Source organism: Euleptes europaea, chromosome 14 (genome assembly GCF_029931775.1).
Source record: "Euleptes europaea isolate rEulEur1 chromosome 14, rEulEur1.hap1, whole genome shotgun sequence".
Classification (NCBI taxonomy): Eukaryota; Metazoa; Chordata; class Lepidosauria; order Squamata; family Sphaerodactylidae; genus Euleptes; species Euleptes europaea.
This window is the reverse complement of record NC_079325.1, coordinates 32,428,123-32,532,134: the sequence shown is the minus strand read 5'-3', so window position 1 is coordinate 32,532,134 and position 104,012 is coordinate 32,428,123. Positions and strand designations below refer to the sequence as shown.

The 104,012-nt window shown below is 45.6% G+C and overlaps 2 protein-coding genes across 2 annotated transcripts; both read left to right on the top strand.

Annotated features, from left to right (window-relative positions):
• The first annotated feature begins 24,770 nt into the window (after positions 1 to 24,770).
• Positions 24,771 to 33,290, top strand: FIGLA (folliculogenesis specific bHLH transcription factor). The gene is made up of 4 exons (XM_056860407.1): positions 24,771 to 24,995; positions 26,916 to 27,068; positions 29,554 to 29,790; positions 33,161 to 33,290. The coding sequence occupies exons 1-3, from the start codon at positions 24,771 to 24,773 to the stop codon at positions 29,785 to 29,787; spliced, it is 612 nt and encodes a 203-aa protein (XP_056716385.1). The 3' UTR covers positions 29,788 to 29,790; positions 33,161 to 33,290.
• Positions 33,291 to 38,667: 5,377 nt separating this feature from the next.
• Positions 38,668 to 96,186, top strand: ADD2 (adducin 2). The gene is made up of 15 exons (XM_056860406.1): positions 38,668 to 38,689; positions 72,009 to 72,220; positions 74,830 to 74,965; positions 76,756 to 76,907; positions 78,954 to 79,034; positions 79,705 to 79,854; positions 81,424 to 81,567; positions 82,451 to 82,549; positions 86,599 to 86,775; positions 87,642 to 87,899; positions 89,211 to 89,330; positions 90,440 to 90,529; positions 91,363 to 91,519; positions 92,761 to 92,889; positions 95,739 to 96,186. The coding sequence occupies exons 2-15, from the start codon at positions 72,038 to 72,040 to the stop codon at positions 96,047 to 96,049; spliced, it is 2,187 nt and encodes a 728-aa protein (XP_056716384.1). The 5' UTR covers positions 38,668 to 38,689; positions 72,009 to 72,037; the 3' UTR covers positions 96,050 to 96,186.
• The last annotated feature ends 7,826 nt before the right edge of the window (positions 96,187 to 104,012 follow it).

Sequence of the window (104,012 nt, the reverse complement as noted above, 5' to 3'; positions counted from 1 at the left end):
TACAGTAAATCTAACACAGGACATTATTTTCTGTTATACTTACTGTACTAATATCACTGCAATTAACATATTTTATCAGCAAAAGGAGGAGCAAAAGAAATTGTGGTGGTGGTAGAAAGTACCAGTCAAGTCACAGCTGATTTATGGCAACCCCATAATCTCAAGGCAAGAGATGTTCAGAGGTGGACATTGCCTGCCTCTACATGGGCTGAAAGAGTTCTAAGAGAACTGTGATTGGCCCAAGGTCATCCATCAGGCTTCATGTGGAGGAGTGGGAAATCAAACCTGGGTCTCCAGATTAGAGTCCACCGCTCTTAACCACTATACCACTAAAAGGAATCGTTGGGGGATGTAAAAAGAGAAGAATGGTTAAAAAGAATAAGGGGATATAATATTGGGTTTATAGTTACAATATTTGTCTGTAAGGTTAAAAAAGGTAAAGGTCCCCTGTGCAAGCGCCGGGTCATTCCTGACCCATGGGGTGACGTCACATCCCTACATTTTCTAGGCAGACTTCGTTTACGGGGTGGTTTGCCAGTGCCTTCCTCAGTCATCTTCCCTTTACCCCCAGCAAGCTGGGTACTCATTTGAGCGACCTCGGAAGGATGGAAGGCTGCATCAACCTTGAGCCGGCTACCTGAAACCAACTTCTGTTGGGATCGAACTCAGGTTGTGAGCAGAGCTTGGACTGCAGTACTGCAGTTTACCACTCTGTGCCACGGGGCTCAGAGTAAGGTTAAACAAGTTACTTTACTTCAGAACATCTTCTTATACAAAAACGTCTTGGTAAACTCACCAAATGTCATGAAAATGTCTTGTAATCTGAAGTTTGATTAGTGTGCAAGACCACTGAGCCAGGCACACATATGGATGTTCCTAAGGAGTAATTCCATGTAGTTGAAATGCGGGAGGGGGAGCCCAGCAGAACTTTGCCCTCACTAAAGGGTTCTCTTGGCCAGTCATTACTAGTAAGTAACCCAGGACGAGAACATGAGGACGCAGCAACATTTTATTGCCTTTTAATCTGTATTCATGTTGTTAATGGACATGATTTTCTTATGGTCACACCATAACTATTGGAGAACAAGAGTTCTAATCTAATCAGTCAATGATACCAATGTGTTATAAATGTAATACTAATAATAATAACCCCAAAGATTGAGATATACAGTGCAATCCAAAGCAGAGTTGTACCCTTCACAGCCTATTGACTTCAGTGGATTTATTATGCTTTAACTCTGTTTAGAATTACACTGATGCTTTTCTGCAAGGAAAAGATTTGCAAACTAGAGGAGGGGAAAGAGAGAGTACAGGCAAATTAGTGGCCAGGGCTAAGAGATCAGGAGCGGGCTGAAAGATGGTTCCTTCCCTTCAGTCCTTCTCCTCTCTTGTGAGGAACAACAAACAAAAACCCTCAATTTATCCAAGTTACATTTGTCTGAGAAATGAAAAGGAAATACATCCATTTGTTGTATCACCCTGGAATTACCCTCCTCTTCTTCTACTTCTATTTCCCCCTTCATGCTTATTCTTCCACTGCAGACTGCCAGGTTAGTGGGGGAGGGTTAGCCCATGAGTAGGGTTGCCAACTACCAGGTACTGGCTGGAGATCTCCTGCTGTTACAACTGATCTCCAGCCGATAGAGATCAGTTCCCCTGGGAAAAAATGGCCACATTGGCAATTGGACTCTATGGCATTGAAGTCCCTCCCCAAATCCTGCCCTCCTCAGGCTCTGCCCCAAAAACCTCTTGCCGATGGCGAAGAGAGACCTGGCAACCCTACCCATGAGAGACATCTCAAATGCATGTGGGATCCCTGCCTATCCTGGTGCCTCAGATGCTTCTCCCGATGGATCTGAAGTATGCACCTTGGTGTATCCAATGAGGGTTTAAAACTTAAATGTCACCCACTGAAGGTAGACAACCTCCCCGCTCATGGGACTTTTGGTTTATGCCACCAGAGCCACATACCCTTAGCAGCTGAGGTCCCCTTAGATTCAGTATTACTTGGCATTAAGAAGCATCGTCAGTCATGACCTGAAGGCTTTTGAGCTTGCCAGGGTTACACCTTTGTTTCAATCATCCACTGTAATTTCAGACCAATACAGTAATGTCTGGCTACACCCAATTTAGGATCATGCTTAAGAGTTACAGAGTGTATAACTAGACAACAGAGTGTTCTTCTTTCAGCAATCCTATCAACAGTCTTAGAAGCTTAAAAAGGTAAAGGTAGTCCCCTGTGCAACCACCAGGTCATTCCTGACCCATGGGGTAACATCACATCTCGACATTTATTAGGTAGACTAGGTTTATGGGGTGGTTTGCCATTGCCTTCCCCAGTCATCTACACTTTACCCCAGCAAGCTAGGTACTGATTTTACTGACCTTGGAAGGATGGAAGGCTGAGTCAACCTTGAGCCAGCTACCTGAAACTGACTTCCGCCAAGATCGAACTCAGGTTGTGTTCCAGCATAGGTTATCCTCTTTGTTTCTAGTTTACCACCTGGAGCTTGGCAACCTTATCTCCAGTTGACAGCAATCAGTTTCCCTGGAGAAAATGGCTGCTTTGGAGGGTGGACTATATTGCATTCCCTCCCTGCTGAGGTGCCTCACCTCCTCAAACCCTGCCCTCCCCAGGTTCCACCCCCAAATCTCCAGGAATTTAACAACCCAGAGTTGGCAACCCTTGGCCAGAGGCATGAGCATCTAGGCTCTGGGCCCTTGCCTCTTAGCCTGTGGCTTGCAATCTGTGATCCTGAGTGTGCCAGGCCAATGGATCTAGGACCAGCCCAGAGTACTGAAGTTGTACTGTATAGTTGCGGGGGGAAGGGGTCTCTAAGTTGTATTTTTGTATTCCTTTGCAAGCTGCTTTGAGTCCCCAGTAAAGAGAAAAGCAGAGAAGGTTTTCTATAAATAAATATAGCCTTACTGCTAGCGAAGGGAGAGGGTACAGGGCCATCAGACTTACCTGAAGCCACTTGGTGAGTTTGTGCCAGAGGTGGCATATGAAATGGGAATGGCAACAACACTAGGTGACTTTCCAAGAGACGAGATAATTACAAAGCAAAGGCAATTTGGAATGACACCCTCCGTGCCAGAGACAGGTAACCTTTGACAACGCAAGTTTCAACAAGCAGACAACAAACTGAACAGGCTCCGCAGCAAGGTACTGCCCCAGCCTTCTGCTTACCTGGTCACTGACTGTGCCATGCTGCACCTCCTGGCACAGTCTCATTTAGATTACAGCAGGGAACTGGGAGTTGCGTAAGGTGTATGCAACATTAAGAGCACCAGAATGAGCATGTGCATATTGAGGGAGCACCAGGGATGGGCTTTGACCCAGATGGGGCAGCTGGAGAGAGCAGCACTGGGAGAGGGAATTTCCTGTATCCCCAGATGCATTTGTTTACTTATCATTTATACCCTGCCCTTACCCCCAAAGGAGACCCGAAGTGGTATACATCCTCCTCCTTTCCTTCTTTTTATCCTCCTAACAACCCTGTGAGGTAGGTTAGGCTGAGTGTATAGGCCTTTTATGCATGGCTGTTTCACTCGCAGTCACCCCTCCGACGACTTTGGGTCTTTGTGTTGATTATGCTTGACGTTTCCGACCATCAGAGGGAATAATCAACACAAAGGCTCGAAGTCGTCGGAGGGGTGACAGCAAGTGAAACAGCCATGCATAAAAGGCTTATGTGACTGGCCCAATATCATCCAGCAAGTTTGCAGGACAGAGTGGAGACTTGACTCTAGGTCTCCCAGATCTTTGCCCAACACTCTCACCACTATACCACTATATGCCTTTCCGATTCTTAAAATATGTGGGTAATGATAGTATAAGTAGATTTTCTGTTCACTGAAAATGGAAAGGATTCTCATGGCATCTAGACTTACTGTAAAATAAGCTTGCTGTACTAAAGCCCACTTCATACTTCATCAGATACTTCATACTTCATCAGATGCAAGAAGTGAATCCTCAATCAATGGAGAGAGGGGAAAAACCTGAGCAGAACAAAAAGACGTCAGATGTAACATAATCTGCCTAGTTGTGTTAATTTAACAAGTGGAGAGAATAAGAAATAAGGTCTCTCGGTTTAAACCTTTGCTAATTAAATTAAACCTACTGATTAAACCTACTGATGAATTCTAATTCAGCAATTTCACCCAGGAGTCTCCCTTTGAAGTCCCTTTGTTGAGGAACAGTGACTTCCAGTTCAGCAGCAAAATGTCCTGGTACTTTGAAATATCCTCCCAACAGGTTTCTAAAAAATGCCAGTTTTTGCCCAATGAAAGCTTCCGCCACAATATATTACTTAATCTGTAAAGTGTCACAAGATTTCTTTGTGGGTCTTGCTGCAACAGATTAGCTCACCTCCCCCTCGGAAATTTCTGTTTATTGAGTGACCCTAGCCAGCCTAGCTGTGAATTGGGGGGGGGGGGGCATTGCTGAGGGAGCACATCATACAGGATGGTGTGAGCCCCCAGCGTCTCTCCGATTAGAAACTGAGGCTAGAGCTATAGAGCAGGCTGAATGGAAGGCAGTCAGAACAGGAAGGTCTATATAACCAGGAAGTGGAACCGCATGAAACTTATATCCAGACCAACAACACAGTTTTTGCTCTCAAGAAATGAAAGAAAAACAGCAACAGAGCAAAGAATGCAACATAGATGGCACCGATTCTTCGTGGCATTTTCTGTAACGTCAAGCCTGCAAAGTGGAGACCGAGAGTGAAAACGCACGGTCGCTTTAGCCTCCTTTATTCCCTGTTTCAGCCAGGATTCAGCCAGGATCGAACGCATGCGTTTTCGCTGAATGTGCGTTCGATCCTGGCTGAATCCTGGCTGAAACAGGGAATAAAGGAGGCTAAAGCGACCGTGCGTTTTCACCCAGAGACTGCTAGAATGTTTGTGAACATTCTGTGGTGTTACAATAGTGCGGCCAAATGTTAGAAACTAGGGCGGAGGTGAGGATCAGCAGCTCTTTCGCTTTTGTTATAAATTTGTAGTAATGTATGTTCCCAGAACATGCTGATCTAAAAGTTACCATTATCCAATAAAAGAACTTCAAAAGGTAGGCTTCAGTATGAAACTGAGGAATTAGAATCGAGAGATTTGACCTACTGTTTCTCCCCTCCCCCCCAAAAAAAAAAATTGGGATTCCTTAGTTGTTTTCAGTATTATTTTAGTAAAAACCTGGGACTCCTTAACCATTAAAGGCATTTGTAACTTAGCTAAACTGGAGAAATGGCCAGTTTTGCTGCTATTGCAATTTATTCCTGTCCTTTCTTGATCACGTTTCATTTCAATCTGTTCTTTCTGCACTCACGGCCCTGCTGTTTATTTTTTTCCTAACCTCATATATAAATGTTTGCCGACTACACTGCATCTGACAAAGTGAGCTGTAGCCCTCAAAAGCTCATAGTGAAATAAATTTTTAAGGGTTTCATTAAACTCCTGTTTGTTTTTACTAACATGGGCACTCAAGTCATATGAACAAAGTCAAAGTTTTTGCTGTTCGGTTTTCTAGCCTGCTCAAAGCACCTCAAAGTCAGCACATACTCCTTTGAAATGATTTCATAAACAAGACTGCGAGCCTTGATACAACGGTTCCATAGTGGGTAACGGGAAGACAGCCTTGGCTGGAACCCACACTTCTTTGCATCTTCTATTGCATCACAACAACTAGCTTCCTCTGTTTTCCTTGAGGTGTGTAACTTGTAGATTCCAAGGTGATGAAAATGGCCTTCCCTCTTCTTCCCCTGCCCCCAAATAGGACAAACTAAGTCATTTAGTGCCTGTCATCCTGTACTGAGTCAGTCAAGCTAACCAGGAAAGTTGGACATTGCGACAACACTTTGCTTCATAAATCAGGTTAATGTTGTTAACATCTATTTCTGCCCTTAATATCTGACACTGTTTGATAACTGTCAGTTCATGAGATTTTGTATTTTATACTTGCCCAAATCAAAGCAATTAAGAGATGTAGATGAAGGTAAAGTTTCTGAAATTTTGAAGGTACGTACACATTCAAAATGAAAACCATATTTTCATGTTCTGTTCTTTAAAATGAAGAAGAAGAAGAGATGGTTTTTATATGCTGACTTTCTCTACACTTAAGGCAAAATCAAACCGGTTTACAATCACCTTCCCTTCCCCTCCCCACAACAGACACCCTGTGAAGCAGGTGGGGCTGAGAGAGTGTGACTAGCCCAAGGTCACCCAGCTGGCTTTACGTGTAGGAATGGGTAAACAAATCCAGTTCACCAGATTAGCCTCCGCCACTCATGTGTAGGGAATCAAACCCAATTCTCCAGATCAGACTCCACCGCTCCAAACCACTGCTCTTAACCACTACACCACACTGGCTCTGAGTGTGTGAATATCAGATATTTCCTGCATATCCTGGAAAGTGCAGCTCTGCCTCCCTGAGAGTGCTAGAAGCATTTTGCATCAAGGTATTACAAGTTTATTTAAGCACATACAGGTAGAACATATAGGAAGCAGGCAGTCTTCTAAAGTGGAAAACACAACTGCTAATTCTACATCACTTTGCAAAGAATAACAGCTGTATTCTCCAACCCTCCCAGGCTGCATCCTGATTTTAAATAACTCCAGCTAAAATGCCAGCTTTCCTGTTCACACAACTTTAGGCTACCTCTCTGCCCTCCCACAAACTGGATGCAAATCTAGAGAAAGAGATTTTTCACAGTCCAGAACATTATATGTATCATAGTTTAATCTTATTGCCAGATTGTGCCAATTGGCCTGTGGTTTTCCAATTACCACGACAGCCAAATTTGTAACAATACCAAATTATAAATTGGCATGGTGTCATCGAGGAAGCATGGAATATATTCACCTACCCCATAATGCCCAGAGGCTCTTCCTAAGTAAGAAAATGCTTGTTACAGCATCCCAGAGAAATGTGAGGTTTGCTCCAAAATTCTTTGTAGCTTCCAAGCAAGGTGCTGCCAAGGGCATGCCAAGGCAAATCTGAAGAAGTGGTGTTCCACTGGCTAGACTTAAAAGGAAAAAAGGGCACCATAAAAAATAAGGGATTCGTGGAGATTAAGCAGAAGCACACTCAGCTCATTATAAAACAAACAGAAGCCACATCAGGACTGTGTCTTGAAGACTTACCACCCAGCTCTTGCCAAAGGAGAGAGACCAAATACATTTTAGCCCAGGAATAACCAAAAGCAATCAGCAATCAGATTCAGCACCTTTTGGAGTTTGCAGGTCAGGTTTACTGGAATCTTTTATTGGGAGAAAGGCAGATCAAAATTGCCACAAAGAAATAAGAGATTCTGCTCGCCTAACTCCAGGATGTAGGGTTGCCAACTCTGAGCTAGGAAATTCCTGAAGATTCCGCAGTGAAGCCTGGAGAGGGCAGGATTTGGGGAGGGGGGACTTCAGTAGGGTATAATGCCGTACAGTCCACCTTCCAAAGCAACCATTTTCTCCAGGGGAATTGATCTCTGTCATCTGGACATTCGTTGTAATTCCAGGAGATCTCCAGACCACATCTAGAGGCTGGCACATAAAACAAGTGCAACAGGTCAAAAGAGCAGTGCCCACTCTCAACTCATGCCCCTCCCTTTCTTGGAGTTCTAGCTGCCGTTCCCTGTGGCAAAAGCACTGGAGCAAAGGGTTATGGGGTCTAAAGAGGTCTCCAGAGCAATGCAGGACTAGCAGCAGACATTCCCAAACAGCCTCCAGCTCAGCTTTTCAGTCAACCAGCTGGTCCAGCCAGTGAAATCAAGTTCTGCCAGGTAACCAACGCTGAGGGCTGAAAAGCCAGGAAATCCTGACTCTATCCTGAACCATCAGGCTGAACAAGGAACCTGCCCATTTCTGACCTGGCTCCACTTCTGGCTCATGAATTCCACACACCCCCAGCTCCATCGCTAACTTGTCAGGCTCCTTCTGAGTCTCGGCAAAAGAAGATAGACTATAAATGAATAAATATATTTGCTTAGCCCAAGAGCCATCAGTTTCACTAGCTCATAGTCCCAGACACAACATGATTCCATTAAGAGAAGGGTTGTCAACTCCAGGTTGGGAAATACCTGGAGATTTTTGAGGGTGGAGCCTGAGGAGGGACTTCAGTGGGATGTAATCCCATAGAGTCCATCTTCCAAAGCAGTCATTTTCTTCAGGGGAACTGATCTCTGTCACTTAGAGATCAGTTGTAATAGCAGGAGATCTCCAGCCACCACCTGGAGGTTGGCAACCCTAATCAAGGGTCATTGGAGACACAGTTAAATCGCAGCTCACAGACTCACTAACTTTACCTAGTTCTGTCATGCAGCTTCCATTCTTTTTACATGGCAGCAAGAATAACTCATTGTTGAGTGTGTTTACACTTTGCAGGGTAAACATCTGTTTAGTATATGTGCCCATGTCCACACAGTAATGTATCAAAGGGAGGCATGCCTGCATAAACACCGAGTGTGCATGGACCAGGGAGCTGCAAGGAGAGATGAAATTACTATTCATAAATATTCTCATTTCAGCCTTCAAATTTTCAATGTGAAATTTCAAATTCTGAATTCTAATTTGCATCTGGAATGTCAATTTTTACATAGCAATTTAAAATGAGATTGCTTTGGATAACATCAGGTATAGAATCTCCTTATCTGTCAAATATCATGTCAAATACTAAGTGGCATTGATTGCCACCCATCAGATACTATCAAGGGCCATTTCATATCAGCTACCAAATCTGTCAGATATGACAAATGACATTCAAATGTCACAAGATGTAAAAATGGATAATAGTCATGATGCATACCTATTCTCTCCAGAACCAGAGGAGCATGCCTATTATATTAGGTGCTGTGGAACACAGGCAGGATGGTTCTGCTGCAGTTCTCTTGTTTGTGGGCTTCCTAGAGGCACCTGGTTGGCCACTGCGTGAACAGACTGCTGGACTTGATGGGCCTTGGTCTGATCCAGCATGACCTTTCTTATGTTCTTATGTAAGATGTCAAACATCTTAAATATCTGAAAACTATTTGAGGATTCAGATAACATCTGGAAAATCTTTTATATAAAATTCATGAAGAAATTGGGGAACCATATTCCTTTTAGTGCTAACCACCACCAATAAAGCACAGATGGTCACGGGCTTTCACTTTGGAAGTGCTTTGTTACTTCTTATAGCATGTTGTGTCCTTGAATAATGCTTTTTTATATAATAATTTTATTGGTTTTTATAATACAAATTTTCCATGATAGTAAACAACAATAAAGGCAATATGAAATTCAAAATTCTAACTCTATGTTGTTATGGTTTCTTAAATTCATAACAAAAAAAAACAATTAAAGGAAAATTTATGACTTCCCCATCACCTCTCTCTGCCTCTTAATAAAATATTCATCCCATCGTAATTGCTCTGATCTTAACTATCATAAATTCATTTAACTTTCATAAAACATCTTCTATTAATATAAATGATTATAACTCTTAATATTAATTGTGTCCTCTAGATCAGATTAATAAGTATTCTTCCATTTTCCCCAGTTTTAATTCATATTCACAATATTTCATCCAGTCCTCCCATTCCCCTAAAAATTGAACATTGTCTTTTTCATTTAAAATGGCTGTAAGTTTTGCCATTTCCACCAATTCAAACATTTTCCCAATCCAGTCTTTTTTCTCGGGAATTTCTGCCCCTTTCCATTTTGCTGCATAAAGCAGTCTCGCAGCTGTTGTAGCATAGATCAAAAAAGTTCTTTGTATTAGCAAATCGTCAGGTATCATACTTAATAGCATCATTTCTGGTGTTTTGGGTATATTTTTTTGTACTATTAATCTCAATTCATTGTAGATCATATCCCAAAAATCTTTAGCTTTAGTGTCCTTGAATAATGCTTGACAGGCAGTATGGCTAAAAGGTAAAGAGTACTGGACTGAGACCTGAGTTCAAATCTCCACTCTGCCATAAAACTCACTGTATGGTTTGGGTCATTCACTCAACCCAATCGACCTCACAGGGCTATCGTGAAGGCGAAGGGGAGGGCGGGTAGAACCACATACACCACTCTGACCTCCTCAGAGGAAGGGCAGGATAAAAGTATATAGATAATAGCATTTGGGCACAATGGTTGAAGTTGGTCACTGATATTCCCATTTTACAGGTGAAAGAATAGGTTGAGAGACCCCGGATAGGTTTTTCAAGCCAGTCCCCCATATTTCAGATCTAACCATCTGTCCACAAGACCACATTGATATTGGAATACCTTCCACTGTGCACTATGAGTCTTATGGCAAGTGTGTCCTAAAACAGGCACATTTTGGAAATCAAATATTATGGAACATTCCTGATTAATAACTTGCAGCTTTGTGTGGACTCAAATGGTCACATTTCTGTGTAAGACAGATGCGTCAGCTTGCTGTATGAGGAGGGTGCCTGTCACATGCTTTGGCTGATGACCTCAGGATGCTCCAGGCCACACAAGGAACTGCAGGACAAGACAAAGGGCCAGGATGCTCCCCTTCCTGCTCACAGACTGCAGCCACCACCGCTACCCTTAGCCTCTCTTCTGAGCTCTGTTTTGGAGAAGCATCTCGAGGACAAGGCAGGCACCTGGCAAAGTTTAGAAAGGAATGAAACATTAAAAGGCTGATGCAGGAAAAGAGTGAAAGAAAGATGAAGAGATGATGGATGAGCAGGGAAGGGACCCTCCTAACCGGCAGTATACTTTCCCTCATCATCCTGTGGCCCAAGCCACAGTCGCATCGAGAAGCATGCGCCAAATTTCTTCTTGTGAAAACGACGTTGCTGACAAACCCAAACAAGGACAAATGGGCTGTGTGAGGACCAAAGTACAGGGAACAATGTCTGCACATATCGACTCCCTGTGTATGGTCATTTAATTCATGCACAGCTAAGGTTGCCAACTGACTCTGCAGGGGAAAGGTGCTGGTGCCTTTAATATACAGAAATGTGCTGTTGAAACTTTTATCAGCATGGAACTAAATAACATGACCTGATAAAGCTGCAGTTCAAATTGATATTAAAATTAAATTTTATATTTAAACATTAGCAACCCTATGAGCAGCTTTTGCCAATAAGCTTCTTGCATGCCACCTGTTAGCCATATTTTTCCAAGTATTTGCTGTGGCACAGACAGCATGAAGCATCATGGGAAGGCCGGCCCTTGGAATAAGCCACTGCTTTTCAAAGACCATATCCCTATAACTTCTCATATTGCCCAACATAACACCTTCCAGTGAAGCCTGTTCACATATTCCGACTCAAGTCACAGGCTCTGTTCACACATAGTCCTTAGTTGATGCCCACTTCAATCACTGGCAGTTGAACATGTGGACTGCCAAGCATTGCACTTGTAGTGATAGAACTTTTCCTATCTGTGATGACCCATTCGCACATGTAAATGTCATATGCATCTCTGAACAAGCCCCAGAGAGTAATAAATCCAAGTGATTTGCATACATAAGTGAATTGGCCATATACCTATAAAAGATCAATCTGTGTTTCTGCAGTGCAAAAGTTCCAGGTTTGTGACAGTTTGTCCTACTGTAGCAGTAGAAAAACTTCACTGGGCATCAAAAACATGCCAGTCTTCAGAATTTGAGCAACTGACCAGCAATGCTGGGAATGTACCCGCACCTGTATTTCCCACCACCCCCACTACTTATCTCCCTGTCTCAGATTACAGCAGGCAACTGCTATTTTTAATGCTCCAGTTTGCAGAAACCGAACCTGCATATGCCTCTGGGTGCTCTGGAGTGGGTAATATAATTGCCTCTAGTCTTCGAGTACTCCCCTAGCTTTTAAGTAGTTCCCCAGAAACATTCCTCCGGCTGCCTCCAATAAGATTTGGTTTCTTTCATCTATTTACATTTTGAGAGCAATACCCAGGACTGCCAGGTCTTCAACTGCTCCAGTAAGCAAATGGCCATTCAGAGATCAAAGGCAAATATAGCTGTCCCTCTATGAAATATGACTAACTGTACACAGGCAGCAGCAACTGGTGCCAGTTGCGAAACAACGATTTAAAGGAATCCATTCAGTGACCTGCCAATGAAATGGTGAAGGCCCTAAGCCTGTTTTTTTTTTTTTTTTTAAAGGACTAGACAAATTCATGGAGAAGAGGACTATCTTAAGGCTGATGACCTCAGGATGCTCCAGGCCGCACAAGGAACTGCAGGACAAAAACAAAGGGCCAGGATGCTCCCCTTCCTGCTCACAGACTGCAGCCACCACCGCTGCCCTTAGCCTCTCTTCTGAGCTCCGTTTTGGAGAAGCATCTCGAGGACACGGCCAGCACCTGGCAAAGTTTAGAAAGGAATGAAACATTAAAAGGCTGATACAGGAAAAGAATGAAAGAAAGATGAAGAGATGATGGACGAGCAGGGAAGGGACCCTCCCAACCTAGCTTTAGCAGCTAAGAGGAACTATGTTCAGAAGCAGTCTACCTCTGAATACTAACTTGGGCAAGACAAACAGCAGAGGGCTGTTGATGTCATACTTAGGGTTGCCAACCTCCAGGTACTAGTTGGAGATCTCTGGCTATTACAACTGGTTCTATGAAAAAAACTGTGTGGGCTTTTTTGCATGTGGGCTTCTTTCTGTGTGGGCTTTCTTCCATGTGGGCCTTTTTCCATGTGGGCTTTTTTCTTGTGCGCATTTATGACCGTAGGTTTTTTTGGGGGTTTTGTGAGCAATTTTCATGTGGGCATTTTTCATGTGCGCTTTTTTCTGGTTACCATTACAACTGATCTCCAACCGATAGAGATCAGGTCACCTGGAGAAAATGGCCGCTTTGGCAATTGGACTCTGTGGCATTGAAGTCCCTCCCCTCCCCAAACCCTGCCCTCCTCAGGCTCTGCCCCAAAAACCTCCCACCGGTGGCAAAGAGGGACCTGGCAACCTTATTCATGTTTCCCAGAGGCATCCTTGTTGTCACTGTTGGAGATAGAATAGCGCTGTCTATGAGTGGAGGAATCAGTTTCTGAAAAGCACTTGGTAGAGCCCCAGAGACTGATTCTCTACCACAGGATCTTTGGTCTGATTAGTTCATGAATGTATAGACCACATTTCAGTTAAAAGTCCCCTGGCAATTTACAATGCAAGAAAAAAACCATTAAGGGCCAGTGGGATACCAATAAAATCCAGAAAAATCAGTAAGCAATACAAATAAACAACATGCCATGAAAATCAATACCATGCAGTATTTCAAACGTGTCACTCCCCCTGCCTGGACCAGGACAGCTGTTGTTTCATCTATATGGCACATTCCAAAGGAAATCCTCAGTGCAGAAAGTATGGGGAAGGGGCTAAGGAGATGCTTCAGATCAAATATGGCTGTAGTTAAGGGTTGCCAGCTCCGGGTTGGGAAATAGCTGGGGATTTTGGGGGTGGAGCCTGAGGAGGGCAGGGTTTGGGGAGAGGAGGGACTTCATTGCCATAGAGTCCAATTGCCAAAGCGGCCGTTTTCTCCTGGGAAACTGATCTCTGTCACCTGGAGATCAGTTGTAATAGCGGGAGTTCTCCAGCCACCACCTAGAGTTTGGCAACCCCACTGTAGCTTCAGCCTGGTACAGTTCAATGGTTACAGTGTTGATCTAGGAATGGGAAGACTGGTTCAAATCTCTTTTCAGCCAAGGTTGTTGGGATAAAATTGGGGGCGAGACCATGTAAGCTGCTCTTAGCTCATTGGAGGAAGGGTAAGCTAAATATACAGCCACAAGAATTGGCTGCATTTCTTAAATTAACTAAATTAAATAGCATTCCCCTGTTGTAATTCCTACAATGTTAATAATCACAATAGAAAACCTAGCAACTTTTCTCCTCCAATTCCATTTCCAATTCAATACATCCAAGTGTAGGCCTCTGAACCACGCTATGGATCTTACCCCCTCAACTGACCCCCATTAAGACTTGCCATGGAAAGGGGTCTGACAGGGTATTCTCAAGTACCTGCCCCTGTGTTTTGCATAGGCCTTGAGAACTAAAAGTCCTCTTCCTCTCCAGTAACTGATTCCTCTCCATATTGACTGATCCACAGAGGCCAAGTCTGCCAATAGCTACATGCCATGATAGTTAAATGGAGCATCCATGCTCAGCAAATGTTCTAAATACTGAAGTGAAAATTCATCCTGTGCTTCTACCACTACAACATCAGTACTTGCTGAATGGAGCCACTCAGCCTTATCATCCCTTAATGAAAAGGTAATTTAAAACACAGTGGGTAGCCGTGTTAGTCTGTTTGCAGTAGTCAAAAAGGGCAAGAGTCCAGTAGCACCTTAAAGACTAACAAAAAATATTTTTGTTAGTCTTTAAGGTAATTTAAAAGTCTGCCTAATAAATGTCAGGATGTGATGTCACCCCATGGGTCAGTAATGACCCAGTGCTTGCACAGGGGACTACCTTTACCTTAAATTAAAAAAAAAAGTTGTGGAAAGAAGTCCCTCGAGGAGGAGAACTGGTCATTAAGCCGGCAGACCAGGAGATGAGTGAGATGAATCCCTGCCCATTACACAGAAGAGCCTATAATTTATTTTTATTTACATTGTAGCCCACTTTTCTCACTGAGACTCCAGGTGGATTACAAAGTGTAAATACCATCAACAGGATGGGACAACCAGTAAACAGTGCATTAGGATACGGACTGCAGAAATCTGGAACCAAGCAGAAATCTGTATTTAAAAAAAAGATTTTTGGCCTATTGTTTATTACCTTGAGTGCTCCCTAAGTAGAAGGAGACATTACAAATTACCTAGATAACAAAATATCTACCAGACTGAAAGCCCCTTCCATTGGGCAACAATTCCTTTCAATTTTCCCTTCCCCATTTTCCAAAAAGGGCACCTGGGATGACGCTCTGACCACCTGAACACCAAAATAAAATTTCTATTAAAGGGAAAAGGCCTTGGATCATGTTGTTGATTTAAGTAAATGCTTTTGATTACTACTAGAGGAAATGTCTTTGTCCTTTACTACCTCTTATCACTTAGATAAGACTCAACCCTTTCTTACAAAGACTCAAGGGCAGCACAGGTTCACAGCCAGCAAAAGGAGTGAAGCTTTTATAATATTTGCAAGTATGTTTGTCACTCTCCATCCAGGGATGGGTTTACATGGGGGGGGGGTTGCCTGGGGGAGGACGGTCAGCCTGTGTCTGGAGAACCTGCAAGTAAAGTTGAAACAAAAATTTTTTTTTTACAAATAGTTCAAATGTGCCAAAAATTCCAGGTTTGAACTCAGAATTACAATTATCTTTACTTTAACATTCCAAAATAAATAAATGCTTTAGGCTTATTGTAACCCTTCCTTTGGCAGGTAACATAGATAGGGTTGCCAACCTCCAGATGGTGGCAGGAGATCTCCTGCTGTTACAACTGATCTCCAGCCGATAGAGGTCAGTTCACCTGGAGAAAATGGCTACTTTGGCAATTGGACTCTATGGCATTGAAGTCCCTCCCCTCTCCAAACCCCGCCCTCCTCAGGCTCTGCTCCAAAAACCTCCCAACAGTGGTGAAGACAGATCTGGCAACCCTAAACACAGAAGATCTCTGATAAACTGTCGGTGCCACTGTGTGCCACTGCCAGCTATAAATGGCTTTTTACAATAATATCAGCATGGTAGCTTGCATGACGTTAAGAAGCAAAACATACTCTTACAATAAAACCATCTCTAATTTCTGCTCTGACCATCACCAAAGGACTCCACATAACTGAAACAATTATTCAGCCATAACACCTGCCAAGGCTGTCCTAAAAACCATTCTCAGAATTATGGCAGAGCACAAAGCAGAGGTGAGGTAGGCCTCTTCCAAAAGGCTGTTCGAGAGCCACCCTGCTGCCAGGGTTGCCAGGTCCGTCTTCGCCATCACGGGAGGTTTTTGTGGCAGAGCCTGAGGAGGGTGATTGGGGAGGGGAGGGACTTCAATACCATAGAGTCCAATTGCCAAAGTGGCCATTTTCTCCAAGTGAACTGATCTCTATTGGCTGGACATCAGTTGTAATAGCAGGAGATCTCCTGGTAGTATGTGGAGGTTGGCAACCCTAGCTGCTGCTGTAAAGAAGACTCACACAGGGCAATCCTGGACAGAGTAGCATGTGTCTAAGCCCACTGACTTTAAAGCACATAGAAGGGTTTAACGCTGCTTTGGATTGCACCATTACTCTTGTAACCTTGCACCATACTTCTGATTGTGAGAACATGTGCCAAAGGTCTTCTTGAAGTAGGGCTGCCAGGTCCCTCTTCGCAACTGGCGGGAGGTTTTTGGGGCGGAGTCTGAGGAAGGTGGGGTTTCAGGGGGGGAGGGACTTCACATTGCCATAGAGTCCAATTGCCAAAGCAGCCATTTTCTCCAGGTGAACTGATCTCTATCGGCTGGAGATCAGTTGTAATAGCAGGAGATCTCCAGCTACTACCTGGAGGTTAGCAACCCTATCTTGAAGGCCAATGCTACATGTGATGCCTGCCAAACTTCAGATACAGTCAGGTGCTCAATATCACGTTAGCAATTGAATCCTGTCCAATCTCATAACACTCAATCAATCAGTGAATGTTTCCTAAGAATTCTGAAAAGATTTAGAGGGAACAAATTCACCAAAGGTCCACCTACACCTTTTTCTGTCAGGTACAACAGACCCCCCCCCCATGCACCTGATCCTTAGGAAGTGTATGGAGAGTAGGGTTGCCAACCACCAGGTAGAAGTTGGAAATCTCCTGCTATTAAAACTGATCTCCAGCTGGTAGAGATCAGTTCACCTGGAGAAAATGGCCACTTTGGCAATTGAACTCTATAGCATTGAAGTCACTCCACTCCCCAAACCTCGTCCTCCTCAGGCTCTGTCCCAAAAACCTCCCACCGGTGATGAAGAGGGACCTGGCAACCCTAATGGAGAGGGAACATCCCTGTTTTCATTTACTCAGGGAGTCACAGGTCCTTTTCCCAGGCCTGTTTGCATGCAAGGACACCTCACCCTAGCAGCAAAGGCTGCCATGCGTGGAAGGCAAGAGCCAAAAATGAGTTTGGCCGTGCATGAGGTGAACAGAAACAAACACCTCCAGACCTAATAGTCTTTATGAGCAATGAAAGGCCTAACTGGGTATGGAGAAGCCACACACCAAATTGCCAAATGTTTAATTAGTCACTTCTTCTGTTCCTTTACACATCAGCACCTGCCTAGATCAGGTTGCTGTTATCTTCCTGCTGCAGAAAACGGCACCTGCTGATTTTTGTGGAACAAACGACTGTTAAAGACACCAAAGCAAGTCAGGAAAGGGGTTTCCCCCCTACTCAGCAGGCAGTCTGAATCAGACTTACCCATTATATATACAGTTAAACTGTCTCAAAACAACTAGCACCTTTCTTATAAGAAATAAGCTGCTTTGTTTGCTTTTTTAAAAATCCCCAGTATTATGAAAGAAGGAATCTGTGCCAACCCTGAAAGGTAAAAGTCTGTGCCAGAAGGAACACGTCAGCTTCCACCCGCCCAAAGGAAGCAGCCGCCTGACCTATAGGACGTGCCAAACTGCATGTGTGGAAAAACGCAACAAACTGAGAGAAGCAGAAGAGAGATGCATTTGCCTACGGATGCCGTACACCCTTGGAAATGAAGGCAGTTACATAAGGCCGAGCGATCCCAGTTCCTCACAGTCCTTTGCTTGCATTTTGTAAGCAGCTGCTGCCACCCGAAGTACAATCCATCCAGATCAAAAATACAGCTGGAAAAAATCAGTTCGTGTCCCCGACTCTCCGATTTGTCATTTAAGCTGGTACGAAATGCAAAGTGTGAAGTTAAAAACGGTAGGGTCGTGTATGTGGGGTCGCCACATTCAACAGCAGGGAGTTTAACTGGGCCTTTTACAGGCTGGTCAAGAGAGTAGTTTTTGGTGAACCCGAACAGAACTCCTTCCGTTTGCTATCCAGAACAACCCCCCCTCCCAAGTACAACTGGAAACAGGTTCAAAACAAGCGTTTCGACAACCAGAAACTCAGAAAGTTCTTTCGAACGTGATAAGAAGAGGCTGATTTTCCTTTCTGCCTCTCATCGGACCTTTAAGAGGCAGGAAATGTTTCCTGAGGTCACCTTCAGAGAAGAAGAGGCAGCAGGGAACAGGGGGTTTTGGCTTCAGAGTTCTCCCCCACTGGCCTGCAAACGGCTTCTCTCTGATGACAACAGAAAAAAAGCGAATTATGGAAACCACTGTGCTAGATGCAAATTTCTCTGTCATTTGGGATTTCAAACAATGAATAGAGCATGACGGTGTGTGTTTTTCCCCAGTCAGAAACATCTGGCTATTCTAATTAAGACCTTGAACTACCCCTCAGTGTTCAGAATTGCAGGAAGCAAAACAACCATGACCAAAGACCCACAACTGATCAGATGAACCTGGATTCTTTATCAGTGAACCTAATCGCAATAAACATAAAAATAAGAACATAAGAATTGCCTTACTAGATAAGATCAAGGTCGATGAATGGCAGCTCTTATCCTCAGTGAGTCAACTGTGAGCCTATGGCTGAATGGCGCAACCCGTTGTTGCTTTCTCCCTAGAATCTTGTATGTAAGTAGACTGCCTCTGACCAGGGAGGTTCTCATGATCTTTGATCATGAGAAATTGGTTCAATTCTTATCTAAAAAACCATCCAAGCTAGTCATTTTCACACCACCCGAGTGATATAGAGGTTAAAGTGTCAGTCTAGGACTCAGAAGACCCAGGTTCAAATCCCTGCTTGGCCATGGATGCTTGATGGGTGACCTTTGTGCTTTCAGCCTAACCTATCTCACATAGTTGTTGTGAAGATTAAAAAAGAGTAGAGGAGAATTATATATGTATTTATGCATTAATAGGAGCCCCGTGGCACAGAGTGTTAAGCTGCAGTACTGCAGTCCAAGCTCTGCTCACAACCTGAGTTCAATCCCGGCGGAAGTCTGTTTCAGGTAGCCGGCTCAAGGTTGACTCAGCCTTCCATCCTTCCGAGGTCGGTAGAATGAATACTCAGCTTGCTGGGGGTAAAGGGAAGACGACTGGGGAAGGCACTGGCAAACCGCCCTGTAAACAAATGCTGCCTAGTAAACGTCGGGATGTGACGTCACCCCATGGGTTAGGAATGACCCGGTGCTTGCAAGGGGACCTTTACCTTTTTTATGCATTAAAATATTTATATCAAAGTTCCCAACAATTCTTTTAAACTTGATTTTTGGGCGTGTGGACTGGGATCACCGTGCATACGGATGGGTGGTGTAAGCATTTCCCTTTGCCACATTTTCCTGATCTGAAAGGGTCTGCAGGAGCCACTATGTACCTGCAGGTGTGATGTGTGGCATGGGGCTGTATCTCTCTGCTTTCATGGTATGCCTACAGAAGGAGGGGGCAGACAATGAGCATTCTAGAGAAAGGGAGAGAATTCTTAGCAAGCTTTTTATATACAGAGAGGAAAGAACGGTGAGTTTAAAATTTTAGTTTGTAACATTTCTATTTAAAACTCCAGTTTGCACTGGCACAAGGCTCCTGTTTACCAACAGCATACAGATAAACACAATGATCGTTCTTAACAGCTGTAATTGGTGATAACAGACAGACTCCTTTGTTATGCTACTTTAGCACCTATAGAGAGTGAGAAAATTGTCAGACCTGTTGAGTTCCTGGCTAATACTATCAACCCTGATGAATACTAATCCAGCCATTTCCTCTTAGAGACTCCCTTTGAAGTTCATTTGTTGAAGAATAAAGGTTTTCAGGAATGTAAGTGTCCTGCAAGCTGCAAATATTCTCCTGCTGCATTTTGAATATTGCCAGAGGTCAAATTTGTGCTGAGCTGTTCTTTTGCAATAATTCAGACACTGCATCTGGCAAACTGGGCTCAAGCCCATGAAGCTTGTGCGTGTGTTAGTCCTTAAACTGCCACAAGGCGTTTGTTTTCTTTTTGGTGCACGTTATGTAGCCATACAGCCATAGCCCAGATTCACAGCCTATGTCCCATCTCAATATGGTTGTAAAGCCAGGATTGCCAGCTCCAGGTTGGAAAATATCTGGAGATTTTTGGGGTGGAGCCTGAGGAGGGTGGTGTTTGGGGAGGGACCTCATTGGGGTTCAATGCCATAGAGTCCACCTTCCCAAGCAGCCATTTTCTCCAGGTGAACTGATCTCCAGGTGAACTGATCTTGAGATCAGTTGTAATAGTGGGAGATCTCCAGCCACCATCTGGAGGTTGGAAACCCCATATAAAGTTCAATGTTGTTTCCATAGTGGAACCACCTGGTTCAGAAAAGGATGCCAAGCTTCCCTGGGCAAAGGTGACTTTTGAGGCATTGGTTGCTGTGTCACTTGGCTTGTTTCCAAAGTTATTTTAGCAATAGAATAGGAATATTGCTTAGTATGCCCTGACCTGGATAACTCAGGCTAGCCTGATCTTGTCAGATTTTGGAAGCTAATCAGGGTCCGCCCTGATTAGTACTTGGATGGGAGACAGGCCAAGGTTGCTATGCAGAGGCAGGCAATGGCAAACTAGTTAATCTCTCTCCTTGAAAACTCTATGAGGCTGTGATTTGAAGGCACTATCCACCACCACTGCTTAGCAGGCTCAAGGTGGGGTATAAATGAAGTCAATAAATCAATCTGACAAAGATTTAGCAGCCATTTGAAATGTAATAGGACAATAAGATATCAACATCCAAAAGGTAGAATTTTTAACTGTAAATTTGTTCATGCTATACCTTATTTCTGTTATCCAGGTACATGGACAGAAATGCACGTGAAGTCTAGCATTGCCACTTAAAAAAAACCCAAAAAACTAGCCTAGCTCTTGTGTCTTTAACAGAAGCTTGTGTGTGTGTGTTTGCTGTCAAGTCACAGCTGACTTATAGCAACCCCATAGGGAGAGATGTTCAGAGGTGGTTTGCCATTGCCTGCCTCTGCATCACGACCCTGGTAGTGCTTGGTAGTTGCCCATCCAAAGTCTAACCAGAGATGACCCTGCTTAGCTTCTGAGATCTCATGAGATCAGGCTAGCCTGAGGCTATCCAGGTCAGGATAACAGGAGCTTGGCACATACAAATGGGTGAAACGTTTCCTGAAGTGATTATTTTCATTGACTTTACTTAATGTATATGCTACTTTCCTGTTTCCCAGGAAGCTCTCAAGGCAGCTGACAGAAAACATCAAATAATACCATAAGGTTCTAAACACGATAAAACATTCAAACCTCACACAACCAACTATTTCATTCAAAGGCCTTCCAGAATAAAAATATTTTCAATGTACGGTATGTTGGAAGGCCTGCTATCAGCTGCTCTTCCCAGGGGATACAGTTCCTCTATTTTAGAGCAGGAGTCAAAAAGGCCTTCTGCTGAATCTCCACCAACCGAATCTTGGATAATATGGGACTCCCATAGATGCCCCTTGCTTGTGCATCTCAAAACTCAGGCAGGATGCTATGGGCAGAGATAGTCCTTTGGAAAACCGAAAAGAATCTTGTGCTATCTCACAGATCTGCTGGATTTAGAGTCAACTTCAGCATGAAGTCTCTGAGCATTTAAATGTTAGAGTATTCCTCTTGCATTTTATAGCCATTGCTCCCATTCTTTCCCCATTCTCATGTGCATATACGTGTTTCACTTTATGCATATGAGGAAGTGGGCTGTAGCCTACAATATTATTATTATTATTTTGGCCATCAAGTTGCAGCCAACTTATGGCAACCCTGTAGGGTTTTCAAGGCAAGAGATGTTCAGAGGTGGTTTGCCATTGCCTGCCTCTGCGTAACAACCCTGGACTTCCTTGGTGGTCTCCCATCCAAGTACTAACCAGGGCTGACCCTGCTTAGCTTCTGAGATCTGACGAGATCAGGCTAGCCTGGATTTAGGATTGTCAGTCTTCAAGTGGTAACTGGAGATCTCCTGGAATTGCAGCTGGTCTCCAAAGAGCAGATATCAGTTCCTCTGAAGAAAATGGCTGCTTTGGAAGGTGAATTCTGCTGAGGTGCCACCCCTCCCCAAACCTTGCCCTCTCCAGGCTCCACCCCCAAAATCTCCAGGTATGTCCCAATCCAGAGCTGGCTCCCCTACCTGGGCTATCCAGGTCAGGTCAAAAACGTTTATGCTGCAGTAAATCTAGTTGTCTTTAAAGCACCACAAGATTTTTTGGGGCTGGTATGGGGGTGTTGCTGCAACAGACTAGCAAGGCTGTTCATCAGGTGCTTTGCATAAGTAATGACAAACACTTCACCTTCTACATTTCTGCCTAACCAGCTGCCATTAAAGGCACAGGAGCTGTAAAGAGGGCAGCCTTGTTTGTTAAAAGTACAGACAGGTGGTCAAAAGACATAAGCTGGTATGTAGCACCCTCTACTGTTCCATTGTTGCTCTACTCAGATCAAAGCTCCTGGTAATAATCTGGGAAGCAAGCCCCTGTCTTTCTCCTGAGGTTGACTGCCCTGAATCATCTGAAAGAAATGTTCTTCTGCAAGAACCTTGAATTGGCATTCCATATCCTTTGGCTCTGTCTTGGCTTTTGGCACCTGCATATCATAGCTGAGATTAACATTGCTTTCCTAAACCTGCTTACTTAGAAGCAACAGATCTTCAGCGGTTATAAGAAAGCATCCATCCCAGCTGAGGAAGAGAGTTAAAGTATACAAGATTTGTATACCTGGGAAATCTGTCTTGCAAGAATGTATCCCACTCAGAAAGAAAGAGTGATGTTAGCAGCTGTGGACTGGAAAGAGAAATGGGGAAATAAGCAGGATATCTCTGCTGACTGTCCAAATCTTTATTAGGATCTGCTTATGTCACTTGATTTCCACGCTGATTTCCAAGATTATTGCCCTATTCAAGGCACCTCTAGTACTGTAGCAAGAAAAGAGTTCACCAAGGCTTGTATCACTCCAAAGTTCTTTTGAGATCGCTCTAATGCTGCAAATGGGGTGGTCCCCACATTAGTGTTCCTAACGTTTCTGGCAAGGAACTTTCCAAATAGGTATTTATATACCTCTTTATTCCAATTTACAGAAAGCAGTCGTGTTAGTTTGCTGTGGCCAAAACAACACAGAGTTTTGTGGTATCTTGAAGCCAACATTTTATTTTCGTGCTGAACATTCAGCCTGAGTTCTGGGGAACCTGAACATTTGCTCACTGAACACATGAAGCTGCCTTATACTGAATCAGACTATTGGTCCATTGAGGTCAGTAATGTCTACTCAGACTGGCAGCCACTCCCCAGGGACTCGGGAAGAGGTCTTTCACACCACTTCCTACTTGGTCCTTTTAATTGGAGATGCTGGGGACTGGACTTAGGGCCCTCAGCAATCAGAGCAGATGCTCTACCAGTGAGCCGTGCTCCTGCCCCACTGTTTTGAAAACATTTTGATTGGTCCTAGTAAAAAGGCACTACACGACTGTTGCTTTTGGACTCATTTTTTCAATGAGTCAACAAAGCTGCCTGCAAACTCTGAATAGTCAAGACAGCAACGGCAGCATGGGAGTGTGACCTATCTTGGTTGCCAAAATTCTTTCTCCTACAACTACCTGTCCTGTACATGTGGTCGCTTTTCTTTTTTTGCTGCCCCCTGCCCCCCTGTACCTCTGAGTGTCTGACTCACACATTCAACCCAGGATGTTTCTCTGGCAAAAGAGATCAGTGGCTGCGGAAACTTCAGCTGCCTAAGTAGAGATGCGTCAGCTTTAGACACAGGCCAGAAAAACCTTGTGCTAAGAAGGTGAATGCTATGCTATTTAGAATGGTGTTTTCCTCCCTTGGCGTAGAAGCAGCACTGCTGGCCAGTCAGGGTTGCCCCCTTTAGCCTAGGTGGAGAATTCCAACAGCTGCAAATTTTCCCATTGTGGAAACCCCAGGAAGGAAGAAGCATCTCTGGCATCTACTTCACCACGAACAGCTGTTAGGGTCAGAGGAGGCTTGTTCTTGTTGGAACTGGGTAGTGCTGCTCCAAGCAACCACTGGGGTGAGGGAAACTTCCCCTACTATAAGACTGGGCAAATATTGCTTCTTGAGGGATTCCTCTGGGTCCTCCACTGGTTTGTCAGCACTCGCCCTTTTCCCAGGACAGTTCATCCAAATCCAAGGTATTCCGTGGCTTTTGTTTCCAGAGGGGAGGGCTCCTTTGCCTTTAAGAGGCACCTCAAAGGCAACAGGTGTGACTTTTCCCATCACATCCTTGCAGTGATTTGGAGGGGTTCCTCAGGGTAGTCTCTGGATATATTTAGCTTTGGCTAGAGGCTGCTCAGGGGTCTCTCTCTGTTTCTTCTTCAAGGCTTGTAAGTAAAGGGTTGGCTTCAGTGAGGTTTCTCCCCCCCCCCTTATAATTTAGGGTGTCTCAATGAGGAAATTGTAACAGATAAAGCTGACAAACCAACCTTAAAGTCTGTCAGAGCTGAGAAGTTTGCAATAGGGAACTGGTATATTGAGTTGTGCCCAGGGTGCTTCTGCTCTTTCTAAAATGTTGTGAGCAGGGCCTGACTGAGACATGCGGAGGCCCTAAACTATGTCAAGGATAAGAGGCCTTATAGCATTACCCACACACACATCCCAGTTTAGAGCACAGGTCTCCTCAGAATCCTACTTGAGTCTACTCAATGGGGGCTTACTCCCAGGAAGGTGTTCTTAGAATCACACTATCAATTAAAAAAAATTATTTAGAGGCCCCTCACAATCTGAGGCGTTAGCGTAGTTTATTTAGCTTGTATATAACTCCAGCTCTGGTTGCAGGCAGGACTATAAGCATCGCTCTCTTTCTTCTCTTTGTCTTGTCCTCGGGAGTAAACATGGCTAAAGAAGCGCCCCTGGAGGAAGCTCGGCAGTGGCCTCTACTCCTGACCTCTCCGCCGGAGATTCTCGGAGAGATCCTGAGTGAGCGGTTTGGCCCCCTGCCCTTCATGGCACCTATTACCCGCATGAAGAGGAAGCCCTCCGGCTACTACTTTCCCACTGAGAACCGGGAGCAGGTCCTGGGCAGGAGACATGCCGCTAATGCCAAAGAAAGAGAGAGGGTAAGTAGGGGACCACAGTTTGGTTGAGGATGCTTGCGTGCAAGATGCTTGGGGGAAAACATCCAAGGTGGCTCATGGCAAGCAAGAGGGGGAAATAAAGTAGTTAAAAATAAGTAAAGCAATACTTTTTTGCCCAGCAGGGCATCTGACTGACCACTGGAGAACTGATTGGCTGTGCATATTATTAAAAACATTTCAATGGCGGCTGCCACCATTGACTTTGCTATTTCTTCACTCCTCTTTCCCAGTGTATTATTTAAAGTTACCCTTGTCCCCTGCACTTGGGCTTCCTCCGTGAATGTGTGTGTCTGGCTCCACCTCCCATGGCTAGGGTTGCCAGCTCCAGGTTGGAAAATACCTGGAGAGTTTTTTTTGGGGGGGTGGAGCCTGAGGAGGGCGGGGAGGGACGTCAATGCCATAGGGCTCACCTTCCAAAACAGCCATTTTCTCCAGGTGAACTGATCTTTTGTCGCCTGGAGATCAGCTGTAATAGCAAGAGATCTCCAGCCACCACCTGGAGATTGGCAGCCGTAGCCATGGCAACCCTCATGCGGTTACACCCATTGCCCAGTGTTGGGTTTCCAAAGGGGCCCATGGGCTCAAAAAGGTTGGGGACCCTTGCTGCATCCTATTTATACAGGGCCAGGCAAATCCTGCAAGTTGTGGGTAATCAGTATTCAACACTACTAAATACATGGTTTTGGAAGCTTCTCTTTTTCCAGCATCCTGGTGGCCACTGTCGTGCTGGCACTAGCCAGCAGTATCCTGCAAGCTCTGAGAGAGTGAGAGGCAGGCTTGGGGGTGGGGGTAGCATTCTTGTGCCAATTTTGCTGGGAAAGGTGTCTGAATTGAGCAATAAAATAGCTCCAATGCTTTAAAGAGAGGTCTTATCTACTAACTAGCTGCACTAAGTGTTGACTCTAGATAACTTGGGTAAACTTTGGATGGGGAAATGCATCTGCCACCTGTTCTAAACTTGGTTTTTGCACTGTTCTTAGAAGAGGGGTAACAGTTTTTGGGAGAGTTGAAGGTGGTTTGAAGAGGGGTTGCTTACCCCACTGTTGTATGTAGGGAAAGAGTCTTTTAAATTGCTTCCCAGACCTGTTTCACTGAATAGAATAACTCAGCAAGAGAAGTGGTGTTTACGTGTATACTTATAAGAAGCACAGCCTTTCACAACTCTCTGCAAAACTAGTTTCCCTTATCACATTTCTTTGCCCTTGTATTTAGCATATTGCAACACTGGATGCGGGGCCCCTGCTAGATTTGAATGATTGGAGCTTAATGCCCTGTTTCTTTTTTGAGCTGCTCCTTACATTGTGGTTATTTTGGCTCTTTCATGGTCAGACAAATGACTCTGACAACAGATTTTGGGGAACTCTGCAGTGTGGCACAATAGGGGCAAGGTTTGATCCATGGGTAGGGTTACCAACCTCCAGGTGGTGGCTGGAGAGTTCCTGGCATTATACCTGATCTCTAGGCAACAGAGATCAGGTCCCCTGAACTACATGGCTGCTTTGGAAGGTGGACTCTATGGCAATATACTCTATTGAATCCCCCCAAAAACCGCCCTCCTCAGACTCCACCCCCAAAATCTCCAGGTATTTCCCAACATGGAGCTGGGAACACAACCCAGCATAACTCTATAGAAGTAAACGGAAAGTGGACATGTGCATGGAAGCCGTCGTGGTTAAGAGCGGTGGTTTGGAGCGGTGGACTCTAATCTGCAGACCTGGGTTTGATTCCCCACTCTTCCACATGAGTGGTGGATGCTAAACCTGGCGAACCGGGTCAGTTTCCCCACTCCTCCACGTGAAGCCTACTGGGTGACCTTGGGTGAGCCACAGCTCTCTGAGAGGGGAGAGAGGGAAATTCAGAACTTGAGTCCCTTTATTTTAATCTCCTCCTTTTTTTTAACAGATAAAGAACTTGAACAGCGGTTTTTCCAAACTCAAGTCTCTTGTGCCATTAATCCCAAAAGACAGGAAGCCTAGTAAAGTTGACATGCTTAAAGCAGCAGCTGAATACATTCGCCTGTTGCACTTGATTTTGGAGGAAACAGCAGGATGCAAGGTAAGAGAAAAGCTGACTTTTCAGCTCCCCAGATTATCCCCACTGTAGCAAAGCTTGCTCGCATCAGGGGGCCCTTCCCACATTGAGGAACTTCTTAGAGGTTCCTCTGTATGTGCTATAGGACCTTGTGCTTTGTAGAAGAACCTGCTGAGGTCGTGTGCCAGGATGCACAAGCGGCTTCCTTGGAGCACTGGCCAGACCTCCTGCTCCTCTTGTGTAGGTCATGCCTGGCTCCACAACTAGTACTGCAAGGGGAGCTCCTCGTGCCCCTACTGATCTTCTGAATGAGCAATTCCCTGATAAGTTTCCAAGGAATGAACTCCAGGGTTTGGAAGCCACTGCTTTAGAATGCTTCAGACTGTCATTATCCACATTTGCAACAAACTTTGCGTGCAAATTGGTGCTCCTTTGCACAGAGCAATGTGCCACCCATGGGCTTTGAAAGTAGATGTAGAACTGGGTAAAGTGAAAATAGTTAATGGATCCCATGTTTGCAGAGTCAGAGGCAAATAAGTGGTCTGCAGTCTCTTAATTTTCTAATATGTATTGCACAAAGGAGCAGTAATAGCTGAAATGCCTAGGTCAGGGGTCGGCAAACTCATTAGTCAAAAGAGCCAAATATCAACAGTACAACGACTGAGATTTCTTTTGAGAGCCAAATTTCTTAAACTTAAACTATATAGGTAGGTACACTGTTTATTAACTTAATAAACTTTAATTAAAGTTTTAAGTCTTAATTAAACTATAGGTACACTGAATAAAACTTGATATCATACTTAATAGTGATCTTATTTATTGATAAAAATTAAATTGTAAGTCCCTGCCATTTCCCCCTCCCTGTCTGGAGTCCTCGTCTGGAGGCCTGGTCTACCACCATAAAAGCCTATTGATAGACCTGGCCTCCGGCTGAGTCTCATTGGGAGGCCAGGTCTACCCACTGGCTTTCTTGGCAGTAGACCTGGCCTCCGGAGGCCCATAGAAGCCAATTGGTAGACCTGGCCTCTGAAGGGGGACTTTTCCCCTCCTAGGAATCCAGGTCTACCGCCAAGAAAGCCAGTGGGTAGACATGGCCTCCCAATGGGACTCAGCCGGAGGCCAGGTCTACCAAATGAAGCCCGCCCCGCCCAACAGCTGATAGGCGGGGTGGGCAGGAACAGCCGAGCCGCCCGCCCAGCAATTGCACAGCTAGAGGGGAGGGGAGGCTTTAGCCTCCCAACCATTGAGGGCAAGGGAAAGGGGGACCTGGCCATTCTCCACGGTGAGGGGGTGGAGAGACAGCGCGCCCGTTCGCCTGCTCTCTCGCACTCTCTCTCTCTCTCTCTCTCAGGCACGCCGGCTCCGCAGCCCGGCTGCTGGCGCGACCAGGGGCGAGAGCAGGGGCTCCGAGCCAAGTTCGGAGAGCCGCACTCAACGGGCCAAAGAGCCGCATAGTTTGCAGACCCCTGGCCTAGGTCTCTGGAAACAAGCTTATGGAGACAGAGAAAAAAGACTGAACATTGAGGCCTACTGTGTGCAAAGGAAAATTTCAACACAAGAGTAACTTTTTGGCATGAGAATCCAAGGTCCCACAGAAACAACTGAATACTCCTCTGCTGAACACTCCCCCACTTAAAAAAAAACAAATGCCCTGCATGTAGCACATCAGGGGAAATGGTTTGCATATCTTTGTCCCCAAGGAGCCTGCCTGTTTACTGCAAGCAGAGAAACTGTGCTTGGTAGAACCTTCAAAAAATATGATACGCTCTTCCATCTGGTGGTTGTCTGAAGTGGTACATCCCAGAACTCTTCCTTCTCATCTAACTTAAGCAAAGTCTACACATGCAAACAAAAATAAGCGGAAATGAAGCTGGCCCAAACAGAAGACTTGTGAGGAATTGTGGCTGGGAGAGATTTTAAAATTCCCTCCCCAAAAATCTCCCGTTAGAATTCTCTAAACTCTCAGGGCTTGAGGTTTTTCCTTTAAGATCCTTCCTTCAATCGACGCACAGCTGCTTTCATAACTTAGGGGGTATTTTTAGTCTTCACTGGGCTTTTTAAAAAGGCCATCTTTTCCTATAGGTTAATTTGCAATGTCACACCCAGAAAATCCCCTTATTTAGTATGTCAATAAAGGTATTTGAATTTGAAATTCCCATTGATGTGTTAAGATGCCTACCTCATCTATGTGTGGCCCCACTGTTTAATTTTTGTCATCCACATTGGGACCAGCAAGCTTTCTGTTGGTTAGAAGGATAATAGACTAAACTACTTCAGATTACATGTGGGAGCACAGAAAGGTAGCTTCACCCATCTACAGTCTGACATGATAAAGCCCATGCTACCACCTCCTTCTTCGTATGCTTAGACCAGGCCCCATAGAACTCTTAATGCTCTGCCCCAGAATCATACCAACTTGCTTTCACATGAGCATATTTCCATGGTTTTGGCCCAGGTGTAGCTTGGTCACCCAAGCTAATTTAACTACATGTTTACTTTCTGCTTCCAGAAGCTGGAAGACCCAGTTGATCACAAATCTTCTGGGACCACTTCTGTGCCAGTACCCCTGGAGAGATGCTTACTGGGAAATAGAGAACCACAGAGTTCCAGCTGCTACATTAAAGTGGAAAATAACACACAGTCTGCATGCACAAATGAGGTGGTGGAGGCCCCCGTATATACTTGGAGGGAAACTGTTCTGCCTGCCTATGTGGGGCTCATAGAGCTTCACAAAAATGGATAATCGGTAAGGTTTTCCCCTGTGTGAGTATATTACTTTTTACTCAACGCCTGCTGCATCGCTCAGAAAATGGCATTCACACTTTTGCCACAACTAGATGACCTGGATGGCCCAGGCTAGCCCTATCTGGTCAACTCTCAGAAACTAAGCAGTTTAGTACTTAGGTGAGAGACCATCAAGGAAGTCCAGGGTTGCTACGCAGAGGCAAGCAATGGCAAGCCGCCTCTGAATGTTCTTGTCTTGAAAATCCAATGGGGTTGCCATAAATCAGTTGGAATTTGGTAGCACTTTCCACCACCACCACCACCGACAAAATGTCTTGAGCAATCCTCGCATGCTGTAAGTTTTGGTGCATGGGGTAGGTGATGCATTAACTTGCGTGGAAATATTTTCAAAATAATGAAGTACCATATTTACTTGAAAGTAGAGTTGCCAACCTCCAGGTACTATCTGGAGATCTCTGGCTATTACAACTGATCTCCAGCTGATAGAGATCAGTTCACCTGGAGATAATGGCCGCTTTGGCAATTGGACTCTATGGCATTGAAGTCCCTCCCCTCCCCAAACCCTGCCCTCCTCAGGCTCCGCCCTACAAATCTCCCGCTGGTGGCGAAGAGGGACCTGGCAAAGGAAGACAATCCCCCCAAAAAAGATGTTATACACAAAAGATGCAAAGTTAAGATGATCCCCCTTTTTATGGCATACCTGGATTAAAAAAAACTAGACTTGCATTTGAGTAAATACAGTAGGTTTGACAGATCTATTTGCATATTGGCCTTACAAGGCCAAGAAACCAATTTCCTTCTCTCTGCAGGCCCATTGATAAAGCCTGACACTTGCAGGAGATCTGTCACAAATTAAAAAAAAAACTTTTAAAAACATAAATGCACATATGAGTGAAAGTGTGTATACTGTTGAAGCTATGGGGAAAGGAGGGATCTGATCTCAGGCTGGCTGCTGCATCAGTTCAGATCAACCAGCAACCTGGCTGCTTCCTTTCCAGGTTGCCTGGATTACTTACTTCCCTTATGTGTCATCAGGCAACCAACCAGCGGCAGCAACAGGCTTGCCAACCTCCAGATGGGGCCTGGAGTTCTCCAGGAATTACAACTGATCAAAAGACTACAGAGATCTGTTCCCTTGCAGGAAATAGCAGCTTCATAGGGCAGAGTCTGTGGTATACCATCAATTCTAGCTGAAATGCCTCCCCAAATTCACTATTCCCCAGGTACCGCCTCCAGATCTCCAGGAATTTCCCTGGCCTGAATTGGCAACCCTATGTAACAGTCAGGTGTCACTCAGCCCAAGTGGGAAACCCTTGGCTCTGCATGTGGTATGATCTTCATGCAGGCAGCTGAACAGGCTCTGAGCTCATGCAGGCTCTCTTGCTGGGTTGTCTTCTTAAGTTCCCACAACAGCCTACTTTAGGGTTGCCAACCTCCAGGTGGTTAAGGAATTACTCAGTACGCAGCCACCAATGCACTAAATTCTTAACTTTTAAGAGAAAACCTGCACGTGTTCAAATATGTACTACTTTACAAGATAAACCATCATATGTACTCTTAAACCATATGTACTTTTTATACAATATGTTAGAAAGCTGTTCCATTCTTTATACAGGGAAATATATATACACAGATATATCACTGTACTTATAATCTCAGTGGAACAACGTCCCGTATTAAATTCTGACTATATGTAATTTGGTAACTACGTAAGGATAATAACATAGATGCAGAAAGAATATTGTGCCAACAGGAGGCTAGATTTATTCATCTTTTTCAATCTATTCAACCATATGGATTGAACTCCTCCTTGGATTTATCTAGTTACATATAGTGTGTAGAACAGATATTTCATAGCCCAGGAAATATATATAATAAGTGTATAGTATAAGTAGTAGTACAAACTACAATGTATTAGTTTTGCAGGATTTTTACCATGACACAACAGTTTAGATATAGAGATTATTGGCAACACCTGCCATGGATATTTTCCTTATATAGCATCATGCTCTAGTTTAGCAAGTCAATGGACTAAGAGTCACATGCCAGGAGCTGCAAGATTGCAGCCAAGTGAGTTTACAATATTATGGCATAGGTATGAATTCCAACAATTAATGTTACATGTGTGTTATTACAATATACATTGTGCCTATTTTAGATAAATGAAATTAGTATTCTGAGGAAGCCTACGAAACAAGGTATAGCCAGAGTCTTGTCATTTTCCATTATTGGGATGTTGGCCCTGATTTGGGCATCAAGGCATTAGCCTGAGTCAATTTTGCTAAGAAAAAGACATCACTGAAGGCACAAGCTGCATAACACAGGCTTGGAAGAAGCGATGTCCTGATTGGATTAATCAAACCAGCTGACTCGGAAGCAAGCACATTTTGTGTGTGGTGCGCAGGATTCACGCACCCACAACGGGACATTGGGACGTCTTGACAAGTTTGGTTTACATATAGTTAGAATTTAATACGGGACATTGTTCCACTGAGATTATAAGTACAGTGATATATCTGTGTATATATATTTCCCTGTATAAAGAATGGAACAGTTTTCTAACATACTGTATAAAAAGTACATATAATGGTTTATCTTGTAAAGTAGTACATATTTGAACACTTGCAGGTTTTCTCTTAAAAGTTAAGAATTTAGTACATTGGCAGTTGCATACTGAATAATTCCTTAGTCGGTTGCCAAATCTTTCTATTTAGTACGCTCCTATTACTTGTTAACCTCCAGGTGGTGGCTGGAGATCTCCCACTATTACAACTGATCTCCAGGTGACAGAGTACAGTTCTCCAGGAGAGGTGGACTCTATGGCATTTTACCCCATTCAAGTTCCTCCCCAAACCTGACTTCATCAGGCTTCACTCCCAAAATCTCCGGGTATTTCCCAACCTGGAGCTGGGAACCCTAGCCTACTTAACTAGCCTCAGTCTTCCTACGAGATGCCGAGTGTCCTATGTATGTGACAGAGTGCAAGTATAGGATTTTATTTTTAAAGCAAGATACATTTGCAGATTTGTATTTTTCCTTGGGGGGAGGGAGCACACTATAGGCTACTTTCTGAGTCACAAAAACTGATCCTAGTCCTGCCTTCCTATAAGCAAAGATGGGCATACATGCAGAAAGAAAAGAATCAAAACGTAAAACTTCGCATTATACTAGTTTTCATAGTTAGAAAAAGAATCTGTTTGAAATAAGGTCGCTGTAGAAAGCTTCACTGCCTATCTAGTATTTCTGAAGGAGTCATGTTTTTAATGAAACTTAAGTAGCTCTGCTACTTGGTAGAAAACAATAGGTAGCAATTAAACTCTTAAGCAAATAGCTGCAGCTTCTTCATGCTCGGTAACAAAATTGTCTTTCAGGTTCTCCATAATGGATGGGTGCAGGATCTTTACTCTCAGAGTGAGCACTACTTTCCCTAAAGGACTTTGGGTGTGTGTTTTTTTTTAATAGCACTGAATTTGTTTAAAAGATGATAAAGCTGTTGCACTAAATGAGCCCTCTCATTTTGCGCCTGTGCATTCTGATCTCGAACACAGTTGATTGTGAACAGAAAAAGGGAGAGCTACATGGAAGAAAGCTGATTCATTTAAGATGTGGCATTGCGGGAGAGTTTTACAGATATCATGAACCATCACAAAGACAAATAAGTGGGTTCTAGATCAAACCAGGCCTGAACTTTCCCTAAAAGCTAAATTGACTAAAGACTTATTGGAAAAGGCAATAATGCTGGGAAAGGTTGAAAGCAGCAGGAAAAGAAGACCAACCATGAGAGACAGTCTTCAAGGGCAGCCCCACATAAAGTGATTAGTGATCTAATCTAGATGTTACAAGGGCATGCATCATGGCAACAAGCTCTTTCCTTTAGGGAAAGCGCGACCCCAACCAGAACAGGAAACATCTCAGATCCTTGGACAAAAGTTTCCTGCACCAGTAGCACCTGTTTTGTCAAGACTAAATTTCAGTCTGGTAGCCCTCATTCATCCCAAAACTTCCTCCAGGCACCTGTTTGTGTTTTCCCTGGAATCTGTTGGAAGTGCAAGGCAGAGCTGAATGTCACCCATGTAGTGAAAATTCAGCCCAAGTTCTTGGATGACTTCTCCCAGTGGCTTTACAAGAGATGTTAAAAAGCCCTTCATGGCAAATGTGTGCTAAGCAAAGTCCAGAATAGGGGACACTGTCACGCTTACAACCACACCCACAGTTCTTGTGAGGCACTCTTCCTGATCCACCCATCCCTTGGGGAAGTGAGCAAGAGCGTGGGCAGCAGTACATCATGGGAAAGGCAGGCAAGCATGTAGGCCTAAATGTCCCGGAATCTGTGATTCTCTGCTTGTTCCAACAGTGCTGTCAGCTCACAAGAGGCAGCAAAGAACCCTTGTGACAAGGCCACCAGAACACACATCCCATGTAAGATACCCCAATGATCGTACACTCCCAAAAGTTTCACTTCCAGACAACTCTTTTGCTTCTAAGCCAGTTTTCTCCCATACATTCTGCCCCTCTATCCAAGTGTGTGTGGAGTTTGTGTTTATACAACATAGATCTTTGGTGATCTAAATTTGGGGTTTTGATGGGAACAGACCACATCTCTGCATTCAACAATGCAGAACTCTGTGCAAGTAGCAGACTGCTGGCAGGTAGGGTTGCCAACCACCAGCTGGGGCTGAAGTTCTGCCAGAATTAAACTGATTTCGAGACTAGAGATCAGTTCCCCTGAAGGAAATACCAGCTTCAGAAGGCGAAATCTGTTCTTCCTGATCTTTTGGCTCTGTCCCAAAATCTCCAGGAATTTCTCAACCCAGATTTGGCAAGCCTGGCAGGGCTGAACTGTAAATATCAGACAAGGTAACTCTGGACTTCACTGAAGCAAAATAAAACTGGAGAGGTACCCTCAGATTCTCTGAAACATTGTAGAGGGTGCCTTAGCGTTCCCAACCTCCAGGTACTAGCTGGAGATCTCCTGCTATTATTGAAAATGTCTGTATTATTGTATTAATTTCCAATGACAATAACACAGTAGGAGGTTGAGAGTTTAAAGCAGCTTGTTTATTAGGCCCAATATACATACCGGGTGAAAACTGCCCCAAATGCGCAGGACAGTTCACACACCCAAACAAAGGATTGCAACAACGTTTACAACTTTGGTTTAGGGATGTTACAATTACATAGATTCACTGCCCATTGGTTGTCTATTTTACTTTAATTAGCATAGCGTATAGATATTGGTCAAAGCTGTCTCTAAGCAAGCATTAAGTCTTGCGACCACATTCCTAAGGATGAAGGTAAGATACTGTTGTTCTCTACTGGTGAAAGGCCGTACCAGGCAAGCAATGTAGTCTTTCATCCTGGCAGCTCATAATGGCGTCTGCCAGACTCATGCTGACTTAAATGATTACACATTAGGGCATCTGTTTCAAGGATCAATACTTTACCCCTTATACCTGGGGCTGCATGTCAATTACATACATGTGCTCTCACATGGTATTGTGCTAGATGCTAACCCTTATATCCTGGGCTTAGCATCTTTATAAATGCGAGTATGCGGACTGAGGATAAAAACATACATTTCCAATACATTTCCCATAGCATATAATGATTTCAGGCATTACATTACAACTGATCTCCAGCCAACAGAGATCAGTTCACCTAGAGAAAATGGCTGCTTTGGCAATTGGACTCTATGGCATTGAAGTCCCTTCCCTCCCCAAACCCCACCCTCCCCAGGGTCCACCCCAAAAACCTCCCACCGGTGGCAAAGAGGGACCTGGCAATCCTAGGGTGCCTGTGCGCAGCTCTTCAGTTGCATTCAGTCTGCCAACCTCCAGATGGGCCTGGAGGTCTCCCCAAATTATAACTGATCTCCAGACCACTGAGATCGGTTGCCCTGGAGAAAATGGCTACTTCAGTAGATAGACCATATGGCATTATTCCCCATGGAGGTCCTGTACCTCCCCTCCCTAAACCATGCCCTCCTGAGGCTCCGACTCCGCATATCCAGGAATTTCCCAGCCTGGAGTTGGCAATCTTTGGGGCTGCAAAACAACCCTCGTTTGACCTGGGGTGGGCAAAGGGCTCTTTCAACTGTTCTTTCAGGGCTTAGCCTAAGGTCTGTGATCCTACTCCGCATCCTTTCAGACTTGCCTTCTCCTGTGGCAATGAGAGCCTGTGTCTTTGCAAGCTCTCCTGTCAGCGGGCCAGAGGCACGTGTGCTTCATTGTCCGTGTGATGACGCATCTATCTGTTATTAAGTGAGTCCTCAGGAACTAGTTTCTGTTTCACTCTCAAGGCCTGTATGGGAGTGGCCTCGGTTGGGTCATGTTCTTGTGTGTTGGCTGCAGTTTCCCAATGTGTGTGTATTGGCGTTCTCCATCCGTAAATGTTCTCTTCCAGCTGGAAGCAATAAAGAAACCTGCTCTTAGGGTTGCTGACTCTGGGATGATATTTTGTGAAGGCCTATGGCCACATACAAATAAATTCTACTACTAGACTCTGGGTTGGGAAATTCCTGGAGATGTGGGGGTGAAGCCTGGAGAAGGCAGAGTTTGGGGAGAGGTGGGAACTTGGTGTGGTATAATGCCACAGAGTCCTCTCTCCAAAGCTGGGGAACTGATTTCTATAATCAGTTGTACTTCCAGGAGATCTCCAGGCCTCACCTGGAGGTTAGCAACCCTACCTGTTGCACCTGAAGCTACCAGAGATTCCTGTGTGCTGGGTACAAAGCAAGACTACTGAAGCAGGATAGGTAACCTCACCCACAGTCACACCTCAGGGGATACTACAGTGTCTTTCAGAAGGTTGTCATAGGGATATTCCCTGCAGATTCAACATCACCGGAAACAATATGTGACCTTGGTCCTCTGCTTCTTGTGAAGGTCTCCTTGTATCGTCAACTGAATTACTTTGTTCTGTTTCTTTGGGCCAAGCTACATGTGATGTTGGAGTTGCACACCTGGAATTCCCAATGTGGTGTTTGGTCCTATGGGGACTACTCTGGATTGGGGTCACAGAGTTAACATAAGAAAGGCCATGCTGGATCAGACCAAGGTCCATCAAGTCCAGCAGTCTGTTCACACAGCAGCCAACCAGGTGCCTTTGGAAGCCCACAAACAAGATGACTGCAGCAGCATTATCCTGCCTTTGTTCCAAAGCACCTAATATAATAGGCATGCTCATCTGACCTGGAGAGAATAGGTACGCATCATGGCTAGTATCCATTTTTACTAGTAGCTGTGAATACCCCTCTCCTCCATGAAAATGTCCACTCCTTTCTTAAAGCCTTCCAAGTTGACAGCCATCACCACATCCTGGGGCAGGGAGCTCCACAATTTAGCTATGCGTTGTGTGAAGAAAGACTTCCTTTTATCTATTTTGAATCTCACCCTCCAGCTTCAGCAGATGACCCTGTGTTCTACTTCTATAAAAGCTTCTCCCTGTCCACTCTTTCCATACCATGCATGATTTTATAGACCTCTGTCTACCCTTTACTGCCTTCTTTCCAAGCTAAACAGCAACGTTTTAACCACTCCTCATAGGGCAGTTGCTCTAGTCCACTGATCATTTTTGGTTGCTCTTTTCTGCACCTTTTCAAACTCTGCAATATCCTTTTTGAGGTGTGGTGACCAGAACTGTACACAGTATTCCAACCGTACACAGTATTCCAAGTTGAGTAAAAACGGTTTGAACTCTCCCCTCTCCTTCTGCCTATGGGCTGCTTCTCCAATTAAAAAATGTCTCCCCTCACCCAGATGTATTCGGAAGCCAAAGAGTCCATTCTCCACAACATCCATTTTCTCCAAGGGAACTGATCTCTGGAGTCTGGTGATAAACTGTAATTCCAGGGGATCCCCAGGCCCCAACTGGTGAACTGGAGGTTGGCATCCCTAGTAATCCAGCCACCAAAAACCTAACATGTGAACTTATTTTCAGCCCTGAATCCGGACAAGCCACATAGGTGCAGCTCTTTCTGTTTTTGCTGCGGCTTTTTCATTCCTCCTTTCCAACTGTAAGCTCCTTGGGGCAAGTCACATGTGATTGTCAGTTATCTAGTGTACTAACAACACTTTACTACTGCAGCTATCAATAAACCAGCCTTCCTCCACCCTCTCATTGTAATTTCTCTTCTCGTCGAAGGGCTGCGGTACTACACGGAAGCCACGGCGAGAGCCATAGGGCTTACTTCTGGGTTAACCTGTTCAGGATTGGGCTGTCGGCCAACAAGCATTTTATCCTATAGAGCCTGGGATCATTAAGGGATGCTGGCCGAACGCCTCTCTCTGGAGAGGGCCCCATAACGTGGTCCACCAATAACAAGTTGAAAGGCAGACCACGCGACTCCGCTTTGGGGAGGCCGATTGGAGAAAAACAGACCGTAATGGAAATGGATCATTGCGTCATTTCTCGACACTGCAGTGAAAGGAAAGGCTCTTTTGATGGGGAAGGGATGCAGGGATGCAGGGATGCTGCCGGCCTCGCTCTGGCGGCTGCGCCAGTCTGCCAGCAGGGGGCGCTGGGGACACAGAGGGAGTGTCCCCTTTTGTCATTTAAAAAGGGCTGGAGAGCAGGTTGCTTCTTTTCGCTCCCTCCCCATCACACTCTTGGCTCTGTGTTTTTAATTTTGATGCTAATGTGTGGCGGCTGGGTGGAAATGAAGCCTCCTCTGCGCATCTTCCCCTCCCTGCTCAGCTCTCTCTAGGGCTGATTTCTTTATCTGTGTGCAGAGAAGTGGAGGTACCAGAGAGGCGTGGTGAGCGCACTGTCAAATCAGGATCTTGCAGGATGGGGAGAAAAAGCTCCTGCGAGGTGCTGCCTTGACTGGAAAGGGAGAGGAGGAGGAAAAGGGCTCTTGCTGCAGGTGAAGGCAAAAGCAGTCCTGGAAGATGATTGAAGGGGTAAGGTCTTTGGGAGCCGCCCTCCGGGTTAACCATTTCAGATGCCTCCGAGTAAACCAGTCTGCCTCTGTTTTCTTTAATTGTTCTTTTGGGGGGGAAATGGCTTGGGTTATGGATTGAGTATTTACACCCGAGGTTGTTGATGTACAAGATGCTCTCCCTTTCCCTGCATTTTGCAGAAAATGTAATTCAGTGTGGAGAATGTGCTTTGCTACCCTTGCTGCTATTTGTTTGTATTGTTGCTCTCTACCTCAGTACAGTCACAGATTCTTAAGATCGCACGCAGTGCTTCGATGGTGGGATTCTGTTTCTTTGACCGGAAGGAAAATCTGTCACCTTTATACATATTTACCAGATTTCTAAAAAAATACACTGTATGTGCAAGATGTAAACTAGATTATTTAATGTTTTGCATCAGGAAAAACACCCACACACACATCCCAGGTTGTACTGTAACATGGCAGAAAAATATAACTGAGGTAGCATCCAGTCATTATTAAGATGTGTGCATAGATGCTTGTTTATGGTTGGATACAGTCTTCTGATCTGGCTTGGATGCAGGAGACGGTCTGTTGTGTTTGATCTCTGGGAATTCCTTGTTTCCAAGGCAGCAGTCTATGCCTAGATACTTGGGGCAGTGGGGGGTTCTTCTGGGCGCTTTGAAGTGGCTGCAGATGTGGCTTTGAGACATTACATGGCTGGGATTCTGTGCTGCCCCCAAAGATTGATGCTATCTTGGTGTCAGTTAATAGACGTGATTTCCCCACCCCTCTCAGCATGCTGGGAATGGCAGTGTCTGTGGAATCCTTGATTGTACCTAACCTGGGCTTGGCCTTCTCTCCCCCCCCCCACGTTGAATATTCATCCCTTCCTTTTGTCTTCTTCCTCTCAAAGATGACATATCCTTCCTGACCATAAGGACTGCATACATTGGCTCACTTGTTTCTAGCCACCTTCTCCTCTCCTAACTTACAATCCCTGCTGTCTAATCTGAACATGCTCTATACATCAAGAGGTAATATTTTATCATCCATGAACTTCACTTTCAAAATGAATGGAGTTTGCTTTCCACCTCTCATTACTTAGGTCTGACTCCAGACCCATGTGGTTTATCATTCTTTACGGAGTAAACATGTTTGTTAGGATTGCCAACTCTGGGTTGGGAAATACTTGGAGATTTTGAGGGGAGATTTTGGGGGGCAGTGATATCCCATAATAATTATATGTTTAAAACACATGAGAAGATAGCAGCAATTGTGCACTACCGAACAGGCAGAAGGAGAGAACTGATATATTTAAAATGACCAAGTCCACAAAGCTCTGTCCTCTGTTAGAAAATAGCAGTGATTTATTTAGAAAATATCTAAGCCACCTTTCCAGAGTGCCTGCTTGACATGGCTTACAAAATGAAACATAATAAAAAACAAAATACACAATTAAACATTTTAACAATTAAAAACCCAGCCAGAGCATAAATCAGCCGAAAACACTGAGTTGAGCAACTTAAAATGAGTCTCCTATAAAAGTTCTCAGGCTGGAAGCAGAGAATAGAAGTGAAGTTGAAAGATCAAGCCTTTAAGTTAAAAGCCTGGGTAAAAAAAAAAAAAAAAAAAGACATTTTGGCCTGGTGCCTAAAAGAGAGTAGGGTAGATGTCAGGCAGGCCTGAAGGGGAAGGGCATTCCACAAGATGCCACTACTGAAAAAGCCCTGTCTCTGGTTGCCACCTGGCTCACCTCTGAAGGCAGGGGCACAGACAGGAATATGTAATTCTAAAAGTTTTCCTCTAGGTCAATTCTTTTGGGTTCTGTTCTCTTCCATGTTAACATTTGCTGAGTTTTTTTACTTCTAAAACTTCAGTGTATTGACTGTTAATTTGTTTGATTATGTTGTTTATGTTGTCTCAATATGTTGTTGGCTGCTGCAGAAAATTTATTTTAAATTGAAAAGCAGCATACAATTATTTTAATGAAGATGTCAAAATAAGTCATGTCCCGTGGCGCAGAGTGGTAAACTGCAGTACTGCAGTCCAAGCTCTGCTTACAACCTGAGTTCGATCTCGATGGAAGTCTGTTTCAGGTAGCTGGCTCAAGGTTGACTCAGCCTTCCATCCTTCTGAGGTTGGTAAAATGAGTACCCAGCTTGCTGGGGGTAAAGTGTAGATGACTGGGGAAAGCAATGGCAAACCACCCCGTATACACAGTCTGCCTAGTAAACGTTGGGATGTGACGTCACCCCATGGGTCAATAATGACCCAGTGCTTGCACAGGGGACTACCTTTACCTTTTTTAATTTAGGAGCATTTAGGGCAGTAATCCTTGGTGAAATAATAGAGTCAGGTGTACAAGAGAAGAGGGTCCAACTCTTTGTTCTGTAGTATCTGTTCATAGTAAATCCTTGTCCCTGTTTTCTTTTGGAGAGAGTCTAGTCTAGTGGGTGCCTTTTGGAAATGTGGTTGGCATGAGTTTCTGGAGCTACACAAGACAGTGTTACAGAGTGGTTAGAGTTGGAATGCATGCCGCCCAGAGCATCTTGGAGGACGGGTTGGGATAAATATGCAATAAATATTTTTCAGGATTCAGTTCACATACCCCAGGTCTCTGGAAGAGAAATCTCTGAAGGGGGGGAGGATACATCTACCTAGACTCGGAGTGCACATGCCTCTCAAAGCTTATGCATGGACACACACAGTGCCTTTGCAGGACTGGCTGTTCAGAACAAATGAACGTAGCCCACTCAAAGTCAGAAACGAGCTTTCCAGAATATGCACTAGCTGGGGGAATGGTTGCCTAGGCAAGCTACTGTGAACATAAGGATGTTAGAAAAAGCATCCCTATTTTTGCCTATGAAACAAGATGTGCTTGTTCTATCTTTAACTCCTCAGGGTTAGACCAGGGGCTCCCATTCACTGCAATGGCATTTACACAGGAGAACTCAGCAACATTGAGACCAGGCCTTTTTCTACCTTGATCTGTTCCTGCTGGTTTAAGGCCTTTTCTTGAACTTGCCAAAGATATTTTCCTGGCTTTACTGAGCCATTCCCTTACCATGCAAGACAGTTCTGCATTAGGTCTTGTGATAGGGTTGCCAGCCTCCAGGTACTCACTGGAGATCTCCTGCTATTACAACTGATCTCCAGCCGATCGCGATCAGTTCACCTGCAGAAAATGGCCGCTTTGGCAATTGGACTCTATGGCATTGAAGTCCCTCCCCTCCCCAAACCCCACCCTCCTCAGGCTCCGTCCCAAAAACCTCCCGCCAGTGGCAAAGAGGGACCTGGCAACCCTATCTTGTGGGCATGTCAGTCTGCCGGAGCCTTTTCTCGCCTATTTACTTGCCAGTTCTTACCAAGTGAATCATTTCTTTCTCTTAAGAAGCTCTTTCTAATTGTAAAACCTGATTATAGGTTTCTGGTTCTGGTATCCTGACTGGTTTAAAGAAAATAACAACTACATCCCTGTTTCCATGGTTATGTTCTGCTCAATTCTAGGTGTTCTAAGAATGCAACAGGGATGTTTCCAGATAGTTGGGTGTTTTTTGTTTTTTGGTCCTCATCAAATAATATGAAAATAAACTTTAAAAATAGTTTCTTTCCTTATTTAAGGAGCTTTTCATTATCATAATTGGCAATTTAGAGTAGATGGAAGGTACAAAATAATATAGATTCACCCAGAGAAATGTATATTGAATAGTAGATTAGGAGTTTATTGTTTAATTTAGTCAATGTATGGTTGTGTGTATTGTGTGTAGTGTGTACTGATATGTATTTTGTGTCTGATGGTTTTTGTGTTTTGAAAATAAAATGTACTTTAAAAAAAAATAAACTAAAAAATGGACTTCCAGTTAAGTGATTGTTGAACAAGATCCTGAGCTGTCGCAGTTTGAAATATTGACTTTGAGATATGCAAATTTTGAAATCTGAGCACTTCAGCGGGATGTTTCCCACCAAATTAATTCCTTCTCTGGATAGAATTTGTGACACAGAGGTGGGCCAAATCAGGCCCTTGAAGCAAATTTATCTAGCCCATGGTTGCCAAAACAAATTGTCATCGAGGTGTAGCAAAAGTTCAGTTAAAAGGTGAAGGTTAGTGTTCCATTTCTTGTTTTGGATTTTGTTCATTAAGCCCATCCAGCTCCCCTGACTGTGGTGGTGCCGTCTTCATTACGGAGCCAAACCTCTTGGGGACTTCATGTGGGGGAATATAACGCCTGAGCCTGGCTGCCCTCAGTGTGTGAGGCGCTACCATGCTCAGAGCTGCCCTTTACCCATGGCGAGGTTCCACAGATATCCTCCCAGGTTGGTTCTACACAGGGGCATGAAAACACATCCCTGATGCCACAGACATGGCAAGTAGGCAGGAATGACTTCTCCATGCAGCCATTCTGCTGCCCTTCCTGCCCTGATCCACTTCTGTTCTGCCCCTTTTATGTGTTATGTCTGTGCAGAAGTTAGGGTTGCCAGGTCCCTCTTTGCTATCGGCAGGAGGTTTCTTGGGGTGGAGTCTGAGGAGGGTGGGGTTTGGGGAGGGACTTCAATGCCATAGAGTCCAATTGCCAAAGCAGCCATTTTCTCCAGGCGAACTGATCTCTATCGGCTGGAGACTAGTTGTAATAGCAGGAGATCTCCAGCTAGTACCTGGAGGATGGCAACCCTAGCAGAAGTGTGGATGTGGTGCAGTTTTGGTGTCCCTCTTTGCATTCACAGCTGGTCTGTGCTGCACCATGGCTCAGCTGGGAAATGTAAAAAGCCCTTTTAAGAGCTAAAGATAGGGAATGGTGTGGAACAGTAAGTTGGCCTGTATCATTTTGAAAATGGAGCACAGTTCCTTATATTAACTGCGAGGAGAACATCTGCACAGACACCCCACCTGTACTCATCCCACAATTTCCCCAGTGAGCTAGGTTTATGGAGGTTTGTCTTTAATCTGGATCACTGGGGGGAAATGTGGGATCCCTACAAGCTGTGCCTGCAATGGTGTGGCTGCTCCCAAATGCAGTGGGAACTGCTCACTGTCTACACAGGGTAAAACCCCTGTGTGGAAGCATTCCCAGTCTCCTTAAAGTAGTCCAGGTCCAGATGATGGCATGTAAGTTCGTAGTGTATGATGGGGGAGGAGGCCGTGGCCTTTGTCCTTGATAGCAGCCTCCTTGTATCTGCCCCAACACCTAGTTCTGCCATTTTATTTCATGCTGTTTAAAAAAAACTCCCAAAACTGCAGAAAGGCACTTCAAACTTCCTTGAGAGAAAAATTGACTTTTTCCTTGAGCTTATCCATAGGTGTGCTTTTTTAAAAAAATTATGGAGAACATTTGGGGGAAAAAACAGAACTCTTGAAGCAGAGCTTTGGAGAGAGAGAGCTGCTTGCCAACTAATTATTGTAGAACCTCTTTCTTGTGGAGGGGGTATTTTTGGAGCAATAGAGAACAAAGTAGAACTGGATTTTGGCTGCTGGGCATCTATAAAAGGTAAAGGCCCCCTGTGCAAGCACTGGGTCATTCCTGACCCATGGGGTGACGTCACATCCCGACATTTACTAGGCAGAATTTGTGTACGGGGTGGTTTGCCATTACTTTCCCCAGTCATCTACACTTTACCCCCAGCAATCTGGGTGCTCATTTGAGCGACCTCAGAAGGATGGAAGGCTGAGTCAACCTTGAGACAGCTACCTGAAACCGACTTCCATCGGGATCAAACTCAGGTCTTGAGCAGAGCTTTTGCCTGCAGTACTGCAGCTTACCATTCTGCACCACGGGGCTCTACTTGGGCATCTGTACCCTAATATTAAGTGAAAAAAAGTGCCACTAATGGCATAGTAACTACCATGGACAACATGTACCGGCCATTGCTGCACTGTAGGATCATGAGGCTTCATTTCATGAAACCTGGTACTTGTCATGGATGCTAAATTCCATGCAGGGATTTTCTTCAAACCAACCCTGGTGTCGGAGGCATTCTAGTCCCTTTCTCGCTTCCTCAGTACGCTTCATTGCGAATTCACTTCTCTCACCATTTCCCAGAGTGCTTCTTTGCTCTAGGCAGAAGTGTCAATTATTCCTGGGTTTTCTACCTTACAACATCAGTGGGGCTGTCTCCAGAGCGTTCACTCGGAGATGTAAAATGCAGACACAGCCTGCCTCAGTCAATCTATTAGAGCCGAAATACCCGAACTGAAACACATACTCTGGTACCATTCAAGCACCGGTGTCAAAGGCTATTAGGACCAAATAGTGTGGATGGAGAATTGTCATCTGAAAGACTGAAATGAGGGGTCATCAGTACACGGATGATGCCCAGTTCTCTTTCCTTTGTATGTAATTATGTTATTAGAATTGAGGCTGGACCCCCTCAGCTAGTGTCTGGAATCAGAAAAAGGCTGATTCCAGAAAAAGCTTGATGGGGGCAAACAAACTGAACAATCCTGAGGGACTGTAGGTTCCAATCTGTTCTGGATCCAGTTGTGGTAGGGTTGCCAGGTCCCTCTTCGCCACCAGTGGGAGGTTTTTGGGGCAGAGCCTGAGCGGGGGTTTGGGGAGGGGAGGGACTTCAATGTCATAGAGTCCAATGGCCAAAGCGGCCATTTTCTCCAGGTGAACTGATCTCTATCGTCTGGAGATCAGTTGTAATAGCAGGAGCTCTCCAGCTATTACCTGGAGGTTAGGCAACAATAAATACTGACTCAACGAATGAAATTCCAAAGTGTATTCAGTGCATTTAAAAGTGAAAGAGGACTAACAAAATATATACAAATATTTACAAATAAATTCCAATAGTCCACAGAGGTACACTGATCCAAGGATTATATAGGCTGGTTGCATGAACGTAGCAAACTTGTAGATAAATAGTAGTAAGTAGGAAGACGATCGTTTCTTTCTTCTTCATCAGTTCTGTTCCTATATCAAAAATTAATTTAAAATTATGATATTTCTCATATATATAAAGGATCAATATTTAAAAGTCAATGTACTTACAATCAACATAATTCAATATGCACACCAATATATCCAAATAATTTTGCTCCTTCCCTTCGGGAATTAGTACAGAGATGTTTATTTTGGTTTACTCTATTACCTGGAGGTTGGCAACCCTAGGTTATGGTCCCCCCTGAAAGATCATGTTCTTCACAATCTTCTCTTAAAGGTTGACTCCCTTCTTGAAAAACGTGGATATTTCACAAGCATCTGCTTCCATATTCTCCATTAAATAACCAGAAGCCTCATCCTCTCTTGTTGCATCAGTGTTTAGCAGTAAGCAGATTAATATTGATCTTTTGACTGGTTTATATAACATTAGAGCTAGGACCAGAGGTGGTGCTGCTGTTTAAGGCACATTTTCCGATCTCCAATGATGTTCTGTGACAGGCTGATATTTTAATGAGGGGGGAAAGGTGTGATTTTTGTAGGCCATGCCCCACCCCTGCTTCCTCTTCACAAATTCTGAACTTGATCTCCCTCCCACCCATTCTGCTTGCTCAGTTTCACCCTCTCCCCATCTGTGTTTTTTTTAATTGGGTCACAGTACAGGGATCGATTTTCCTTTTATGTAACTGACCTTTTAGAAAATGCCTCACGGCTTCACGAGGAGGAAAGGACAGACTAGAGGGCCAGCCTGGCAAAGACATCTGAGCGCAAGACTGATGGGCATGGGGCCTCAACCGCCTCAAAGTTCGCCTGCTCAAGCTGTGTTGAAATCAGTGGCAACCGCTTTAGGGAACTAGCTTGGGGGTCGGTGGGTGGGTGAGTTCCCCTTTCAGGCAAATCAGCCCATCTTCACCTTTATGGTGCCTAACAGAAGGGCCACCTTGCGTGTGCGGGGCTTCCTTCTGGAAGAGAAGTGACGGCACATGCCCCCTCCCATCAGATTGGTTCACGAGAGGGCGGCTGGCTCCTCAGGAAAGAAGCCAATGATATTACAAGCTGGGGATGGGGAGGAAGAGGAGAATATTCTCAATATGCCTCAGAGACCATTATGTTCTTATTACACTGAAAGGGAACCCATAGACCTTTTTTTCCAGGTCATCTGGGGATTGGCTGACACCTTTCCCTTACATGGCCTTTCCTTTCCCTGATTTTCTTAACAGCTGCTTCTTTTCCTCTAAACAGGATAACTTATCTGGGGATGAGCCAGTTGAGTGAAACCAATAATGCTTCTCTCTCAGTTCTGGGAGGGGCCATGGCTCCGTGGTAGAGCATCTGCTTGGCATACAAAAAGTTCCAGGTTCAATCCCCTCAGCCTGACCCCTTGGGACCCCCCTGGCAGTCTGAGTAGACAATACTGACATTCATGGACTGATGGTGTGATTCAGTATAAGGCAGCTTCATGTGTTCATGTGGCTTTGTTTGCTCAGTTCAGTGGTCTTTACCCCCTCATAAATATACTTAGAGTTATGGTCTTGCAATGCCTTGATCCTATAGTTTGCTGTAAAGCCAGTCCCACAGTTTAGCATGGGGTAATCCTGGATTAGTATGTACAGACTGAGTTCTGTGGGTCTGGAAGGGTGTTCTTTTTTTTCTATTTTACAGCAACTGGGGCTTTGTTGGTTGTTGCAGCAGGGGTGAACATGAGCATATGAAGCTGCCTTATACTGAATCACTCCCTTGGTCCGTCAAAGTCAGTATTGTCTACTCAGACCAGCAGCGGCTCTCCTAAGGTCTCAGGCAGGGGTCTTTCACATCACCTACTTGCCTAGTCCCTTTAACTGGAGATGCCAGGGATTGAACCTGGGACCTTCTGCATGCCAACCAGAGGCTGTACCACTGAGCCTCGGCCCCTCCCCAAAAGTGAAAGTGGTTTCATCTTACTGATGCTCTGTTGAAAGTACAGGACACTTGCCTTCTTACACAGCTTACCAACTCTGCTTTTGCTAGTCTGTTGGAAAGCAGAGTAACTAGCAGTGCAACCTTGGTGCATGTTTGCTCAGAAGTAAGCCTAGGGTTTCCAACTCCTGGTTGGGAAAAACTTGGAGATTTTGGGGGTGGAGACTGAGCAGGGTGGGGTTTAGCGAGGGGAGGGACTTCAGTGGGGTGTAATTCCATTCAGTGTACCTTCCAAAGTGGGCATTTTCTCCAGGTGAACTGATCTGTGTCACCAGGAGATCAGTTGTAATAGTGGGAGATCTCTATTCTGCCAGCTTATGGTTGAGGTCAGCTAAAATTTTCCCTATAAATACTGGCTACCCTACACACACACACCCCGCTGAGTTCCCTCTATACTACTTTGGGTCTTGTTAAGCTGTTCGCCCAGCTGCAGCTGGATACTTGTTTTTTGGTGCCATTGGTCATTATTGCCCTTTTTATTAGATTGTACTGGGCTATGTTAACTGTAGTTTTAAAATTTTTATTCTGTTTTTATCCTATGTGGTATTCTGTGAGCCACCCTGAGCCCAGCCTTTGGCTGGGGAGGGCGGGGTAGAAATGTAACAAAATAATAAATAATAAAATAATAGCTACTGATCGGAGGCTGGCAACCCTAACTTGGCTCCATTTTATTCAATGGTACTTACTCCCAGGTAAGGTTGCCAGGTCCTTCTTCACCACCAGCGGGAGGTTTTTGGGTCGGAGCCTGAGGAGGATGGGGTTTGGGGAGGGAAGGGACTTCAATGCCATAGAGCCCAATTGCCATTTTCTCCAGGTGAACTGATCTCTGTCACCTGGAGATCAGTTCTAATAGGAGGAGATCTCCAGCCACCACCTGGAGGTTGGCAACCCTATTCCTAGATAAGAATATGAGTCATTACCCTCTAGAAATCCTCTGGTTCATATCTTGCCTTGATGATCAACTTCCTACCAGGTGGTTTTAGGCAAAGTGCTACACCTTGGCTTCAGAGCCCCATCAGCAAGACAGAGATAACAATCTCGGCCTAGATTACAGGGCTGTTGTCTGGACTGATGTGTGAAATTGGTAGGTGCTCATATTGTAATCCATCTGTGACTTTTCCACCCCTGGCACAATGGCCAGCTGAGTGGCATGACTAAGCCAAGACAGCATGAATCCAAATGCCACCTTGATGGAGAGGCAGTGCCAACCATTTAACCTTTTCCCACAAATGCTTTTGCGCTTCAGAATGAAGCATTAGAATTGAAATGCTTTTCTAAAAGGGGCTCAGCCAGTTCAACCGTGATGACTACTGAGCTGTCACATCCAGGAGACCCACAGTAGATGTGCAAAGGGTGCATTTTTAATTTGCTCTCTACAGAGCTACCTACCATGGTAAACAGCCCCAGTCAGATAACACTATTGGCACATGGAAATTCAGTTGGAAGGAGGGAAATGGTGTCCAGGAATAAGATGTTCCTAGAGTGCAGTTAGAGGCATGAAGGAACCACAATCAAATATAGCTTAAAAGCAGCTACGAGGGCACCCAGTTTGGATGATTATGGGGTGGGAAGGAGGGCTAACTCTTTCCCAAACAGCTGTTTAACCCCCCTGGGGGAGAGAAATTATTGTTTTCTCTACTGAGGGAGAGGGTTGACCCCCATGTTCCAGCACCATGGTCCTATTCTGAATTCACCCCCTCCTCGGCAGCTTTTTGGTAACCTTTAAAGATGGAGGACCTCTAGGGTTGCCAGCTCCAGGTTGGGAAATACCGGGAGATTTTTGGGGTGGAGCCTGAGGAGGGTGGGGTTTGGGGATGGACTTCAATGCTCTAGACTCCAATTGTCAAAGCAGCCATTTTCTCCAGATGAACTGATTTCTATTGGCTGGAGAACACTTGTAATAGTGGGAGATCTCCAGCTAGTACCTGGAGGTTGCAACCCAAAATCAAAGCACTTCCGTGCCAATACCACGAGGTTAGGAAATCAGCACAGGAACGATACAGTACAAAATAACAACTATATTGACTCCTTTGCGAGTACTAGGTAGACTACGGTAAATTACATTGGAGACGCGAACAGAAAGATCCTTTATTTGCAGCTGTGAGTGTCAGGTGGAATTTAGACAAGCTACTGTTGGCTACACTTGGGAGTATCCTACGGGAACCAGTGAATTGACCATATGTTGCATGATACTTTATTACTTTGGAAACTTGTAAATATGCTATAATCTTTATGCTATTTTAAAATTATTTATACTGTTAGAATTTATATCAACATGTTGTATTTGATGTAGGAATAGAATTGGGGCTGAAGAAATATCCTTGAAACGGCCGTCCCCCATCTTCACCTTCTATTATGAAGATTCAATGATTATTCATACATGTACCTTATGGACTTATTTAATGAGAAATTCCTACAAATATATTGAGAAAACCATATTGCATTGAGACTGCATCGAACGTTGAATGTATATTTTGTATATATTTGTTACAAGTGCTACTTATGTGTATTCCCACTTGCTTGTTTTTGCATGGTTAAACACAATATAGTTGTTATTTTGTACTGTATCGTTCCTGTGCTGAGTACCTGGAGGTTGGCAGCCCTAAGGACCTCCCATGTGGTGTCTAGTGGGTTTTCAAAACTTAATATTGTGCACATGCAGTCCCCTACCCGATGGGACAAATAATGCCCCCCATAGCCATGCTGGATCAGGAAAATGGGACAGGGAGGAAAGCTGAAGCCCCTCCTCACCCATATCATAGTCCCAATCTGAAGCAGGCCCCGCGGAATTGCGCTCCCATGGGGAATGTACAGCTACTGTCTGACTACAAATCCCTGTGGCAGCCACAAGTTAAATGTAATGTCTAGTTTGGTCCTCAGCTTTTCCAGCCAAACTGGCAACATTCTGTTCCCACGCAAGTTCTCTGAGCAACTGAGCCACCATGAGCCATCCAACCAGTTCAGGCAATTGATGTTGGAGGTTTCAACGCCACAAGCACAAAGCAGTGTAGATTGAAAAACTTACTTCATTCCTAAAACATATGACTCCCTTGAAGCCGTAGACTTTTGGAGTTACTGTTTGAAGACAGTGAACTGCAATGAATTCTGAGAGCCAGGATGGTGTAGTGGTTAAGAGCGGTGGTTTGGAGCAGTGGACTCTGATCTGGAGAACCGGTTTTGATTCCCCACTCCTCCACATGAGCGGCAGAGGCTAATCTGGTGAACTGGATTTGTTTCCCCACTCCTACACATGAAGCCAGCTGGGTGACCTTGGGCTAGTCACACTCTCTCGGCCCCACCTACCTCACAGGGTGTCTGTTGTGGGGGAGGGAAAGAGAAGGTGATGGTAAGCTGGTTTGATTCTTCTTTAAGTGGTGGAGAAAGTCAGCATATAAAAACCAACTCTTCTTCTTCTTTCAAGTCTTCATCAGAGTCTGCCTCCCTTCCCTTATCTCTCTTTCAGAAAGCTTTAGCTGGCTGTGTATTAAATTTTGCATAATAAGGCAATAGATGCCCCTGGGAGGAAAAAGGCCAGAGTGGATTTGTGATGGCCCCAGGGATAAATCTGTTATATCTGATATGAATAAATGCTTGAATCCAGAGTGCCAGGTAAGAGGCAACTGTAGTAATCCACGTGCTCAGCAATGTATAATCATAAAATGTTAAATGTTACGATTGAGCTTCCATTAACTGTATCTAATACTTCTTATCGTTCTGGATTTGTGATGCAATACAATATGAGGGGTGGGCCTGTTAGACATAGCAGGCGGCATTGTGCTCTTGTTATATGTGATTAAAATATGTCCCTTTTGATGACTTCACTGGCATTCTGCCAGGGGGCTTCAGGGTCTCTCCTGATTTGCATGAAACAGAGAAGGAGTACAGCTGCTGTTCTCTGTACTCGTCTGCTCTGATTTCCTCCACTTTTTAAAATGAGCCTCACACCACTGTATGTCAAAACAGTCCTCTCTGTAAGGGTGGACTCTGTCGTTCTTTTCTTTTCTTAAAAAAAAACTGGAGTGGAATTATGTAGGAATAAGTCATACCAGATAATCAGCCTGCCAAATTAATCATCTTGGCATTTTATTTTCTCTCTCTTATATTTGTAGTTGTTAGAAAATTAAAGCTGAAACAAAATAAATGAATAATAACCTGATGATCAAATTTGCTACTGATGTTGTGAAACTGGAAATATGTATTGCTGTAAAGGGGAAATTGAGCTTTATAGGGGGGAAAAGGGTCTTGCAGAATTTCCTACCACACCCATGGGGCCCAATGACACGCTTCCCCCCAATCTGTGATCATGTGTGTTGCAAGTGCAATGCTGGGAACTTAGTTTCCAGGTGGATGGGCCCAATTTGGATTGGGACCATGGTCAATGGAGTAAGGAGGCTTACCGGTATACCTTCTTCTACCTACCCACCCATGCTTTTTCCCCAACATGAAATAGCTCCAGGGGGCTGCTTTTTGCCCCAATGGAGCCTTCGTGTATAGTGATAGGGTACACCTAGTTTTACTTAACAGGGCAAAGGGTGTTCCCCTTGAGGCTATTGCAAGTCAGGAAAACAGTATGAGAAAAGGCATAATCCCTCCCAGTGGCCCTGATCCAAACCGGGGCCCCATTCAATTTTGTTCCCAGCACGAAACTCAAAATACCCATCTGATTGTGTGGACCTGGGGGAAAATGTAATATATACTTGGGCCCCCAGTCTGCTGCCAACTCCTAAAGAATATTTCATTGCATGGAAAGATTAACAAAACTACTTTGTGTAGGTACAGAGTGAAGCTAAGGGTCTGGATCCAATAAGCCACTTATGGCAGCTGCGGTGCACGTAGTCAGTTTTGAAACTAAAGTAGTCCGCTGGTCCTAGGTTTTGATCATGGTTGTTTCTATTACATCTATATCCCGCCTTTCTTCCATCATGGTTCTCAGGAGCCCTCCCCTCCAGGCAATCAACCCAATCCTCCCTGGCTTCAGCAACCCTGTCATGTGCCTTGAATGATACTCTAGTTGGAACAGTTTTCTAAACGGCTCATTCCGAATTAGATTGGATACAGTTGCAGTAGATGCTAACTTGTTACGATGAACCACACTGTCCTTTAAACATAGAATGCAATTGGAGGAGAGGTCTGTCTGTGGAAATCAGCTGTGACAGCTAAGTGGAACCTCCGTGTTCAGAGACAGTATACCTCTGGATACCAGGCAATGGGAATAAGCAAAAGCATAAGGCCACCTGTATACCAGGTAATGGGAATAAACAAAAGGGTAAGGCCATCGGCTTCTTGCTCTGCCTTCTTGCTCTTCCCCAGGGGCAGCCAGCTGGCACGGGAAAAAGAATACCAGAATCTAGCAGGACAGGTCATTTGTTCATAAGTGCATCCGTTCTCATCAGACAAATGTTGCCGTGCGGCCTTGAAGAACAAACAATGTGCTCTGTGAACAGTCATCATTTCCATATTCACTGAATGGATTTCTAATGCCTCTTTGCTGCAGTAATTCGTTTCAGTTTTAATGGAATGGTTTTCTCTTGTTTGTTAACTGCGTGTCTAATTAATATGCTGTCTCTGAAGCGTTGTGTCCAGCAATCTCACAAAACTGGTGGAATAAATAAATGAAATGATTAATTACTTTCAGCAGGGCTGATGCACAAACGCGTTGGTGGACAGGGAGAGCCTTCTGTTCTAACACAGCTCCTGTTTACTTATAGGGGTCTTGTACAAGAAAGCTTTCCCACAGATCACAGGCCATGGGCAGCAGGGAGTCCCTTAAAGGCACCCCCCCCCCATTCCAACTAGCACTTCCTGGAGCTCCTGTTTTTTATCCTCGGGGCAATCCTGTGAGGTAGGTCAGGATGGGAGAGAGTGACTGGCCCAAGATCACCTTGCAAGATTCATGGCAGTGTAGGGATTTGATCCTGAATCTTCAAGACCCAGTGTGCTAACTACTGTGCTACACTGCTTCTCAACCTGAGGCAGCCTTGTCACGCCTTGCTGCACGGTAAAACCACCTTTGTGTGGCAGCAGAGTGTCAAAAACTTGTTGCCTAGGCAATGAGTGATGCAAACTGACCACACTTATATGGCGGCAAAGGACTTGTGTGTGGGGTGGGGGGGGGGCTTCTCCTTGCTACACAGTCTTTGCTTAGCAATCCTGAGTTTTGCTTAGCAGTGAGGAAGAGTTTGGATAGGACTGGAGAAGAGTGACTGCCTTTCCTCTTGCTGGTGATGGCTTGCCAGAATCATAGAGTTGGAAGGGACCACCACGGTCATCTAGTCCAATGCAGGAAATTCACAACTACCCCCACACAGACACACACCAGTGACTTCTACTCCATGCCTAGAAGATGGCAAATGACCCCTCCAGGATCCCTGACCAGTCTGGCCTGGAGGAAAATTGCTTCCTAACCCCAAAGTGGCGATCAGCGTTACCCTGGGCATGTAAGAAGGGCCACAAGAGCCAAGCACTGACACAACTCTTCCTGCCTGCCCTCCCATGATCTGCCTAAGTTAAAAGAATCAGCATTGCTGTCAGATGGCCATCTCTAGCCTCTGCTTAAAATCCTCCAAAGGAGAGGCTACCACCTCCCAAGGAAGCCTGTTCCACTGATGAACCGCTCTGTCAGAAAGTTCTTCCTAATGTTTCGCCGTAAACTCTTTCGGTTTAATTTCAACCTGTTGGTTCTGGTCCGACCTTCTGGGGCAACAGAAAACAACTCGGCACCATCCTCTACCTGACAGCCCTTCAAGTACTTGAAGATGGTTATCATATCCCATCTCTAGCAAAAGTTGAAAACATCCCCCCTCTCCCAACAGCAGCCAGAGAGGCTGGGCTACACAGATAACTTCTGCTCCAGGAAGGTCATTTGTGCACAGGGTTGCTGACAGGCCTGGAGAAAACTGTCCTGCCCCTTTAACAAAGGATTGATGTATGGAAATGGATAGCTGAAGCTTCTCAAGCCATCCAGGGTAAATAACAACACCAGATAACTAAAATCCCACTAAGCTTCTGTTAAAGGGACAAGACACTTTTCTCCAAGCCTGTCGGCAGCCCTATTCATACACCCTCTATAATAATTTGTTTGAGATGTTTATCGCAAGTATGTAAGGGAGCAGAGGGCCAAACTGTAGGTGCCACCAGCAGCATTTGGGTGGGTGGTTCAGTTGCAAAAGTGTTAGGGAGGTGAGAGGAGATGAGCAACCCATCTCCACCCCCATCGCATTGCTAGTCCCTGCACCCCCTTTCTCCATGTTTTCTACTTCTGGTTTGTGTTGCTCCCCCACCTCCACACACTTCTCCTAGTTGGGGCTCTGTGGGGGCAGGAAGACACAGGTGAAAAAATGGTTCCACACCTGTTTGCTTTTCAAGCTGGGCTCCAATAAGTTCTTTCAACAGCTCTGTCAATAGAACTGGGGCAACTCCTTGGCTAAATGTATGTTGCTTTTGTGTACCACCCTGAAAAATTCAGCCACTGTGGCAAATGTATCCACCACTTTGTGCCCATGGGGGGATACAGCACCGATTGTCTCCATTCCACCAGTATTTGGGCATCTGCCTAAGGCAGGATGTACCGGGATCACCTGACACAGCCCATGTCCCAATTATCACAAGTCTGGGGAACACTGGGTTAAGCTGCGATAGGGCAGAAGATTGGACTAGACCATCTGACATGAAAATTCTTTCCACCCCCAAAGATGCTGTAATAGCTCTGAAAATTGGCTATTGCACCCACGAGCAGGCAGCCCTCTGCCTCTGTCAGCCATCGCCTGCCGGTCCAAGCGGCTCTGTTAAGTGGCAAGATCAATGCAGGAAGCAGAAGCAATTTGAAGTGCAGGCTGGGGGATCAAAAGGCAATTGTGCCTCTGGATCTGTGAAGCCCACAGACCCGGCTTTGTGTTTCCAGCCCCCTCAGTGCTAGGACAGCCTCTCCTGTTGTACTGTTACCCCCAGGATACCCTTTTATTAAAGGTGTTGATGTGGCAACGGTGCTTGTTCAGGAATATGAGAGTAGGTGAAGCAACACTGGTGGTGTGTGTGTGTGTGGGGGGGTTCTTAGACATGACAGCCACAGTCTGAAGATGGAAGGACACTTCACTAACAGAGCAGCTCTAGAAAAGCGGTAGCAACCGGGTTCTTGCATATTACCATTCCCAGAAAGCCCCTGAAGTTTTGTTCATGGGGATCAGTGGACCCTTGGGAACAGCATTGGGGGTAAAGTGGGGGGGGTCTGCAGTGGGAGAGGGAAATTCAAAGAAATTGCCACCACCACCCTTCTGCAAAAAGGAATGCCCTTCACATGAACACATGAAGCTGCCTTAGACTGAATCAGACCCTTGGTCCATCAAAGTCAGCATTGTCTACTCATACCGGCAGCGGCTCTCCTGGGTCTCAGGCAGGGGCCTTTCACATCGCCTACTTGCCTAGTCCCTTTAACTGGAGATGCCGGGGATTGAACCTGGGACCTTCTGCATGCCAAGCAGATGTTCTACTACTGAGCCACAGCCCCTCACATGTAGTGTGAGTGTTTGTGTTCACACCTCCCACTGACTTCAGTTAAGCTTGCACAGGAGAGCCACAGCCCCCCCCCTCTTCCATTGGAGGTGCGTCTGAATTTAAACTTTGCTTATTCACTGGACATCTGGCTTAGATCCAACCTTTCTTTAAGGAGCATTCCTCCAGTTTAAGGAGAGTTACTCCAAGTTAAGCATCTCTCCTGTAAGAGGAAGGCTTCAAACGTGGTTCAGTGGTCTGGTAAGATAGGGGTAGGAGCTACCTTGATATCTTTATTGAACATATGATAAGCTTTATTTTCAGTATTTGGCAGCCTTTTATAGCTGACATGCCACGGGATTTTGTTTGACAGATTATGACATTTCATCAGGGGAAGGTGCTACGAGGATTAAAACCATTCAAAGACTATCCAATTTAAGGCATGTTAATACTTACACTGTGCTCCACCCCTGGTTGGTTTCCAGATCTCTCCAAGTAGAATTCTATTGCACTATCGGATGCCCCACACTGTTGACTGTATTGATTTATTCTGTGTAATCCGCCTTGAGTCCCAGGGAGAAAGGCAGACTATAAATAACATAAATAAGTAAAGCAGCTGAATAGTGAGGCAAATTTTCATCCTAAAAATGTGAATTTTGCCACATTTCGGATTTAAAGAGTGAAAACAAAAAATATTTGCAAATGTTTCAGCTCGGAACAAATGACAGAAATTGCTTCTGAGTAGGGGATGGGTGACGCCTGCTGTTCCTACAGCAGTTTCAGGCTCAAGGGGCAGGATTCCCTGGGCTTGCGGGGGCACAGGTGAGTCCCTGGAAGCAGCTGGCCGTGGTGGAAGTACCCAGGTGTTCATACCGTGATGTCCACACTTCAGTGCTAACCCATTGGGACCACTGGGGCAGATGGCAGGAATGGACTGTGTGTGTCTGTTCTGCAGTTCTAGGCAAAACTCAGCAAAGGGACTCAGAGCAGTGCTGGTTCCAACAGTGAGGACTACAAAGGCAGGACTGGTGAGGGGTGGGACAGCATGGTGTAGTGGTTAAGAGCAGATGGTTTGGAGCGGTGGAGTCTGATCTAGAGAACCGGATTTGATTCCCCACTCCTCCACATGAGCAGCGGAGGCTAATCTGGTGAACTGAGTTGGTTTCCCCACTCCTCCAAAAGAAGCCAGCTGGGTGACCTTGGGCTAGTCACAGCTCTCTCAGCCCCACCTACCTCACAGGGTGTCTGTTGAGGGGAAGGGAAGGTGATTGTAAGCCGGTTTGATTCTTCCTTAAGTGGTAGAGAAAGTCGGCATATAAATACCAACTCTTCTTCTTGAATGGGAGCAGTCTGATGGGGTTGTGGATACTCATGGGATCTCTTTATATCTGGATTGGAGATTATCTGGCAGAGTTATCATGTCCTGTAAAGTCTCACTGTCATTTCTTGTCAAACTAGTTTTGCAGGTTTTTGGATGTAATATAAAGCGGGTTTGACCGGCGGCAAAAGAGTGTGCGTAGAAAGTGCAAAAAAATCTGTCACTCCACCTTCTGAAAAAGCTATTGCCTGGCTCCTGCACTGGTTGGAGAGCTTGCGAGAGGAGCTTATCACAAGGAAAAGCAGTGTGTTAATCTCTTTTGCCTCTTCCAAGCCAGCATTGCCTGAGATGTGCGGAAGCACTTGCACCAAACCCCAAAGCTTTTTGGCACAATTACCGCACATCAGCTACTGTTTAAATCAGTGGCAGGTTGGCACTAAACCCCAGTACGTGTCTGATGCAGCCAAGTCCCAAATAATGCATGACACCAGCATGGTGTAGTGGTTAGATAAAAGGTTGGACCGGTGTCTGGGAGAGCGAGGTACAAATCCCTGCTGTGTCATAGAAGCTTGCTGCGTGACTTTGGGTCAGTTGCTCTTTTTTAGCCTAAACTAACTTGCAGCACTGTTGCAAGGATAAAATGGAGGAGGAAGAGGAGAGTATGGGGTATCAATACCTAAACAAATGATAGTTTCGGGTTTTGTTGATGGCTGGAGGCATGAAGATTCATCACTACCACCATGGATGAAAGAAAGAAAATAAGCTTTCAAAAATGCGACTTATTTTTTTCTGCTATTTCCTTCCCCTGTACGTGACAGAAGAACAGACTGATCTGGGCTTCCTGATTAATTTTTAATAACTGTCTGAGCTACAGAGGAAATGTGGTTATTTCCAGCCTTCTACATGCAAAATTCAGTCTGTGAGTAGGAACTCTTAAAAGCAGGTTAATCTCTGAAAGCTCTCTGAGTCTTGGTCCAGATACAAGCACCTTCTCCTCCTCTTGCAACCAATAATCCCAGTTACTAGCTGCAGTTTTCCCATCAAGCCTCCTGAAGTTCCTTCTCCTGTCATTTCTTTCCAGCAGATTGAGCTTCAAAGGTGTACTTCCTCTGCCCAGGAAAGATCCATTTAGCTATCCAGCTGGTTGTGAACAGAAGATGATAGCACCAGCCATGTTATATAAATAAATGTAGATCTCTGCATTTCACACATCAGGGAAAGTGGAGTTCACAAATTCTTCAGAACAGAGGAAAAGATTTTCTACTCTTACCACAAGCCTCCTTTTCCTTGACATACACAGCATTTTGGATCTTCTGCTTAATGTACATGAACGGCTGACAGAGAAGGGCAAAAATGCTACCGTTTGTCTTCAAGGTGCCCAGTAAGGAAGTCACATAATCAGAAAGGGTTGCTTCTGTCTAGCTAGCTGGCTGTCCTTTTGGCCAGCTGTGTTTTATTTAACGTGAGACAGATGGAAGGGGCTCCCATCCTACAGAACACAGCTTATCTGTTACTGACCTTCTTTTCTTGCTGTGCAAGAAATCATACCTCTATCGTTTATGGGTTTTATTTGGAGATTTTAGTTGTGTTCAATTGTGATGTTGTAAATTGGCCTTTTCATTCATTCCACTTTGTTGTTTTGCTCCTCGAGGAGATTCCTTAGACAATAATGCTCCACTTAGAATAGAAAGGGATTTTCTCTGTGTTTCTTTGGCAATCCGAAATCTCTTCTTTATTGTCTCTGTGCCGATAGCTCTGGTCACATGGCCCAACATAATGTTTTTGTTTTGCTCATTTGATGTGTCACTTACAAGCTCTGTGCTTATCCAGTCATAAGAGATAGGGAAGGACAAATCCATCAAACGTTGTTACGCCTGAACTGAAATAATCGGTCTATCCTTGAAAAATGTTCTTATTCTTCAAACAGAAAGGTAAAACCTCACAAACTGCAAATAGAGTGGTGGGGAGCTGTAGAAGACACCCACGCTAAATGGTGAGGGGATATAGTTCAGGGACACGCCACATGGCTTGTATGCGAAAGGTCCCCTGGTTCGATCCCTAGCATCTCCTACTATGGGCTCTTCTCTACCGCTATTGTTCTTGTATAATGCCATCTAGCCAACTTGTTGTTAGAGTGATGAGGGGACTTTTCCATTAGGGTACTGGTGATGCAGGCTCAGAAAATGTGGAGAGTAGTTATGACTTGTCTGCAAAGCATTTTGTGTGTGTGTGTGGGTGTGGGTGTGGGGGGATATTCTTATCTGCTACCATTTGGGTGCCACTAGTTTTACAGGTCACAGTGGCTTGGATGCATTTTAGGTACCAAGGCATAAAAAAGTAGACAAGTTCTTTGAATGCATGCAGCCAGCCACTTCTGTGTTTCATCCTTGCCTGTTTTGGCATGTCTTGCACCATCCTGCCCAAAAGGATTGTCTTGTTGGGTCCAGGGGACAATGAATGTTTTATTGTGGGGAGGCTTGGGTATCAGCCATCTCAAAGGAGGCAGTCATGAAAACCTTGCAAAAGTCATGAAAACCTCTGAGCAAAAGTCCTTGTGGTTGAACCACTGTCTAATTCACTAGCTAAGTCTCTCCTTGAAAGCAAGATGTGGCCATTCTCAGATTGTATCCAGGTTTGAGATTGGAATGCTGCTGGGGAAAGGGTCCTGCCTCCCCTACACCATTTTCTCACACAAAAATGGTCATTGGGAGGAGCTGTTTCCTCGTTTTTGCTGCTCCACAATGAAGAAGTAACTTCTCTCCAGCACCATTTTGGCACAAGAAAATGGCTGTGGGGGATGAGGAGCCCCCCCCCAGTAGCCAAGACATTCTGAGCCAAGACATGGGAACCCTAGAAGAGCCAACCAAGAAGTGTCAAGGTCCTTGCCTGGCTACTTGTTTGGTCTATTGCCTGATAACAGCAGCCTTGAGAGAAACATCAACTTTTTACCACCATTTTTTCCCTCCCAGACAGAAAAAGCTTCATCTGCGAAATTTCTTACTTTTTATTTTATCATTCCAAAAAAATCTATAAATTATGTTGCATGATCTATAAATTACGTTGCATGAAAGATATGCCGTTATAACACATTTTATACACAGTAGACCAAATGCACAATCAATCATTCTGAAAGAGTTGTGTCATTTCTGCCGCTGTCCCAGAGCTATCTCTGGTGTAGAGCTCTTTGGAGGAATGGCAAAAATGCCTTCCTGATGTTCTCGGCAGCCATTGTCCTGTCCCACCTTGAAGAACACTGTTGCCGCCTGGATTGGTAATTTACATTAACTTTACCCTCCCCAAACTTGTATAGTAACATAGTATTCCCAGATTTTGTCTAGTTCCAAACCTGAATTGAAGGTAAAATATATTTTTTCTAAATGGTTACAGCCTGCTGAATTAAGAGCCCCGTGGCGCAGATTGGTAAGCGGCAGTACTGCAGTCAAAAGTTCTGCTCATGACCTGAGTTCGATCCCGACGGAAGTCGGTTTCAGGTAGCTGGTTCAAGGTTGACTCAGCCTTCCATCCTTCCGAGGTTGGTAAAATGAGTACCCAGCTCGCTGGGGATAAAGGGAAGATGACTGGGGAAGGCACTGGCAAACCACCCCGTACACAAAGTCTGCCTAGGAAACGTCGGGATGTGACGTCACCCCATGGGTCAAAAATGACCCGGTGCTTGCACAGGGGATCTTTACCTTTTTACAGCCTGCTGAACATCTGCGTATCAGGCTGCTAGGAATGACAAAAAAGCAAAGCCAGTAACAAAGAGCTGGCACTAAGTCACAAAGACTGACCTCAATGACTTACAGAATGTACCATTTGGAGAAGGGGATATAGTCAAGCGATATTAGCAATAGCTATCAAGAGCTTGAGGTTTATCCAAAGCTGAAATCTTGAAGAGTCTTGTGATTTGGTTCTCGTAGGTTATTTTAAGGAGTCTTGTGATTCCTTAAAAATTGACACCTTAAAAACCAACATATATAACATGAAGAACCAGTAGTTTTTATATTTTCAAACTGAGATTGCCATTTTTCCTTCCTCAAGGCTTAGGTACAATTTGAAACCAGCATTGGCTGGGGAGGGCAGGGTATAACTTCAGTAAATCAAATCAACTAAGCCCTGAAGATCGTCTGTTCACGATGCAGGACTCGGTGATCTTAACTTTAACACTTGGGATGTCTCCCCCCCACCCATTTAAGAAAAATATCCAACCTAATGAACAGATTGGGTTGCACACTAGTGATACATTGGTTGGCCCTAGGGTTGCAAACCTCCAGGTAATAGCTGGAGATCTCCTGCTATTACAACTACAGCCGATAGAGATCAGTTCACCTGGAGAAAATGGCCGTTTTGGCAATTGGATCCTATGGCATTGAAGTCCCTCCACTCCCCAAACCCTGCCCTCCTCAGGCTCCGCCCCAAAAACCTCCCCCAAAAACCTGCAAAGAGGGACCTGGCAACCCCAGTTGGCCCTGTTAATAAGTATGCCATAGCTTCTGGCTTTGGATTTTTTATGGATATATGATCTCTGTACACTTCTTAGGGCAGAAGATTTTGTGAGCCAAAACCTATTTCATCAGATGTGTGAAATATTACGTTCAGTTGGCATCCAAAGCTGAATTCTTTAAAACCCCTTTGAGGGGTGTAGGCCTTGAGTGGCTTAACTTTGGCTAGATGAGGATCATAGTTTATGAAAACCAAATCATCTGAACTTGTCCAGGGCTCCTGACCCATTTTGACATCTTGCTGGTTTTTGGTTGGTGAAAGGCATTTTGTGTTGTGCTAAGAATTTATTTATGCCAAGGTTCTGCCACAGAATTTGTTTTCACTGCCAGACAGTCAGTTCTGGAGCATGGTCAGAGTGCCCTTCTCTCACCATTGGGTAACCATGGCCCACCCTTAAAACAAGTCAAACTGGGGTGGGGTGAGGTAGTTAGCAAATCTGCTTAACAGGCAAATGCAAAACTAGCAATCAAACAGGTTGGAATGGAAAGGAATACAAAATGTCTTAGTGTATTTTCTTCCTCCTTTAATTCATTAATGACCCAGATCCCTTCAGAGACCATTTTAATTCCACCAGCTGAAAAATAATCCCTCTGTGTGTTGCTGCTAGGCTGCTGTTTGAGGATGCTTTTTGAAGGCGCCTTGTAATGTGGAGTTGCTGGCAGCAGCTGAGAAAACCAGATGCAAGGTGGGGATGTGATGGAAGAAAAGAAGGGGATGGGGCAGGTTTGGCTAAAAGAGGTTCATCTTTAAGGAGTTCTGGGTCTCTTTAGCACATATAGCAAATCTACAGTGCTATCCTCAGCAGAATTACAGTTTTTATTCATGTTGTAAATAAGGCGTTGCCCTGACCTGGATGGCCCAGGCTAGCCCAATCTCGTCAGATCTCGGAAGCTAAGCAGGGTCAGCCCTGGTTAGTGTTTGGATGAGAGACCACCAAAGAATACCAGGGTTGCTCTTGCCTTGAAAACCCCATAAGGGGTCACCATAAGTCGGCTGCGACTTGGCAGCACTCTGTACACACACACTTTGCCAATCTGGTCTTTTTGAGCAAGGGTTCCTCTCAGTACTGTTTATCATTTCAACCGTTATGGTCAGAACAACTGCAAAATCCAAAATGGAACATTATCAACAGAAATTTTTTAAAATTTTTAACTAATGTTCCAAACAGAAAACCACCACCTAAACAAACAACAATAAAACAAACGTTTTTAAAAACAAACATAGAAACAATATAATAATAATAAAAAAACAGATGATCAGGAAGTGTGGTAGTCTTTCTCAAACTTATATGCCAAATCTAAGGAATATACTTCTTATTTTAAAGGAATATTTTTGTAACATTCTGTACTATAATCTAAATATTAGGGGGAGAAAGAAATGCCCTGTAGATTCTCTACTTTGGGCACCAAAATGCCTGTGCTATCCCTGCAGTGCTGCATTGCAGTTGTGGGTGTCTTTTTTTCCCCTCTTGGGGCTTAATGGGATGTATTTCTCATGGGGGAAATTGCACAGAAGTAAACCCCCTCCAGTTGCTTTTTTGCTGCTGTTATATGTTGGGGGATCCCCCAGCATCGTATAAACTTTGGTCCTTAGCTAGTGGGCTGAAACTGCTCACAGGAGGGGATGTCACCCACCTACAGAAGTTGCTCCGTGTTGCTTTTTGATTACTCTTGTTTATTGATCTGGGCAACATGCACGAGTCTCTTCATTCTGTGTTTGTTGGTGGCAGCTTGTAGAGCAGTTTTCTAGCATTTCCTTTGATTAGCCTCTGAAATGCTGACCCTGAAAACTGTTAGTTTTGTAGATTTTGGTTTTTTTAAAAAGCAAATAGAAAACAGACACTACTGAAAACCAGTGCCATCATCAGATCATACACTCCCATGTTTCATCATACTTTTTTTTACAGGTTTGCAAAGTCAACTTATATACTTTCCCTGTGCATGTACTTTCCTTATAAAACTGCAATCCTTACTGTTCCTATTGAAATCAGCAGGACTTACTTCTTGGTAGACACAGGTAGCATTAAGCTGCAAATCTTGTTAGTTTGGGGGGAAAGGAGGAGGAGTTAGTTCTGAATGATTGAGCAAGGACAGGATGGTCTTTAACATCCATTTAGCCACACAATCCCCGTTTTTTCTCCTTGATCATCTGCATGCAAACCCATTAAGAGAGCCAACAGTCAAACACAAGATTTTTCAACGGTGTTTTTGGTTGTAGCTTGCCCACTACTAACTCTGGAAGAGAAAAGTTTGCACTAGCAGGTAGAACAAATGAACACATGAAAGCAGTGCATTCTGGGTAAAGGCTAATGGGTGACATGATAATGAAAGCTCACTGAGAGCCATATGATTGATGCTCAGTTTAATTGCATTTATGGGTTTCAGCTGTCTTATTTGGCCATTTAGTTAATCCATTTTGAGGCCTGGCTAAACTAGTCATGTCAGTTTCAGAAAGATCACCTGATGTTTGTTACCAAAAGTGAGGTCCCTTGAGAAAGAGGTAAAGCCAGAAGGTCAAAACGGAAATCTTAAGGGCAGGTTATGACAGGGTTCCTAACCTGTCCTTGGAACCCAACACAAGGAATGTACAGTCACTGTCTGCGAAGGGTACCTGCAGAAGGAGAAGCCATACGGCTACTCTTCCCCCATTCCTTCAAATTCCTTCAAATGAGGTTGATGAAAGACAGCAAACCCAGCTGAAACTGACCACAAAACAGGCTCAGTACTGTCCGCCAGCCAGGTCTCGATCAAGTATGCCAGGTCAACATTTTCTTCCAAGATCAAGTCATGCCTGAGGGAATTCCTGTCTGTAACTCTGGGAAATCTTCAGGCCCCATCTGGAGATTGGCCACCCTAAAGTGCACAGAAAACTCTTGTGTGTGGAACTTCCGCTGCAAATGTGCATGCCTTTGCATTTGCAGCAGCGATGAAAATGGATTGTGGGAAGCCTTGGGATGGCAAAACAGTCTTACAGTGACTATATTACCTTTTGCATCATTTCACAATGCAACATCAACATCTTTTTGCTCATCATTGAAAGAGAGCCAACTTCACTCATCACAAGATGGAGCGGGGTTGCCAACCTCCAGGTGGTGGCTGGTGCTCTCCTGGGATTACCACTGATCTCCAGGCGACAGAGAACAGTTCACCAGGAGAAAATGGCCACTTTGGGGGCTGGACTCTATGGCATTATACCCCATTGAAGTCCCACCCAAATCCCACCCTCCTCAGGCTCTACCTCTAAAATCTCCAGGTATTTTCCATCCCAGAGCTGACAACCCTAAGATGGAAGGAGTTTGTGATTCGTGAAATGGGCCCAATTTCAGTATTTCATGTATCAAGATAGCTCACCTACTAACTACCCCTTCCCCCCGCCCCCAGCAACTGGCATTCCACCAGATAAGGGGCTAAACAGTCTCTTCCTTTTCCAGAGCCAGGAAGTAGCAGTGCAATCCTAAACAGATTTGCACCCCTCTAAATCTCTTGATTTCAATGGACTTAGAAGGATTGTAACTCTCTGGGATAGTTGCCTTCTTGGATCCAGCAACGCACAAGTGGAAACATAAATGGATTTAGCGCAGTTCTGCTTTTACACAATTCTGTACTATACCAATACTTTCCTCTCTATACATTATAGTAACCATAAATTGCTTACGTAAGATTTTGCACAACCAAAAATACAAGAGGAGAGAAATAAGCTTAGCTTAGAGCAAATGTCTAGTGCAGGCTTAAAAAAAAAAAAAAACTTGGGCAAGAGCCCTTGTGCAAGCAGAACTTTCTATACTGGTTCCAACCCATTGAGAGGAGAGTGAGATATGGTTTAATAACCAGAAGGTACTTACTGCCTTTTGTTGGAAGGAAAGGCTACTGTTAATATTATCTGTTTCATTCTCTATAGCAACAATTCAGAGAGCCAGGGTAATGTAGTGGTTAAGACTCTAATCTGGAGAACCGGGTTCGATTTCCCACTTCTCCCCACGAAGCCTGCTGGGTGACTTTGGGCCAGTCACACAGTTCTCTCCGAACTCTCTCAACCCACATGGAGGCAGGCAATGGCAAACCACCTCTGAACATCTTTTGCCTTGAAAACCCTATGAGGTTGCTATAAGTCAGCTGAGACTTGACAGCACTTTCCACAACCAGTAACAATTATCCGTTTTTTAAAAGTTTCATCATAACATCCATCATCAAAAGATTGCAGGGTGCACCTCTCATATCAGCATCAATGTCTTAGGCCAGCTGTAGAGATGCACCTGCCAACCCAAAGGGCCCTTCTCAGTTTGTTTTCCAAATATCATAAGAACATAAGAATGGCCATGCTGGATCAGACCCCAGGCCCATCAAGTCCAGCAGTCTGTTCACACAGTGGCCAAACCAGGTTGCCTCTAGGAAGCCCACAAACAAGATGACTGCAGCAGCATCCTGCCTGTGTTCCATAGCATTTAATATAATAGGCATTCTCCTCTGATCCTGGAGAGAATAGGTATCATGACTAGTGTTCATTTTGACTAGTAGCCATGGATAGCCCTATCCTCCATGAACATGTCCACTCCCCTCTTAAAGCCTTCCAAGTTGTTATTCAGCACCACATCCTGGGGCAGGGAGTTCCACAATTTAACTATATGTTGTGTGAAGAAAGACTTCTTTTTATCTGTTTTGAATCTCGCCCCCAGCTTCTGCAGTTGACCCCACGTTCTAGTATTATGAGAGAGGGAGAAAAGCTTCTCCATGTCCACTCTCTCCATACCATGCATAATTTTATAGACCTCTATCATATCTCCCTTTAACCGCCTTCTTTTCAAGCTAAACAGCCCTAAGAGTTTTAACCGCTTCTCATAGGGCAGTTGCTCTAGCCCCCTGATCATTTTGGTTGCTCTTTTCTGCACGATGCTATAGAAAGAATAGCAAAGCAGTTGAGAAGAACTGATGCCTTGGGAAAGACAATGCTCCAAGAGGCTTCTCAACTCTCATTAGTCCACCACTGTCTGCCTTTTCTTCCCACCCCCCTCCAACTCCTTTCCTGTAAAACCTCTAGCCCCCCCCCCATAGACAGCTGTGGTGCATCAAAGACGATCCCACTGATGCCTGCCACCTGGCATTATTTGATTTATTATTTGATTTCCAAAGCACCATATGCCAGAGCAAATGAGTCCCATGGAACCAGGCAGCTTCAAACTGGCACTTCTTTAATGGTGCTGCCATTGCAAACTTCCATATTGTGGTGAGTGATTTCCATTATCTGTCTCATGGTCTTCCATTCATGGCTCCTGTCTGTGTATTCTTTTTTCTTTTTCTTTTTTAGCAATGCACAGACGCCTATTGATTTGGGATCCTTGACCCTGAACAGAAGCAGACAACGGTCCCTCTGTGTATCATACAGCAACGAGAGTGTAGGCATGTGGTTCCCATCTTCATAACTGGGTAGCTGACAATATTCGAGCAGTCCAGGGCAACAGGCTGGTGAGAGCAGAAGTCCATTGGGTACCAGTTAGTCATTTCTTCCGAGTCGGAGCACTTAGAGAACGTTAAAGGAAACATGGCAAGGAATCAGTCCCAAGTGATACGTGTGTGCTCAAGGCCGCAGCCAGGGGGTAGGGGCTGGACTTGCAGGGTTTGTTCTCAGGACCAGAATTTCGGTCAGTTTTTGTACCTGGAGTGCGTAGAAGGGTCTTTGCTTTGTTGACCAGACAGGGGTATGAAGTCAAGTCTCTCAAGTTTTTATACTAGGCCTGAGCAAGCCGTAGGAGTCATCCTGTTTGCTAATTCGAGGGGCTGTTGTTACACATAATGTCAATATTCCTTCAGTCCTAAGAACTGCCTAGGTCCCTGGTTCACACCCAGGAGTCGTTGTGAAGATGGATGCGGTGTCTCAGCAAAACACTTCTAAAGCTGACCACAGAGTCAGTGTTGTATACTGGTTAGTCAGGGGCCCTAATCTTTTGAGCCTGTGAGTACCTTTGGACACAGCATGGTGGGCGCAGGCACAAAATGGCTGCCATAAAACAAATTGATGGCAAATTTCCAAATTGATGTTGTTAAGATAAAATGTAGGAGGGAAGAAAAATATGTACCCTTGGAGGAAAGGCAGGGTAATGTAACTCGTAGAGTAGGTGTGCCAACCTCCAGGTGGGACCTGGAGATCTCCCAGAATTAGAACTCCTCTCCAGACTACAGAGACCAATTCCCCTGGAGAAAATGGCTGCTTTGGAAGGTGGACTCTATAGCATTATATCCCATTGAGGTCCCTCCCTTCCCCAACCTGGAGCTGGCAACCCTAAATTGTAGAAACAGGCCTGTGTGTCCTCAGTAGGATTGCCAACCTCCAGGTGGGGCCTGGAGACCTTCCGAAATTACAACTGATCTCCAGACTGAAGAGATTTGTTCCCCTTGGAGAAAAGGACTGCTTGGGAGAGTGAACTCTATGCCCTTACCGGGAATGAGGACGGGCAATAAAAAAATAAAGTACAATTAATGACTAAACTGAAGCTATCGTATTTTGGTCATGTTATGAGACGACAAGAGTCACTGGAAAAGACAGTCATGCTAGGAAGGGCTGAGGGCAGCAGGAAAAGAGGAAGACCCAACAAGAGATGGATTGACTCAATAAAGGAAGCCACAGCCTTCAATTTGCAAGATCTAAGCAAGGCTGTCAAAGATAGGACATTTTGGAGGACTTTCATTCATAGGGTCGCCATGAGTCGGAAGCGACTTGACTGCACTTAACACACACACACACACACACACACACACACAATTAATGAGACTGCAGGCATTAGTTGTGCTGGGCTTGTGGATGAGGTTTCCAACCTCCAGGGACTAGCTGTGGATCGATCTCCTGCTATTACAACTGATCTCCAGTTGATAGAGATCAGTTCACCTGGAGAAAATGGCTGCTTTGGCAATTGGACTCTATGGCATTGAAGTCCCCTCCCCAAACCCTGCCCTCCTCAGGCTCCACCCCAAAAACCTCCTGCTGGTGGTGAAGAGGGACCTGCCAACCCTACTCGTGGAACTGAAATAGGGTTGCCAACTTTGGCCTAGAAAATTCCTGAAGATTTGGGGGCAGTATTCGTGGAGGGGAGAATTTAGGGAGGGATTTCACTTAGAATCTATGGTATATCGTAGAGTTAGCCGTCTGAAGCTGCCATTTTCCCCAGGAGAACTATCTCGGTAGTCTGGAGATCACTTGTAATTCTGGGAGAACTCCAGGTCCCACGTGGAGATTGGCTGAAAAGTGGGGTCAGTGGAACAGAAGGAGTCTCCCCCTAGCAGAAAAGCAAGTCTCTCATTCTCATAGGGTTGCCAGGTCCCTCTTCACCACCAGCGGGAGGTTTTTGGGGCGGAGCCCAAGGAGGGTGGGGTTTGGGGAGCGGAGGGACTTCAATGTCATAGAATTCAATGGCCAAAGCGGCCATTTTCTCCAGGTGAACTGGTCTCTATTGACTGGAGATCACTTGTAATAGCAGGAGATCTCCAGCTAGTATCTGGAAGTTGGCAACCCTACATTCTATTCATGCCTTGAAAATGGGCCAGCCATCATTTGGCAGATGTAGGGTTGCCAGTTAATTTGGATTGGTGGGCAATTGCCCGCCAATCCATCGACTGGCTCCGGAGCAAAGGTCACGTGTGTGGCTGCACGCGATGCAATTACGTCACTTCTGAGTTTATACCTGGAAGCGGTGCATTGCAATGGGCCGCTTTACCACTCAAACCCCCAAAACACTAGTTGGTACAATGGCCCGTTGCAATGCGCCACTTCTGGGTATAAACCAGAAGTGACGTGATCGCGTTGGACACGGCCACACGCGTGCAATCCCCCCCCCAGCTCTACCCTAAAAACCTCCGGCTGGAGGAGAGGGGGAACCTGGCAGCCGTAGGTAGATGGGATCTGTCTGCTGCATATTAGGCGGTCTTGAGGGCAGATGTGAAGGAGCGATCACTGTAGGGCAGGCTGTCTGTGGACAGGACGACAGCCAACCAAGCTAAAAGTGATCTGTGTCTGCAAAAATGTGCTCATGCAGCTGTATTGCATTGGCAACACAAAACAGCGTACTTGCAGGGACAATTCTTTCTGCCAGCCCCTATTGTGTAAAAGCTTCTAATGGTTCATCTGGCTCTGATGCCAGGGTTTTTGTTTTTTGGGGGGTGGGGATTGCAAGACTAACAGAGTGGGCAGGGCTGGCCCAAGGCTTTTCTACCAACCTTGGTGAATTGAAATCCTCCCCGCTTGGATAGAATAAAGTTACATGATTAACATTTCAAAAGGATACTGTTTTCTCATTTTTAAACACCTGTCCCTCTCTTCCTTCCTTTCCTTTCCTTTCTAGCTGTGCCAGAGGCCCAAGCAGAGGATAGATCTCCTACCATGCAGGCAGCATCAAACTTGGTGTCCTCAGTTATTCAGCCCAGTCTTGAGAAGCGCCATCAATAGCCTTGCTCCTTGCCTTAAATGAGCCGCTTTCCTTCAGCAGGAAACCTCTTCTAGCTTCCAACTCACTTTAATTCCGTGCAGATCTTTATTTTTAGGCGGCTGATACATCTGCGTAACTAGGCAACAGGAATGATGCCACTGCTTTGTGCGAGTGGGAGGCAGGGGAAAGCGATTCTGTTTTGCCAGTGATGGAAGAGGCCTTTATGGCACTGTGGTTTGGAACATGGTGGTGGTCGTTGGAGGATCATATTGTCTAAATTCAGGAACACCAAAGTAGGGCCCTTGATACCCTAGAAAGACACTGGAAATTGGGGAGGAGTGCAAAGAGGAAAGATGGGCTGGGAAGTGTTGCTGCTTCCTAGCATCCCCTCAAGTGCCCCTTTTCTTCTCGTTTCCCCTTCCTCTTGCATCTTTTGTAGCTGGTGATGTTATTCTATGACTTCCCAACTGCGTTTCGTGTTTCCACATATGTTAATTGCACGTGGGAAAGTACTTTCATGTGAAGGAGAATGAGCAACTTGTTCTTTAGTGAATCGACTCCCAGGGATTGAAATGCTGCGCTATAGTTCAGTGTTGAGAGGTACACTTTTGCCCTACCCAGGAGAACCATTATTATTTTATTTATTTAAAGTTTCCCTGCATTTATTTATTTATTTCCACTTATTACCCCCGCTCTCCCCAGCCAAAAACCAGGCTCAGAGCAGCATGATTGCCGGGAAGAGATTCTTCCTCTCCGCAGGCAACCAGCTCTTTGCAAGTCTTGGAGTCTTGCGGAGGGTCATTCCTCATGGCAGCTTCCGCTTATGGGCACCTTTTCTGGTTGGAAGCAAGACACTGCCATGCCTTTGCATTCAGGCAACACTGCAGGCCTGCCCCATTGGTTGTATTTAAACATAGAAGCTCTAATGTCTGGCAAGAACAGGGAATAGTAGCAGCAATGTATCATTTAAGAAGGGCTTTCTGTCAGCTCATTGCCCTTAAAGCTGCAATTGTTTGTGAATAAGCCTGCACCCTGTTTTTATTTCTGTCATCTTGGATGTGTATAAAACCCACCCAGTGCTGCTAAGAGCTGTTTCATTGCATTCATTGCCAAATATGAGGGGGGCTTTGTTAGACGACGAGTCAAAAATTCTGAAAACAAATTCTTATGCGGTGTGGGGGGGAAGAGAAAATGCAATGAACGAGGACAATGGGACAGTTTGGTTTCTAACCTGTGGTGAAGGATCTCTGTGGGTGTATTGCTCTATAAATGGCTGCCATTCATTCCTGAAGGAGAAAGCAGTAAAGAGCTGCATTGTGGGATCACCTGAGGGGTGGGGGTGCTTGCTTGCCACATTTGAAAGAGCCCGATTTTTGCCAGTAGGGATTTGGGGGAGGGTGCAAGACATGTCCCTTTAGGAGTCTCTGCAGTGATACAAGCCCTTCCTCTGTGTGCCGTCCACCATTCATACCTAGCCAAATGTCCATCATTCTAATGGGCAGAGTGGGTTCAGCGTGCACACACATACTGAGGCCCAGTGTAAGTATACCCAGCAGTGAGGGTTGATCCATCCAATGGGGGGCAGGGTTTGACCTTCCCCCACCGCTACCTGATCCCCTTGCAATGCTGTGCTTCCTCCCCATCCCTTGCATGGAAGAACGTCTGTCCTTCTGAGCTTCACACTGAATTCTCAAAGGTTGCTCATCTCCCACTAGAGTGTCACTATGTTAACAAAACTTCTGTTACTGGAGAGAAAATCATCAATGGAGCCTTTTTTGTCTCCCTGCAGGTCCCCCAAAGCAAACTATAGATTCCAAGATGAGCAACGAAACCATCCCCGAGGAAGTCTCCTCCTTGCCCTCCCAGGGCCAGCATTACTTTGACCAGTTCTCAGAAGATGACCCCGAGTACCTGCGCATCAGGAACATGGCCGCTGACCTCCGCCAGGATTTCAACCTGATGGAACAGAAGAAAAGGGTCACCATGATTCTGCAAAGCCCTGTGAGTACCTTCTACCTCAGCGGTGTTGGTGAACCAGCTATGAGCTGGTCAGGTGGGAGGGGGGCAGAGTTAGCAAGACCAGCAGAGTTCACTTTGACCAGAGCTGTAAGCAAGCCTGGCCTGGACGTGCGGCAGATGCCAAGAGACACCACAGGCCCCCAAGCCAAGATTCCCTCTGGGTCCCCACCTCACAGTGCCCAGACACAACCCAAGCACTCTAGGAGAACAAACTGCATGGCTGGCCTGGCTCCATGGGTCCTCTGGGTGATCAGGGCTCCCAGAATTTTGTCCCACTGACTTTGCTTGGCAGCCCTGCCTGGATCTGTTTGGGTCAACTGCTGTGCAAGAGACTTCTCGCCAGTGTGATGTAGTGGTTAAGAGCGGTGGTTTGGAGCAGTGGAGTCTGATCTGGAGAACCGGGTTTGATTCCCAACTCCTCCAAATCAGCGGCGAAGGCTAATCTGGTAAACTGGATTTGTTTCTCCACTCCTACACACGAAGCCAGCTGGGTGGCCTTGGGCCAGTCACACTCTCTCAGTCCCACCTACCTCACAGGGTGTCTGTTGTGGGGAGGGGAAGGGAAGGTGATTGTAAGCCGGTTTGATTCTGCCTTAAGTGGTAGAGAAAGTCGGCATATAAAAACCAACTCTTCTTCTTTGCTCATCTGTCTTGTTCCCTTGTCATTCCCAGAGGTGAGTGGCGATGTCCAGGCCAAGCCCCTGCTTAACAGAAGCCCGAGGTGTCCACTAAATGCATGGGGAGGGAGAACAGGAGTGAAAGCACTGACCCTTCCCCCTGCCTCTGCTCAATCCCTTGGTCTGCAGGGGCGAAGACATGGAGGAAGGGGCCGTGTGAACCATCCCTCCCTGGGATCAGCCATGTTCCAAAGCCAGTGTTGCTGATCCCTGGGAGGAAGAGCTTGCGCAGCCACTTCCCAGAGGACCAGGCGATTACACAGAGGCAGTGTTTTGGGAACTGCACACTCACTCCCACTCACCGTCCCCGGGCATTTGATGAATGTAGGGCTGCCATGTGTACCGGGTGTAGTGCTAACAGAGTGTCTGTGGTACAATGATTAGATTGTAGGCTAGGGATGAGTGGCGACTATGACCCAGTCACGGTCTCAGCTTAACTTACTTTACACGGCTGTCATGAGGATAAAATGGGCAAGAGAGAGCCATGGGTGCCACCCTGAGCTCCCTGCAGGAAGTGCAATAGAAATGAAGAAATAAAGTACCTGTTATAGCTGCCAAAGCTGTAGGCGCAGCAGATATGCTGCTGTATTCAATCCTCAGGCAAATATTTGGATGGTGTTTTTGCAGCCTGCTGGATTAACATCTCAGAAGCATCCAGAAAGGATGTCTCAAGCAGGAAGAACTGGAGTCCAATGGCACATTAAAGACTAACCAAATTATTCCACATGAACACATGAAGCTGCCTTACTCTGAGTCAGACCCTTGGTCCATCACAGTCAGTATTGTCTACTCAGACCAGCAGCGGCTCTTCAGGGTCTCAGGCAGAGGTCTTTCACATCACCAACTTGCCTAGTCCCTTTAACTGGAGATGCCGGGGATTGAACCTGGGACCTTCTGCATACCAAGCAGATGCTCTACCACTGAGCCACATCTTATGCTTTGAATACATTTTCTTTTTCATCTTTAAGGAGCTACTGGACTCCAGTTTTATTTGCATCTACTGACTAACATAACTATCCCACTGGAATTATCACGCAAGAAGGAAACTTTTAAAACCCGTAGCTGGTTTCCATGACTACATGATGGCTGTACAGTATCAGCTTGTGCGGCTACTAATGAATCTAGGAGCATGCCAAACAGTCAAGGAGGCACATCAAACAGGGAAAGAGAACGGCGAAGAGAAAGGCAAATGGAAGATGGTTGATCCAACTCCTCTTTCATTCCTTTCAAGCTTTCCCTCTTCAGAGCCCCCTTTCCATACAGACTTGCCTGTGATAGACTACTAACCATCGCAGAGGATTCTAAAGAGTGTTCTAGTGCCCATATTCTGTTCAAGCAGAGTGCTGGCCAGGCCTGTTGGACCGCATTGTGCGCTCCCCTCAATGAACGCAGAGTGCGCCTAGAACAAACCTACGTAATAATCCCCTACAGGAGCATGTTATAGGGAAAGGCCAATTGCAGTGGGCAATTACCAGTCTTCTTTCTGAGGATCCCCCCCAAAAGATTCTGAGGGCCACACACCCTCACAGAGTTTGGAGACCACTTCTTTAGAGCAGAGGTTCCCAAACTGTGCTCCGTGGAGCACTTGGCGCTCCGCAAAACATATCCCGGTGCTCCATGAAGAGATTGGAAAGAAAAATACCACTGCCGTTCGGTTTAGTATAGAGGTGCTAGGTGAAAATTGGTGCTCCATGAAGAATTTTTCTCCTGAAAAGTGCTCCGTGATTCAAAAAGTTTGGGAACCTCTGGTTTAGAGTATTACAGCCTTCCACCTACCCTTTACCGCCTTTCTGCTCCTAAGTGGTGCTGCCATCAGTAGGGCCAGCCTTGAGCCAGTTTTTAAGAAGGTCTCCTAAGGAACGGAATCCAGCTGTGGAAGCCCGGATCATTCAGCATCTCTCTGGTGTTTTTCAGTCTTTCAGGGAGGAGCTGGAGAGCCTCATCCAAGAGCAGATGAAGAAAGGAAACAACACCAATATCTGGGCCCTTCGGCAGATTGCAGACTTTATGGCCAGCACTTCTCCCTCCGTCTTCCCCGCATCACCGTTGAGTATGTTGGCATCATGAGGAGGCAAATAATCCCACTGAAAGATGTTTGGCCACTCAACCTGAAATGTCAAGGCTTCTAACTGTGCTCCTCTCCCTCTCCAGTTCCACTTTCTTGCTATCTCCTTCCCTCTTTCATGCGACCTCTCTCAGATCGGGGTGTATCAGACATAGATGCTAACCTCCTGGCCACCATACCATGATGACAGGCCTGGCAATTCCCAGCCCTTCCTTTTCTGTCATACCCTGACTTACCTCTCCTAGAATACATCCACCAGAACTGGAATGGGTGTGAGGCTGGATCACCCTTTTAAACCCAGTTTTGAAGTTTTGGAGGTTATATATTGGCCTTCTTGGAGTTTTCTATGAATTCCTTGGTTTCCTCTTGTGACACTCACCTGCCCTAAGCATTCTAGTCATGCTCCACAGCTGCCCAACCTGATTCCTGGTCGTCTGCTTCTTCTTTTTTCCCACCCTTTGGGCTCTGGGGCCAGAGGGGAGTGCTTTTACGTTTGTTGACTGCTTTTGCTACAAGTCTTATCCAAATCAAGCGATGTAGGCATGGTATGGAAGGAGACATTCTGGCCCCTAAGGATAGGCAGGTTAGGCCTTCCTACTTTAGGCAGAAAGCTCTGTCTAGGTTGTGCGGCACTGTGATGCCCATAGTGGGGTGTAGCTGAACTGGCAAAGGCAAGGCCTTGACTAAGGAATGCTCTTCTTTACTTCCTCCTTGCTGTGAGTGTTCAAATACTGGCAGTTAACTACTGTAAATTTTACTGACCTGGTAGTGGGAATAATGGGACAGTTTTATTTTGGACAGCATTTGATTAATTTAGTTTTTCTATTTATTGACTATTCGGGTCTCCAGGTACTAGCTGGAGATCTCCTGCTATTTAAACTGATCTGCGGCTGATAGAGATCACCTGGAAAAAATGGCCACGTTGGAAGGTGGATTATACCCATTGAAGTCCCTCCCCTCACCAAAACCTGCCCTCCTCAGGCTCCACCCCAAAAATCTCCTGGTATTTCCCAACCTGGACCTGGCAGCCCTATTGGCTATCCTAAATTGTGGTTTTAAATTGTGGTTTTTATGTATTTTTATGGCTGTTGTTTTATTTACCTTGTAAGCTGCCTTTGAGAGCCCCGTGGCGCAGAGTGGAAAGCTGCAGTACTGCAGTCAAAAGCTCTGCTCACAACCTGAGTTCGATCCCGGCGGAAGTCGGTTTCAGGTAGCCGGCTCGAGGTCGACTCAGCCTTCCATCCTTCCGAGGTCGGTAAACTGAGCAGCCAGCTTGTTTCTGGGGGTAAAGTGTAGATGACTGGGGAAGGCAATGGCAAACCACCCCATGGTAAACATAGTCTGCCTAGTAAACGCCGGGTTGTGTCGTCACCCCATGGGTCAGGAATGACCCAGTGCTTGCACAGGGGACTGCCTTTACCTTAAGCTGCCTTGAGTTCCCTAAGGTAGAAAGACAGCCAGTCAGTGTTCTAAATAATAAACGCACAAACACATAAAAGGATTCCTGAGGAGCCACATTTTACATGTTCCCTTCCCAGCTCTGCTGTTGCCTGGCACGGTTAGACAATTTTGCCTTGCAGAATCAAACCAAGGCCGAGCTCAGTTCTAACAAGTGTGGCTCAAATTGAGGCCTAGCTCAGTACTACCAAGTGTAGGCTCCAGGCGCCTTATCACATCCTTTGGATTTCCTGGTGTGGCCCACAATCCCTGTCTGCACTGCATGTACATTGCTCAGCCATGTTCAGGGCAAGCCCCTGCTTTACTCTCTTCTGCAGACCTCTCTACGGTGACGCCCATCAATGACCTCTACAGCACCGACTCTGCATCTCTGGCCAAAGGGGAGAGGCTCATGCGCTGCAAGGTTGGCAGCGTCTACCGCCTGCTGGACCTCTATGGCTGGGCGCAGCTGAGCAGCACTTACGTCACGGTAAAAGAACTCTCCTTGCTGAGGCCTTAGCTTGGTGGCCAGGACAGAATTAAACCTGATTTCTTCAACCATCCTGGCTTTCAAAATGTTCCTACCGTATCCCGTTCTACCTCATCCCCTCAGCCAAGTAGTAACCATTTAAAGGGGCAAACTACATGTTGCACAATCCTTGTGTTGTGTCTGGGCCTCCCATGAGGGCTTTCTATCAGATGTGTGCTGCAAATTCCTCACTGGGAACACAGTTCCCAGGAGCCTGGTGACTCAGTTCAGATTAGGTGCTTAGCACACAGGAGAGGGAGCTAAGATCTCCCTCTGCGCCATTTTCCCAACTTGAAACAGCACTAGAGAGTTTATGTTTGCCCTGCTGGTCTCCATGTGTGTGTACCGACAGGGTAAACATAGGTTTCTCCAACAGGGCAAATAGCAGCCCCCTGAGGCCATTTCAAGTCAGAGGGCTAAAACCATCTCCCCCCCCTCCCCACACGAACAACGCTGTGGTCCCAATCCACATTGGACCTCTGTGTGCCAAGGAATTGAGTTCTCAGTGGGGACATTTCAAGGCACATTCAACGGGAAATCCTTGTGGCAGACCTGGAAACAACGCAAGGACCTTGTAACATGTAATAAGGCTCTGTATGTTTACTCAAACTTTCATTCATCCTCTTATTTGAGGGGGGCAATACTGATTTTAAAATAGGGGGAAAACTGCTCCTAGTGTGTGTGAGAGAAGGGAGGAGGAAGGGAAAGATGGAGATGATTTTGTGACATTACAAGTTTTAGGCATTCGATGCTGTATACAACTGGTGTTCTGCTGCAAGCATTCTCTTGAACTTAATCCTGGACTGTAATACCTGAAAATAACACAGGGAGTGCATTTTCATGCCAGGCTCAAAGCCTCTTAGGTGCGGTGGAACACAGGCAGGACGGTGCTGCTGCAGTCGTCTTTAGGGCTGTTGATTCGGTTCGGCCCGAACTGAAAATCAGCCGAATTTCCCCTGATTCGGTGGTTTTTAGTTCGGGAGGAACCGAACTCAAAACTGGCGGGCAACCGGGGGGGCCGAATTCAGCGAGTTCGGGAGTTCACGAATAAATTCGGCAAATTCGGGGCCGTCAGTAAGCAGCATAACCGTCAGTAAGCAGCATTCTCCTCCCCCGGCATACCTGTTCTCTCCAGGATCAGAGGAGCATGCCTGTTATATTAGGTACTTTGGAACACAGATGGGATAATGCTGCTGCTGCAGTTGTTTTGTTTGGGGGCTTCCTAGAGGCACCTGGTTGGCCACTATGTGAACAGACTGCTGGACTTGATGGGCCTTGGTCTGATCCAGCAGGGCTTTTCTTATGTTCTTATGTTCTCAGTTCTGGACATCTGTAGGCACACTTACAGCAACAAATTTCATCTGTTGTGATGATACCCATTAGTTCAGATGCAGATGATCAATGGGCTACAGGCAGGGATCCAAGATTTTGAGACAACTTCCAGAGGCCCAATGGTCATGGTAGCATGGTTAGGCAAACTTAAAATGCTAGAAAGGAATACATGATAGAGCAATTCCTGCTCTCCTGACTCTTAAAACAGAAACACTCCAGGGGGAACTGTGCATTCTTCAAGGTAAAGAAAATCTTCACTGATGGGGGGCGGGAGGGGAAGGCATTGCTCCTGTTCTCCACTTTTCCCCCTCAAGGACTACATGAGCAGTGTTAGGCCAGTACTAGACATGACAGGAGACACGTGGCTGCCACTAAGAGCAGCAGTCCCGCATCTCCTCCTTCCCTTTCACGGTAACTTCTAGTTACACATATTGCGATGTGTCATCTCCATTCTGCGAGCATTCTCTCCATCCTCCACAATCCCTTGGCTGCTGCCTGCAGGGATATAGAAACTCAGAGCACCATAATGTCAAATCATGTGTTTTGTAGACCTTTCCAGAGGGGAAAGGAAAAAAGATGGCACATTTCCCATCTCATCTAGTTCCAAATGGGAAGAAAGTGATCCCATGAGCAAGGGAACTTAGACTATAACCTATCTTTTTTTTTTCCTGGCAGCTGCGCGTCAGCAAAGAGCAGGACCACTTCCTGATTTGCCCTGTAGGTCTTTCCTGTCATGAAGTCACCGCTTCTACTTTGGTGAGTATACAGGACTCAGCGCTCCGCCTTGAGTGCCTCCATCTCTGCTTCCAGAATTTGAAGCATGGTGGAGCACTTCCACACATGAAGCTGTGTAGCGGTTAAGAGCAGTGGTTTGGAGCGGCGGACTCTGATCTGGAGAATTGGGTTTGATTCCCCACTCCTCCACACGAGTGACAGACGCTAACCTGGTGAACCGGGTTGGTTTCCCTCCTCCTACACATGAAGCCAGCTGGGTGACCTTGGGCTAGTCACAGCTCTCTTGGAGCTCTCTCAGCCCCACCTACCTCACAGGGGAAGAGGAAGGGAAGATGATTGTAATCCGTCTTGATTCTTCCTTAAGTGGTAGAGAAAGTCGGCATATAAAAACCAACTCTGCTGCATCTTTGTTCCAGAGTGGAAGCAGGCCAGAACAGGGCAGAGACACAGCAGATACCTTCCTCAGTGGGTATGGAGCTTGGACTTGCAAGAGCCTTTACTTTCTCATAGTGTACACATATGCCTCACTGCCCAGTTTGGGGAAGATTGCCATAGAATATCAGAAGCTGCTGCAAGACCTTCCCTTTGCAGCATGATCCCGTCTCTCGGTTGACACAGTCTGCCGCACAAGGAGACGCTTCCTCCTTGTCACCCTCTGCTTTTGCCTTTTCTGTTTGCACTTGTGCCACAGGTTAAAGTGAACGTGCTGGGGGAAGTGGTGGAGCTAGGGAGCACCAGCTTTGCAGTGGACACCCGAGGATTCAGCTTGCACTCGGCCATCTATGCGGCTAGACCCGATGTGAGATGCATCATCCATTTGCACACGCCAGCCACTGCTGCAGTAAGGAATGCCATCCATCTTGCTGACAGCCACGCTCTGCCAGGCAACAGAAAATGCCTTGCCCTGAGACACTGGGTTTGGCTTGGGAGCTGATTGATAGAAGAGCATTAAACCAGATAGAAGGAACAAGGAGAGAGGCAGCTGGAGCCCTGCTTTTGTTCGCAGGCACTACAGAGGTCCTGAAAACACCTTCAAAGAAAGGTGTCAGGGCTGGCCAGGTGCTTTTCTTAATGTTACCTCACATACAGTTCCAGACCAAAGAACAAGGAATTAGCAGAGGAGCCTATTTTTTTTAAGCAGAGGAGCCTTTGAAACAGCTGATCCCCAATGACATAACAAGGCGAGAGAGACAGGAGAAGCAGCAAACAAGAAGGGGAAAAGAAACTGGAGGGGGAGTCAGTCACAAAGGAAGGGACAAACACATGTAGCTGCCTTATACTGAATCATACCATCGGTCCATCGAGGTCAGTACTGTCTGCTCAGACTGGCAGTGGCTCTCCAGGGTCTCAGGTTCACATCACCTTTCACATCACCTACTACCTGGGACCTTCTACATACCAAGTAGATGCTCTACCACTGAGCCATGGCCCCTCCCTACAGTATGGGAAGGAGCCACTTATGGAGTGTGAGTGTTAGAGGGGACGTTTGAAAGTACCTGGTATTTATTGTGCATTTCAAAGACAGGTTCTCCTGTTACTTCTAGGGAACTCATATGGTGTTGGCCAGTGTTGCAGATTAAGCCAACACACCTTTTGTTGTTGTTTTAACAAAGGCTTAGCTTCAGTTGACATGGAATTTATTTTGTTTGTTAAACATACTGATATGCCATCTTTCCCAACAACAGCAGCAGCTTACAAGAAACCGGCCCTGCAGGAAATAAACAATTTAAAACAATGAACAAATCCAGAGGATAAGAAAAAAGTAGCTGTCCAACTTTCCCTTAAGAAACTACCTTCTTTATAGATCAGCTGTCAAATGCCCTCCTGGGGTGGGGGGAAGCCTTCCCTTTCTTACAAAAAGCAGGCAGCATGGAAGGTAGATGCTAGAAAGTGGCTTCTGACAACCCACTGTCAACCTACTCATGTGAGGAGACCTTTGTCTTTCGGGAACTGACTTCCCCTGTTTGACATACAAGCTTCACAGGCTATCTTATAACTAGTTGCCATGAGTTGGAACCTTCAAAAGATTTAGCTATCATGTGATAACCACATTCGTCATGTGTATAATGTGGTGATGGGAATACGTACTGAGAGAGGAACTATGATATTTACCCGCTCACCTCGCCAAGAAAGACACAGTGCTGTTTATGTTTGTTCATATTAGTGTAGTTGCAAATCAAGTCTGTCCTATATTGTTCTGCCCCCCTACTTCTGAACCTTACCCATTCATTGACTGAAAATCTCTGTATAACTTGAAAGAGTGGATGCTCTTACAGATTAATTCTTGACTCCTTCCTTGGAATGAATTTTCTTACTTGGCCATCAAAATTACTTTGGATGCATTGATGCAGATTGATGAATCGGGTTGCAGACTGTTGCTTCTCCATCTTTTCTCTTGTTCTCTTCCCAGGTGTCTGCAATGAAATATGGTCTCCTGCCTATTTGCCATGATGCACTGCTGGCAGGGGACATGGTGTATTTTGACTACAATGGTGACATGGAGGAAGAAGCAGACAGAATTGAGTTGCAGAAGTGTCTTGGCCCCACTTGCAAGGTTAGGGTTGAGAGATGATATTCAGTTTCTTTTCCCCCAGTTCATTATTAAAATTAATATCAACAGATGATTAATCAAAATGCAATATAAACTGGAATCTACATATCTAAATAGTTTCTGTACTGATTATGTGTAAACGTGTACTGATACATAGCCGGTGGGGTAAAAAGTAGTTCCCTGGGGCCATTTCAGGTTGTGAAAATTACATGGGAAAAGACAGTCATGCTAGGAAAAGTTGAGGGCAGCAGGAAAAGAGGAAGACCCAACAAGAGATGGATTTACTCAATAAAGGAATCCACAGCTCTCAATTTGCAAGACCTGAGCAAGGCTGTCAAAGATAGGACATTTTGGAGGACATTGATTCATAGGGTCGCCATGAGTCGGAAGCAACTTGACGGCACTTAACACACACAAGGCTAGCCTGATCTCATCAGATCTCAGAAGCTAAGCAGGATCGACCCTGACAAGTATTTGGATGGGAGACCTCCAAGGAATACCAGGGTCGTGAAGTGGAGGCAGGCAGTGGCAAACCACTTCTGAACATATCATGCCTTGAAATCCCCACCAGGGGTCATCATAACTCAAATGTTACTTGATGGCAAAAAAAAAAAGGGCTTAAGACAATTTAAATTATCCCCCCACACACTTGAGAATCTAAGTTTCACTAGGGAACTTTGAACACTTGTCTACTTGACAACAACAGGGCAGACATGAGGCAGATCCAGAAACAATGGTACGTGAGGCTGTTCCAAAAAACTTAGCCAAAGTTTTGGAAATTGTTGGACAATGATGCACAAGTGTGGTCTGTAGTTGAGAAATGCAACTTTAATACAACCGCTGATGATTTTAATTAGCGTTAGCTTCTCACTGCTTCTCTTGGCAGGTTCTCATGCTGAGGAACCATGGTGTGGTGGCTCTTGGGGACACAGTGGAAGAAGCCTTTTATAAGATCTTCCATTTGCAGGCTGCCTGCGAAGTACAGGTGAGCGGCACACGCACAAATGTATAAAAATACACCTTCAGTCTTTTCATCACGGGGGATCAGACCACCAGAGACAATAACAACAGACTGCCCCAAAGGGCAGAACTACAAGCTCTGTATGGATATGCTGGCACAAATGCCATCCTGGGGTCAAGTTCTTCTCAGTAGCACGCAGATATCCTTATGCATTTATTGGTGTATATACTTTTTGTGTTCCATTTTTCATCCAAAATTGGCTCCCAAAGCAGCTCATGAGAATTTAAAAAAATGCAACATTAAAAATCATGCAACTGTTCCTTGGGGAGGGGTTCCCTGCTGAAACCGGATCCAGGCACAATGAAGGGGTGCCCGACTGCTTCCTGCTCTCCTTCTCATCCCACATCTCACAGTGCATTTCCTTGACCTGCTTAATATCCGGGGCTTCACATTGTTAAGGGCGGGAGGGGGCGCAGGGAAATGGACAGCATCATCAACATGATAACATCATATGATGTGTACTGTACGTTTTCTTACACTATATGGATGGAGAGAGGGTAAACTGAATTCAGGATGTGTGTGTGCTATTTTTTGGAGACAACTGCATGTTAGTCATAATGCATAGCTTCGCCCAAAGAGATCTCCCTGTTTGGATACCGACTTCATCTGAATGTCTGTTTCAGCTCAGGAGACTGTCACTTTTATTCATTCGTTTATACCCTGCTTTTTCCCCAAAGGGGACCCAAAGCATCTTACCACATCGCATTCCCTTCCTCCGTTTTGTCCTCACAACTACCTTGTGTGAGGCAGGTTTGGCTGAGAGCGTGTGACTGGCTCAAGGTTGCCAGCAAGCTTCCATGGCAGAGTGGGGATTCGAACCTGGGCCTCCCAGATCCTACTGTGCTGGGTTGCTTTTCTGTTACCAAGTAAGGTTAATAAATGAGGTGTTACAGAGGCAATGTTAAAGTAGGTACCAGCAACTGTCTTAAATAAGAATTTACATGGCATGTCTGAAGCTGAGTAGACTTAATTAATGTGGGAATCTAGCTTCTTGGTAGCTTAGTAGCTGTAACTGCAATTTTATCTAGTACAAAGCATGGATGTTTTTACTATCCAGAGGATCATGTGCAAACATCGTGGGTTGGATCCCACCAGCTTTTTCACTCAGTCTCAGCCAACTTGCATTCTTATTACAGGCCCCGCTTCCTCGTGCTATTATCCATGCAGGTTCCATGATCCTTAGTTCAGCCTTCTCAGTAGTCAAAGGCCCACCCCTTTTTTAACCAGTTTTAAGGCAGGACCCTTGGAAAGATACCCCCAGGAAAAGACTCTGAAGACCAAGTTGAATAGAGGACAAGTCAAATTATTGGAGCCGAATATGGGCCACATCGGTCATCCACTGCCCTCTACTGGGGCTGTGGTGACCATCCACCATACTTTGCTGATGAATGTAGGACACAGACTTCCAAAAAGAACACTGGCCACTTATATTAGCCCATAGCCCCTTCTTTGCCCACCCACTTAATTTGTTATGGTTAGGGTTGCCAGATCCCTCTTCGCAACTGGCGGGAGGTTTTTGGGGTGGAGCCTGAGGAGGGCGTGGTTTGGGGAGGGGAGGGACTTCAATGCCAAAGAGTCCAATTGCCTAAGTGGCCATTTTTTCCAGGTGAATTGATCTCTGTCGGCTGGAGATCAGTTGTAATATCAGATAATACTAGATCTCCAGCTAGTACCTAGAGATTGGCAACCCCAGTTATGATGTTCGTTTCTTTGCTGAATTATTATTACAATAATCTCAGAAGATCACAAAGGCCTACTTCTGTAGATTATATATCTACTAAAACCTGTGTTCCTTTAGTGTGCAGAAAACAGCTTTTCACCATTCTCTGGCCTTCCTGATTGCAAATGAGGTGGTCATCATAGGGTTAGCCAACCCACATCAAATGACCTTGTATATCACAGGCTGGCACCCCAAAGCATTCTGCCCAAGATCTGTGCAGTCCAAACTCACTGTGGCCACATCCCAATTAGCCCCATCCACAAGTTATACAGGGCAGGACATGCTGGAGGAATGTTCCAGTTGTCCACAGCTGCGTCTGAAGCAGGAGCTTTAAAAATTGAGCCTGGCAACTAAGTTGCTGAAGAGGGAAGGAAGCCAGTTGCAATCAGAAACAGCTCTAAGCATGTACAGAGTGCATTTTACCCCCTATTGGGTGATTGCTCAGGTCAGGTTCTGTGGCTCCCATAGAGGACTGGCACTGCCCAGAACAATGTGGGCAGGGGGAAGAAGGACAGATCTCTGCTCACTGGTGCGCTTAGCTCTCTCAGCCTCCAGGCTACTTCCTAGAAAATATAGCTGGTTCCCCCATTTTGGAGGGGAAAGGTTGTGCCCTGATTTATCCAAATCCTTGTCCAGCATCCGCTGTTGCCTTTTGTGGGGCTTTTTAAAAACAGTGCCCGCAAAATACGGCAGGAGACCCCTCCCCCCTCTTCAGTTCTGCCTACTCTGGACAATGACCGACCACCTCTGTAGCGAAGGGGCAGATTTGATTGCATTGGTTCTGCAGACAGGCTGCGATCACTGTCTGTTAGCGTCTCGGCACTATTGTCCTCCCCTCTGTACATCAGCCTACTTCTTCAGCTGGAAAAAACTAGGTCAGCCAGCCACGTGCCACGGCCCAGCATGGGAGCCACCTGCAGGTGAAAGGGTGGCAACGCAGGCCCACCCACTCACTCCACACAGGACTCCTCCTTCCAAGTAGGGTTGGTGATCGAAGGCATCCAAAGATGCTGCTCTCTTGCCGTTATGGAGAGTGGCTGGAGCTGGCCATTTTGCTTTTCAACCCTCCTCAAAATTCTCCTTTGTGATTTTTGATGCTGAATGTTAATCCTCAGTGTTTAATATGTGGTGTAGTCCGGGGCAGATTAGCCATTAGGGCCACCAGGAAGAGTCCCGGTGGACTGATTGCTTGGGTGGGGGCACTTCTCCACCCGCCCCAAGTGAGGGGTAACCCTTGGTGTGCTTGGGGCAGGGAAGGAGGCACCTGGCCAACTCCTGTGTGGGGTTGGCTCTGCAGGATCTTTCTCCCTTCTGTGCGTGTGTGCATTTGTGTGCGCACGTGCTTTTCCAGAGCCAGATTTTCTCCCAGTCCACCCTTGTTACAATGCTTAAGAGAGTTTTGGACTAGGTCTGAGGTTCAAATCTCCCCTCTGCTGTGCAACTTGCTGGTTGACCCTGGTGGAATATTCTGATTGTCCGCAGCCAGTCATTTTCTCTTTGTCTAACCGACCTCACAGGGTTGTGAGGATAAAATGGAGAAGGAGAAAACAATATATGCTGCCCTGAGCTCCTTGGAAGAAGTGCAGGATAAAACTGTACTAAATAAATGCATTAAATCTCTCTCCCCCCTATATTTTAATGTTTGTATTTGAGATTTTATCATTGGTATTCAAAAGTATTTGACGGTTGTTGTTAAGTCACAACAGTTGTCATTAAACAATATTTGCTATTTGGCAATTTAATATTTGGGATGCAAACAGTACCTAGAATTTGGTGGTTGAGGATGTGCATTTTGTATCAGACACCAGTGATAAACATTATGCAATGACAGTTTATGAGGTTTTATACTGGATACCTACCAAAATAACCATGATATGCCAATGAGTCTAAAAGACTCACAGTGTAAACTTTGGGATAAACTCTCAGTTCTAAATTTCTAATTTCATTTACAGAATGTGAGAGAGCAGATAAGGAAATATCACAAATGGTAAATATTTGAGGATATTATTTTTTCTGTTCTGGCCTGTGTTCATAGCCCAACTGATCCCTTCAGCTGCTAATCCTCCATTGCAGGAGCTGCTGTGGCCTGCTGGGTCCTGTTTGGCAAATCCTACACTCCTGACAGGCTTCGGAACTGACTCTTGCTTCCCAGGATTTAGGCTGGAGCTGCCTGTAACGTGCCCTAAGAGAGTCCAAATTGCTTACCTACAAACTCTAGAAACAGTGCAGTGTTTCTAGAGACATGCTTTCCTATCACGCTTCTTACACCTCTCCTGTTGACTCTGTCCTCTAGGTCTCAGCCTTGACTAGTGCTGGCGGATCAGAGAATCTGATCATGCTGGAGCGAGAAAAACACAGGCCCCACGATGTTGGCTCGGTCCGATGGGCTGGGAGCACCTTTGGACCCATGCAGAAAAGTCGCCTGGGAGAACATGAGTTTGAAGCTCTCATGAGGATGCTGGACAACCTTGTATGTTGTTGCCAAGTGGAGAAGCCATCTTTGCCGGTTAACTTCACATGAGTTGTGCTCTTCTTGCGTGGACTTCCCTAAACCTCTAGTATACCTTTTGGGAGTTATCTCGAACATATGGGTTCCTAGATAGTTTCAGCCGAAGTTGCTTTAACAATGGATGGTTACAATTTTAGAGCTTCAGGGTGCAAGAAGAGTTTATCTTCTCTCCTCAAAAAGAAAGTGTTGAATATTTCTAGTCTGCCACAACCACGGGAACTGCTGCAATTCACTGAGAGATCACACTGACTTACGCTGAACCGATAAATCAGATCAGTTAACCCTGCACTCTTAGTAGAGCTTAGTAGAGTTTAGGGATAAGCAATAGGATGATCTATACCCCCAAAATGATACCCATGGGCACCATAGCACCTGCCAATACCTTTCCTTGCACCCTCCAAGTGCTTTCAGAAAATGGATGGGGCCAGATGGGACTTTCCCAGTAAGGCTTCTGATTGGCCATTGGAGATTTGATTGGCTTTGGAGATTTAAAAAAAATGTTGCTTTGGCAGCAGCTGCCACCACCAAAGAAGGGTTGCCGAAGGTAAGCTGTGGTACCCATTTTGTGACTGACTCCATCTCCTGTGGCAGACATTTTGTAGCAGACATTTTGCTGCTGCGCCCACCATGCCATGTCAGAATTCCAGTGGTGCCCTCAAGCTCCAAAAGGCTGGCAATCCCTGATCTATACAGTCCAAAAATAACTTGCAAGAGGGGTTATGGAAGCTAAATTCCTGAGGACTTCCTGTAGCTTCACAGTTCGTCACACTTTTGTCTTGGGTAGCTATGCAAATGTGCGCTCAAGGAGCCTTCTTTGTCCCTGACAGGGCTATCGGACTGGATATGCATATCGCTATCCATTCGTCCAGGAGAAAAGCAGGCATAAGAGCGAAGTGGAGATCCCGGCCACTGTCACAGCATTCATCTTTGAAGAGGAGGGGGCGCCCATCTCAACACTCCGGCAGCATGCCCAGAAGCAACAGAAAGAAAAGACCCGTTGGCTGAATACACCAAACACCTATTTACGAGTGAACGTGTCTGAGGAAAGCCAGGGAAGTGCAGGGAGTCAAAGGACCAAAACCATGGTAAATGCCAGCCACTGCCTGTCTTGTATATCCTTGTCAAACAGAAGAAGAGTTGGTTTTTATATGCTGACTTTCTCTACCACTTAAGGAAGCTTCAAACCGGCTTACAATCACCTTCCCTTCCCCTCCCCACAATAGACACCCTGTGAGGTAGGTGGGGATGAGAGAGCTCTAAGAGAGCTGTGACTAGCCTAAGGTCTACTACGAAGTAGGTTAGACTGAAAGAAGACAAGGACACCCAGTGAACATCATGGTTGAGGGCGGATGTGAACCCAAGTCTCCCTAGTCCTGATCCAGCAATTTAGTCACTTGACAGCCAGTGTGGGGTAGTGGTTAAGAGCAGTGGTTTGGAGTGGTGGACTAATCTGGAGAACAGGGTTTGATTCCCCACTCCTCCTCATGAGTGGCGGACGCTAATCTGGTGAACTGGATTTGTTTCCCCACTCCTACACATGAAGCCAGCTGGGTGACCTTGGACTAGTCACAGCTCTCTGAGCCCCACCTACCTCACAGGGTGTCTGCTGTGGGGAGGGGAAGGGAAGGTGATTGTAAGACGGTTTGAGTCTCCCCTAAGTGGTAGAGAAAGTCGGCATATAAAAACCAACTCTTCTTCTTCTACATCTCATGTGACTCTGTAACTGATTGATAGGATGACCACTGATGCTTGCAGTTTCACACAGTTGGATAATCAGAAGATTAGGTGAATCACAATTAGTCACACCTATTTCTGAAAGCCCTTCGCTACTTAGAATTAAGCTAAATTTGTCTGGTTGTGTGTGTGTGTGTGTGTGTGTGTGTGTGTGTGTGTAGGGGCTATTCCTCATCCTGAAGCAAAAGCTGAGTGAACACCTTTGAATGCAGAAGGCAAAACCTCAAACCTTCTCCCTCAGAAGTCCTCCACATGCTGTTCTCCACCTTTAAGGGAATGTGTGTGTGTGTTAAGTGCCATCAAGTAGCTTCCGACTCATGGCGGCCCTATGAATGAAAGTCCTCCAAAATGTCCTATCTTTGACAGCCTTGCTCAGATCTTGCAAATTGAAGGCTGTGGCTTCCTTTATTGAGTCAGTCCATCTCTTGTTGGGTCTTTTCCTGCTGCCCTCAACTTTTCCTAGCATGACTGTCTTTTCCAGTGACTCTTGCCTTCTCATAATGTGACCAAAATATGATAGCCTCAGTTTAGTCATTTTAGCTTCTAGGGTCAGTTCAGGCTTGATTTGATCTATAACCCATTGATTTGTTTTTTTGGCAGTCCACGGAATCCGTAACACTCTCCTCTGCTAATTTAATCTTTTCCCCCCCTGTATTGTCCAGTGGATGAAAGCTGATGAAGTGGAGAAATCCAGTAGTGGGATGCCAATCCGAATTGAATACTCAAACCAATTTGTGCCTCTCTACACAGACCCACAAGAAGTTCTGGAAATGAGGAACAAGGTACAGAACCATTTACCTAACTCTTTTGGATGTCCCAGCTTCTGATCTGGAACCCTCTCATTGCTACGGGGAATATTCATACAGTAAGCCTGTTTTAGGTTTATACCATATTAACCATCATGTCTTTCCCCAGAGAATCCTAGGAACTATAGTTTGGTAAAGGGGCTGAAAACTCTCGGCTGTTCCTGTGTCGGGTGAGGAGGATTATGGTCTGACCCTCAAAGGTCCCAATTCAAGCCTGGCATCACTTGCAGGGTACCTCCAGAAGTAGCAGTAAGAGCTTGAACAGATGTGATGCTGGGAGACCTGTGCCTGAATAGACCTGCTGAATTACCGCACTTTGTATTCCCAGCGATGTATTAAGAGTTTGAAAATGCTATAGAAAACATCGCTTTAAAAGGGTTTTTGGATGCCGCGGCTTATAAATGGTTGGAAGACGTCTTCACAGCTAAAGGGGCCAAACAAAGTGCGAACAGTATTTTTTATAACTTTTTCAAACTCTTAATACATTGCTGGGAATACAAGTGCGGTAACAGCCCTGCTCAGCATTTTATTAGGATAGTAGCTGATACACAGGGCCCTGATTTCTGCTGGGGTTGCAGTTCAGGGGGAAAAAGGGCTTAATTCTTCCACCCCTACATGGCTTTGCTAATCACAATTGCCTGCCCCTGAACTGAGAGGGAGTGTCTTCTTTCCTTAAACATCAATATTTTGCTGCATATACAGTGAGAACCCTGAATAGTATGCAGAAAGCACTACTTTCTTTATGGATGGTTCCAGTTTGCTGGTCTACTGATACTACATTTTTTTCCCTTTCCGTGGAGAGAAAAACAGACATCCATTTTTCTCTTTGCCAATCTTATCTTTCCACAGTTAACATGGGAGTGGGGAGGATTATATTCCTCCTGTCTTATGCCAAGACCCTTCTATAAATTGAGGTCCTGTACAGCAATTAGCCTTTTAAAAACGCTAGGGAAGTTCCAATCATGGCTTTTCCGGTGTCACATCTGTTTTGAACCTCTGTATCAAATGAGATTGTCTCCTTCAAGGGGGTTCCCCTTCCCCAGAGACTGTTGACGTGTTCCATTTTCTTTGGTTTCTTCTTGCAGATTCGAGAACAAAACCGACAGGATGTGAAATCAGCAGGACCCCAGTCTCAGCTGCTTGCCAGCGTGATAGCAGAAAAAAGCAGAAGCCCGGTACTTGCCATTGTAGGACTCTGGTGCTCTGCTCTGGAGCCCATGGGGTGTAGTGAAGAGGGTGTCAGACTGTGGGTGGGGGTGGGCCTCCTGGGATAGCCATGGGCCAGGCATTCTCTCTCAGCCTCACCTATCTCACCAAGTAGTTGTGAAGGCAACAGGCAGCACCCTGAGTTTCTTTTTTTTTTTTTTAAAGGAGGAGATAGAAATTAGAGGGTTGGATAAAATAAGATAAACTGTCCAAAGCACTGGGGCTGGTAGGTGATATGCTTTGCATGCAGAAGGTCCCCGGTTCAATCCCCAGTGTGATGTAGTGGTTAAGAGCGGTGGTTTGGAGCTGTGATCTGGAGAACTGGGTTTGATTCCCCACTCCTCATGAGCAGCGGATGCTAAACTGGTGAACCGGATTGGTTTCCCCGCTCCTCCACATGGAGCCAGCTGGGTAACCCTGGGCTAGTCACAACTCTCTTAGAGCTCTCTCAGCCCCACCTACCTCACAGGGTGTCTGTTGTGGGGAGGGGAAGGGAAGGTGATTGTAAGCCGGTTTGATTCTTCCTTAAATGGTGGAGAAAGTCGGCATATGAAAACCAGCTCATCTTCGTCTTCATCTCCACTTAAAGGGATTAGGCAGCAGATGATATGAAAAACCTCTACATGAGACCCTGGAGAGCTGCTGCCAGTCAGGGCAGACAGTAATGATAGATCAGTGATAGATCAGTGGTCTGAGTATAAGGCAGGTTCATAGGTTCATGTGCACAGCCTTGTTTTCAAGTTGCCTTCGCTATACCCTTGGTATCCTGACCAGAGCGACACTGTGCCTGTCTACCTTGCAGTCAACAGACAGTAACTTGGCAGACGGAGAGGTGAAAGATGCATCCCACGAGGACAGTCCTCCTGAGGCAGAGCCACCAAACCCCTTCAGCCAGCTAACAGACCAGGAGCTGGAGGAGTACAAGAAAGAGGTGGAGAGAAAGAAATTGGGTCTGGATGGTAAGTATCCGGGGCAGAATGTGCACGTGGCTCGTATGTTGCTGAGGACCAGAACCTTCGAGCTAGCAGGAGGACTGAAACTCATTTCCATAGAGACATAACCTATTGTGTTAAATGTGAACCTATGGGGTCGCCATAAGTCAGCTGTGACTTGACGGCACAAATAAAAGTCCACAAGGGAGAAGCTTCAGGACCAAGCTATTCTTGACTCATTGTCCCAGATTTCTAGGGAAGCCACAATTTATATACATCTTCTGGCCCCACCTCTTCAAGCGATGTACTCAAATGAATGACAGGATTGCCCACTGAGAACAATGAGAGATGCTGTTATGCCCATTGGATATAATGGGAGCTAGAAATAACAATTGCCTTGCACTGGCCCATTGAAATATAGCAGGCAATAAAAATGCAGAGTGGATTGTGTGGCAGGAAGAGGGTACCATCAGTTGACAGCTCAATGAAATGCTGGTAGTTCTGAGAATGGAGCTCTGAATGTTCTCCCTCTATAAAACAGGCATGTGGAATCCATATTCAGATGGGGACTGAGCAGGGAAGGGTGTTTGAAGCTTTCCTCCAAAATCTCCCTGTTGTGGTCACAATCTGTGCACCTGTTTTTAAGAGAGGGGAAAACGCTGTGGAAGCCCCATTCACATAACTACCAGCCGCTGAGCCCAAAAGAAGAAAGAGGTGCTGGTTTGGGAGTATGGGGCTTAGGTTGGAAAAGGACAACAACCTACTGAAAAGTGTTGTACGTGGCATAGGCAGCCAGCACTACCAGCCCCATTCAGGGTCTTCTTTGTCCTGCTTTCACCTCTGATCAAGTGGGTCTTATGCGGTTTTGAATCACTTGGAAAGCTGCAAAATCTGTTAGGCCTCAGACAACAGGGCAAGGAGGGGAAAGGATGGGTGATTTGTACAGGCTACAGTAGCCAGCAGCAGATCTTGAATCGGCAACATGAAGGATGACTGTGTATGCACTTGTCAATAGCTGAAGCTGGAAGGACACCGTCAGTTTCCAGCCTGAGACCTCTTTGAAAGTTGGAGCTGGTATAATCTTATTCTTATAGGAGTCCAGTTATTACAGGTGTGGTGTTCTGTGGGACGGGTACAGTTCTGCAAGCTAAGCATTCTAATTAGAAATGTAGGATCAGATCCTGTTTACAAACTTACCAAGAAGATGGTTTTGTTTTCCTTCGACCCTGATGGTCATCTTTCTCTCATTTCATCCTATCTCCTTCCAGGTGAGAAAGATGTTGATGCAGAGGAACAGGTGATTTCCCCAGCTGAAATTACTGCTAACGCCACAGTACAGAACCCCACAAAGCCTGGCTTGAAGAGCCCACCCATGTCACCATCCAAGTCTTCAGAAGGTAAGGCGAACCTTTGTAAGCCTCCAAGAATCCGGGTTGCCAGCTTTTGTTCATGACACAGGGCATGATTAACTTAACAAAACTCACTGCCAGAAGGTGAGGTAATAGCCAGGAACTCTGATAGCTTTTAGACAGGCTGGACAAATTCATGGAGATGGTTGGTTCTATTCATTGCTGTTAGCCATGTTTGGAGACTTCTGATGGCCAGATGCAGAGGGGCACCTCTGTACACCATCCCCACTTGGAAACCTCCTCAAGCATCAGGGATAGCCATGTTGGAAACAAAATGCTGGAGTAAATGGTTTCTGTTCTGAGCTCTTATTTGCACCATTTGGAACACATAGAAGAACAGTTGGTTTTTATATGCCGACTTTCTCCACCACTTAAGGAAGAATCAACCCGGCTTACAATCACCTTCCCTTCCCCTCCCCACAACAGACACCTTGAGAGGTAGGTGGGGCTGAGAGAGCTCTAACACAGCTGTGACTAGCCCAAGGTCACCCAACTGGCTTCGTGTGTAGGAGTGGGGAAACCGACCCAGTTCACCAGATTAGCATCTGTCACTCATGTGGAGGATTGTGGAATCAAAACTGGTTCTCCAGGTTAGAGTCCACCGCTCCAAACCACCACTGTTAACCAGTACACCATGCTGGCTCTTATGCAGTAGTTGCCGTCTTCAGCCAGCCTGCCAGTAATCACTGCATCCAGAAACCATCTTGGTAAAAATCCTATGCAGTCCCCAGATGATTAATCATATTTTAGTGGACAATGGGCCCTGACCTGGATGGCCCAGGCTAGCCTGATCTCGTCAGATCTCAGAAGCTAAGCAGGGTCAGCCCTGGTTAGTATTTGGATGGGAGACCACCAAAGAATACCAGGGTTGCTATGCAGAGGAAGGCACTGGCAAACCACCTCTATTAGTCTCTTGCCATGAAAACCCCAAAAAGGGATCGCCATAAGAACAGCTGCAACTTGATGGCACGTTACACACACAGAGTGGACAATGGTGTTGGGAGAGCAGGGAGAATGCAAAAAGAAGAGTTGTTTTTTATGCCGACTTTCTCTACCACTTAAGGGAGACTCAAGCTGGTTTACAATCACCTTCCCTTCCCATTCCCACAACAGATACCCTTTGGGGTAGGTGGGGCTGAGAGAGTGTGACTAGCCCAAGGTCATCCAGCTGGCTTCCTGTGTAGAATTGGGGAAACAAATCCAATTCACCAGATTAGCCTCCGCCGCTCATGTGGAGGAGTGGGGAATCAAACCCGTTTCTCCAGATCTGAGTCCACCACTCCAAACCACCGCTCTTAACCACTACACCACGCTGGCAAAGGAATTTACTGATGTATTTACTTACTTCATTTATAGTTATCCTTCCTTCTTGAGGCTCCTGTGGTGACTGGGCCACATAATAGTTGGGCCTCTCCAGTAGCATCTACTCACTTGTGCGTGCGCGTGCGTGGAAATCCACTACGTTTGAAGCCCCAAGGGCTCCTTGCAAAACACCTGTAGGAGGAGGCAACTTGACAGGGCAGGAGGAAAGGGAGTCCTCAGGCCAGCCATACCAGCTGTTTTCTTGGAACCGTAAGCTCAAAGTGACTGGCTGTTCACCTTGCCCTTTTCGCCTGTCCTGTCTGAGAACACTTTGCAGAGGAAGGTGGTCCGATCACATACAGGAGCAGCACGACATGATGCTTACCCCTTACGGAATAGAAGACATGTTTGTCTGTGGCTTCTCTTGCTGGGTGTTTTTTTTCTTTTCTTTTGTTTATGTGATTTTTTTTCATTGTCTCATTATGTCTCATTGTGTTTGGCGTGTTTCTCTCCACAATGTCTTCCTTTCTCTTTCCATATGTTGCTTTCATCAAAGGAGTTACTTCTGAGTCTGAATACTTGTCACTTTAGTAAGTACGGAGAGGCTGTTTTCTCAATTTTTAGCTTACCCGCCCCACCTGGAGGAGGGAGGGATACTTTAAGCCACATTCAGTCCAGCTTTCGAGGACTGAGAAAGGTTCCCTTCATTGAGGGAGGGGCCGTGGCTCAGGGGTATAGCATCTGCTTTGCATGCAGAAGGTTCCAGGTCCCTTTCCTGCCATCTCCAGTTAAAAAGGACCAGGAAGGTGGGTAACATGAATGACCTCAACCTGAGACCCTCGAGAGCAGCTGCCAGTCAGAGCAGACAATACAGAGCTTGATAGACCAACAGTATAACTTAGTAAACGGCAGCTTCATTGTTGGAGCTGCAAAGTATACATGTTGGAGCTATAAAGTATACACGTATACATCAGCTGAAAAGCACTTGCTTTGCATGCAGAAGGTTTTAAGATCATTCCCAGTTTTCCCAGTTATGGGGCTAGGGAGGAGTTTGCCTTGAGACTCTAAAGAGGCAGAACCAGCAATGGCCTTGATATAGCTGTGGTGGGGACAGGCTGTGCAAGACCCCTTGGAAGCTTCTCGCTCAAATTACTTTTGAGATGCTAACTGTATTGAGCTGAATCATGGATGTTTCCTACAGTTCTGCCAGCTCCTAGCTAGACAGATGGACCAGCTCAGCGTGAAGCAGTATGAAAATCCTTGTGTAATTGTAGGAGCTTTCCTGTGTCGTTTACCGTTTGCTTATTTGCACAGTTTTCTTTGCACAGGTTTGGATGTGATATGTGTAATCTATAAATTACAGTGCATCCTGTAGCACATACCTGGGGTGTCGGTACAGCAGAATGGCTGATTTGAATTTGGGTCTCCACAGCCCTGGTGCAACACCACAACACTGCCTCCAGGTAGTTTCTCCCATTGAAGCCAGGGGCATCTATCAGTGCTCACATGTTCTTTTTTCCTCCCCATTTGGAAAGGTGGGAAGAAGACAGAGAGCAGCCTAACACCTGCTGATCCTGCTGCCACAGACCCGACCGGCCAGCCGGCGGCAGTGATGGAGAACGGGAAAGAGGATGAGCAAAATGTAGAGGATGCCCTCAGCAAAGGAATTAGCCAGATGACCACCAATGCAGACACGGACACCGCAAAGGACAAAAACGAGTCTGTCACCAGTGGACCCATGTCCCCGGAAGGCTCGCCGTCCAAGTCTCCTTCCAAGAAGAAGAAGAAATTCCGGGCTCCCTCCTTTCTGAAAAAGAGTAAGAAGAAAGAGAAGACAGAGTCTTGAATGGCTCCTTTGGCCTCTTCCCCCCCTCCCTCCCCACTTCTCCCATTGCCTTCTGCTCTTCCCTCCACTCTTGCTACAAAATCATGGGAGCAACAGGGGAACTTTTCCTCTGATGAGTGACATCGAAAGGGAGAGGTTGGGAGCCCCAGAGTGGCTTTTCCTTAGTAGTTCACTAGGGTACGCCTAGAAGCTTTGAGGAGTTGGGGAGAGCTTTCTGGGGGATTTGTAGGGCAGGAGCCACCCACCCACCCCTTGCTCCCCACTGTCACGATTCCCCTTTAATCCACAAGTCACAGGAATCTCTTAGCTGAAGAATGATATTCCAGCATTTAAATTGTCCACTGGGGTGGGGTGAGGATGCTTGTGTCACTTAATGGTCACCAACTTCAAATGTGTCTTTCTCCCACAGCGCTAGTGATTCAAGCCATTTGAGTCCCCTGGTTTGTGGTTTCCCAGGGGCTGCTTTATGGCACACGTGGCCACTGTTACGAAGAATTTTGCACACTGGGATGAATACTGTTCCCCTGCTGAAATCAGGGGCCTAGTGACGGGGGTGTGCTGAACTGTTCTGGTGCTTGATCAAATCACCCCTATTTATTCCTGTTGGGGATTTTGCTCTGAACTTCAAAAGGGAAGGGTTTTTTGTTTTTTTTTAAACACTCCCTCCTGTACAAATATGTGAAAACAGATGTTCTTTGGGAGGTGCGTGTTGGATTAGAAGGCGGCCCAGAGTGAGCGGGGCCTCCCCAAACAGTGGTTCTCAGCGGAGGCAGGAGAGAGTAGCTGCTGCAGATACGGAGTGCCACAGAGGTAGCAAAGCGTGGGCTGAGAAACGCTACTCAAGGGTCAATCCGCTAGGTAGTTCTCCTGTGCAAGCCCCAGTTATATCAAAAGAGCCCAGTAGTTCTCGTTCATGTCACTAGGGCTTTTGCAGGAGAATATCCCAGGGATTTATGCTCCATATTCATTCACAGTGGAGGGCACCCTTTAGGTTTTTTACTTCTGGCACCAAAATATTTTGAGCTGGCCCTGGTCCTGAAACTAGACCAATCAATGGAATTGTTTTCTAATTCTAAGAGGAATACGCTGATTCCACCCCTCTGTCCGGAAGAGAAACCCGCTTGGACGTTTATGCGGTGTTTTCCCAGCTTCCACCTCCCCCCATCCCTAATGCCCTCCCCCCCCCATGGCAACACCCCTGTGGGCAACAGAGCAGTCCCTCTGCAAGCCTTCTGCTGCCCGTGGCTGATCTACTCAGCTGCCGAGAAAATGCATGAACCCCATGCGAGCTGTAATGAGGAAAATGCATGCTCCCCACAAATATGGGTGTGAGTGTGGGAGGGAAGCAAGTCTTCGCCAAGGTTCCACCTGCATTGCATTTAAAATATAACTTTACTTCAGTCACTAAGTGCTAAACTTCATTAGTTTGGTATATTTAAAAGACACACCCACACACTGCCAATATGTATCACTTGTGTAATAGTCATCAGTAATAGGAATTGTACAACGGACAGCTTAAGAAACAGACCATTACTCACTTACTGCACTCTGAAGGAATATTTTTCACATGTCAGGTGTTTTCACAAGTGATTTATAAAATGTCATGCCTCTAGAAACTGAATTCAAGAGCCAGACTGATCAGAATGCATCATGTATTTTGGAAGGGCGCTTCTCTGCTCTCCACACTGCGCTATCTGTGTGAAAGCATCTTGCCTTCCACTTGGCCAGGACACAAGAGGATGAATTTTCAACCAATATTAGTCCTGCTCATGCTTTCCATGGCTTGAGAGGGAAGTGAAGTGGGGCAGAAGCCAGAGAGTTTTGTGCAGACCACACAAAATCTTCAAATGTCTTTAGCTGCCCATTAATCTTATGGCCAAAACATGAGTTATGTGGAGGGGTGTGTAATATCACCCTTACTGGCCCATTTCATCAGAAAATGCTGCTTCTGGGCAGCCGATGGAGATTGGTGAAACTGTGTGTAGAGTTGGGCATTTGAGGCTTTCCACAGCCAACATTTCCCTTCTCCAATTTGCCTGTGCTGAGCAGCGCCTTCCTCTGCCTGGAGGAGTTTCAGACGCACATTTGTCTGCATTTAGAACTGTATGATGGCAAGCCATGTGTGCTTGTTGGGGAGGGATTTGGAGCAGGGAAATGGGAGGGAAATGGGAGGAAAAAGGTTAGGCATCCTCCCTTACCTGTGCTCCTCAGGAAACAGGGGAGAGGTGTTTTAAAAGAGACACTAGATTATGTTCACTTTTGCATATGCCATTAGGTTTGTCCTTAAGTAACAGGTTGGAATGAAAAGGCAGCTGTGGAGTAGAATCTGTTGGAAAGCCGGCAAAATGGCTCAGGCTTCAAATTTTCTATGCAGAGCAAAGAGTGCTTCTCAGAGAAAACCTCCAATATCTGAACCAGAAAAGATGCTTCAGTGTATGGGAGGTAGGGGTGGGTATCTTATTGCTTTTGAACAGAAAATAACCAATCCCTTTCTTCTTTATCTCACTTCACTGGAGAGGTTTTGCTGCCCACCTGCTCTGGAACTTCATCAGTTATCTTGGTGCTTTGCATAGAGAGGCTCATTATTTCTTCTGTAAAAAAGACCAAATACCAAAGGGAGGTAATACTTTAGAACACACAAGCAGCAGGTTAAAAAAAAAATTAAACAAACAACACATACACAACTGGCTGGAGGTGCCCAGCAGCTCTGAAACTGCTAACACAAAAGCATCTCTGGATTTTGGTGCTTCCATATACCAGCTAATTACATTAAATGCATTTATTATTCGTAGATCTATATAACATTTATATATATATATACACACACACACACACACACATGTGACTTAAGTCCCCAGCATACCTAATGGACAGAGTATGAAGGAGAGCCATGTGGAAAGGATGGGAGATACAGTACCATGTGCGTACACACGGGTTTGCACCATTTTCCAGATCGTGTTTCTCAGGAGCACCTATATTTCTTACCAGCTCCCTTGTTCTCCATGCTGAGTGACCATTATTCTGCACTGGGCTATGTACCGTATAAGCATGCTGATGGCATCAAATCCTTTGCTTAAAAAGGTGCATGTGGGGCCTGTGTGTGTGTGGTAACAGTGCTATAGTTATTACAAGGTGTTTAAAGCAGCGGTACGAAATGCTTTTTTTTCTTTCCCCCAAGAGCAGGCCTTTCAACCTTGCTGAGTATATTGCCTTTCCAGGTGTTGGGATGGCATGCCTGAAGGGGAGACAATCAGCATACCTCACGACAGCTTTGACTTATGGGGCACAATCCGGAGGAATAGTTAAATTGTGGAACTCCTTGCCCCAGGATGTAGTGAGGGCTGCCAACTTGGAAGGCTTTAAGAGGAGAAAGGACATGTTCATGGAGGATAGGGCTATCCATGACTACTAGTCAAAATGAATACTAGTCATGATGCAGACCTATTCTCTACAGTATCAGAGGAGTATGCCTTTTATATTAGGTGCTGTGGAACACAGGCAGGACAATGCCGCAGCAGTCGTCTTGCTTGTGGGCTTCCTAGAGGCACCTGGTTGGCCACTGTGTGAACAGACTGCTGGACTTGATGGGCCTCAGTCTGATCCAGCAGGGCTTTTCTTATGTTTAAGTTCTCCTGTGCACTTGGATTGATGTGAACAAGAATGCTGTTGCTCATTTCAACCGGACTTGCACAGGAGAACTTCCTGGCAGATTGTGCCCTGTGTTACTGAGTGGGCAGTTGAGACCTGTTAGATCTCTGTCTCAGGCAGTGAAAGGTACATGTCCCTTGGAAAACAATAAGTAGGCATCCTAACTCTGATATTAATCTTACCAGCTATGAATAAACTTGCAGACTTTAAAAAACTAAAACTTCAGTATGTTTACAGATAACAAGGAAAACTGGCTAAAAATTCAAAACGAAGCTTATTTTCAATGGATTTGATCTTGTACAAATGTAGATGACAGCTTGAATCCTTTTCTTAAGAACCTGTACCCTGTGTTCTAGCGACTGTCCTGGTAACCTCAATAAGCCACCACAGGGCAACTGAGTTGGAGACCCTGGAATGTGCTGGAGCTGGAAGAACAGTAGGGTTGCCAGGTCCCTCTTCGCCATCGGCAGGAGGTTTTGGGGGCGAAGCTTGAGGAGGGCGGGGTTTGGGGAGGGGAGGGACTTCAATGCCATAGAGTCCAATTGCCAAAGCAGCCATTTTCTCCAGGTGAACTGATCTCTATCAGCTGGAGATCAGTTGTAATAGCAGGAGATCCCCAGCTACTACCTGGAGGTTGGCAACCCTAAAGAACAGGCTAGTTAGATAGAGCAGGACAGTATCAGGCTTAGCAGTGAGAAGATCACCCTGAGCTCTATGCTTGGAAGTTTTTTTGGACTGAGTTCTCAGAATGTTGTCAAGGGAGAGTGGACAGTGTACAATTTCCAAAAAGAGAGGTACTGGGGCTCAGGCCTACATGGGAACCCCACCATCTGCCCTAGAAGGAAATTGCAGATGGATAGTTCAGTGATCTGCTGCAGCACCAGAACAACAAAAAGAGTCCTGCGTTACCATGAAGACAAACATGTTTATTGGCTTTGAGTAGGCCAGAGCCCATTTTGTCAGATGCATAAAACAGACTCCTAGGTGCTGAGAGACATAGATAGAAGGGAAAATAAAGCTTACAAAGTAAGTGGGGACAGGCAGCAGTTGTTATGTAGTGAAGGAAAGGCATTCTTTACATGCTCAGAGGTACTTTTCCTCTACTGCTGCATATGATTGAGTATTTAAAGGAGGGGCCTAGCTGTATATGATTGATGACTGAGTATTTAAAGGAGGGGCCTATCCAATGATGGGAAGGGATGGTGTTGTGGCTGGGGAGGTAGAACCTGGATAAAAGTTTTCTTTCCTGTTTGCACCATTGGGTGGCAGGTTGGTTTGCAGGCAAAGGAATTAAATAAAGACCGGGTTCCAAAAGAAAAGCACCGCACCACAGGGCTACCAGATAGGAAGGCAAAAACCTACCACCGCAGGGTACAGCATGAGGGGTGGACTCGGGAAGTTTTGTAGCCCCTGAGAGCCAACTGCATTGGGGGCTCAACCACGGCCCACAAGCGGTTGCAGCATCTACTGAACCAGAAAAAGGAAAAGGAAGGGGAATGGTGATAGAATGGAAAACGTGATGGGAGAGTCATGGGAGAGGGCCACATTTGGGGACATTCCCTTATGTAAAAAAAAAAAAACACCCTGCAAATTAAAAACCAGCCCTACAAGCAAAGAGAGTCAGTAGAACCTTTCTTCCTGCAAGGCTTGCTTTCTGTTTTCACGGATTTAAAAAAAAATATATAATGCAAAGGAACTCACAACTGAAACTGACCAACTGCAGTCTAACTCCCCCACCCCACACACACACATACACATTCTCTTCCATGGGTAAACAGGCTACAGTTCCAACCACTAGCCCTGTAACTGGTGCCATTCCTGGCTTCAGTGAAACAGCCTTTTAGGCAGAGGATGTAGCCAGAAAGCCCACATCCAGAAGCTTGAGAAGTCCAATGTATGAGCACAAGCCCAAAGGAAGATCTGGAGCACTAGAGTACAGCAGTCCCCTCAATTGATTGGCGCTTGAGTGCCCTCTGATAAAGCGAAAGACCCTTCACGTCTTTCCGGCTTCTAGCTTGTGTTTGGAAGAGAGGCACTTGAGTTAGTGGGGGGACAAAGACTCCCAACCTCCCTCTCTAATTACAAGACATTTACTTAGTCGTTATTCAGTTATAAGTTGAATCTGTCCACAGGAGAACTTCTCCCATGCAATCAGCAAAGCGAAAGCAAGTGTGTAATTATTTTGAAATAGCCCAGTAATTATCGCTATGCTTCTGCAGCTGATCAATGGATATTCATTCCCTAGGGAGCGGAAGCCCCCCCCTCCCCAGCGTGGAACCACAACAGGAATATAAGCAATCTGATCTTTGCTTCCTAGATGGTGAAAACAGGGGAGGGAGGTCTGAAAGAAGATGACCCCTTCCACAGAGATATTTTGTATTTTCAAAAATGTGATCAGGCTGGGGAGGGGTTGGGGGGGGGTCAATCCCTTTTCAGCTCCTATTGTACATCGATATTTTCTTTCTTTCAGCCCATATATTTCAGCAGGGTGGGGTGGGGATTGTCAGCAAGTGACTACCAGCAAGCCAAATCCACCTGGGGGAGAGAAGCTCCATGCCTTCATTACTAGCCATCTCTCAGGCCCTCCTTCCCCTCCCTGCCTCAGATATTCACCAGCAACACCTGTATGGGTGTTCTTTGCGCATGAACACGATGCAAAGGTGGAGTGGTCAGGAAGGTATTGACTGTTCCTCTGGGGGACAGCAAGGAGCCACCAGGTAGAAAGACATAGTCGTAGAGGGTTTTATTGGGGCTGAAAACTAATACATTGTGCCAGTGAGGATGTCAAAGGAATGGAGTAAAGTATGCTCTGTCATCCATTCCCCATTGTGATTTTCAAGGCTTTTATGACATTTGACAGCTGCAAGGAACAACTGTGACACAGCCAAAGTCACAGAGGCTTGGGACAAACCAAACACTTACCTTGTGTTTTTTTTTTCATTTAAAAGAAATTGTGCAAAGTGGATTATGACAAAAACGAATAATAAAATCAGTGAAATCATCAAATAAATCAAAACCCAAACCAAGTCAAATTACAGCATCAGATGGTATCAGATAATTTTAAAAGCCTTCTGGGAAAAGATAGTACTTTACAGTCTTCCTGGGGGCTCAAGGTAGAGGCAGACTTATCTCTTGGGAATATGGATTCCAGTATATTAGGGGGGCTGCCAACAAGGCACTTGTGTGGGTTTCCTGCTAACCTGACCTCTGAAAGACCAAGTTCCTGTAGCAGGCACCCCCCCCCCCCCGCCCAACAATTACACACCTGGGCTGCTAGTTCATGCAAGTTCTGGTTGAAGAACCTGAATATAGCATTGGGTTTCTGGAAGAGTAAGAAAGGGGTGCAAAGGTGGTAGAGAATTTGCTGAAGTGGGAAAGGTGAATAAAGGTTAGAAATACCAAATGACATCGGATCTCTCTTTCTGATTGACTGGTAGCGCTGTGTGATGCCCTTCTGCAGGCAGTCCTCAGTTCATATTCTTGGCCTTTCCCAGGCAGCTCCATGACACAATGACGTTAGCATCAACCTAGATCATGGCTAGTGGCAGGAGCTTGGCAAGGTTGAGAAGCTGCCCAGGGCCCCCAGATGTGCGAAGCCCAGCTTCAGGGCACTCTCCAAGCCATCCTCTCTGCTGCTCCCCCCAGAGAACACAAAGAGTAGATTGCGTGTTGCAGATCTAAAACAGCAGAATGCTGTTGCCAGGGGAGAAGCAGGTAAAAGACATTAGAAATCTCCTGCTTCCCTCTTTTGCCAAAAGGGGGGGGGGAATCAGAGGTGGCCGTGGCCTAGATATGCCAGAAAAAAGTACCAATCGCTAAACAAATAGATACAAAGCTCTGTGCACCAGTCAGGCTTCTAAGAAGTTAAGTGTCCGTGTCTGACAATCGTTGCTTCGAAGTGCTATTTAATGTTGCCCTCTGTAAATACGAGCCCTGTGTTTGGCCTTTTTCTGATATTGTGGTTTACCTTTGGAGTTCAGATGTAAATAATCCCTCTCTTGTGATTTACGACTCCTCTCTCTGTGCATTATTACACAAAAGCCTCTATTTTTGTTCTGTACGCTACTATCACTTTTTAAAACGACAGAGACAATTCAACAGGCAATTCGTTTTCTTGATGGTTGCTTTTCTTTGCAATTTTATAATCTTCCTTTTTGTATCGTACTTTGGTTTTTAAAAATATTTGAATACCTGTCGTCTTCGAGAGAATTTTACAGTTTGGCAGCTGAGCCCTTCCAAATGGTGTCGCTTTGCAAATCTGCTAACGCTGCATGTTGCTCCATACAGGCGATTGTATGTGCTCTTCTTCTCAAGG

Bases quoted from the DNA above. Each gene is read 5' to 3' on its own strand.
- FIGLA (XM_056860407.1), top strand. From the start codon at position 24,771: ATGGCTAAAGAAGCGCCCCTGGAGGAAGCTCGGCAGTGGCCTCTACTC. The intron at 24,996-26,915 runs GTAAGTAGGGGA...TTTTTTTAACAG, and splicing joins ATGCCAAAGAAAGAGAGAGG to ATAAAGAACTTGAACAGCGG. The intron at 27,069-29,553 runs GTAAGAGAAAAG...TTCTGCTTCCAG, and splicing joins AGGAAACAGCAGGATGCAAG to AAGCTGGAAGACCCAGTTGA.
- ADD2 (XM_056860406.1), top strand. From the start codon at position 72,038: ATGAGCAACGAAACCATCCCCGAGGAAGTCTCCTCCTTGCCCTCCCAG. The intron at 74,966-76,755 runs GTATGTTGGCAT...TCTCTTCTGCAG, and splicing joins CTTCCCCGCATCACCGTTGA to ACCTCTCTACGGTGACGCCC. The intron at 79,855-81,423 runs GTAAGGAATGCC...TTCTCTTCCCAG, and splicing joins ACACGCCAGCCACTGCTGCA to GTGTCTGCAATGAAATATGG.